A 141944-nucleotide genomic window follows, 5' to 3' on the forward strand; every position below is an offset into this window, starting at 1 on the left:
TGCATTGTATTGGTGGAGCCGTGTCTGTCGTCGTAAAAAATTAGGTTGTGACAAACTTCCTCTGAAACAGCTAGCGAGTGGGAGTGCTACCAGTGTGTCGTGAACAACTTTAGCGTGAGCAACAATAATTGAATCGGCAGTTCACCTTCAAAATAAAAGTAATCCATGGAAACTGATTTAAACGGATTAAACTAGTGGAATGATGCCACAACTGGACTAGATAATGCTAAAGGTTGGGATGTAAATTACAATTACTCGTTAATTTGACAAAAAACATGTACAAATATTGCAATAAAAGTGGATGTATTTGAATTCAGAATTCCATTGGGGCATACATATATGCGCTGTTCAGCCTAACCTATGGATTGTGCATCCATGAAATGGTTAAATGGTTTATCAGCCTATTCAGTGACAGCCACATAACATACATGTGAAGAGTTTCCACAGATATTAGGGTCTTAGCTCTTATTGCGGAACTCTAAAACCACTGAAATGAGCAACATTAAGCTCATTCTTTAAAAGTAACTTCCTCACCATTTTAGATAAGCATGCTCCGTTCAAAAAATGCAGAACTAAGAACAGATATAGCCTTTGGTTCACTCCAGACCTGACTGCCCTCGAACCAGCACAAAAACATCCTGTGGCGGACTGCAATAGCATCGAATAGTCATCGCGATATGCAACTGTTCAGGGAAGTCAGGAACCAATACACGCAGTCAGTCAGGAAAGCAAAGGCCAGCTTCTTCAGGCAGAAATTTGCATCCTGTAGCGCTAACTCCAAAAAGTTCTGGGACACTGTAAAGTCCATGGAGAACAAGAGCACCTCCTCCCAGCTGCCCACTGCACTGAGGCTAGGTAACACGGTCACCACCGATAAATCCATGATTATCGAAAACTTCAACAAGCATTTCTCAACGGCTGGCCATGCCTTCCTCCTGGCTACTCCAACCTCGGCCAACAGCTCCGCCCCCCCCACCAAATGCATACTTTTCAACCGTTCACTGCCTGCACCCGCACGCCCGACCAGCATCACCACCCTGGATGGTTCCGACCTAGAATATGTGGACATCTATAAGTACCTAGGTGTCTGGCTAGACTGTAAACTCTCCTTCCAGACTCATATCAAACATCTCCAATCTAAAATCAAATCTAGAGTCGGCTTTCTATTCCGCAACAAAGCCTCCTTCACTCACGCCGCCAAACTTACCCTAGTAAAACTGACTATCCTACCGATCCTCGACTTCGGTGATGTCATCTACAAAATAGCTTCCAATACTCTACTCAGCAAACTGGATGCAGTTTATCACAGTGCCATCCGTTTTGTTACTAAAGCACCTTATACCACCCACCACAGCTGGCCCTCGCTACATATTCGTCGCCAGACCCACTGGCTCCAGGTCATCTACAAGTCCATGCTAGGTAAAGCTCCACCTTATCTCAGTTCACTGGTCACGATGGCACGCGCTCCAGCAGGTGTATCACACTGATCATCCCTAAAGCCAATACCTCATTTGGCCGCCTTTCATTCCAGTTCTCTGCTGCCTGTGACTGGAACGAATTGCAAAAATCGCTGAAGTTGGAGACTTTTATCTCCCTCACCAACTTCAAACATCTGCTATCTAGGCAGCTAACTGATCGCTGCAGCTGTACATAGTCTATTGGTAAATAGCCCACCCAATTTTACCTACCTCATCCCCATACTGTTTATATTTATTTACTTTTCTGCTCTTTTGCACTCCAATATCTCTACCTGTACATGACCATTTGATAATTTATCACTCCAGTGTTAATCTGCAAAATTGTAATTATTCACCTACCTCCTCATGCCTTTTGCACACAATGTATATATACTTTTTTTTTCTACTGTTATTGACTTGTTAATTGTTTACTCCATGTGTAACTCTGTGTTGTCTGTTCACACTGCTATGCTTTATCTTGGCCAGGTCACAGTTGCAAATGAGAACTTGTTCTCAACTTGCCTACCTGGTTAAATAAAGGTGAAATAAAAATAAATAAAAAACAGTCAACCTATGTGCATTGAACATTCATATTGTTTACTTGTTTACTCCATGTGTAACTCTGTGTTGTTGTTTGTGTCACACTGCTTTGCTTTATCTTGGCCAGGTCGCAGTTGCAAATGAGAACTTGTTCTCAACTAGCCTACCTGGTTAAATAAAGGTCAAATAAAAAAAATATTGCACTGTACAGCCTAATCTATGGTTTGTGCACCCATGAAAATGGGGTATCAGCCTCCTGAGTGACACTCACAAAACACAACTATGTAGAGTTTACACTAATATTAGTCACTTAAACAGATTTTTTTTGTCAAATTAACTAATAATTGTCTTTTTCAACCTTGTTTAGCATTATCTAGGCCAATTCTGGCATGATTCTACTCTTTTTTTTTAAATCCGTTTGCATGATCAATTGGTGACTTTTATTTTGAAGTAACCGCCGATTCCACTATTGTTGCTCACGCTAATGTTGCTCACAACACACTGGGGGGAGTGCTGAGGTTTAGCTAGCCAATTACCTATTAAACTCGCCGACTGCCAGTCTGGCCAATATACTGCACTAGAGGAGCATTGCTTAATGCTAGGTAGCTAACGAACTGGCTAGCTAGCGATTTAGCTAGCTCACTGAAGAAGGGCCCTAGTGTGTTTCTCCCACAGTCTACAACTTGCCTTTGCCTGCCTAAATATACTGCAGTCATGACCGCGGCAGGAGATTTTGGAAACCCTCTAAGGAAATTTAAATTAGTCTTTCTTGGCGAGCAGAGCGGTAAGTGTACAACTGAAAACTATATGATGTAACGTTCGGCCAAGGTTGAAAATGAGAAATTTTTAACACGGAGTTCGCTAAATAGCTAGCTATGTGATCAAAAGCTTGCTAACTTAGCTGGCTGGCTAGCTAGCTAATGCCAGCCCTGTTCATCTTGGGCGAGTCTCTTTTTTTTTTTTTAAATCGATATCCACCGACTGTCATACAACTGAGACCATGGCGATTCAGTTATATAGCTAGCTACGATTACCGATCATTGATATTTAACTTAACCTTTCGGTGATATCAAATGTTTACATTGCTAACTAATTTATGGTTAGTTGGCTAACTATTTGGCAGTGTAAGCCAGTTATTCTTACTAATGTTTTCGACACAGGTCAGGAAGCTAGCTATTTAGGCTAGCAAGTTAACTAAACTAACAAGCTGTTGTTGGGAGACTAATTGTTTCTAGTTAGTCAGTCGGTTTGTAACGTTAGCTAAAATAAATCAATACATGAACCACTAACCTAGCTAGATGCTACATACTACGACTACAATAACTAGCCGCTATTGTATAGCTAGGGTTTGCTCTGGTGTGTTTATTCAGTCAGATTTGTCTTTGGTTTTCAGAGCGGCTGTAGAGTTTCTGGTGCTAACCATCTCAGTCGTCACTCTTGCTAAAGACAGCCTCTGTGCCAAGAAAGACGTCTCATTGCATGTCAAACCAAGTATCAACGTTATATGGTTGATTTATTGGCGCCTGCCAGCCAGCCAGCACTGTCTTTTTCTCTGTGGGTTCTTCATATTGTACATTTCAACAGCTCTCTATTCTCATGATGTGGTGGCAATTGTGATTTTAAAAAGCAACACCATTCTTATGAAACAATCTGCCTATCTCTGATTCTGAGAATTTGAGCTATTGTATATGCTGGATGGATCCGGTATACCTGAAACCCAACTTTCCTACAACATACATTGCAGACAGAACCACCCTGATTTTAAGGCCTGTGGTTTTCAGTATGAAAGTGCATTGAGGGAGAACCAAGGACTGGAATGAAGCCTGGGTGACCAGCCTGATCACATCACTGCTGAGGGGGTGGGCTGGTATGGAGGTGGGCTGTACGTCAATCTGTTCCTCTCATCGTAGGCTATCCTATATACCACTGTCAGCAACAAACATCCCCCTCCTTTTTTATTAATTTTTTATTTTTTAATTTCACCTTTATTTAACCAGGTAGGCTAGTTGAGAACAAGTTCTCATTTGCAACTGCGACCTGGCCAAGATAAAGCATAGCAGTATGAGCAGACAACACAGTTACACATGGAGTAAACAATTAACAAGTCAATAACACAGTAGAAAACAAAGGGGGAGTCTATATACAATGTGTGCAAAAGGCATGAGGAGGTAGGTGAATAATTACAATTTTGCAGATTAACACTGGAGTGATAAATGATCAGATGGTCATGTACAGGTAGAGATATTGGAACCAGAACCCATGCTACACTTCAAATATACAGTGGGGCAAAAAAGTATTTAGTCAGCCTCCAATTGTGCAAGTTCTCCCACTTAAAAATATGAGAGAGGCCTGTAATTTTCATCATAGGTACACTTCAACTATGACAGACAAAATTAGAAAAAAAAATCCAGAAAATCACATTGTAGGAATTTTAATGAATTTATTTGCAAATTATGGTGAAAAATAAGTATTTGGTCAATAACAAAAGTTTATCTCAATACTTTGTTTTATACCCTTTGTTGGCAATGACAGAGGTCAAATGTTTTCTGTAAGTCTTCACAAGGTTTTCACACACTGTTGCTGGTATTTTGGCACATTCCTCCATGCAGATTTCCTCTAGAGCAGTGATGTTTTGGGGCTGTTGCTGGGTAACACGGACGGACGGATGGACGGACAGACGGGGGGGGGGGGGGGTTGTGTGGAAGCCCATATGGGACTGGCCATCTATCCTCAACAGTTTAGCCCATAGGGATACAATGTGCTGTAGCCGCACAAGAAAGCAACCTCAGTCTGTATGGCACTTCAATACAGTGCATTCCGAAAGTATTCAAACCCCTTAACTTGTTCCATATTTTCCATATTTTGTAATGTTACAGTCCTATTATAAAATGTATTCAATTTTTTCCCCCTCATCTATACACAATACCCCATAATGACAATTTTTGCGAATGTATTACAATATAAAAACTGAAATATCACATTTACATAAATATTCAGACCCTTTACTCAGTACTTTGTTGAAGCACCTTTGGCAGCGATTACAGCCTCAAGTCTTTTGGGTATGACACTACAAGCTTGGCACACCTGTCTTTGGGGAGTTTCTCCCAGTCTTCTCTGCAGATCCTCTCAAGCTCTGTCAGGTTGGATGGGGAGCATCGCTGCACAGCTGTTTTGAAGGTGAGCCTTTGCCCCCAGTCTGAGGTTCTGAGTGCCACGGAATAGGTTTTCATCAAGGATCTCTCTACTTTGCTCTGTTCATCTTTCCCTCGATCCTGATCCCTGCCGCTGAAAAACATCCCCACAGCTTGATGCTGCTACCACCATGCTTCACCGTAGGAATGGTGCCAGGTTTCTTCCAGACGTGACGCTTGGCATTCAGGCCAAAGAGTTCAATTTTGGTTTCATCAGACCAGAGAATCTTGTTTTTCATGGTCTGAGAGTCTTTAGGTGCCTTTTGGCAAACTCTAAGAGGGCTGTCATGCCTTTTACTGAGGTGTGGCTTCTGTCTGGCCACTACCATAAAGGCCTGATTGGTGGAGTGCTGCAGAGGAACTGTGGAGCTCTGTGAGTGACCATCGGGTTCTAGGTCACCTCCCAGACCAAGGCCCCAATTGCTCAGTTTGCCCGTCAACCAGCTCTAGGAAGAGTCTTGATGGTTTCAACTTCTTCCATTTTTAAGAATGATGGAGGCCACTGTGTTCTTGGGGACCTTCTATGCTGCTGAATTTAAAATAAAATAAAAATTGTTGGTACAATTCCCCAGATCTGTGCCTCTGACACAATCCTGTCTCGGAGCTCTATGGACAATTCCTTCGACCCAATTGCTTGGTTTTTGCTCTGACATGCACTGTCAACTGTGGAACATTATATATATATATATGTGTGTGTGTGTGTGCCTTTCCAAATCATGTCCAATGAATTGAGTTTACCACATGTGGCTCCAATCAAGTTGTAGGATGATCAATGTAAACAGAATGCACCTGATCTCAATTTTGAGTCTCATAGCAAAGGGTCTGAATACTTATGTAAATAAGATATTTCAGTTTTTTTTGCAAAAATTTCTAAACCTGTTTTCGGTTTGTCATCATGCACTTTATTTTGTCCGTACCTCTTTAGTTTGCGTGGAGTCATTGTCTAAATGTCTTTGAACATAGGCAATATAATAATGAAATCCAATGCTCAGCAATAATAATGTGTTCCTTTTACCCAATTGAGGGGATGTTCTCCTCATTGTCTTGTGCTGAGGGCAGTATCACAGCGAGATTGTGCGTGGATCAGATTATGTGAGTGGAGCTGGTTTGACTGGAGGGTGGAGCGAGTTTCTCAGGCGGGAGCATCAGCCTTCAAATCAAATAAAAATCGAATCAATTGTATTTATTCTTTAAAATAAAATCTGCACCATTGAAGGTCCCCAAGAACATAGAGGCCACTATCATTCTTAAATGGAAGACGTTTGGAACCACCAAGACACTTCCTCAAGTTGTCCGCCAGGCCAGGAAGGTGACCAAGAACCCGATGGTCACTCTGACAGAGCTCCAGAGTTCCTCTATAGAGATGGGGGAACCTTCCGGAAGGACAACCATATCTGCAGCGCTCCATCAATCAGGTCTTTATGGTAGTGGCCAGATGGAAGCCACTCCTCAGTAAAATTAATATCACAGCCCGCTTAGTTTGCCAATAGCCACCTAAAGACTCTCAGACCATGAGAAACAAGATTCTGAGGTCTGATGAAACCAAGATTGAACTCATTGACCTGAATGCCAAGCATCACATCTGGAGGAAACCAGATGTAAAAACTGTAAATGTGTTTTAAAAAAAAAAAAATATTTTTGCAAGAAATGAATCCAATTTTAGAATCATTCTGTAATGTAACAATGTGAGAAAAGTCGAGTGGTCTGAATGCACTGTATCCACTTTAGAAGTGAGCAGTGCAAGGGGTTAAGTAGTTTTTAATTGCAATTCGAGGGCTGAGGTAATTTCCTCCCAAACAGTCTCTCGGATAGTATTGGCCAACTCTTTCTGTTGTCGGGTTCTGAGAGCCAGTATGTTCCCACATGTATTTTAACTAGGCAAGTCAGTTAAGAACAAATTCTTATTTTCAATGACGGCCTAGGAACAGTGGGTTAATTTATCCTGTTCAGGGGCAGAACGACAGATTTGTACCTTGTCAGCTCGGGGGTTTGAACTTGCAACCTTCCAGTTACTAGTCCAACGCTCTAACCACCCGCTACCCTGCCGCCCCAGGTGAATTATGAACGGACAGAATATGCCAGCTACTGGAGCGAAATACACCTGCCATTGTTCTTTGTATTACAGTGAATGTCCCACACCTTAATTTGATGTTTTATGTTGACAATTATTTCAAAATAAGTTAGTTAATTCATAGTTATTTTGCAAAAGAAAAGCTACTCATTTTGAATGCATGCAACTAGAACCGGTGCTAAAGAAGTTAATGATGATACTAACGGGTATGGAGATACTGATATTGTCCTGCCCCTACTGACCTCACCCACAGACATTTATGTAAATGTGGATTTCCGCACTGGCGTGAGAGATTGACACTGGATCAGGGTGACAAACTATCTACTGCCTTTTCATGTGCACACATAGGCCTGGTCAGTATAAATCCCTCACCGCTGGGAAACTCACACACAATATATCCACAGATTCCCATTAAGCTGAGTATAGATTTTGAAGTGACTTTGCATCGGAGGAGGCAGGTGGGAAGACTCAGTGGAACAGGGTCAGGCACTTTGTTTCAATTTCTTGTTTGGTACTATTCCATTTATGCCGTTACAGTGAGCCCATCCTCCGATAGCTCCTCCCACCAGCCTCCTCTGCTTTACTTTCCAGTTTTTTTTCTCACAATTAAGTCTTATTAATGTAATGACATGTTTGAGAGGATGGCCTGACCCTAAACCCAGACCCTACCAAGTTAGGCCTACCCTTCCCAATAATTATGAGATGTTAAATCGAGGTCCTGATAAGAGTAGGGAGGGAGTGTTTACCCTGGTGTCTTGGCTGATTCCCAAGATGGCCATCATATTACCCTGGCCACCTAATCATCCCCAGCTTCAACTATCATCGCCCCGGCAACTCTTTCCCAGGTTGTTGCTGTAAAGTGTTCCCACTTTTTAGACAACTTACCTGGTAAGTAAAAATGTGTTAACAAACAACTCTTGTGTTTATTAATTCAATGAAAGACCAAATACAATTTTGTATTTAGGAAGTGGTGGGCCTCTGCATTTTGGCTCATTAAACATTCTTTTGAACTTTCCCAAATGCAGACCGCCTTTGTCTGCCCCCTGGCACTGACTACAGAACAATAGGAGTGGGAACGGGTATAGGGGGAATAGAGCTGACAGGAGACTTGTGTCCGGCTGGGGGAGGAGGAGAGAGGAGAGCGAGATGTCTTACCATGAGGGAAATGGGAGGAGGGGTGAACCTGCTGGTTTGGGAGAAGAGGATATGTGAGTTTTAGGATCGGTCTTCTAAGGAAGATATTTGACCTGTTTTAAAAAGAGGGAGGGCACAGACACTCACCCACACACTGAGGTACATAGATTGCCAGCAGAGCATATTAATAATGAAAACAGGTGTGAGAGAAAGGGGAGCTTTAAAGCTGAGAATTGAGGCCAACTCACACTTTTTTTTTCTTTACACATTCCTTTCTGTGTCATTTGTCTTCCACCCTCCCTTTGCTCTCGTATCCTCTCTTTGGGCTGAGGTTAACAACATTCAGTGGGCCAGATGAAGGGCTCGCTATAGAGATGGGGAATGGGTGGAACTAGCTCTCTTGATAAGTGTCGTTCTCACGCTGAAGTGTCAGTTGCACCTTCCTAGTGGGTCAGCTTTTTTTCTGTACCCATTTTTACACGACAGTAAAGACGTCTTCCCAGCCAAAACCGTCATCTTCTCTGAATGATTCAAGGGGCTATCATTGTTGAAGTTGCTATAGATAGATATCTATCTTTTTGGGAGACTTGACCAAATTCACATAGCAATGTGAGTTCTAGATCTATCATTCTCATTTGAAAGCAAGTAAGAAGCGGTAGATCTGTTTTATTTCTATGCTTCCCGTTTTTGTTTTTGCCTCTTACTTTTGATTTTGTACACCAGCTGAAATGTAAATCTTTTTGGTAATGGAAAATATATTTCACACCAGTTTAGATGACCATTTGCTACACTATACACTGCATTCAAAGTATTCAGACCCCTCGTCATTTTCCACATTTTGTTACGTTACAGCCTTATTCTAAAATGGTATAAAATCTTTTTTTTTGCCCCTCAATCTACACACACTACCCCATAATGACAAAGCAAACACTTTTTTGGGGGGTGGTGAAGAGGAAAGAAGGAAATGTCACATTTACATAAGTATTCAGACCCTTTACTCAGTACTTTGTTGAAGCACTATTAGCAGCGATTTACAGCGTTGAGTCTTGGGTATGACGCTACAAGCTTGGCACATCTGTATTTGGGAAGTTTCTCCCAGTCTTCTCTGCACATCCTCTCAATCTCTGTCAGGTTGGATGGGGAAGCGTCGCTGCAAAGCTATTTTCAGGTGTCTCCAGAGATGTTAGATCGGTTCAAGTCCAGGCTCTGGCTGGGCCACTCAAGGTCATTCAGAGGCTTGTTCCAAAGCCACTCCTGCGTCGTTTTGGCTGTGTGCTTAGCGTTGTTATCCTGTTGGAAGGTGAACCATTGCCCCAGTCAGGTCCTGAGCGCTCTGGAGCAGATTTTCATCAAGGATCTCTCTCTACTTCGCTCTTTTCATCTTTCCCTTGATCCTGACTAGTGTCCCTGCTGCTGAAAAACATCCCCACAGCATGATTCTGCCACCACCATGCCTCACTGTAGGGATGGTGCCAGGTTTCCTCCAGGTGTGACGCTTGGCATTCAGGCCAATGAGTTCAATCTTGGTTTCATTAGACCAGAGAATCTTGTTTCAGAGATGGTTGTCTTTCTGGAAGTTTGTCCGATCTTCACATAGGAACTCTGACAGACCTCCAGAGTGACCACTTTGGGTTCTTGATCACCTCCCTGACCAAGGCCCTTCTCTGATTGCGAAGTTTGGCCAGGTTGCTAGCTCTAGGAAATCTTGGTGGTACCAAACTTTTTCCATTTAAGAATGATGGAGGCCACTGTTCTTGGACCTTCAATGCTGCAGATCTGTGCCTCGACACAAGCCTATCTCTGAGCTCTACGGAGAATTCCTTCGACCTCATGGCTTTTGCTCTGACATACACTGTCAACTGTGGGACCTTTTTATATAAGTGTGTGTGCCTTTCCAAATCATGTCCAATCAATAGAATTTTACCACAGACTCCAAGTTGCAGGAACATCTCAAGGATGGAAACAGGAAGACCCTGAACTCAATTTCGAGGCTCATAGCAAAAGGTCTGAATAATGATGTAAATAAGGTAATTTTGTTTCTTATTTTTAATACATTTGCAAGAATTTCAAAACCTTTGCTTTTGTTATTGTGTGTAGATTTGATGAGGAAAAAACCACTGCTCAAAAAAGCTCCATTAAAAAAGACAGACTACGGTTTGCAGAAACTTTTTGGAGAAAAGTCCTCTGGTCGGATGAAACAAAAATATAACTGGGGGAAAAGGGGGGAGGCTTGCAAGCCGAAGAACACCATCCCAACTGTGAAGTACAAAGGTGGCAGCATCATGTTGTGGCGGTACTTTGCTGGAGGAGGCACTGGTGCACTTCACAAAATAGATGGCTTCATGAGGAAGGAACATTATGTGGATATATTGAAGCAACATCTCAAGACATCAGTCAGGAAGTTCAATCTTGGTCACAAATGGGTCTTCCAAATGGACAATGACCCCAAGCATACTTCCAAAGTTGTGGCAAAATGGCTTAAGGACAACAGTCAAGGTATTGGAGTGCCCATCACAAAGCCCTGACCTCATATAGAACATTTGTGGGCAGATCTGAAAAAGTGTGTGCGAGCAAGGAGGCCTACAGACCTGACTCATTTACACCAGCTCTGTCAGGAGGAATGGGCCAAAATTCACCCAACATATTGTGGGAGCTTGTGGAAGGCTACCCAACACATTTGACCCAAGTTAAACAATTTAAAGGCAATGCTACCAAATACTAATTGAGTGCATGTAAACGTTTGACCCACTGGGAATGTGATGAAAGAAATAAAAGCTGAAATAAATCTCTACTATTATTCTGACATTTCACATTCTTAAAAGAAAGTGGTGATCCTAACTGACCTACAACAGGGCATTTTACTAGGATTAAATGTCATGAATTGTGAAACAGAGTTTAAATGTATTTGGCTAAAGTGTATGTAAACTTCCAACTTCAACTATATGTAAACTCAGCAAAAAAATAAACTTCCCTTTTTCAGGACCCTGTCTTTCAAAGATGAATCGTAAAAATCCATATCTTCACAGATCTTCATTGTAAAGGGTTTAAACACTGTTTCCCATGCTTTTTCAATGAACCATAAACAATTAATGAACATGCACCTGTGGAACGATCGTTAAGACACTAACCGCTTACAGACGGTAGGCAATTTTAAAGTCACAGTTATGAAATATTAGAACACTAAAGAGGCCTTTCTACTGACTCTGAAAAACACAAAGAAAGATACTCAATGTCTCTGCTCATCTACGTGAATGTGCCTTAGGCATGCTGCAAGGATGCATGAGGACTGCAGATGTGGCCAGGGCAATAAATTGCAATGTCCATACTGTGAGATGCCTAAGACAGCGCTACAGCGAGACGGGACAGACAGCTGATCGTCCTTGCAGTGGCAGACCGCGTAACAACACCTGCACAGGATCGGTATATCCGAACATCACACCTGCAGGACAGGTACAGGATTGCAGCAACAACTGCCCGAGTTACACCTGGAACACCAAATCCCTCCATCAGTGCTCAGACTGTCCGCAATTGGCTGAGAGAGGCTGGACTGAGGGCTTGTAGGCCTGTTGTAAAGCATGTCCTCGCCAGACATCACCGGCAACAACGACGCCTATGGGCACAAACCCATCGTCGCTGGACCGGACAGGACTGGCAAAACGTGCTCTTCACTGACGAGTCGCGTTTTTTGTCTCACTAGGGGTGATGGTCGGCTTTGTTTATCGTCAAAGGATTGAGCTTTACACTGAGGCCTGTACTCTGGAGTGGGATGGAGGTGGAGGGTCCGTCATGGTCTGGGGCGGTGTGTCACAGCATCATTCGACTGAGCTTGTTGTTATTGCAGGCAATCTCAATGCTGTGCGTTACAGGGAAGACATCCTCCTCCATGTGGTGCCCTTCCTGCAGGCTCATCCTGACATGACCCTCCAGCATATGACAATGCCACCATCCATACTGCTCGTTCTGTGCGTGATTTCCTGCAAGACAGGAATGTCTGTGTTCTGCCATGGCCAGGTCTGGGACCTGTTTGATCTAGAGCTAGGCCCCCCCCCTAGAAATGTCCTGGAACTTGCAGGTGCCTTGGTGGAAGAGTGGGATAACATCTCACAGCAAGAACTGGCTAATCTGATGCAGTCCATGAGGAGATGCACTGCAGTACTAAATGCAGCTGGTGGTCACCAGATATTGACTTTTGATTTTGACCCCCCCTTGTTTTAGGTACACACTATTCCATTTGTTAGTCACATGTCTGTGGGACTTATTCAGTTTGTCTGTTGTTGAATCTTGTTATGTTCATACAAATATTTACACAAGTTTGCTGAAAATTAACGCAGTTGACAGTGGGAGGATGTTTTTTTTTGTTTTTGTGTGTGTGTGTAAACGTATCTACCTGCCACAGTTGCTGGTGGACCAAAACGTTAATTTCCCACCCTGGCCATAGCCACACATATTGACCTAGGTGTATTTTAGAGGTCACACAATGGGCAGGCTGACCTCTTCTTCAGCTTTGTCTGTATTTGTTATTTGATTGCCTGATTATCTTCCTGATAACCAATAGACATAGAGATTAGGCATACTCTAAATTGACTGAGGAATGCATTGCAGAGAAGAATTTTGTATTTGAATGAATGACAGGACCAAAAGGTCAGGCTGAGCCACCTCCCCTAGCTAGTAGGCCTATTAAATGTAGCAAAATATAGACTACTGCCTGTCCCTCGTGCTCAAATCCTGCACACATTCGTTCCAATATTGTTTAGTGTACACTAATTATGTTTTTTCAACGCCAATACCGATTTATTGGGGGGCCAATAAAGCCGATACCGATTAATCGGCCTATTTATTTTATTTAATTTATTTATTTGTAATAATGACAATTACAACAATACTGAATGAACACTTATTTTAACTTAATATAATACATCAATAAAATCAATTTAACCTCAAGTAAATAATGAAACGTGTTCAATTTGGTTTAAATAATGCAAAAACAAAGTGTTGGAGAAGAAAGTAAAAGTGCAATATGTGCTATGTAAGAAAGCTAACGTTTCAGTTCCTTGCTCAGAACATATGAAAGCTGGTGGTTCCTTTTAACATGAGTCTTCAATATTCCCAGGTAAGAAGTTTTAGGTTGTAGTTATTATAGGAATTATAGGACTATTTCCTTCTATACCATTTGTATTTCATTAACCTTTGACTATTGATAGGCACTTTAGTATTGCCAGTGTAACAGTATAGCTTCCGTCCCTCTCCTCGCTCCTCCCTGGGCTCGAACCAGCAACACAACGACAACGGCTACCATCGAAGCAGCGTTACCCATGCAGAGCAAGGGGAAACAACCACCCCAAGGCTGAGCGAGTGATGTTTGAAACGCTATTAGCGCATGCTAACTAGCTAGCCATTTTACTTCGGTTACACCAGCCTCATCTCGGGAGTTGATAGGATTGAAGTCATAAACAGCGCAATGCTTGACACACAACGAAGAGCTGCTAGCAAAACACACAAAAGTGCTGTTTGAATGAATGTTTATGCGCCTGCTTCTGCCTACCACCGTTCAGTCAGATACTTAGATGCTTGTATGCTCAGTTAGATTATAGGACACGCTAGATAATATCTTGTAATAACTACACATGGTTGATGATAACAAGTGATTATGATTGTTTTTTATAAGATAAGTTTAATGCTAGCTAGCACCTTACCTTGGCTTACTGCTCTCGCGCTAACCGGCAGTCTCCTTGTGGAGTGCAACGAGAGAGGAGGTTGTTATTGCGTTGGACTAGTTAACTGTAAGGTTGCAAGATTGGATCCCCCGAGCTGACAAGGTGAAAATCTGTCGTTCTGCCCCTGAACGAGGCAGTTAACCCACCGTTCCTAGACCGTCATTGAAAATAATAAGTTCTTAACTGACTTGCATAGTTAAAGGTATTTAAAAAAATAAAAATTGGATTAATCGGTCCACCTCTAGTTTAGTGTAGTGGTATATTGATGGTACAGATTGCTGTGTGCACTGTGATTCTGGACACTGCTCCCGAGGCTGTGTTTTTGAGAGCTCTGCTCAGGATACATGACTTGAGGCTACCCAGCCAGGTTCAACAGTGACACAGCAGTAATATGATAGTGGCCGGGTGAGACATACATGGAAGCGGTAGAAAGGAGTAGGGAGAGGGAGGTTGTACTGGAAATGAATACTTGTGCATTCCACAATGTGGTAGACTGGCGCAATGAAACAAAATGCTGTCCATTCTTCTTGCTTTTCCTCTGCCTCTTCCCTGTTTTTTTAATCCCCCTTTAATTTCCCTTAGTGTTGTCACATGCCAGTGCAGGGCGAAGGAGTGTTGGTGTCAGAGGGCCAGGTCTGGGCCGGCACCGCCAGCCCAGCATTCTCCCAGCATTCCTTAGAGGGTTTTTTCCAAGTCTATACAAAAAACGTTTTATGATTTTCTTATGTCATTTTTGCTGTTTTTTCACTCAGAAATCCCTTGTTGATTTGCAGTCTATATTGTGGTGTTGGGTTTCTTATGGTGAGCATACAGACTGACAGCTCCTCCTGGACTCTTACTCCAGGCCTCTTGATGGTTGATTGGTGGAATCAAGTCATACAGTTGTGCTGAGCTGTGGCCTGCAAATTGACTAAGGAGTTGCTGGAGATTTGATGCATCAAATCAGGCTGGAACATGTTAGTTCATAGAAATGGAATGATTCATTCTATTTCTTTGTTGGCTATGTGAAATGAGACTTGTCAGTGTCTGTTTTGTCAGTATTATCTGCCAGCCTTACTGGTGTGTTACTTGCCCTTCAAGACTATAGTACATGTTTTATTAAACAGATTAATGGGGTTATAAATATGTTGGTCATAACATGAGCCTGTCTTGTTTTTCAGTGGGGAAGACATCATTGATTACCAGGTTCATGTACGACAGCTTCGACAACACCTACCAGGTGAGGCTAGACCACACATACAGAGTTGAATCTGGATATGATAGTTAGGGCTAGGTTTATTACATCATTGGTCTCAATGCCTAACCCTAGTCCTGGTCCTACTACAGAGTGTGCAGGCTTTTGCTCCAGACAAACACAATTGATTCAGCTAGTCAGTCTTTATGATTAGCCATTTGAATCCGGTGTGGTAGTGCTGCGCTTGACTACGCTGTAAAAAAATAAATACAATTTAAACTAATATATTATTAACTAACTGGTTCCACAGCCTTTAAAAATAAGTAACATTTCGGCTAGTGTTACATGAATTTAACATGTTTAGTTGACCCAAACTTGGCTCCAACTTAAGAAAACAGGCAAATTCTTAAAATGTGTTTGCTCAACTTGTCTCATATCTTAATTCTACTAGAAATTATCCAATTTTATTGGTCGCATACACATATTTAGCTGATGATATTGCGGGTGAATCGAAATGCTTGTGTTCCTAGCTCCAAAAGTGCAGTAGTGTCTAACAATTCACAACAATACACACAAATTTTAAAAGTAAAAGAATGGAATTAAGAAATATATGCATATTAAAGACGAGCAATGTCAGTGGTATTGACTAGAATGCAGTGGCAAGAAATACCTGGATTTCTGCATATATTGGTCATAAAATTTGATCTGATCTTCATCTAGGTCACAACAGTAGACGGTCTGCTTAAACTAATAACACAAAAACATTTATAAGTTTTCATGTCTTTATTGAACACACCGTGTAAGCATTCACAGTGTAGGGTGGAGAAAGTATGTGAACCCTTGGATTTAATAACTAGCTGACCCTCCTTTGGCAGCAATAAACTCAACCAAATGTTTTCTGTAGTTGCGGATCAGACCTGTACCACGGTCAGGAGGAATTTTAGACCATTCCTCTTTACAGAACTGTTTCAGTTCAGCAATATTCTTGGGATATCTGGTGTGAACTGCTCTGTTGAGGTCATGCCACAGCATCTCAATCGGGTTGAGGTCAGGACTCTGACTGGGCCACTCCAGAAGGTGTATTTTCTTCTGTTGAAGCCATTCTGTTGATTTACTTCTGTGTTTTGGGTCATTGTCCTGTTGCATCACCCAACTTCTGAAAAATACAATTTGTTATTAGTTTAAGCACACGGTTTGTCTATTGTTGTGACTTAGATGAAGATCAGATCAAATTTGATGACCAATTTATGCAGAAATCCAGGTAATTCCTAAGGGTTCACATACTTTTTATTGCCACTGTACATGTGAAATGAGTAAAACAGTATATAAACATTTATTAGTGACCAGTAATTCCATGTCTATGTACATCGGGCAGCAGCCTCTAAGGTGCAGGGTTGAGTAACCGGGTGGTAGCCGGCTAATAAATAAAATGGTTTTACTTGAGTGTACTTTTAACAGAGCCGAGATTTACTTTGAATTGCAAAGTGTAGCAATACATGTGAAATCAGTCATTGACACACACATGCTGGCATAACTGGAAGATTGGTACGCCGTGAGCCAGAGATTAGAGGTCGACCGATTTTATGATTTTTCAACGCCGATACCGATTTTAATCGGCAGATTTTTTTTATATATACATTTGTAATAGTGACAATCACAACAATACTGAATTAACACTTTTTTATTTAATATAATACATCAAAAGCAATTTAGCCTCAAATAATGAAACCTGTTCAATTTGGTTTAAATGATGCAAAAACAAAGTGTTGGCAAATATTGCACTTTTACTTTCTTCTCCATGTAAAAAAAGCTAACATTTTAAGTTCCTTGCTCAGAACATATGAAAGCTGCTGTTTTGTTTTTAACATGAGTCTTCCATATTCCCAGGTACTAGGTTGTAGTTATTATAGGAATTTATTGGACTATTTCTCTCTACCATTTGTATTTCATACACCTTTGACTATTGGATGTTCGTGTAGGCACTTTAGTATTGCCAGCCTAATCTCTGGAGTTGATAGGCTTGAAGTCATAAACAGCGCAATTCTTGAAGCACAGCAAAGAGCTGCTGGCAAATGCAAGAAAGTGCTGTTTGAATGAATGCTTACGAGCCTGCTGCCTACCACCGCTCAGTCAGACTGCTCTATCAAATCAGACTATATTCTAATATAATAAACACACAGAAATGCACAGAAATACAACCATATTATTAACCTATCATTTAGAAAACAAAACGTTTATTCTTTCAGTGAAATATGAAACCGTTCTGTATTTTATCTAATAGGTGGCATCCCTAAGTCTAAATATTGCTGTTACGTTGCACAACCTTCAATGTTATGTCATAATTATGTACAGTTCTGGCAAATTAATTACGGTCTTTGTTAGGATGAAATGGTCTTCACACAGTTCGCATCGAGCCAGGCAGCCCAAACTGCTGCATATACCCATGACACTGCTTTCACAGAATGCAAGAGAAGTGACACAATTTCCCTAGTTAAAAGAAATTCATGTTATACAGGCAATATTAACTAAATATGCAGGTTTAAAAATCTATACTTGAGTATTGATTTTAAGAAAGGCATTGATGTTTATGGTTAGGTACACATTGGTGCAACGACCGTGCTTTTTTTGTGAATGCGCTTGTTAAATCATCACCCGTTTGGCGAAGTAGGCTGTGATTCGATGATAAATTAACAGGCACCGCATCGATTATATGCCACGCAGGACAAGCTAGATAAACTAGTAATATCATCAACCATGTGTAGTTAACTAGTAATTATGTTAAGATTGATTGATTGTTTTTTATAAGTTTAAGGCTAGCTAGCAACTGACCTTGGCTCCTTTCTGCACTCGCGTAACAGGTGATCAGCCTGCCGCGGTCTTCCCGTGGAGTGCAATGTAATCGGCCATAATCGGTGTCCAAAAATTCCGATTACCGATTGTTATGAAAACTTGAAATCGGCCCTAATTAATCAGCCAACCTCTACAAGAGATTGTGAGTTCAAATCAGGACATGTTGAATAATAATTACTGTATAGTTGAATATGCACAATGTAATCATGTCTGTCAAATGTAAGGCTACAATTTTTTTCTACTATGTCAAAAGCACATTGTGTAACTAGTTCCGCAATCTTGTTTAGTGAAGATGCCCAAATAATAATAATTTGTAGTTGAATGAACATGAGACAAGTTGAGCAAACCCACAATTTAAATCAGACTAAATTTTTGCATACTTAATTATTATTATTTTTTTTAATTTATTTTTTAAGTTGGAGCTAATTTTGGGCCACCTATATATGTTCGATTCAGCTAACACTTTTTTTTATTTTGATTGAAAATTTGAGTAAACTTAAAAAGCTGTGGAACCAGTTACTTAACTTTTTTTTAGGTGCATGGGCAATAGGTTTGTTCCTTCAGTTTAGTTTAAGTACAGTACTCAAGCCTTTCCTTATCAATCTACCATCATAATTGTTAGAATGTTCTGTCTCATTCTCTTTGTTCTTTCACATTTCCAGGCCACAATAGGAATAGATTTTTTGTCTAAAACCATGTACCTCGAAGACCGAACAGTAAGTTTTATTTTCTCCTTTTTAAATTCCATTGAGTGGTAGCATGCTGATTTTGTCATAATATATTGATTATGAGAGGAATTAGTCTGTTAGTCATGACTGTGGCATTGTGATTTGACTGAATAATGTTAAATTTCATTACGGTGATTTTGAAAAATGTCTCCCTTCAATCCAGTTTCATTGAAATTAAAAAATGTACCCATTCAACTGGCACGCACGCACACCCCCCCACCCAATCACACAGGTCCCTGAGTCCTTGCCACTGGTGGTTTCTGGGACTTTGATGATACTGGGTATCCTGTGACCTGATTCTGTCTGCTCTAACAGTGTCTTATCCTGGCCCAGGTTCACGCGCGCACACACACACACACACCAGACAGTGCACACACACACACCAGACAGTGTGCGCGCGCACACACACACACACACCAGACAGTGCACACACTAGCACCTTAAAGAAGCCAGAGGGCCGGCCTGGCCTGGGATTGGCGCTTACCTTGCGTCTTCCTTCCTGCTAGCTTTCTTCTCCAGACACTCATTATTTTCTTCCCTTTTTCCCATCTGCTCATATTCTCTTCATTCTCATGTTAAAATTAAACATCAAGTTTGAACGAGGGAAGAACATTTCAGAAATGAGGCCTAGTACCCATGATTCCCTTGGCCCTCACCACTCCTCCTATGGTCACACACTCCCTGCATGCAGCCCTCTCCCTCTTTTTTTCTCTCATGAGTTGATTAGGTTTTGTTTTATTTCCTTACTCTTTATGGTTTCTTACCTCATGTTTTCCTTTGTTTCTGCACTCGTTTTCTCTCTTTCTTTTCATCCTTTCTTTTTCCTTTTCCTTTTCTTTTATTTCCCCTCCCATCCGCAACAGATCAGGTTGCAGTTGTGGGATACGGCTGGGCAGGAGCGTTTCCGTAGCCTCATCCCCAGTTACATCAGAGACTCTGCCGCAGCTGTCGTAGTATACGACATCACAAGTAGGTACTCGCCTCCGCGCCCCGCCCACTCGACGTGCGTGCGTGCCCCTCCCCACCCCTCCTCAACCCTCGTCCAGTTCTCCCCTCTCTTACCACCACCTCTTCCTCTCCGCCATCTCTCCCCTTCTCCTTCTCTCCCTGTGTGCTGGTGCTAACGTGCTGCTCAGGTGAGACTGCAGCTTTGGGACACAGCCGGCCAGGAGCGCTTCCGGAGTCTGATCCCTAGCTACATACGAGATTCCACCGTGGCTGTGGTAGTCTATGACATCACAAGTGAGTGCGGCCCCTATTGATGGAAAAGTGATGGAACGATGCTGACCAAAACAAAAGATGTCCTCATTTTTCACCGCTGGCTCAAGTCCCTCTTCTTTTTTTCTGTTTTCCCTCTTTATCCTTCCAGATATCTTTCCTCCTTTTTGTCCCCTTTTCTTGTTTGTAGATGTTTTCCCTCCCACTCTTTTTGTATGTGAGTCCACTTGAACAAGTCCGTCATTTTTTTATGTTAGCTTTTTGCATTTTTTGTTGTCTGAAAGCTTCTGTTTCTGTAATAAATATAAAAAGATTATTCTAATCTGTTTATTGATACTAGGAGCGCAAAGCATTCGGTAGCATACTACATGCAAACCCAATTAGGCTACAATATCAGTTGGTGAAATCTGTAATACTAAAGAACCATTGACTTAATCCATAGTCTAGTGGTTTCTTAGATTTGTGGTCATGAATACATGGATGGCAGATTTATCTTGTTTTCCCCAACAGAGCAACCTATCACTTCTTTACTATCCTTTTTATCTTGATTTCTCTATGCTATCTTTCTTAATGTCTGTTTTTTCCCCCATTATTGCCTCCAATTACTTGCTAGTTCTGTTGTCACACTCGTACAAAAGAATGAAGTGTCTTATTGGTTTAATTCAAATAATTGGTATTGGCAACTTTGATGTTGCTTCAGAGGCCTATTTTGCCCATTATGAAATTAACATATTGCAGCCTTTCAATGTAATGTTCAGAGATGTCTCCTTTTTCACGTCTCTCCTACCATGTGTGTTTGAGGACCGTTAGGGGCAGATACTGTATAAGGAGACATGGCGCTGCAGCAGGGCTATTTAACTGGAAGAGGAAGTCTGTCTCTTCAGAAAAACAAACACCACATCTAGCTGGACAGATGAGAAGATAGACAGACAGGAAGGTAGAATACAAGGATATGGCTAAATAATAAGAGAATCCTAGATGGATAGGAAATGGGAGATGGATTTACGTAGTTTAATGATATGTTCTTATTTGTTGTCACTGTCTCTATATTTACACTGTCTTTCTGTCCTTCTGCTCCTTGCCATAATTCAGTACTTGTCACAACTTGGAGATTAACATTGATCTCCCTCCCTCTTGTATCAGACGTCAACTCTTTCCAGCAAACCACAAAATGGATTGATGATGTCAGAACGGAGAGAGGAAGTGATGTCATCATCATGTTGGTGGGAAACAAGACTGACCTTGCAGACAAAAGGTGTGACATGATAACTAAAGGGTGATGTCAGTAAGCCTGTAGAGTTCTTCAGTTCTCATCAGACAAGGTCCTGGAGGGCTCTCCATTAGAGCATACTAATGAATCGACTAATTGTTACTGTAGAATGATTAAGACTGGCGCCACAGTGAGTTCCTGTCAGACCTTTAGGGCCTCCTGTGTTAAGCGAGAGAAACACTGCCCTCTAGAGACAGCTAAGCAGGGACTTATTAGCCTCGTCACTTGGTACAGGCTCTCTAGAGACAGATCTGGCTGGGGTTGAACAGTCCACACACAGATGGCTTTTGGAGCTCAGCATGGCCTAGAATTAGTTTCATTATTCAGAGATTCAACAGATTGAGATTCACCCTTGAGTCTTATCCATTTGTGTGTTCAAACAATTGTGATAATGAAACGGACCTTTTTTATTTTAACACATGGTTTGTCACTATAACCCTCAATGCTTTTATGCCTTTAAACAACTTCTTTGTACTATTCCCATTTTTTTTTGTGATTGATGCTGTCCGGCTGTGTTTTCGAATGATCTGTTCTGCATGTTTAACCCTCTTATCTACCACAGGCAAGTTGCTATTGAAGAGGGTGAGAGGAAGGCCAAAGAGTTAAATGTAATGTTTATTGAGACTAGTGCTAAAGCAGGATACAACGTCAAGCAGGTGAGTGTATGTGTGTGGCTGAATCGTTCTCTCCGTCCATGCTGCCACTGCTGCTGCCTCGGCTCACCCTTGAAAAGGTCACTCATCACAGTCAGAGGTTTGGGGTCAATTGAAACAATAATGCTGAGCCTTTAATTAGAATCATATGTGGTGTATTGAACCTGGAGCTAAGCTGGTGTTTTAGAAAGTCTGGCTGTGTGGGCACTTTTAGACGGAGCAGAGGCTGCCGCAGCGGTAGCGGGAGGAAACACGGCATGTCCATCCTTCACGATCTTCACATTGTCTTTTCCTTTTGTTTTCTCGTTCATGTGTGTCTGTTGTCGTGGGACATATTCAGACAGATAACCACAGAGGAAGGGGAACAGAGAGCCAAAGAGCTGAATGTTCTGTTTATTGAAACAAGTGCAAAGACGGGCTACAATGTCAAACAGGTAGAGCACAGCATGCGTGTGTGCAGTGCTCACACTCTTAAATCTGGCTTGCTTTACACTAAATGGGGTCCTTGGATTATTTTCAGAACTCTTGCCCATCCATCCCATGTTGGCCATAATATCTAAAGACCAGAATGTTCCCCCGGGCACAGACCATCCACTTTGGCCTCCGGTCTGGGATATACAGTACTGTGCAAAAGTTTTAGGCAGGTGTGAAAAAATGCTGTAAGTTAAGAATGTTTAAAAATAGACATGTTAATAGATTAGATTTAACTAAATGCAAAATGAAGGAACAAAATAAATTAAATCAAATTCATATTTGGTGTGTAGCAGAAGGCAGTTTTTTTGTGAAATGGCTAGAGAGCGGTACACGAATGAGTGTCTGCAGGCAACAGTGAAGCATGGTGGCGGTTCCTTGCAAGTTTGGGGCTGCATTTCTGCAAATGGAGTTGGGGATTTGGTCAAAATTAATGGTCTCCTCAATGCTGAGAAGTACAGGCAGATACTTATCCATCATGCAATACCCTCAGGGAGGCATCTGATCATTTACATAACAGAATGCAGCGCAGCACGTGACTGAAGGAAGAAGAGACAATGTGCTAGTTACAGCATCAGCGCGCTCTGGAATGTCTGTTACAGCATCAGCGCGCTCTGGAATGTCAGCTTGTCAGTTACAGCATCAGCGCCCTCTGGAATGTCAGCTTGTCAGTTACAGCATCAGCGCCCTCTGGAATGTCAGCTTGTCAGTTACAGCATCAGCGGGCCTCTGGAATATCAGCTTGTCAGTTACAGCATCAGCGTGCCTCTGGAAAGTCAGCTTGTCAGTTACAGCAGCGCCTCCCCTGAACGGTAACGAAGAGGTAACATTAGGTAAGAAGTCTGACCACGGAGACGGGGGTGAGAAGGTGATGATGCGTACTTCATAAGCTGTAACCAAAAACTACTGGCATTTGGAAAGTTTGAGGTGAGGGGGGAACAAGTATTAGCATTGTTAAATATCTTGCTAGCTGGATCGAATTCTCTGTTAGCTAGCCAGAAATGTTGACCAACATTAGCCAATTTATCTGATCAAATAATTGAGTTAATGTTGTGAAAATGATCTTGCTTATAAAGTCAAACAGCTAACGTTGTAACGTTAGCTAACAAACATCAGATGAGCTAACATTAGTAACCTAACCAATTCGCTATTGTATTAACTGGTATTCGACTCCTTGCCGTTCCTCAAGTTATAACGCGTTAGTCGCTTACTGGACCCTGACAATCTGTGTGAAATGTTAACAGATAGTGGTTAGTTCGTTAGCTAGTTAAGTAATGTTTTCCATCTACAGTATGTGTCATTTTCAGAATGAGAGAATTAGGTGAAAACGAGGCGTTGTTTGTTAACCTGTAATGGCTGCAATCCCGATACCGGGATCGATATGACGACTACCAGTGAAAATAGAGGGCGCCAAATTCAAACCACCGAAATCTCATAATTACAATTCCTTAAACATATCTTCTTATGTCTTATCGTCTTATATAATTTTAAAGCTGTTCTCGTTGTTAATCCCACAAGTATCCGATTTCAAATAGGCTTTTCAGCGAAATACTACAAACGATTGTTAGGTCTCCACCAAACCACAATAAGCACAGCCATTTTCCAGTAAAATATAGCATTCACAAAATCCAGAAATAAAGATCTAATTAATCGCTAACCTTGAATTATCTTCATCAGATGACACTCATAGGACTTCATGTTACACAATACATGCATGTTTTGTTTGATAAAGTTCATATTTATATAAAAAAATCTGAGTTTACATTGGCGCGTTAGATTCACTAGTTCCAAAAACAAAAGTAAAAACACCACAGCCGCAAAGATGGCGTCAACATAAACAAGAAATTACATGATAAATATTCCCTTTGATCTACATCAGAAAGCACTCCAGGAATCACAGGTCCACAAATGTTTGTTTTGTTCGAAAATGTCCGTTATTTATGTGCAAATACCTTCTTTTGTTAGCGCGTCTGGTATACATATCCAAACGCTAATTCTGGTCAGCGTTATATCGGACAAAAACTTCAAAAGGTGATATTACCGGTCGAAGAAACATTTCAAACTATGTACAGAATCAATCATTAGGATGTTTTAACAAATAGCTTCAATAAAGTTCCAACCGGAGTATTCCTTCTTGTCTTCGTGAGCAATGGAACACAAGTGACTACCATGAGGAAAAAGCACTATCACAAAATGGCTGCTTGATGGACATCTGATATATTCTGCTCTCATTCACTCCCACAACAACATAGAAGCCTCATTATGATTTCTATTGATGGTTGACATCTTGTGGAACCCCTAGACAGTGTAACATCAGTCATATCTCAATGGGATTTCATTGGGGACTCTGAATACATACAAGCTCAGATTTCTGACTTCCTGTTTTGATTTCAACTCAGGGTTTTGCCTGCCTTAATGAGTTCTGTTATACTCACAGACATCATTCAAACAGTTTTAAAAACTTTAGAGTGTTGTCTATCCAATGCTAATAATAAAATGCATATATTAGAAACTGAGACTGAGGAGCAGGCCGTTTACTTTAGGCACCTTGTTCATCCAAGCTACTCAATACTGCCCCCCAGCCATAAAAAGTTAAACAAGTGGATTCAGGGATCAAGTGTAGCTGGAGCTGGGCCTGGCTTAAGCTGGATGCCACTAGAGGCGAAAGGACACCACACACTTTCCCTCTTTCTCACTTTAGTTGGCACATGGTAGAACAGTGTACACTTTCTGCCTGTGGACACATGTTATAGTGTGCAGTGTAGCCCAAAGATATTGGCTTTGTTGAACTTTGTTGAAAGTAACGTGTGTGTGTTTGTGGGGGGTGACTATACTTAACTCCGTGAAAGTTATTTTTGCACACGTAGCCTTGTGCACTTAATCGATGCCTATAGTGGCCACTATAATAGAGCATAAATAGAATGACTGTTTGTTGTTGTTCTATCTTCTACTTTTAAGATGTTTTTTCCCAAGTGCAATATTTGTGTGTGGTCACGAGCGTTCTATTATAAAGGCTGTCATGGCTAACTGCAATATTAGTGTTTTTTTTTCTCAAGACTTGAGTGTCAAGTCTAAGCAACAAATTACATTGGATTGCTTTCTTTACATTTTTTTGCTGTGAATTAGGTTCACATTAACCACTTTTTATTTTACACACAGAGACTGATCATATAGATCATATTCTTTGTTTAATTAGTTAAAACCTGCATTTCCCACTAGCAGGGATTTTTGCATGTTTCAGTGCAACAAAAAAAAGTGTCACCTTTTTGGGCCCTCGGCAGTTTTCATCCCTGGGGATTACATGACGAGAGAGAAGCACCTGAGGCTGCCTAAATCCACAGAAGAACTGTGGTTAGTTCTCCCAAGATGTTTGGGCCAACCTACCTGCTGAGTTCCTTCAAAGACTGCGCAAATGTATTTAGAGTTGATGCTGTTTAAGGCAAAGAGTGGTCACACCAAATATTGATTTGATGTAGATTTTTCTTCTGTTCACTCACTGCATTTTGTTAATTGATACATCTAATCTATTAACATGTCTATTTTTGAAAGCATTCTTACTTTACAGCATTTATTTCACACCTGCGTAAAACCTTTGCACTGGACTGTACATCTTTTTTAAACTTATAATTCTCACTCCAAGTTTGATTTGAAGTGATTTTCTCCGAGTATCAAAGGATTCTATTTAATACATCAGATCTGCATGATCTTAAACTCCTTTCCAGCAGGTATGGGATGGAGGAAATGTATATGATTACTGCTGTCCAACTTAAACCAATTTACATTTATTTAATTCAATGCCTCTAGTTGTGATGGTCATGGTATTTTGGATGACTAATTGTTCAGACAAATGACAGCGGTCATCGTAATAACTGCTTGAATAGCAAAAAAACAAAACATTTTCTCCTCCTCCACTCCTGACTGCATGTGCTGCTGCTAGGTTGAAGATAACTCGTCCTAACCTTTGTTGTCATTCCATGTGGAAGCTTTTCAGAAAATCAACTAGCATAGCTGGTCCCATTGTGGGGTATTAGAATCCTCTTGTCTTTTCATCTTCAACCTAGGCTGCAGGGAGGGGGGTGTTGCCTAGGCAACCTTAGACTTTACAACATCTTGTTTGTTTCAGCAAGGAGCCACGTTGTAGAGTCCATGTTACAGCAGAAACGGACTCAACCATGCACCCCGTTTTCAGTCAGCTGTTCATTCCACAAATAATAAGTACATTTTTTACAGTTAATGTATTTTCATGACAGTCTTCATTCATGACCGCCGGTTCCATGGTTATATGGTAATTGTCAGCCCTACCAATGACGACGTACTAAGAAGAACGAGAGCACACAGCGCTGCAGGCCTGGTGTCAAGGCAGGAAGGTTGGAGTGTTCTGACTCTGACAAACAAGGTCTGTTCTCTCCCCTGCAGCTGTTCCGACGCGTGGCCGCTGCCCTCCCTGGCATGGAGAGCACACAGGACAAGAGCAGAGAAGACAGTATCCTTACTCTACACAGAAACGTGTGTGTGTGTGACTGACTATGCATGTTTTTCAGTGGCAATAGTAGAAACCGGTTGTAAACATTTACAGCCACCTATTGGGTAGCTTGTAAACCTATTAAAACATATTGAGAAGATGGGAAGTGTTTGAAAAGACTTCATGTGTTCCTGTCTGAGCTCTTTGACTTGGTCCTTAACCCCTCCTCCCCCAGTGATTGACATAAAGCTGGAGAAGCCCCCAGAACAGCCCATCAGCGAAGGAGGCTGCTCCTGCTAACTCAACTCTTTATCACTCATTCGCTCTCTCTCCTGTGCTTTGTTCTTGATCCTTCTCACCCTGGTTTATTCATTCCCCCTATGTCTCTCTATACTGTACCTTTTCTTTCTGCTTGACTGCTCTCCCTCTGTCTGAACCCCTTGAATCCTGACTCCTTCTCCCCAGCCTGAAAGAGAAGAACACTACCTGTCCATCATTCTTGTCGTCGTGGTAACCCGCTCTCTCACTGAGATGACCTTAAGCTTAACAAGCACAGTATGGATGTGAAGGCTATTTTATTTCAGTTGATCTTTCACTCTACTTTGGCAAAATCCCCCCAAAAATCAAGCACTGTATCCTATTTTTCTGTAGTACCGAAATGTTTGGTTGCACAGTTGTCAAATGATGGCAGCCTGTGAGGGACCTAGACCCATAGATACTGAGTGGAATGTTTCTGCCATAAGTGGGTCCTGAACGGATTATGACAGTTTAGCAGCCCCCAATCAATATCACTCACTGGGTGAAAGTTGAGCATAACAACCTCCCTTTCTAATGCCTGTCCCACCACAGAGCAGCCATACAGTGTCACTTCACAGAAACATGGCATGACGACACTATAGGGAAACCACAAGAACTCACACACACACACAGTCCCACCACAATGACGTGACATTATACAACACAAGGGCAGTCTCACTACCACTACACGACCGTCCTTAATTTGTCCCTTACTTTTCCTCACAAATGAATGAAGGCTATCTTCACCTTGGCTGCCATTTTTCTATTATCTCTTGGTTAGGTCTTTACTTTTTTCTAAAGAGTACAATTATTATCATAGATGAAAATATATTGCTTTGGAGAACAGTAGTGTTTACGAAAAGATTTTTGTATATTGAAACAAGTATCAAATTCAACACAAACCCAACTTCATAATATATGCAGACATGCCTTTTAAAAGTGTTAATTGTAGAGGGCTTCCATGGTTTAGGGTTTTCCTAGCTTTGTTAGGTTTGTTATAATATTGACACTTTAGAGTAATTTCTTTTCTTTGCTTGTTTTTGTTTTGATCTTTTAATTATTTTACATGTTCATTTTTAATAATGACTTGTAATATTTATTTCTAATAGATCATGTTTCTTCATTTGTATTATTGTTAATACTATTATTGTTGGGATGATCCCTAAACGGCTAATAAGAGTATTTTTGTCAACCACCTGATTTTCAAACATGTCTCCCAGCTCTTCTGGTGACATCACTACCCCTCTACTCCACCCCAAAATGCAAATTTAACTGAAGAAAAAACAGTGCAATGTTTGTATGTTTTTGGAGGAAAGTCCACTTTTTTCTGGTAGTCTTAGTTCGTAACCTTTTTTCTTTGAACTGGTTTTAACTGGATGTTAGAGGTAAACTGTAACTGCTTTGCGCCGCCACGTCTCTGTGCAATGAAGCGCATAATTTGCACTGCTAGAATTCATCAGTGTCTTATCAACATCCCTAAGAAAGGTCTGCATTTAGTAACTGAAATGTTGTTTTTGATGGTTGAATAATAAATTGATAAATGCTAGACAAGGCAATCTGGAAAGAGGGAGTTGTCTGGTTATTTCCTGTGAACTTAGTGGTGTTAGTGTGGAAAATATTTTAAGTCTAAATCATTTCCCCACAGCATATATGGGTCAATAGGGGCAATGTTTAAGAAGTCTGACACATGGACAGACCGAGGTAGTGTGTTGTATGGTACTGTACATTTCAGACCAGGTGAAGGACAGAGTATTGACCTTCTGTCAGGTATGGTTAGATGTCAAGGGGAAGTTACTGGGTAAAGTCAGAATGTATACTCTGATCTTGCCTGTCTGCACTCCCTATCAACACTGCATCCACTTTCTGACAACATCAATGTCCTACCAGCAAGCTACAAGCCCACCATTTGCCAGCTCTCATATCAGTTTGTGATTACAGCCTCCCAGCTATCACAGTGAATTTAACTTGGCATTTTCTTATTGGGGTTCCTCTAACGTTGAAAGGGTAATGGTGTTGAGACATGCATAAATCAACTAGGTCTCTAACAGGAGCCCATCCCTTTACTGTCCTGCTGAGAGCCTGTACAGCCACTAGATGGCAGCCTCTCCAAAGACTGGCCAGGGGCCCATGAGCAGAAAAATCCACAGGAGAGTGATAGTGTTAAACTTGGATCTAAATCTGCTCCCTGATGAACATTTCCGACACACACCTGAAAGCTGCTTCACACCAAACCTTGCATCCCCCTCTCCCTTCAGAGACCCGTTGACCTACGTAGTTCATATACTATCATTCTTCTTTTGGTTAAGTGACCCCTGTTCTTTAGAGTAGCTGGAAAATTCTCTGACTTCACACTTTGGGTTATTAAATGTCCGATTTCTTTTCATCTTATTTGATTCATACTCAACATTCAAGCTTGAAGCCCTAAATATGGAGTATCAATACAGGATTTTGACAAGGGAATAGCAACGTCTATCATTAATGATCAGCATCTTTGTGGCAAGAAAATCAGAAGAATTCCAGCTTTAAAATAGTCTTTTTGGAATATCCATTAATCTAAAATGTCCTTTTCCTGTTAATTAATTAAAGCAATTTGGTGTTTCCTATTTGGCCATCCAAGGTCATTTGTGTATGAATAATCTTTGTGTGTGTGTGTATTTCATTGTTTGCTTGTGTGTCTGTGTTTTAAGATGGCTGTTCCAGGTCACCGATGACACACCTGCGTCTCTCTCTCTCATGTGACTTAGAGCTTTGAACTCATTCAGCCCTATCCCTGGCCAACTGACAACAGCTCACTAAACCAGGTCCAAACATATTCCACTGATGCACCTCAGTCAGAGCTGTTGGGTTCAGTCTGCCGGCCACAGGACTGATACACCATGTGTCCTGGATGAGGGTGAGACCGTAAGCCCCCTCGCCCAAGATGCTGAACACACACAATGCTCCCTCCTTCCCTGCTCTCTCACTCACACATACACAGAGCTAGTTAAGCCAATCCTTGATTCACTGCAGATGTTGCTGTGTAAGGTTTGTGGTTGTGAACTTGCTCCCTCTAGCCTGATTGACTGCGGAAGCTGTGGCTGGTTTTATATAAGTGAATGCTCTAACAATGCATGCACTGTTACCATGACATCACAGGCACATGTTCTACTCACCTCTCACAAACCTGCATGCAATCTGAACACCAACCTCCCTCTATTTCTCCTTATGGTCCAAGACTCCATATATCTGTCTGCCCATCTTCCGCTTGATGCTGTTACTGTTGGCTATGCACAGGTGTGGTAGAGCGTGTGTATCTGTGGGTGGGGGTAGCCTACAGTATATACAGTCTCACACCGTCATATTAATCTAATGAATGCAGTAATCAATGTCATGGCAGAATACTATACTGTGCTCATCTCTCCAGAGAGAGAGACAGAAGGGGATGGAATGGAGAAGGGGAAATGGACAGAATGTGATTAAGTGAATGAGGAGGAGGGGGGGGGGGGGAGATGATAGGGCTCTCGCAGAGATAAATAGGTGTGTAGGAAGGGGGGGTGCAGAACCATGATTCTCCTGTAATCCTCTCAACAGAAGCACTAGCAGGGTGATGTGTAACAGAAAGAACAAAAGTGAGAGAAAAAAAGAGAGACCATGTGTACAAGAGGATGATGAGAGACAGAGCTACAGTGAGAGAGAAAGATAGCTCTACCAAGACTCTACACTGAGACGAGGATTACCGAAAAAAGCAGGGAAGGAGAGGTGGCGGTAGAATCGCTTATTCCAATAGCATAGGGGGAGAGAACAGAGACGGCACAAGGGAGGGAGGAATTATTGCAAGCACAAGTGAAGCAGCGATCAGGGTAGCAATCCAAGCACATTTACTCGAGAAGGAAAGGGGGGAGAGAGTGAGAAGGTGGTGGGGGGTGTGTGGCATGCTTACGGAGTGTGACATTGATAGAGCGAAACAGAGAGAGAGCGTGCAGAAAGGATAGGGAGGAACAGGAGGGTGACATTGATAGAGCAAAGCAGAGAGAGAGAGCCCGCACAGAAAGGATAGGGAGGAACAGGAGTGAGACCTAGAGAAAAATAAGTAATCATAGAGTGAGCTCAACACACAAACACAAGGAGAGGGAGAAGCGAGGAGAGAGAAAGAGCAAAGTGAGTAAGAGAGTGAAAGAAGAGGAACGAGATGATGGAACCCAAAAATAGTTTTACTATATAGCCACTCATCCCTGCTCTCTGCGATAGACCTGACTCCAGGCTGAGGACTCTGCTGGAATTAGCTAGAGGGATGATACAGGACAACAGGTCTGCAGCACCACTGCCTCGGTGTATGCAGCAAGGCAGTTGATTTGTTACTGAGGGAGTGTGTGTGTGCCGGCGGGCTTTTTACAGTTTCTTGTCGTGATTGGGGGAGGAGCCACCGTTTCTCATGACAAGAAAATTCAGTAAGCAATACTGTGCATGCCAGGAGCTTTATTTGCAAATGTGTCTTTACATTCTAGCGTAGTAAATGCAGTAAGGATCCCGGGCAGTGACAGTTGGTCATAGTTTGTGTGTGAGTGTATCTACGGCTCTGCATGGAGGTGAGCAGAGGAAGGGTCAGCTGGGTGCAGTGTGCTGGGTTTGAGAAGGAAGGTTATAGGGAAGGTACTGAACACAATGCAAGGACAAGAGCTTCGCACTGATGGGAGGGAGTGCATATGAGGTACCAGGAGAGCCCTGGGTGTAGGGTGGAGGAAGGAGAAAGAGGGGGTAGGGAAGAGAGAGAGTGAGGGGGAGAAAAAGGGGGAGGAAGGAGATATAAAGGAGGAGGGAGAGAAGGCGAGAGAGAGTGAGCGAGATCATGGCTGTCAGATACAGTGAGCTATAGTATAGATCTGAGTGGTGCGGCAGGGGGAGGACGAGCTTCACTGCACAGGAAGGGGGAGAAAGGGAGGGAGGGAGGGGGAGAGAGGAGGAGAGGCAGACGGCACCGCTCCTTTGCCAGGAAGGGAAAAGCAGAACGGGACCGGACCGAGGGAGGACACACACGTTCACCCCCACACAGTCACTCCTACAGAGAACCATCAGCCAGGTCAACGAGTAGAGGGCAGGAGAAGCTGGTGTGGGACGGGGGCGGATGCGCCCCCTCTGGCTGGAGCGCTGAGCCCAGGAGGAGGGGAAGGAATCGGGAGAGAGCCCCAGAGCCCCAGTTCCTCTGTAGGTTGAACCTGTCTTTCGATGACCATGGGGGAGTGGACCATTCTGGAGCGGCTGCTAGAGGCTGCTGTCCAGCAACATTCTACCATGATTGGGAGGTAAGACTTTCCTGCCACTCATCACCTCTGTATGTGTGTGTGTGTGTGTGTGTGCATGCGTGTAAAAGTTTTTTATTCTTAATTTTTTCATGTTTGTGTGATGATTGTGTTTTTCTGATTGAAAGTGTGTGTGTGTCTCAGCAGTAGCCTCTACTCTCTGCCTCCCCTTCCCTCCCCTGAAGTGGGTCTAGGGTTTCCAGTATGATGGTGTTGATGTGAGCCATGACCAGCCTTTTAAAGCATTTCATGGCTTCCGACGTGAGTGCTACGGGGGTAGTCATTTAGGCAGGTTACCTTCACATTCTTGGGCTAAGGGACTATGGTGGTCTGCTTGAAACATGTAGGTATTACCGACTCTGTCAGGGAGATGTTGAAAATGTCAGTGAAGACACTTGCCAGTTGCACGTCCTGGTAATCCGTTTGGCCCCGCGGCCTTGTGAATGTTTAATAGGTCTTGCTCACATCAGCTACGGAAGCGGGATCACACAGTCATCCAGAACAGCTGGTGCTCTCATGCATGCTTCAGTGTTGCTTGCCTCGAAGTGAGCACAAAAGGTATTTAGCTTGTCTGTTAGGCCATCATTAGTTAAGGGACAAGCTAATTGAACATAATAAATAACTGGTATTACAAGGCATTAGGGTTAATTAATGTTGATTTCAACTATTGGCACTGGTATTGATGGAGGGGCATTGGGGGATCTCTAGTAGAAGAGGAGAGAGAGATATACAGAGACAGAGGACAGAAATGGAAGTGTGGAAGAGAGCGGAGCAGCATGAGTTGGAGGAGGAGTTGAAGGTGGAAAAAATAAATCTGAACTTGGAGGAGACGAGATTGCTTTTTGTGTAATTTCTCTGGTTTTGTGTGTTCTCTAGTTACAGCAGTGTAGTGGCAGAAGGTCATGCATGAACAGATTGGAGTCTAATTAGCAGTGGAGACATGCATTGAGAAACGAACATTCTGTAATAGATTATTTTTTAATCTGGGGTGTAAAAAATCTGCTTCATTGTCTCTCGCCTGTGTGATTAGTCAAATTCAAAGTGTGATTTCCCACCCATTAACCACAATGTGAGTTACTGGTAAAACTGCACTCACCATCTGTACAGAATAATCACACACACACAACATTGCCATTTCCACATGCTTGCTTACCCAGCGAAATATATAGCTGTATGATTTGAAGTACAGTCCAGTAGAGAAGAAATCTAGTGTACTCTCTTTTTCTGTCCTTCCGTGTTGAGCTCGGGAGCTTGGCTACAGAGCTTGGCTACTTGTGTTAGCATGGAGGCCAACTGAACTGCTGTGCTCATTAACCTCAACCCCAGGTAGTCCCCTGCCACTAGGGCAACGCCTGACCTTCTCTCCCATCCGTCTCTGTGTGTTGTGTGTGTTGTGTGTGTGTGTGTGTGTGCATAACGTCTATCAGAGTGTGTGGCTAGAAGGCTATATACAGTAGAGGAGAGTGGGGTAAGTCGTGCCAAAGGGTTAGTTGAGCCACCCCTTGTTTCTAGGAAACCATACACAAAATCAGTGACCAAATATTTAGGAAGAGGTTGTCATTTCATGGAGTCTGTGAAGGAAGAAGGCATATGTGGAAAGTGGTAAGCAAGTTAGATCCAAAAAACAGATTTTCACAAAGTCAAATGAATGTATTGTGTTATAAGTTTCATGATGCTTGTATGTAAACCAAAGTAGATAGTATAAATAATGTTTTATACAGCAGTTGAGATCTCTATAAGCTACAATATGAGGTCCTAAACCTAGCATGAAAGTGCATCCTTGTAGATTTGTGGGCTAATATAGTAAAAATAGTTGCTTTAAGGTCAATTGTGCCATCTGTCCAGGGGAAAGTTGAGCCAATGGCTAATCAATATACCCCATACAAATGATGATTACATTTTGTCTGTTTTATGCATAGTATTTTGAAGACACCTCACATTCATGTGATTACTCAAGTTCGAATGATGACAAATTCATTCTTCAGTTGGGTTCGCCCCCTTCTAGGACACAATTGAAGTGTTTTCTTCCCAGGTGAAATGCAAGGCATTGTCACTGGGTTATGAGGTTACACCAGGGCCTGAGCTTATGTTGAAAGTGTTTTTAAAAAGTACAAAGTGTTAGAAATGTGTCCCCATGTTAACCCCTTCACTATGCTCAATGTACCCATACTCGGGGTAAGTTGTGCCAAGAGACCACTTTTTTGCCAAGCTGTTTTCAAAACTGTTATGTTTACATGCATTCAGAATATTTCCAAGGATACACAACACCCTAAAAAATATGCAGATATCTTTGTTAGAAAGAATACTACATTTCCCTTGATGTAATAATGCTGAATGTATTACTATATAATTTAACTTTAAACTTTTCTTCAACAATGTGCGTTATGAAGATGCAACTATTTATGTATTGCTGAGTTTACTAAACTTCAGTTACATAATCACCTAAATAATCAAATCGGAGGTGATTATTTAACTTGAGTTTACTAAACTGAGCAATACATAAATAGCCTCTTCATAATGCAAATTGTTTAAGAAAAGTTTCAAATGAAATCACGTTGACAGATAACCATGAGGTTTTCACTTTGGACAGTGCTTTTGCACTATGAAGATGTCGCCCTCAACAATGTTCAAGGTGTTAAATGTAGGGTTGTGGTGTGGTATCACTATAGTATTTTCTGTCACGTTATTCAGCATCATATGGTGCATATGGTTTGGGGTCATGCTAGAGTAGATCAAAGTTCAGAAAGATACAAATTAAGTAGACCACACAAATAACAAAACCAAATAGGTGGGAGTGTATACCACAGGAGGTTGGTGGCACCTTAATTGGAGAGGACGGGCTCGTGTTAATGGCTGGAGCGGAATCAGTGGAATGGTATCAAATACATCAAACACATGGTTTCCGTGTGTTTGATGCCATTCCATTTGCTCTGTTCCAGCCATTATTATGAGCCGTCCTCCCCTCAGCAGCCTCCCCTGGTGTATATATATCTCTCCATGTGTCTGAGTGCCATTCGATTGATACACGGGATAAGGGATCTGAATTTTCTTCACATCTCCTTTGAGTTGAGATCAAACCTCTGTTTGACAACTGGAATCATTGATAGCCTGTCTGGTGCAAAAGACGAATGAACTAATCAGAGAATTAATCAATGAATGAAACAATTCAGAAGCAGAGACAACTCTCTCAATTTGTCTGCAGCGTCTGACAGAGAGCATTATTAATGCCGACATGGACTTCTGTTCTTGTCTTTTATACTTAATCTGAGCGCTGCTGTTGATCATGCATTTTACAGGCCCGACAAGAAAGGCTTTACCCCATATCAAACATACTTCAAGACTAATACTCCTCAAGCTAAATTTTGGTCAATCATTTTATTAATTGTCACATCTTCCTCTGTAGCATCTATATGTGTGGTGTAAAAGGCATTGTGGTGTTTCCACATTCTATACCAGACGTGAGAAATAGCGAGAGACCAACTCTCTCGCTATCTCTCTCAGAACGATCTTCTTTACCCTAACCAATCAGGCTTCAAGACGGGTCATTCAACTGTGACTACTTTTCTCTGTGTCAAGGAGGCTCTCCGCTCTGCCAAAGCTCACTCTCTCTCCTGTGTTCTCATCCTCCTAGATCTATACGCTGCCTTCGAAACCACGAACCGTCAGATCCTCTCCACCATATCAGGGCTGGGTGTCTTAGGCTCTGCACACTTTTGGATTGCATCCTACCTGGCAGGCCGCTCCCACCAGGTGACATGGAGAGGATCTGTGTCGGCACTACATACTCTCACGACTGGTGACCCACAGGGCTCGGTTCTAGGTCCTCTCCTGTTCTCTCTATACACCAAGTCACTCGGCTCCGTCATGTCCTCACATGGTCTCTCCTATCCTTGCTATGCGGATGACACTCAACTACTTTTCTCCTTCCCCCCTTCTGACACCCAGGTGGCGACACGCATCTCTGCGTGCCTAGCAGATATCGAAGCTTGAATGAGAGCCCACCACCTCAAGCTCAACCTCGACAAGACGGAGCTGCTCTTCCTCCCGGGGAAGGCCTACCCGTTCAAAGACCTCTCGATCACAGTTGAAAACTGCACGGTGTCCCCCTTCCAGAGGAAAATAACCTTGGTGTAAACCTGGACAACACCCTGTCATTCTCTGCAAACATCAAAGCAGTGACTCGCTCCTGCAGGTTCATGCTCTACAACATCTGTAAAGTACAACCCTACCTCACACAGGAAGTGGCGGAGACCCTAATCCAGGCACTTGCCATCTCCCGTCTGGACTACTGAAACTCGCTGTTGGCTCCCCACTTGTGCCATCAAACTCCTGCAACTTATCCAGAACACTGCAGCCCGCCTGGTGTTCAACCTTCCCAAGTTCACCCATGTCACCCCGTTCCTCTGCACACTCCAATGGCTTCCAGTCGAAGCTTGCATCCACTACAAGACCATGGTACTGGAGCAGCAAGGGGAACTACCTCTCCCTACCTTCAGGCTATGCTCAAACCCTACACCCCAACCCTCCGTTCTGCCACCTCTGGTCTCTTGGGCATCCCACCCCTACCGGAGGGCAGTTCCAGCTCAGCCCAGTCCAAGCTTTTCGGTGTCCTGGAACCCCAATGGTGGAACCAGCTTCCCCCTGAACCTAGGACAGCAGAGTCCTCGCCCATCTTCCGAAAACATCTGATACCCTACCTCTTCAAAGAGTATCTTAAATAATCCAACACCCACCCCCCCACATCACCTTCTCACACTGACCCCCCCCCCCCCCCCAAATAAAATGCATTTTGTGAACTAACACTCACTTACACTTTCTTTTAAGAGTGTCTGCTAAATTACTCAAACGTCAAATGTAAATAAGTGGTCATGTGAATTGTGAAATGGGTGGCCCTATAGTGCACCACAGATATTTGTCTCCTATTTGATGGCTGGGAGTTTGTACCTTTTGTCTCTCGGTAGCCTAGATAGATTCCTCTGGTTGCTCCTGTAGCTTGCTCAATACTGCTGATGTGGTCATGAGGGTGTGTTGTAAATGATCCCTTAGTGTTTGGGCCATGTTCAATCTGTTTGGCCAACAGAACTGTCTGGTTAGCCTCTAGGCATTAGCGGTAACTGATATCTCTGTGCTGGTCCATTCTGCCTGAACTTAGATGCTTATAGCTATTACAGCTATGGGACTTAGTGTTTAGATATATGCAGTGCATTCGGAAAGTATTCAGACCCCTTTACTTTTCCACATTTTGTTACGTTACACCATTATTAAAAAAATGATTAAATAATAATAATAATAATAATAATAACAATAAAATCTTCATTAACCGACACACAATTCCACATAATTGTTTTTTTTGTTTGCAAAAAATAAAAACAGAAATACCTTATTCAGACCCTTTGCTTTGAGACTCGAAATTGAGCTCAGGTGCATCCTGTTTCCATTGATCATCCTTGACACTTGGAGTCCACCTGTGGTAAATTAAATTGAATGGACATGATTTAGAAAGGCATGATTTATAAGGACCCACAGTTGACAGTGCATGTCAGAGCAAAAGCAAGCCATGAGGTCGAAGGAATTGTCCATTGAGCTCCGAGACAAGATTGTGTCGAGGCACAGATCTGGGGAAGGGTACCAAAAAATGTCTACAGCATTGAAGGTCCCCAAGAACACAGTGTCCTCTATCATTCTTAAATGGAGGAAGTTTGGCACCACCAAGAGCTGGCCGCTCAGCCAAACTGAGCAAATGGAGGAGAAGGGGCTTGGTCATGGAGGTGAACCCAATGGTCACTCTGACAGACCTCCAAAGTTCCTCTGTGGAGATGGGAGAACCTTCCAGAAGGACAACCATCTCTGCAGCACTCCACCAATCAGGCCTTTTTGGTAGAGTGGCCAGACAGAAGCCAATCGTCAGTAAAAGACACATGACAGCCCACTTGGAGTTTGCCAAAAGGCACCTAAAGGACTCTCAGAACATGAAAAACAAGGTTATCTGGTCTGATGAAACCAAGATTGAACTCTTTGGCCTGAATTCCAAGCATCACGTCTGGAGATAACCTGGCACCATCCCTACGGTGAAGCATGGTGGTGGCAGCATCATGCTGTGGGAATGTTTTTAAGCCGCAGAGACTGGGACACTAGTCAGGATCAAGGGAAAGATGAACGGCGCAAAGTACAGAGAGATCCTTGATGAAAACCTGTTCCAGAGCGCACAGGAACTCAGACTGGGGTGAAGGTTCACCTTCAAACAAGACAATGACCCTAAGCACACAGCCAAGACAACGCAGGAGAGGCTTCGGGACAAATCTCTGAATGTCCTTGAGTGGCCCAGCCAGAGCACGGACTTGCACCCAATCGAACATCTCTGGAGAGACCTGAAAATAGCTGTGCAGCGATGCTCCCCATCTAACCTGACAGAGCTTGAGAGGATCTGCAGAGAAGACTGGGAGAAACTTCCCAAATACAGGTTTTCCAGGCTTGTAGCGCCATACTCAATAAGACTTGAGTCTGTAATTGCTGCCAAAAGTGCACCAACAAAGTACTGAGTAAAGTGTCTGAATACTTACGTAAATATGACATTTCTGCTTTTTTATTTCTAATATATTTTAATATAAAAACCTGTTTTGCAGTCATTATGGTGTATTGTGTGTAGATTGATGAAAAAAGAAACAATTTTATCAATTTTACAATAAGGCTGTAACATAACAAAATGTGGAAAAAGTCAAGGGGTCTGAATTATTTCCGAATGCACTGTATATAGTGTATACAGGTTGCCTGGCTATCCAGACTCCTTGTTCCAGCCAAATGATATGCCCACAGATGTTAGTTTCTTCTCCGCAGTGAGTGTGAATCTGAGTACCCCCCCCCTTCACCGAATGCGAACACATTCAGGGCCATCTGATTAGTGCAGAAACCGATGGGCTGGGCCAGAGCCAGAACACAAATACAGCAGTAATTGGCTTTGATACTCTGATTGGTTAGAGATGATCCTATGACTTTGTTTTGTACAGTGCCCCACCACAAATTACTTCAATGATGGCAGTCTCAGACGAAAGTACTGTATGTAGCCAACGACGAAGCAGCGGAAGAATTAAGTGTGTCGCCGGGCTAGCAGGAGTCTTATTTAAACTACTGTAATGTGTTGGTGTAAGGCTGTGAAGTTGTGTTTCATGTGGTCAGACTGCTATTTCAGAGAAGTGTTTCTGGTAAACTCATTATACATCAGGGTCCTGTCACCTGTGCAATGTGGGATTAGAAGGTATGTATATGTGACCGTTCTGGTATAATCCTGTTGACTAGATTATCTCCTGACTTCAAATCAAGTCTCTGCCTTCCTCCTGCCGTCACTGTGGTGTATACTCTGTGTGTTTGTCCTAACTGTCCTCTATAACCTTTCGCTCACCTCCCCCCTCTTTCTCTGCTCCATTTGACACACACACACACACACACACACACACACACACACACACACACACACACACACACAACCACCTGTGATCTCTTTTACAAAGCTGTAATGCGCTTTTCCAGGAGAGAAATAAGCCTGGGGGTTCTTGTATTAAATCAGATTTAAACACCTTGCAGGTAAAAGTGAAAGGAAGTGTGTTGATGCATCATTTTCACTGCAATGCTGTTGTGGGGACAGTGCCAGAGAGGAGTGGTGCGAAAAGAGGGGATAATGGAGGACTAGTGGATCAGGGAGAGATGAAACAATGTAAACGAGGAGATGGATGGTTGAGGAGGAAGGGATAAAGCTGCAGAGGCTGAGGAAAGAGAGGGGTTTGGAGCATGAATACACAGAGGAAGGAGAAGGAAAGAGATGGGTTTGGAGCATGAATACACAGAGGAAGGAGGAGGAAAGAGGGGGGTTTGGAGCATGAATACACAGAGGAAGGAGAAGGAAAGAGAGGGGTTTGGAGCATGAATACACAGAGGAGGAGGAGGAAAGAGAGGGGTTTGGAGCATGAATACACAGAGGAAGGAGGAGGAAAGAGGGGGGTTTGGAGCATGAATACACAGAGGAAGGAGGAGGAAAGAGAGGGGTTTGGAGCATGAATACACAGAGGAAGGATGAGGAAAGAGAGGGGTTTGGAGCATGAATACACAGAGGAAGGAGAAGGAAAGAGAGGGGTTTGGAGCATGAATACACAGAGGAAGGAGGAGGAAAGAGAGGGGTTTGGAGCATGAATACACAGAGGAAGGAGGAGGAAAGAGATGGGTTTGGAGCATGAATACACAGAAGAAGGAGGAGGAAAGAGAGGGTTTTGGAGCATGAATACACAGAGGAAGGAGGAGGAAAGAGGGGGGTTTGGAGCATGAATACACAGAGGAAGGAGGAGGAAAAATAGGGGTTTGGAGCATGAATACACAGAGGAAGGAGAAGGAAAGAGAGGGGTTTGGAGCATGAATACACAGAGGAAGGAGGAGGAAAGAGAGGGGTTTGGAGCATGAATACACAGAGGAAGGAGGAGGAAAGAGGGGGGTTTGGAGCATGAATACACAGAGGAAGGAGGAGGAAAGAGAGGGGTTTGGAGCATGAATACACAGAGGAAGGATGAGGAAAGAGAGGGGTTTGGAGCATGAATACACAGAGGAAGGAGAAGGAAAGAGAGGGGTTTGGAGCATGAATACACAGAGGAAGGAGGAGGAAAGAGAGGGGTTTGGAGCATGAATACACAGAGGAAGGAGGAGGAAAGAGATGGGTTTGGAGCATGAATACACAGAAGAAGGAGGAGGAAAGAGAGGGTTTTGGAGCATGAATACACAGAGGAAGGAGGAGGAAAGAGGGGGGTTTGGAGCATGAATACACAGAAGAAGGAGGAGGAAAGAGAGGGTTTTGGAGCATGAATACACAGAGGAAGGAGGAGGAAAGAGAGGGTTTTGGAGCATGAATACACAGAGGAAGGAGGAGGAAAGAGAGGGAGAGGTTCCATGTGCAGATGATCTGAGTAGGCAGCACAGGTTGTTATCATGATCAGTGGCATGCAGTGGTGGAAAAAGTATCCAATTGTCATACTTGAGTAAAAGTAAAGATACTGTAATAGGAAATGATTCAAGTAAATACAAAGTCACCCAGTAAAATACTACTTGAGTAAAATTCTAAAAGTATTTGGTTTTAAATATACTTAACTAAAAGTATAAAAGTAAAAGTATAAATCATTTCACATGACTTTTATTAAGCAAACCAGATGGCACAATTTTCTTGTTTTTTATTTATTTACAGATAGCCAGGAGCACACTCCAATACTCAGACATAATTTACAAACACAGCATTTGTGTTTAGTGAGTCCGCCAGATCAGAGACAGTAGGGATGACCAGGGATGTTCGTTTGATAAGTGCATGAATTGGACCATTATCAGGTCCTGCTAAGCATTTGAAATGTAACGAGTACTTTTCGGTGTCAGAGAAAGTGTATGGAGTAAAAAGTACATTATTTTCTTTAGGAATGTAGTGGAGTATAAGTAAATGTTGCTTAAATAGCAAAGTAAAGTACAGATACTGAAAACTATACTTAGGGTTAGGGAGGAGAATATGGGATTTTAACTAGCTCAAACACAAATTGAGAGTGGGAGCAAGAGAGATGGGGGAGATGGGGGAGAGAAAGAAGAGGAGCGGGGGAGAGAAAGAAGAGGAGCGAGGGAGAGACAGAAAGAGCGAGGGAGAGAGAGCAAGAGCGAGAGGGAGGGAGGGAGAGAGAGAGAGAGAGATGCATCTGCAGTGTGATAGCCATAGTGTTGTAATGTAATTCAGCTCTCTAATCTCTGTGCTTGGTCAGGTCTTCCTTCATTATGTTCTGCCACCAGAAATGAGCTATGTCTTATTATGGAGACATGCTCCATATGAGATTAAATGACATTTTCACTCTGGGTGTCCAGTATGTGTGGCTGAACATTATGTGACAGCTCTCTGTTGTTGTGCCCTTGGTGTTAGTGCACTGTCCATAACGTATATGTTACTGATAATTCTGTCTGTATGCATGCCTATTTGTGAGTGCTAGTATGTGTTTTTTAGGTGTGTGCGTGTGATGTGTGTGTTTTCCCAGTGCATCTGGTGTCAGTTGCCCCTTGAGGCTGATGGCAACAGCTGCTGTGTGGATGAATGTGTGTGAGAGCCTCTGGGAGAGCCAGGGCCTGCGTGTCCAGCCAACACACCAGCTACTGCATGAGCTACCATAGGATCTAACACTGGAATTATGAACACACAGGTTAGGCAGCCTACACAGAAAACTGAAATATACTGTAGAAGCAATACAGGACAGCTACAGAGCATTTAGAGGCTATACATCAAATGCATTGGATATAATGTCTTCAAAGCTATGCAATATTACCAACACACCATTTCAAGTATAAACCATTTTCACACTGCAGATATTTAATCAGACACCGGCTCTACACTCAGTTTACTGGCTGTTTCTTCCTTTCAGCATAACTTTAAGAGCTCTAGTAGCCTGCTCCGATTTGTGATTATAATGTCATCCTGAATCCAAAGATAGCTTTTGAGACTAAATTATCCACTTGGGCTGCAATCAGACATGCTCTTTAGCTGGATGAGCTAATTGGGTCTCCAGTTAGAGACCTGGCTGTGGTGGATCGCTAGAGGCTGCAGGGTGGTTCACATCACATACCAGCCAAGAACGCCTTCATCACTGGTACATTAATCTGGACTCACAACTGTGTATAAGCACACTGCTTGCTGTGTATGCTCATTATGAGCACTGATCAAGTGCAATACATATGCAATGCAGATCTGGAGAAGTTAGACCTTGAAAGTATAGTTTCGTCATATACTTCGAATCCTGTGGCTTTCAAGAGCTTTGTTTATACCTGGCACTAACCAGTGGTGCAAGGTATTTAAGTAAAAATACTTTAAGGTACTACTTAAGTAGTTTTGGGGTATCAGTACTTTACTTTTTAAATTTTTGACAACTTTTGCTTTTACTTCACTACATTCCTAAAGAAAATTATGTACTACATACATTTTCCCTGACACTCAAAAGTACTTGTTACATTTTGAATGCTTAGCAGGACAGAAAATGGTCCAATTTGCACACTCATCAAGAGAACATCCCTGGTAATCCCTACTGCCTCTTATCTGGCGGACTCACTATACACAAATGCTTTGTTTTAAAATTATGTCTGAGTGTTGGAGTGTGAAGATTGTGCCGTCTTGTTTGCTTAATATAAGGAATTTTGAATTATTCATACTTTTTAATCTACTTTTGATACTTAACTATATTTAAAAATAAATACTTTTAGACTTTTACTCATAATGAATATACACAGCAAGCAGCGTTACTATAGAAACAGCCTGTCCAGATTAATGTACCAGTGATGATGGCGTTCTTGGCCAGTCTCTTCCTGTATGCAAATTATTTGACAGATATTCAGGATGTGGACACAATCAGGACAAAGGACGCATATAGGGCACTCAGTGGGTGCATTTACACAAGCAGCCAAATTCTGATCTTTTTTCCATTGATTGGTATTGTGACCAATCACATTAGATTTTTTTCATATCAGATCTTTTTAAGAGCTTATCTGATTGGTCAAAATACCTATTAGTAAAAAGCATATCAGAATTGGGCTGCCTGTGTAAACATAGCCAGTGTGAGATTGACTGATGTAAGACATAATCATTTTTCAGCATGTCTTGCTGTGAGGGAACTGAGGCTGGAGCTTTGATGCCGTAATACAGCGCTGTGTAGATGTGGGGCCTGGATCCCCATCCTTGATCTTCTGGACCAGTTAAAACAGTTCAATCAATGGCCTTGTGTAAATTATGCCCTTGGCTTGATTGAAGAGGTTTCAAAAAAGCAGGCGAACTTCTAATTAAATCTTTTTGATCATCTGCAGTGGGCATCGGATATTCTGCTGGTTAGGGCCCAAGGGCCTTCTTCCCTTAATTTGCTCTAATGTATGGGCATTTCTCTCTCTGCAGGGTTTAGCAACACTGATGTTTCTAGATGACCTTCTTCCACTGCTTTCTGCTAATGCAGCAATCTACTCCATGCTGATTATCCTGTTCCACAGCAGAATACCACACACACACACACACACACACACACACACACACACACACACACACACACACACACACAGAATCCCAAACCATCTCACACCTACACCCAGACAGTCCAACACTTGCATAAACCAACAGTTCAGTACTGCAGTAAAACTCACACTGTGCACCACCATCACATAACCTCAGTCAAGCATTGCAGGAAAAGCAACCCTGTGAATTCTACAGAGTCTAATAGATGGAAGGGAAACTTAATAACCTGTGTCTTTCTAAGGAAATACAAAACATGGAAATATCCAACCATATTCAATACAATAATATATTAAACAATATAGATGTAAGCAGCAATGAACGGGGTCCACAGGATGACAGAAAGGACACAAGATCAGTTGGATAACAAAGCAAGCACTCTATCATGTAGGAACTATCTTCCTTTATGTGCAATCAGTGAAAGTATTACTATGGTTTTCTCTCAATACCACAAGGATGACACAAGTGAAGTATAATGCTGTATGGTGGTTTTGAATGTAGCAGGTAATAATTTTTAAAGTCCGTACTTAATTTATTGAGTTTATATCTCAAATCTGGGGTCAATTTGACTAATGGTTTATGCTTCAGATTTGTGAAATATTTTCAGTGTTATTTCCGTGATATGTCCCATTGTTAATCTGCAAAATTTAAATCTCACATTCATGTCGATGAGACAAAGTCCACTCGATCAATAGTTATTGCTCTAGTAACCTATGTCACTGGTGCCAATGGCATCTATAGTGCCACAAACTGATCTAGTGCAGTCATCTAAGGTTGCAGTGACTTTATATTCACACAGCTTCTAGTAGCAGTCAAAAATGTGGACACACCTACTCATTCAAGGGTTTTTCTTTATTTTTTACTATTTTCTACATTGTACAATAACAGTGAAGACATCAACACTATGAAATAACACATATGGGATCATGTAGTAACCAAAGAAGTGTTAAACAAATCCCAATATATTTTATATTTGAGATTCTTCAAACACCAATTAGAAGAAGAGACTTGCCATTCTGCAACTATATGCCATCCCATCTAGTTTGTGCGTAGTGAGACTATCATTTGTATTTCAACAAGACAAAGACCCAACACCCCTCCAGGCTATATAAGGGCTATTTGACCAAGAAGGAGTGTGATGGAGGGCTGCATCAGATGACCTGGCATCCACAATCACCCGACGTCAACCCAATTGAGGTGGTTTAGGATGAGTTGGACCGAAGGAGAAGCAGCCAACAAGTGCTCAGCATATGTGGGAACTTCTTAAAGACTGTTGGAAAAGCATTCCAGGTGAAGCTGGTTGAGAGAGTGTGCAAATCTGTCATCAATGCAAAGGGTGGCTACTTTGAAGAATCTAAAATATAAAATTTATTTTGATTTGTTTAACACCTGTTTGGTTTCTACATGATTCTACATGATGATGTGTTATTTCATAGTTTTGATGTCTTCACTATTATTCTACAATGTAGAAAATAGTACAAATAAAGAAATGAGTAGGTGTGTCCAAACTTTTGACTGGTACTGTACATAAAGTTTGCATTCCATATTTCATGGCCTCATGTCCATAGGTTATTTTAGCCTGGGTTTGATGTGGTGCCATCTAGTGGTGTCGCGAGGCCATCCTTGAATTCAGCAACTAAACATTATCAAATTCATTATAGGCTAATCCATTGAGTCTATATACTGTACCACATCTGGAGTCAATTTGACTTATGGTTCATGAGAAGAAGATTTAACGAGCATGTTTAGCATTAGCATATGTGCTAACTTTCATCTATAGTGCAGCCATATTTGAATGCAGCAACTATTTATATATGGTTCATGAGAAGATTTTTTAAGTATTCTTAGCATATTTTAGCATATTAGCGTATGTGCTAATACACATCAACTAGTATAATATGGCCATCTTTGAATGGATCAACTTTAATTTCTCAAACTCTTCAGTGACTATTGTGATGAGTGCAAAGACCACATTTCTAGTGAATCTGACTTTTAGTCCATGAGAAGAAGATTTTTTATGATTATTTTAAGCATTAGTGTTGCATAGTCAAAAAGGTTCATTGTTCATGGTGTCCTTATTTTTTTTTTAGATATCAATGCCAAACTTGACATGGTTTGTCACAGTAATGTCTCTGATGACTTCAAAAAGGTGAATGTTGTCAATGAAAATTAAAATAGTAAGAATTCAGACAATAACAATAACTTTGCTGTGAACCCCTATTGAGGCCTAATGAACACGTGTCATGTTGATTATAGGTAGGTTAGGAGATAGAAACCATTCAGTCCTATTCAGTGGGAGTTTGAACAGACAGTTTGAGTAGTGTAATGTAGGTGTGGACGCGCATTGCTGGGCACGGCCCGCTTCACTGATGCAGCACACAGCAGGTGTTTGAACGATCATGACAATCACTCATATTGATAGCAGGACCTGGACCAGGCTGCACCAAGGGAACTGCTGCAAAACAAACTCACTCAGAGCATCTCTGTGACAACTTGACAGTGCAGAGACTCTTTCACACACAGACTCTACCGTTGTCGAGATATATATGGGAGAGTGGGATAGGTTAGGCCAAAGGGGAAAGTTGAGCCACTATTGTTTCTTTGAAACCATACAGAAAATGAATAATTCGACCTTTATATATTAATAAATATTTAGGAAGAGGTAATCATTTCATGGGGTCTGTGAAGGGAGAAATCACATAGAAAAAGTTAGGTAAAAAAAATGAAACAAATTAATTTATTGTGATGCTTGTATGTAATCCAATGTATATCATTTTAAGATTGTTCTATACATCAGTTGGGGTCTTTCTAAGCTTCTATATGAGGTCCTAAACCTAGTGCATCCTTGTAGCTGTGTGGGCTAATATAGTCTAAATGTTTGCCATGGGGTAAGTGGAGCCAATAGTTGAGTCAATGCCAAGTTCAGCAAATGTAAGGGTTTTCTTCCCAGATGTAATGCAAGGCATTATTGCTGGGATATGAGGTAACAACAGGGCCTGGCTTATGTTAAAGGTGTAAAAAAAAGTACAGTGTTTGCTAGGTGTTAAGCCTGTGTTAAAATCTGCTTTAAATGATTAAATAACAAAAAACCTGTTGTGATTGTGTTGAATTGTGTTTGGGAAATAACAATAGACATGGTAATATTTCACTCATTACAGAAATTTGTAGGCGGCATAACTTACGGTTCTGTGGCTTAACTTACCCCATACCCGGGCTAGGTTGTTCCAAGAGACCACTTTTTTGGACAAGCTATGTTTTCAAAACTGTAATGTTCTATGAATTCTGATTATTTCTATAGATACTCAACATCCTGAAATATGATGTCTTTGTTAGAAATAAAACTATATTTCCCTTGACGGAGTGAAGCTGAATGTAAAAATGTCTCAACTTACCCCACTATCCCCTACAGAAGCTTGTCTTGTTCTATTAAACATTCAATACATTGGCAGGACAATCATCTGCCACAGGTCTATATATTCTCACATTTCAAAGCCCAGAGATACAGTAGGTATAATAAGGGTCTTTGCCATTGGCTTTTTGGAACAGGACACCAATTGCTTCTCATCTAGCAGTGTCTGTCAAATGCCTTGCTGAAAAGAAACATCAATACCCCTCACTTCATACAGACTAACCTCCATGTCCGGAACCATCAACCATCTAGATTTGATTTGTGGTATTTGTATTTGGAATCTGTCGCTGTTAACCCTTAATATGAAGCCTGAAGAGCTGTCACTGCCAGTGAAGCAAGCCGTCATTAGGCTGAAAAAACCCATCAGAGAGATGGCCAAAACATGAGGTTTGGCCAAATCAACTATTTGTTCTTAAAAAGAAAGAAAGCACTGGTGAGCTCCGGAACACCAAAAGGCCCGGAAGACCACGGAAAACAACTGTAGTGGATGACAGAAGAATTCTTTCCCTGGTGAAGAAAAACCCCTTCACAACTGTTGACCAGATCAATAACACCCTCCAGGAGGTAGGCATATCTGTGTCAAAGTCAACAATCAAGAGAAGACTTCACCAGAGTAAATATAGAGGGTTTACCACAAGATGTAAACCATTGGTAAGCCTCAAAAACAGGAAGACCAGATTAGAGTTTCTTTTTAAGTCTAAAAAACACCTGTACAGTTCTGGAACAACATCCTATGGACAGATGAGACAAAGATCAACTTGTTCCAGAATGATGGGAAGAGAAGAGAAAGGAAGGAACTGCTCATGATCTGAAGAACACCACCTCATCTGTGGTGGTGTGGCAGATAGCCTAGTGGTTAGAGTTTTGGGCTAGTAACCGAAAGGTTGCTGGATCGAATCCCCGACCCTGACAAGGTGAAAATCTGTTGTTCTGCCCCTGAACAAGGCAGTTCCCTGGTAGGCCGTAATTGTAAACAAAGATGTGTTTTTAACTGACTTGCCTAGTTTAATAAAGGTTCAATTTAAAAACAAATCTGTGAAGGATGGTGCAGGTAGTGTTATAGTGTGGGCATGTTTGGCTGCCAATGTAACTGGTTCCCTTGTATGTATTGATGACGTGACTGTTGACAAAAGCAACAGGATGAATTCTGAAGTGTTTAGGGCTATATTATCTGCTCTGATTCAGCCAAATGCTTCAAAACTCATTTGATGGCGCTTCACAGTGCAGATGGACAATGATCCAAAGCGTACTGCAAAAGCAACCCAATACTTTTTTAAGGCAAAAAAGTGGAATGTTCTGCAATGGCCAAGTCAGTCACCTGACCTGAATCCAATTGAGCATGCATTTCACTTTACACTTTAATGTGTACAAATTGTTGTAATTCCTACACGGTTCATACAATAATTTTGACAAAACCTTTAAATTAAAGATGAAAGTCTACACTTCAGGCACATCTTGATTGTTTCCTTTCAAATCCATTGTGGTGTCGCCAAAATTATGCAAATTGTGTCACTGTCCAAATACTAATGGACCTGACTGTACATGAGAAAACGAGTGTGTTTGTTTGCTTGTGTCATTCCCTACATTCACGTGTGTATTGTAAGAGCAGGAGTGTGTAACAGTGTACTTGACCTTTCAAATCCATTGTGGTGTCGCCAAAATTATGCAAATTGTGTCACTGTCCAAATACTAATGGACCTGACTGTACATGAGAAAACGAGTGTGTTTGTTTGCTTGTGTCATTCCCTACATTCACGTGTGTATTGTAAGAGCAGGAGTGTGTAACAGTGTACTTGACCTTTCAAATCCATTGTGGTGTCGCCAAAATTATGCAAATTGTGTCACTGTCCAAATACTAATGGACCTGACTGTACATGAGAAAACGAGTGTGTTTGTTTGCTTGTGTCATTCCCTACATTCACGTGTGTATTGTAAGAGCAGGAGTGTGTAACAGTGTACTTGACCTTTCAAATCCATTGTGGTGTCGCCAAAATTATGCAAATTGTGTCACTGTCCAAATACTAATGGACCTGACTGTACATGAGAAAACGAGTGTGTTTGTTTGCTTGTGTCATTCCCTACATTCACGTGTGTATTGTAAGAGCAGGAGTGTGTAACAGTGTACTTGACCTTTCAAATCCATTGTGGTGTCGCCAAAATTATGCAAATTGTGTCACTGTCCAAATACTAATGGACCTGACTGTACATGAGAAAACGAGTGTGTTTGTTTGCTTGTGTCATTCCCTACATTCACGTGTGTATTGTAAGAGCAGGAGTGTGTAACAGTGTACTTGACCTTTCAAATCCATTGTGGTGTCGCCAAAATTATGCAAATTGTGTCACTGTCCAAATACTAATGGACCTGACTGTACATGAGAAAACGAGTGTGTTTGTTTGCTTGTGTCATTCCCTACATTCACGTGTGTATTGTAAGAGCAGGAGTGTGTAACAGTGTACTTGACCTTTCAAATCCATTGTGGTGTCGCCAAAATTATGCAAATTGTGTCACTGTCCAAATACTAATGGACCTGACTGTACATGAGAAAACGAGTGTGTTTGTTTGCTTGTGTCATTCCCTACATTCACGTGTGTATTGTAAGAGCAGGAGTGTGTAACAGTGTACTTGACCTTTCAAATCCATTGTGGTGTCGCCAAAATTATGCAAATTGTGTCACTGTCCAAATACTAATGGACCTGACTGTACATGAGAAAACGAGTGTGTTTGTTTGCTTGTGTCATTCCCTACATTCACGTGTGTATTGTAAGAGCAGGAGTGTGTAACAGTGTACTTGACCTTTCAAATCCATTGTGGTGTCGCCAAAATTATGCAAATTGTGTCACTGTCCAAATACTAATGGACCTGACTGTACATGAGAAAACGAGTGTGTTTGTTTGCTTGTGTCATTCCCTACATTCACGTGTGTATTGTAAGAGCAGGAGTGTGTAACAGTGTACTTGACCTTTCAAATCCATTGTGGTGTCGCCAAAATTATGCAAATTGTGTCACTGTCCAAATACTAATGGACCTGACTGTACATGAGAAAACGAGTGTGTTTGTTTGCTTGTGTTATTCCCTACATTCACGTGTGTATTGTAAGAGCAGGAGTGTGTAACAGTGTACTTGACCTTTCAAATCCATTGTGGTGTCGCCAAAATTATGCAAATTGTGTCACTGTCCAAATACTAATGGACCTGACTGTACATGAGAAAACGAGTGTGTTTGTTTGCTTGTGTCATTCCCTACATTCACGTGTGTATTGTAAGAGCAGGAGTGTGTAACAGTGTACTTGACCTTTCAAATCCATTGTGGTGTCGCCAAAATTATGCAAATTGTGTCACTGTCCAAATACTAATGGACCTGACTGTACATGAGAAAACGAGTGTGTTTGTTTGCTTGTGTCATTCCCTACATTCACGTGTGTATTGTAAGAGCAGGAGTGTGTAACAGTGTACTTGACCTTTCAAATCCATTGTGGTGTCGCCAAAATTATGCAAATTGTGTCACTGTCCAAATACTAATGGACCTGACTGTACATGAGAAAACGAGTGTGTTTGTTTGCTTGTGTCATTCCCTACATTCACGTGTGTATTGTAAGAGCAGGAGTGTGTAACAGTGTACTTGACCTTTCAAATCCATTGTGGTGTCGCCAAAATTATGCAAATTGTGTCACTGTCCAAATACTAATGGACCTGACTGTACATGAGAAAACGAGTGTGTTTGTTTGCTTGTGTCATTCCCTACATTCACGTGTGTATTGTAAGAGCAGGAGTGTGTAACAGTGTACTTGACCTTTCAAATCCATTGTGGTGTCGCCAAAATTATGCAAATTGTGTCACTGTCCAAATACTAATGGACCTGACTGTACATGAGAAAACGAGTGTGTTTGTTTGCTTGTGTCATTCCCTACATTCACGTGTGTATTGTAAGAGCAGGAGTGTGTAACAGTGTACTTGACCTTTCAAATCCATTGTGGTGTCGCCAAAATTATGCAAATTGTGTCACTGTCCAAATACTAATGGACCTGACTGTACATGAGAAAACGAGTGTGTTTGTTTGCTTGTGTCATTCCCTACATTCACGTGTGTATTGTAAGAGCAGGAGTGTGTAACAGTGTACTTGACCTTTCAAATCCATTGTGGTGTCGCCAAAATTATGCAAATTGTGTCACTGTCCAAATACTAATGGACCTGACTGTACATGAGAAAACGAGTGTGTTTGTTTGCTTGTGTCATTCCCTACATTCACGTGTGTATTGTAAGAGCAGGAGTGTGTAACAGTGTACTTGACCTTTCAAATCCATTGTGGTGTCGCCAAAATTATGCAAATTGTGTCACTGTCCAAATACTAATGGACCTGACTGTACATGAGAAAACGAGTGTGTTTGTTTGCTTGTGTCATTCCCTACATTCACGTGTGTATTGTAAGAGCAGGAGTGTGTAACAGTGTACTTGACCTTTCAAATCCATTGTGGTGTCGCCAAAATTATGCAAATTGTGTCACTGTCCAAATACTAATGGACCTGACTGTACATGAGAAAACGAGTGTGTTTGTTTGCTTGTGTTATTCCCTACATTCACGTGTGTATTGTAAGAGCAGGAGTGTGTAACAGTGTACTTGACCTTTCAAATCCATTGTGGTGTCGCCAAAATTATGCAAATTGTGTCACTGTCCAAATACTAATGGACCTGACTGTACATGAGAAAACGAGTGTGTTTGTTTGCTTGTGTCATTCCCTACATTCACGTGTGTATTGTAAGAGCAGGAGTGTGTAACAGTGTACTTGACCTTTCAAATCCATTGTGGTGTCGCCAAAATTATGCAAATTGTGTCACTGTCCAAATACTAATGGACCTGACTGTACATGAGAAAACGAGTGTGTTTGTTTGCTTGTGTTATTCCCTACATTCACGTGTGTATTGTAAGAGCAGGAGTGTGTAACAGTGTACTTGACCTTTCAAATCCATTGTGGTGTCGCCAAAATTATGCAAATTGTGTCACTGTCCAAATACTAATGGACCTGACTGTACATGAGAAAACGAGTGTGTTTGTTTGCTTGTGTTATTCCCTACATTCACGTGTGTATTGTAAGAGCAGGAGTGTGTAACAGTGTACTTGGCCTGCATTTCACATCTGAAACACCAAATGCGTAAAGATCTCTTCCATTTTATTTTCAAACACAATGAAAGGTAGTGTAGCGTACACACTCACAGCTGCTCCAAACGGCCAGACGCACATGCCATCTTGCACAAACAAGGGATATACATGGATTATGCACACACACACACATCCAAGTACACACACATGCACATACATACGCAAACACACAAATACACACACAAACACGCTTACGCAAACACACAAACACACACACGCACAAGGCCCAGGTGGTGTGAGAACAGTCCTGCAGCAGCATGCTGCTCTATTTAATCTGTACCGCAGTAACAGATGTTCTACCCTGTCTGCCTCTGCTGCCCTGCTAGGAATTAGTTCCATCACTATTTCCCTCCACTTCAGCAGATGTTTTCTTTAATGAGTCCAACGTGAAGGTACCCTCCGTGTTATTGGTCAATGTGCAATTACTGGAAAACAAACTGGATGATCTACGATTAAGACTATCCTACCAACGGGACATTAAAACTCTATTATCTTATTTCACCGAGACGTGGCTGAATGACGACACAGATCATACAGAGCTGGCTGGCTTCTCTGTGCATTGGCAGGACACAGCAGCTACGTCTGATAAGACGAGGGGTGGGGTGTATGTCTATTTGTCAATAACTGCTGGTGCGCGATAAGAAGTCTCGATGTATTGCTTGCCAGAGGTAGAATACCTCATGATAAGCTATGGACCACGCTATGTACCAAGAGAGTTCTCATCTATATTATTCGTAGCCGTCTATTTGCCACCACAAACCGATGCAGGCACTAAGACCTCACTCAACGAGCTGTATAAGGCCATAAGCAAACTAGAAATGCTCATCCAGAAGCGGCACTCCTAGTGGTTGGGGACTTTAGTGTAGGCAAACTTAAATCAGTTTTCCCTCATTTCTACCAGCATGTCAACCATGTGCAACAAGAGAAAAAAAATTTAAGTCCACCTTTACTCCACATACAGAGACTCATACGAAGCTCTCGCTCGCCCTCCATTCGGCAAATCTAACCAGAATTCTATCCTACTGATTCCTGCTTACAAGCAAAAACTGAAGCAGGAAATACCAGTGACTCGCTCAATACGGGAGTGGTCAGATGACATGGATGCTACACTACAGTACTGTTTTGCTTGCACAGACTGGAATATGTTCCGGGATTCATCCAATGGCATTGAGGAGTATACCACCTCAGTCACCTGCTTAATCAATAGCTGCATTAACGAAGTCATCGCCACAGTGCCCGTACATTTCCCAACAAGAAGCCATGGATTACAGGCAACATCCGCACTGAGCTAAAGGCTAGAGCTGCCACTTTGAAGAATTGGGACACTGATCCGAACGTTTATAAGAAATCCCGCTATGCCCTCAGACGAACCATCAAACAGGCAAAGGTGTCAATATAGGACTAGGATTGAATCCTACTACACTGGCTCTGATGCTCGTCGGATGTGGCAGGGCTTGAAAAATATTACGGACAACAAAGGGAAACTCAGCTGCGAGCTGCCCAGTGACGAGCTAAAATCTACCAGACAAGCTAAATGCCTTTTAAAGGCCTTTAAACAGGCCAACATTCACAAGGCCGCAGGGCCAGATGGATTAACAGGACGTGTACTCATGCGCGGACCAACTGGCAAGTGTCTTCACTGACATTTTCAACCTCTCCCTGACCGAATCTGTAATACCAACATGTTTCAAGCAGACCACCATTGTCCCTGTGCCCTAGAAAGCGAAGGTAACCTGCCTAAATGATTACCGCCCCATAGCACTCACGTCGGTAGCCATGAAGTGCTTTGAAAGGCTGGTCATGGCTCACATCAACTCCATCATGCCGGAAACCCTACACCCACTCCAATTCACATACCGCCCCAATAGATCCACAGATGACGCAATCGCAATTGCGTTCCACACTGCCCTTTCCCAGTTGGACAAAAGGAACACCTATGTGCCCAAAAAGCTCATCACTAAGCTAAGGACCCTGGAAGTAAACATCTCCCTCTTCAACTGTATCCTGGACTTCCTGACATGCCATCCCCAGGTGGTCAGGGTAGGCAACAACACATCTGCCACGCTTATCCTCAACACTGGGGCCCCTCAGGGGTGCGTGCTCAGTCCCCTCCTGTACTCCCTGTTCACCCACAAATGCATGGCCAAGCATGACTCCAACACCATCATTAAGTTTGCTGACGACACAACAGTGGTAGGCCTGATCACCGACAATGATGAGACAGCCTATAGGGAAGAGGTCAGAGACCTCCGAACAGTCACACATTAACATTGACGGGGATGAAGTGGAGCGGGTTGAGGGTTTCAAGTTCCTTGGAGTTCACATGACCAACGAACTATCATGGTCCAAATACACCAAGACAGTTGTGAAGAGGGCACGAGAACACATTTTCTCCTCAAGAGACTGAAAAGATTTGGCATGGGTACCCAGATCTTAAAAAGTTCTACAGCTGCTACAGCGCGAACAAAAAGGAGGTATTTGGACATCAATTATGGACATTATCGAACAAAACAAACATTTCTTGTGGAACTGGGATTTCTGGGAGTGCATTCTGATGAAGATCATCAAAGGTACAGTGCCTTGCGAAAGTATTCGGCCCCCTTGAACTTTGCGACCTTTTGCCACATTTCAGGCTTCAAACATAAAGATATAAAACTGTATTTTTTTGTGAAGAATCAACAACAAGTGGGACACAATCATGAAGTGGAACGACATTTATTGGATATTTCAAACTTTTTTAACAAATCAAAAACTGAAAAATTGGGCGTGCAAAATTATTCAGCCCCTTTACTTTCAGTGCAGCAAACTCTCTCCAGAAGTTCAGTGAGGATCTCTGAATGATCCAATGTTGACCTAAATGACTAATGATGATAAATACAATCCACCTGTGTGTAATCAAGTCTCCGTATAAATGCACCTGCACTGTGATAGTCTCAGAGGTCCGTTAAAAGCGCAGAGAGCATCATGAAGAACAAGGAACACACCAGGCAGGTCCGAGATACTGTTGTGAAGAAGTTTAAAGCCGGATTTGGATACAAAAATATTTCCCAAGCTTTAAACATCCCAAGGAGCACTGTGCAAGCGATAATATTGAAATGGAAGGAGTATCAGACCACTGCAAATCTACCAAGACCTGGCCGTCCCTCTAAACTTTCAGCTCATACAAGGAGAAGACTGATCAGAGATGCAGCCAAGAGGCCCATGATCACTCTGGATGAACTGCAGAGATCTACAGCTGAGGTGGGAGACTCTGTCCATAGGACAACAATCAGTCGTATATTGCACAAATCTGGCCTTTATGGAAGAGTGGCAAGAAGAAAGCCATTTCTTAAAGATAGCCATAAAAAGTGTCGGTTAAAGTTTGCCACAAGCCACCTGGGAGACACACCAAACATGTGGAAGAAGGTGCTCTGGTCAGATGAAACCAAAATTGAACTTTTTGGCAACAATGCAAAACGTTATGTTTGGCGTAAAAGCACACCATCCCCACTGTCAAACATGGTGGTGGCAGCATCATGGTTTGGGCCTGCTTTTCTTCAGCAGGGACAGGGAAGATGGTTAAAATTGATGGGAAGATGGATAGAGCCAAATACAGGACCATTCTGGGAGAAAACCTGATGGAGTCTGCAAAAGACCTGAGACTGGGACGGAGATTTGTCTTCCAACAAGACAATGATCCAAAACATAAAGCAAAATCTACAATGGAATGGTTCAAAAATAAACATATCCAGGTGTTAGAATGGCCAAGTCAAAGTCCAGACCTGAATCCAATCGAGAATCAGTGGAAAGAACTGAAAACTGCTGTTCACAAATGCTCTCCATCCAACCTCACTGAGCTCGAGCTGTTTTGCAAGGAGGAATGGGAAAAAATGTCAGTCTCTCGATGTGCAAAACTGATAGAGACATACCCCAAGCGACTTACAGCTGTAATCGCAGCAAAAGGTGGCGCTACAAAGTATTAACTTAAGGGGGCTGAATAATTTTGCACGCCCAATTTTTCAGTTTTTGATTTGTTAAAAAAGTTTGAACTATCCAATAAATGTCGTTCCACTTCATGATTGTGTCCCACTTGTTGTTGATTCTTCACAAAAAAAACAGTTTTATATCTTTATGTTTGAAGCCTGAAATGTGGCAAAAGGTCGCAAAGTTCAAGGGGGCCGAATACTTTCGCAAGGCACTGTAAGTGAATATTTATAATGATATTTCTGACTTCTGTTGACTACACACCATAGCGGATATCTATTTGGGTTGTTTTTGTTTCTGAGCGCCTTACTCAGATTATTGCATGGTGGCTTTTTCAGTAAAGCATTTTTTAAATCTGACACAGCGGTTACATTAAGGAGAAGTGTATCTATAATTCCGTGCATAACAGTTGTATCTTTTATCAATGTTTATTATGAGTATTTCTGTAAATTGATGTGGCTCTCTGCAAACTCACTGGATGTTTTGGAACTACTGAACGTAACGCGCCAATGTAAACTGAGATTTTTTTTTATATAAATATGAACTTTATCGAACAAAACATACATGTATTGTGTAACATGAAGTCCTATGAGTGTCATCTGATGAAGATCATCAAAGGTTAGTGATTAATTTATCTCTATTTCTGCTTTTTGTGACTCCTCTCTTTGGCTGGAAAAATGACTGTGTTTTTCTGTGACTTGGCTCGGACCTAACATAATCGTTTGGTTTGCTTTCGCCGTAAAGCCTTTTTGAAATCGGACACTGTGGTGGGAGTAACAAGAAGTCTATCATTTAAAATGGTGTAAAATACTTGTATGTTTGAGGAATTTTAATTATGGGATATCTGTTGTTTTGAATTTGGCGCCCTGCACTCTCACCGGCTGTTGTCATATCGATCCCGTTAGCGGGATCTCAGCCCAAAGAGGTTTTTAACAGCTTCTACCCCCAAGCCATAAGACTGCTGAACAATTAATCAAATGGCCACCCAGACTATTTACATTGACCCCCCACCCCTTTTACACTGCTGCTACTCTCTGTTTATTATCTATGCATAGTCACTTTGCAAATGACCTCGACTAACCTGTACCACCACACATTGACGCGGTACCGGTACCCCCTGTACAGAGCCTCGTTATTGTTATGCCATTTGCTTGTTACTTTTTTATTTGATTACATTTGATTTACTTTAGTTTATTTAGTAAATATTTTCTTAACTCTATTTCTTTGTTAATTGTTAATTAATGGCTTCTAAGTAAGGATTTAAGGGTAAGGCATGTGACAAATAACATTTTATTTTATTTGATCTTTCTCATTTTAAGTCTGTCTGTCTCTTACCTTTATCTAGGTTTATTTCACTCCCCCCCCCCCCCCACACACACACACAATTCTTGTTTCTCTTACTCCCTTGACCCTCATGTTCCTTTCATCTCTTGCTCTCTCCTCTCTCTCTGAGAGAGGAGGTTCAAAAGGTGGTTGCTGTGGTAACCGGCTATGAAGAGTGGGTGTGGGGCTAATTTTAAAGACACACCAGGGTCTCCTTTGACACTTTGCTATTAAAAAACTAGAAGAGAGAGGGAGAGAACAGGGGATATGGAGGTGGAGGGAGGGACAGAGAGAGAGAGAGAGGGGGGGGGGGGGGGGTGACAGCACGTGTTCAGCAGTGCTACAGACTTTAATTGAACAGCCACTGGTGCCTATGGCACGTAAATGGAGGCTATCTAAGCTGCTTAGCTACAGTGGAAATGGAGGTCTGCATCTTCTGAGGAACTCTACAGGCTAGTGGTCCAAATAAAGTGCACACACTCAATCAATGTCCCATTAAACACTTCCCCAATATTGTGTGCTAAATAATGAATACACAGAAAGGGAGGGAGAAAGAGCAGGAGAGACGGGGCATTGCTCCAGGGCAGCACTAGCAGTGGATTTTAAACATAGCTGATTTGGTTTAACTTGGTTTACATATCCACTGATGCCAGTGGAGCATATTGGAGTACATAAGGAAGCATAGATAAAGTACAGTAGCCTACAATATAATGCTGTTTAGATCTTGTGTGTCTGTGTGTGGATGTAGTAGTTCTGGGTAGATTGAGGAGGTGTGGGATTAGGCTCTCAACTCATGTCTCGAAAGGCAGAACTGTGAGGGAGAGAGCTCATGTCTTATCTGTCTAATGTTGAAAAATGAATGGAAATGCTGGCTGGATAGGAGACAGGTGGGGTTACGCTCAGCCAGCAACATAATGGATATTCATGCAGGGACCCACATGTTCATTATTCACAGTAATGACTGAGTCTCTCCTTCTCTCCACCCTCTCCTTCCTTCCTCCTTTGTGTCTTAAATCTCAGCAACACACACAAACACATCCATACATGCACGCACACACACACACACACACACACACACACACACGCACACATGCAAACAGACACAAACACACACACATTTTAATGTGTAAGTCTGAATAGTTTTTCTGTGAGTGTGTTCTCATTCAGCTAAGGAGTGTTGATGAGTGTGAAATGCCCTCTATTCGTGTGATATCCCCTCATCTTGCATACCCACTGGGCACACACTGGTTGAAATGGAATCAACTTGGAAAATTGGATTAGAAAAAAGTAATCAACCAGTAATGTTTTCATCTAATTTCAAACAGCGTTGTAAACATTGAAATTACAGTAAAACTTCAATGTAAATACATTGACTTAATCTAACTATTAGGTTGTTACAGCAATCTCATTTCAATATAATCATCAGAACTATGTATATGTTGATATTACATTGAAAATTCCACATAAAATGTAAAAAATATTGTTCATACTATATTACATATACAGTATATTACTAGGTGGTTGAAATGATGTATGTTGAATTTTTGATTTGATTATAAGTATTTTATTTTACCTTGTTCAAATGTTGATAGTAAAATGGTATATTTAAATCAACATTGTTTCAACGTCATGCTATCAACCCAAAAAAAGAGGTATATTTAAATTAAATGTGAAGGCACAATCCAACGATTTCTGCCTGAACAGTGACTCCTACTGGTATATCAGGGGTAATGCACTTCAGTGAGACCATCCAGATGCTTACCTCTATATACCCTGCTTAACTTTGGAAACAACTGTGCTCATTTTAGCAGAGCTATCAACACATTTGGAACTTGATGAGATTCCATACTGATGACTTTAAAAAAATGATATGTATTGTCCACATTGATTCCACGTCACAATATGTTGACAAATTACGTTGAAACAGAGTTGATTCAATCAGTGTGCACAGTCTGTAGTGTGTTCACGTGAGCATGCTATTTAGAGCGCAACAACTCCACCCCTCCGTACACGCTGCAGCAGCTGAGGGATTCGTCCACACGCAAGCACACACACACACACACACACACACACACACACACACACACACACTACTACACACATCTGATGAAACTTTCCCTTGGTGTGAGAGCTACTTTTGTCTCTATTGATTTGCTATGGCTGAGCTGAGGTACATAAGCGCAGCCTTTATTGGCTTAAGACAAATGATGTCACTCTAACTCACACATAATAAAAGTCAAATCCAACATGCAAACACAGTGCCGAGGCACTTTTACTGAATTATAATAGACCAGTAACATCATACAGTATACTGTACTGTATGATATATCACAGTATCACAATACTTACAATGATTCTTTGTTCTGCTCTGTGACAAATTTCTTACAGGGAAATTTTACACTCCTGATAACACAACTGAAATTCTGTATTTTTCTTCTTCCCCCCTTCCTTCTCCCCTCTTTCTTTCTCTCCAGGATCCTGCTGACTGTAGTAGTGATCTTCCGTATTTTGATAGTAGGTATAGTGGGTGAAAAGGTCTATGAGGACGAGCAGATAATGTTCATCTGCAACACTATGCAGCCGGGCTGCAACCAGGCCTGCTACGACAAGGCCTTCCCTATATCCCACATCCGCTTCTGGGTCTTCCAGATCATCTTGGTGTGTACGCCCAGCCTATGCTTCATCACCTACTCCGTACACCAGTCCGCCAAGCAGCGTGACCGCAGTTACTCCATCCTGCACCCCTACATAGACCACGGTCACGCAAGTCACCACAGTCGTGGAGGCGATCACCACGCCCGCAAGCTGCGCAACATCAATGGCATCCTGGTGCAGAACCCCGACAGCGGCAAGGAGGAGCAGGACCTGGAGGTCAAGGAGATACCCAACGTGTCCCGGGGGCTCACGCAGGCCAAGAGTGCCAAGGTGCGGCGGCAGGAGGGCATCTCCCGCTTCTACGTCATCCAGGTGGTGTTCCGTAACGTGCTGGAGATCGGCTTCCTGGCCGGCCAGTACTTCCTGTATGGCTTCAACGTACCAGGGATGTTTGAGTGTGACCGCTACCCCTGTGTGAAGGAGGTGGAGTGCTATGTGTCACGCCCCACAGAGAAGACGGTGTTCCTGATTTTCATGTTTGCAGTGAGCGGCATCTGTGTGCTGCTCAACCTGGCCGAGCTCAACCACCTGGGCTGGAGGAAGATCAAGACGGCCGTCAGGGGTGTTCAGGCCCGCAGGAAGTCCATCTGTGAGGTGCGTAAGAAGGACGTGCCGCATGTGTCCCAGGCCCCCAACCTGGGCAGAACTCAGTCCAGTGAGTCAGCCTATGTCTGACAGAGGTTCCTCCACATGGGGGGACGTGGACTTCTGGACCAAGCAAGCTTTTTCTGGGGAGGACAAACACTTAGCCCAGCTCCCCCACCCTAAGGGGCACTAACTCTATGTACACTGCAACATTATTCAGGAGCGCAGAGGGACCTCACATGGACATATTGGAGGATTATATGAGAGAAGAGCTTTTTGGACTCTACAAGAGAGAGAAAGTACGTCAAGGGCAGTTTTGTTGCTGTTACTAAAGTTAGATTTTAACTGTAGGGGGAGTTGTGCTCTGAGTCCTAGGTGACACTAGGTGCCTTCCAAGAGAACACACTGGAAAAAGAGGACATAGGACTAATTACTGTAAGAATATGAAATAAGGACAGTTAAATAAGAAATAAGTCTCACCTAAAAGGTGCTATCCTTTGCTTTTGCAACATAGTCCCTTAATTTCTTTATGTATGTGTGCATATGCAAGAAGGTATGCCTGCACGTGTGTGTGCGACAGATAAAGCAGTGTGTATGCCTTTGTTCTGCAGAGTCAGAGCAGGGATGATGGGCGAAGTTGAGTTGCTGAAGGAATGAAAATAACTTTCTTTCAGTTATTTTCCTTCCCTGCGGCAGCTCCAATGTAAGGAGGAGCCAAGCAGAGGTGATGCACCTTTAAAAAAAAACGTCAAAAATCAACACTAAAACTATACCTCAGCACAAACTGGAAACCTCCTCTCCCCATCTCCACTCCCCCAAGTAGCACCCCCTCCTCTACCCACATCCCCAACTAGCATTCCCTCCCTCCACTCCCCCACTAGCACCCCCCCTCCTCTCCCTGTTCACACACCCCCACTAGCAACCCCTCCTCTCACCGTCCCCGCTCACCCAGTAGCACCCCCTCCCTCCGCTCCCCCACTAGCACCCCCTCCTCTCCCTCTCCCCACACCCCCAGTAGCACCCCTCCTCTCCTCTCCCTGTCCCCACACTAGCACCCCCTCCTCCCCCCACTCTCCCACTAGCACCCACTCCCGCTCACCTAGTAGCACCCCCTTCTCCCCCCACTCCCCCACTAGCACCCCCTCCTCCTCCCACTCCCACAGTAGCACCCCCTCCTCCCGCTCCCCCACTAGCACCCCCTCCTCCCCCAGCTCCCCAACTAGCACCCCCTCCTCCACCCGCTCCCCCACTAGCACCCCCTCGTCTGCTCGCTCCCCCACAAGCACCCCCTTCTCCCCCCGCTCCCACAGTAGCACCCCCTCCTTCCGCTCCCCCACTAGCACCCCCTCCTCCCCCAGCTCCCCAACTAGCACCCCCTCCTCCCCCCGCTCCGACCAGTAGCACTCCCTTCTCTTCCGCTCCCCCACTAGCACCCCCTCCTCCCCCAGCTCCCCAACTAGCACCCCCTCCTCCCCCCGCTCCGACCAGTAGCACTCCCTTCTCTTCCGCTCCCCCAGTAGCAACCCTCTCGTTTGCCCGCTCCCACAGTAGCACCCCCTCGTCTGCCCGCTCCCCCAGTAGCACCCCCTCCTCCACCCGCTCCCCCACTAGCACCCCCTCGTCTGCTCGCTCCCCCACAAGCACCCCCTTCTCCACCCGCTCCCCCACTAGCACCCCCTCCTCCCCCCACTCCCCCAGTAGCACCCCCTCCTCCTCCTCCCACTCCCCCAGTAGCAACCCCTCCCCCCTCCGCTCCCCCACTAGCACCTCCTCCTTTGCCCACTCCCCCACTAGCACCCCCTCCTTTGCCCACTCCCCCACTAGCACCCCCTCCGCCCTCCGCTCCCCCACTAGCACCCCCTCCTCTCTTACTGTATTATGCATTCTTAAAGAACTGACTACAGTATGAAGCACTAAAGGAATTAATGGAATTCCAACAAGCCTTTCTTTTTCCATTACACAGGAAACAGAAGTATTTACTCACAGAACATTTTAACGTGTAACCCACAAGTTGTTTTCTTTACTACCAAATTTGGTGCCATATTTCCAAGTTACTGTAAATAGTTTAATGTAATAATAATTGCATAAAGTCGGCTTTTTCAGCTATGAGGCTTAGGTGGGCGGGGGCATGGCGTGCGTCAGGTTGGGTGCTGGGATTTGGGTGGCGCTGGAGATTAATCATAGATTGCCAGCTTTAAGAATATATCAAATTAATGTTCTCTTTGTTAAGATTTTGTTCTCTAATGGAAACTGTATGTTTTTTTCTCCTATGGACTTTGAAAAAAAGAATGTTACTGATGCATTCATAGAATGGATAGATTGTGACATGACATGCAATTTAAAAAAGAGACTGTTTCATTTATTTGCATCCTGCTACTGTGACATGTAATAATCAGCATGCGTTAAGATGAAAAATGATGTATCAGATATGAACATAGCACCCTGTTATGGGGATATTGGGAGCGAATATTGGAATGGCTCCAGAATTGCAGCAATAATATATATATATACTTGTATATATACCTGTATATATATATATATATATATATATATATATATATATATATATATATATATATATATATATATGTATGTATGTATGTATGTGTAAAAAAATGACAAATAAATAAATATCAAAACGCCTCAGCTTTCTACCCAATGTCAGTGTGCAGGCTATGAGAGGGCACAAGGTTAAATCACATCAAGAGGACAGTTCCATACATTGGGTAGCAGAAAGACTAGGATTTGTTTACAGAGTGGATACCAACATACAGCAGCATATTTATGGTCACTGATGACATGATAAACTGAGTGAACTACTAACTTTAGATATACAGTAATGAGTACGCATGGACACTTTGAATTTCTGTGCAAATACTTTATGACAATGTTAGTTGTGTTTTAATAACAGGGTATGATTAAAGTTGTGTACCCAGGCCAGACATGAACAAACCGCAGGCAAACATGAATTACTAGGTAATGAAAAGGAAACAACATGAATGAGCATGCTAAACAAAGTCAGCCAGGCAGAGTTAGTTGCAATGGCCCCAAAATCCACTCAGTACACATCACAAGGCAGACCTATGAGCAGAGTCCACAGCAGACCAGAGACTTCCACACAGACAGGCTCTGGCTTTGATCAAATCCATACATTGACCCAAGCGCTAATCACAAATCACAACCCAGGTGCTTTTATTTAGGCTTTCATCTAAGGCTCTTTGATGGAGGCTTATAGCCTTTGTCGCCACTGGAGGATTCAGTGAGCTGAACTGAACTGAACAGAGCTGTGTGTGTGTGTGTGTGTGTGTGTGTGTGTGTGTGTGTGTGTGTGTGTGTGTGTGTGTGTGTGTGTGTGTGTGTGTGTGTGTGTGTGTGCGTGCGCGTGCGTGCGCGTGCGTAAGACTATGATTCATGCAGTCCAGGAAGACCGACAGACAGCAGCACTTTCCTGTCCAACACTGATATTCCCAGGTGAGCTTATTCCAACTGATCTCACTCAGAGTCCTCTGAGTAAGAGATTAGTAACTATGCACATTTTGGGAGTGGCTGGCTATCTCTGGTCAGGTTTCAGAATCTGCCTATTGGTATGGTTAGGTGATTCAATAGCTTTCTGGCTCTCAGGTCAGAGGTCATGGATGGACAATTGTCATTAGTAATCGCTGGTCCAGCATGTGTGAAAAGTTTGAACCTCCTTCAAATGTACACTTTAACTGTACGTACACTCTACTCATGCACTGACTGGCAAAAGTAGCTCTCTATAGAGTGGGACATGTTTAAACTGTACTCCCTCCTCTGCTCTGCAGTTTATCTCATGTAATACAACTTAACAATCCATTGGCTTTTAGCTGCACAGAGTTTCAAAACCTGCGTTAGCATCAATTATTAAAGAAACAAGAATGATACATCTCTCTCAGAGGTTAGGTTACATTATTGTGTATAGATCTAGTTTCTACCTATGAATCACTGATATTGCACCAGTTCAGTCTAGATATGAAAGAAAAACTCCTGACCTGAATGGTTTTATGATAACAGACTGAAACATTGTGCAGTCAGTTAGTCTGTTGTGTGTAATGTAGTGTAATGCAATGGAGTGTGTTTTACCTACATGTGATTCCCCCAGTCTCCCACTGACTCCTGATGAAACGCACACACTGACTCCCAGTACACCACAGCTGTCACTTGCTTGGCCTCAACTCCTCCTCAAAGTCAACTCCTCCTCAAACTCCTCCTCCACATGTTGGATTAATATGGGTAAGACAGAGGAAGCAGACATAACCTGATAAAACACATGATTATTTCACCAAATAACAAAACTACATATTTTCAAAACAATACCAATATCTTTGAATAATCTATTGTAATCTTAATCTTACCTCTAATATGACATAGCGATATGAAATAAGAGCGTTAGTGATCCTAGACCTAATGGCTTTGCTGATAAGAGTTTTTAACTAGGCAAATCAGTTAAGAGGAAATTATTATTTTCAATGACGGCCAAGGAACAGTGGGTTAACTGGTCTAGGAACAGTGGGTTAACTGGTCTAGGAACAGTGGGTTAACTGGTCTAGGAACAGTGGGTTAACTGGTCTAGGAACAGTGGGTTAACTGGTCTAGGAACAGTGGGTTAACTGGTCTAGGAACAGTGGGTTAACTGGTCTAGGAACAGTGGGTTAACTGGTCTAGGAACAGTGGGTTAACTGGTCTAGGAACAGTGGGTTAACTGGTCTAGGAACAGTGGGTTAACTGGTCTAGGAACAGTGGGTCAACTGGTCTAGGAACAGTGGGTTAACTGGTCTAGGAACAGTGGGTTAACTGGTCAAGGAACCGTGGGTTATTAACTGCCTTGTTCAGGGGCAGAAACACAGAACCACAACTTGTCAGCGCGGGGATTCAATCTTGTAACCTTCCAGTTACTAGTCCAACACTCTAACCACTAGGCTACCTGCCACTACCTTAATAAGAGTGGTCCAGATAGAGGGTGTGGCGCCTTTTAGTGAGATTAAACCTTCAGCCAGTCAGTGGAGACAGCCATGTGACTGGGGCCTCGGGGAGGCCAGGAGGGCACTGGAAAAGAGTGGGATTGGAGGAGAGACAATTAAGATTGAAGGCGTGTGGACAATTTGATCCATAATAATATGAGGAGTAATGAATGGTGGGGTTATTTATTATGAACCCATTGACACGTGGCCAGGAGGAAATTAGGAGTGTGTGCACATGCAGAGTACATGCGCTGAAAACCAACATATAATCATCATATCAATGACAGCGGATGACAAGCAGGCACAACCTCAGCAAACACAAATCACAAGTCATCCAACTCCTAATCAAAAGATGAATGTGCCACAGAAGCTAAGTTGAGTTTGATTTTGTTAGCAGTCTGGTTGCTGGGCCAGTTGCTGTGGAGATATAGAGAGGAGAGTAACAATGTTTAGCACCACAGAGATTATTGTACTGAGGGATAGTACAGTATCAGCACTCAGACAGCAACACTGCCTCCTAATTCCCCTCTTTGTAAAACTCCATCATTAAATAATTCACTGTGTTCATCTTTACAATGATAGCTCTTATCCACACTGTTCTAAATATCAACATCACATTCGGAGTCAACAGTTATTTTTATTCTCCTGACCCCAGTTCTGCACCTAAACTACAGATGTAGGATCTTAATTTGAGCTTGTTTGCTACAGCAGGAAAATAATTTGTACGTGGATATTACAAACTTGAGATGCATTTTAAAATCTCAAATACACAACAAGTTCAGCATGTTCTAGAATGTCACTGTATGCTGTAGCTTTAAGATTTTCCTTCACTAGAACTAAAGGGCCTAGCCTGAACCATGAAAAACAGCCCCAGACCATTATTCCTTCTCCACCAAACTTTACAGGTGGCACTTTGCATTAGGGCAAGTAGCATTCTCCTGGCTTCTGCCAAACCCAGATTCATCCGTCGGACTGCCAGATGGTGAAGCGTGAGAAAGCGTTTCTATTGCTCCAGAGTCCAATGGCAGTGAGCTTGACACCAATCCAGCCAACTCTTGGCATTGCAAATTTTGATCTTAGGCTTGTGTGCTGCTGTTCGGACATGGAAACCCATTTCATGAAGCCCCCGACGCACAGTTGTTGTGCTGATGTTGCTTCCAGAAAAAGGTTGTAACTGAGGACATGATTTTTCCGCACTACACGCTTCAGCACTTGCCGGTCCCATTCTGTGAGCTTGTGTGACCTACAACTTCTTGGCTGAGTCGTTGCTGCTCCTAGATGTTTACTCTTCACAATAACCGCACTTACAGTTGCCCAGGGCAGCTCTAGCAGGGCAGAAATTTGACGAACTGACTTGTTGGAAAGGTGACATCCTATGACGGTGCCACGTTGAAAGTCACTGAGCTCTTCACTAAGGCCATTCTACTGCATTGCTGTGTGCTCAATTTTATACACCTGTCAGCAACGTGTGTGGCTGAAATAGCCGAATCCACAAATTTTAAGGGGTATCCACATACTTTTGGCCATGTAATGTATATACCAGGATTAGACAATGACTTCATAAATCTTCGACAAGTCATCTGCACTGGTAACCAAATTACTGAAACGATTGGAACAGTCGGCTCCCATGTACACGTGTCTCCTTGTTGATCTAATTTATGAATATCTATATTAAACCAAGGTCTCCTCTATGACTTCCTCTCTGCCTGTCCCTGGTTTATATCACTCTACACAATTCCCTAAACCAGCGGGATACAGCTGTATGGTTCAGCTGTGGCTGGGTGACTGCCTACGGTAAGGGATGAGCCTTCCCCAATGTACAGATGCAAATTGTATTGAAAACAGTACAGCGCCAAAAAGCACACAAACACACCCACAGGCACTCGCACACAAAAACATGCAAACATACCCAAACACACACAAGCATGTGCTACACCCCCCCCCCCCCCCCCCCACACACACACACACACACACGCACACGCACACGCATACAAACAGACAAATACATAATAAACACATACTGCAAAAGTGTACCTTAGAAGTCCATATTACTACTAGCTTACTCATTAAAGCATGTAAGTCAATTATTTCTTCCAGTGTGCAGCCAGTCACAGGAGCGAGAGTTTTGGGGCTCTGTGTGTTTATGCAACTGAAATGAAACATGATGGAAATTGCCTCAGCCAGGGAGATGAACATTTTGATTGGCATAAATTCAATGAGGTAGCCCTCAACTTTCCTCAATCAGAAGATCAATGAAGGGAGAGCAGATGGCAAATGTGTAATCTATCTGCGTCTGTAATCTAGTCATGCATCACAGCCTGTGGAATAAGTCATTAAATAATTATCGCACATTGTTAACCTTTCTTGGTAAGGGTGCTGTTGTGTTACAAAGAGATAGGCTTTTGGGTCTGAATTCTCTAGTATAACTTTAAGTGTAAGTGTTGGGCAATCAAATCACATTTGTTTACATGAAATTAGAGTACAAAATGAACCTGAGCGTTTGGGCCTGGGGCATTGATGGGAAATAGATTGGCACTAGCGATGTTATCAAATCCCTTTGCGAGAGGAGGAGAAGTAGAGTGGGAAGAGGGGGCAAGAACAAACAGATCAGAAGAGGAGAGGAACAGACAGTGTTGGAGGAGAGAGAAACAAAGCAGCAGAGCAGACGGTCTGTTTTACTTGGCTGCTCATGTTGCCTCCACATGAGAGAGTACGCTAGTCTCACTACATTACTACAGGTCAGTCTGTGTCTCTCACACTCACTACATCACTGCAGGTCAGTCTGTGTCTCTCACACTCACTACATTACTACAGGTCAGTCTGTGTCTCTCACACTCACTACATCACTACAGGTCAGTCTGTGTCTCTCACACTCACTACATTACTACAGGTCCGTCTGTGTCTCTCACACTCACTACATTACTACAGGTCAGTCTGTGTCTCTCACACTCACTACATCACTACAGGTCAGTCTGCTTCTTACTCTCACTACAAGTCAGTCTGTGTCTCTTACTCTCATTACATTACTACAGGTCAGTCTGCGTCTTACTCTCACTACATTACTAAAGGTCAGTCTGCGTCTTACTCTCACTACATTACTACAGGTCAGTCTGCATCTTACCCTCACTACATTACTACAGGTCAGTCTGCATCTTACTCTCATTACATTACTACAGGTCAGTCTGCATCTTACTCTCATTACATTACTACAGGTCAGTCTGCATCTTACCCTCACTACATTACTACAGGTCAGTCTGCGTCTTACTCTCATTACATTACTACAGGTCAGTCTGCGTCTTACTCTCACTACATTACTAAAGGTCAGTCTGCGTCTTACTCTCACTACATTACTACAGGTCAGTCTGCATCTTACCCTCACTACATTACTACAGGTCAGTCTGCGTCTTACTCTCATTACATTACTACAGGTCAGTCTGCGTCTTACTCTCACTACATTACTACAGGTCAGTCTGCGTCTTACTCTCACTACATTACTACAGGTCAGTCTGCGTCTTACTCTCACTACATTACTACAGGTCAATCTGTGTCTCTCACACTCACTACATTACTACAGGTCAGTCTGTGTCTTACTCTCACTACATTAATACAAGTAAGTCTGCGTCTTACTCTCACTACATTACTACAGGTCAGTCTGTGTCTCTTACACTCTACTATATTACTAGCTATACGGTCGGCAACATAGTCTGTAATGTTGCATAACTCAAATTGTATTTGACATTCAGATGTTGGATCTTAATTTGAGCCTGTCTCCTACAGCAGGAAAATAATCCTTCAGCAATAGGAAAGGTGAATTATGTGGATTATAATTAATTGACATTTGTGTAGCGGGGGATACAATTTTTGTAAGGGAAAGTCAAGTCAATGTGGAAATTACAAACTTTAGAAGCCTTTTTAAACCTTTAAATACATTACAAGTGTAAAATGTCCTGCATTGCAGGAAACTTCTCTTGCAACAAGGTGATCAAATTAAGATCCCACATCAGTACAAACTGAGCGTAAAGGGCACATTTCTGGAACTAAACAGAAGTCATACCAGCATTATGCAGCCCTGAGATAAGACATACTGTGACTAGTGGAGTATCCAGCTACAAGGATATTGCGAAGTTGTTTTAACCAAGATCTCACATGACTGTACATGAACTATAAAATCTGATTAACAGTGAAAGGAAGACATATAAGAAAAACACACACCATCTTGCCTTGCATCTTGCAAAATCTCCATTATGAAACAGACGGGCGCACGGCATGCTGCCTGATAGAATATGCATGGGCATGCAATGGTGAAATAAAACTGAGGAACCATATGTTGGCTTCAGCTCAGATGATTTCCACTGGGGTGGATTACTTAGCGGAGAACTTCATTAGCTCCAACAGGCCATGGGAGGTCAGGCCACCACCACCGCAACTATCCACAATCTATAGTAAGGAATACTGACTCAATGTTCACTGCAGTGTTGCTTGCTGCACTGGTACAGATTACAATGTTTCAAACATTAAAGTCTTTACCAGGTTTAGTGCTGACCGCACATACCCATGTACAGTGAATGGAGTACATTCACCGCATGTAGCCCACATTTCAACAGTGCTGTCATAGGAGGTTGGTGGCACCTTAATTGGGAAGAACGGGCTCGTGGTAATGGCTGGAGTGGAATGAGTGCAATGGTATCAAATACATCAAACACATGGTTCCTTGTGTTTGATGCCATTCCATTTGCTCCGTTCCAGCCATTACAGTGCTTTGAACAAGAGTACTGATGTGATGGCATTGATTGCAGAATTCCATTTCAGTTAGGGAATTAAATGTCTGTGATATAACTTCTTAAATTAAATAAGAATGCTGGGGGGCCTCCCGGGTGGCGCAGTGGTTAAGGGCGCTGTACTGCAGCGCCAGCCTAGCGGTGTTTCCTCCGACACATCGGTGTGGCTGGCTTCCGGGTTGGATGGATGCTGTGTTAAGAAGCAGTGCGGCTTGGTTAGGTTGTGTATCGGAGGACGCATGACTTTCAACCTTCGTCTCTGCCGAGCCCGTACGGGAGTTGTAGCGATGAGACAAGATAGTAGCTACTAAACAATTGGATACCACGAAATTGGGGAGAAAAAGGGGTAAAAGAAAAAAGAAGATAAGAATGCTGGCATGTTTTCACACAACTGAGTGCATTATATCATGTACATCATACCATGACTCAAAGATGCATTATCTAATCCAATGCTGATTTAACGATGATCATATTATCTAATCATCCGTTTTAGGGTGTGCTCCTAACAAAGTGAAATGTTATAACATATTTTTTTCCATAGTGTTCTTCTTCTATTATCCCATTGAGTAGGGTTCCTTATCTCAATCAATGAATTTTATTTTATAAATCCCTTTTTACATCAGCAGTTGTCACAAAGTGCTATACAGATACCGAGCCTAAAACCCCAAAGAGCAAGCAATGCAGATGCAGAAGCAGAGTGACTGTCACATTCTGACCTTTATTTCCTTTGTTTTGTCTTTGTTTAGTATGGTCAGGGCGTGAGTTGGGGTGGGCAGTCTATGTTTGTTTTTCTATGTTTGGTTTCTGTTTCGGCCTAGTATGGTTCTCAATCAGAGGCAGGTGTCGTTAGTTGTCTCTGATTGAGAATCATACTTAGGTAGCCTGGGTTTCACTGTTGGTTTGTGGGTGTTTGTTTCCGTGTGAGTGTTTGTCGCCACATGGTACTGTTTCGGTTTTTGTAGATTTCACGTTATCATTTATTGTTTTTGTTCGAGTGTTCATTTTGTCTTTATTAAAATATCGCCATGAACACTTACCACTCTGCATCTTGGTCCGATCCTTACTCCTCTTCAGACAAAGAGGAAATCGGCCGTTACAGTGACTAGGAAAAACATGCATAGAAAAGGAAGGAACCAGATGTAGGATCTTATTTTGAAAATAAGAAATAGAAAATGCAAACTTGCCGTGTATTTGAGTTTTAAAAAAGGCTTCTAAAATGTAGAATTTCCACTCTGAAATGTCAGAATTGATTTGCCCTAACGAAAAATGCATCATCTCCTACAACAATGTCCATGAATTATAATCCACATAATAATTCACATTTTATGTTGCTGCAGGATTATTTTCCTGCTGTAGCAAACTGTCTCAAATTAAGATCATACATACGTAGGAAGAAACCAAGATAGGAACCAGGCTCTGAGGGGTGGCCAGTCCTCTTCTGGCTGAGAGAGGGTAGAGAGTGATGATCATGGTTGTCAGTAATACTTTAGACAGTGAAGTGTTATTATTAGCAAAGATGTGTGACATTTAAAAAATGAGTAACGTTTGATATTTGAAATGGTACAGTGCACCTCCCCTTCTTCAAAAGAGAAGAGATATTCTCCATGGACCGCAGGATCAGTGAGCTCTCGCTAACCTTGGAGGATAATTGGACTTTAAAGCCAGCCAAAGACTGCATATAAGACCTGTCATTAACATCTAATGAGAGAATGAGATAGAGGGAAAGAAAAGGAAAGAAAACTGTAGTTTCGGTTTAGAAGGAAGGAGAGATGGAGGCACAGGCAGGGCAGAGGAGGAGCACAATGCTGGTGTTTGAGGGACAAAGAGAGGGAGATAGTGGAGAAAAATATTGAGAGAGAGGAGGGAGAGAGAGGGAGTGTTACGGAGAATGGCAGAGAGTGCCAGGGGTGTATTTTAACATTCATCACAGTGATGGTCTGTAGGAGGGCTTATCTATATTTTGTTTTTATTTTTTAGGGGCTAGATCACCTTTAATATTGCAGATAAATTGTGGCTTCTACTAGTGTAATTGTCTGCATAATTTAGAAATCCCCCATATTTTTGGGAAAATATATACAGTGGGGAGAACAAGTATTTGAATCACTGCCGATTTTGCAGGTTTTCCTACTTACAAATCATGTAGAGGTCTGTAATTTTTATCATAGGTACACTTCAACTGTCAGAGACGGAATCTAAAACAAAAATCCAGAAAATCACATTTTATGATTTTTTATGAATGAATTTGCCTTTTATTGCATGACATAAGTATTTGATACATCAGAAAAGCAAAACTTCATATTTGGTACAGAAACCTTTGTTTGCAATTACAGGGATCATACGTTTCATGTAGTTCTTGACCAGGTTTGCACCCACTGCAGCAGGGATTTTGGCCCACTCCTCCATACAGACCTTCTCCAGATCCTTCAGGTTTTGGGGCTGTCGCTGGGCAATACGGACTTTCAGCTCCCTAACAAAGATGTTCTATTGGGTTCAGGTCTGGAGACTGGCTAGGCAACTCCAGGACCTTGAGATGCTTCTTACGGAGCCACTCCTTAGTTGCCCTGGCTGTGTGTTTCGGGTCGTTGTCATGCTGGAAGACCCAGCCACGACCCATCTTCAGTGCTCTTACTGAGGGAAGGAGGTTGTTGGCCAAGATCTCACGATACATGGCCCCATCCATCCTCCCCTCAATACGGTGCAGTCATCCTGTCCCCTTTGCAGAAAAGCATCCCCAAAGAATGATGTTTCCACCTCCATGCTTCACGGTTGGGATGGTGTTCTTGGGGTTGTACTCATCCTTCTTCTTCCTCCAAACACGGCGAGTGGAGTTTAGACCAAAAAGCTCTATTTTTGTCTCATCAGACCACATAACCTTCTCCCATTCCTCCTCTGGATCATCCAGATGGTCATTGGCAAACTTCAGACGGGCCTGGACATGCGCTGGCTTGAGCAGGGGGACCTTGGGTGCGCTGCAGAATTTTAATCCATGACGGCGTAGTGTGTTACTAATGGTTTTCTTTTCTTTCTGTGGGCCCAGCTCTCTTCAGGTCATTGACCAGGTCCTGCCGTGTAGTTCTGGACTGATCCCTCACCTTCCTCATGATCATTGATGCCCCATGAGGTGAGATCTTGCATGTAGCCCCAGACCGAGGGTGATTGACCGCCATCTTGAACTTCTTCCATTTTCTAATAATTGCGCCAACAGTTGTTGCCTTCTCACCAAGCTGCTTGCCTATTGTCCTGTAGCCCATCCCAGCCTTGTGCAGGTCTACAATTTTTTCCCTGATGTCCTTACACAGCTCTCTGGTCTTGGCCATTGTGGAGAAGTTGGAGTCTGTTTGGTTGAGTGTGTGGACAGGTGTCTTTTATACAGGTAACGAGTTCAAACAGGTGCAGTTAATACATGTAATGAGTGGAGAACAGGAGGGCTTCTTAAAGAAAAACGAACAGGTCTGTGAGAGCCGGAATTCTTACTGGTTTGTAGGTGATCAAATACTTATGTCATGCAATAAAATACAAATTAATTACTTAAATATCATACAATGTGATTTTCTGGATTTTTGTTTTAGATTCCATCTCTCACAGTTGAAGTGTACCTATGATAAAAATTACAGACCTCTACATGCTTTGTAAGTAGGAAAACCTGCAAAATTGGCAGTGTATCAAATACTTGTTCTCCCCACTGTACAGTAACAGTCAAAAGTTTGGACACACCTACTCATTCAAGGGTTTTTCTTAATTTTGTACTATTTTCTACATTGTAGAATAATAGTGAAGACATGAATGACTACCTCATGACGCTGGTTGAGAGAATGCCAAGAGTGTGCAAAGCTATCATGGCTACTTTGAAGAATCTCAAATCTCAAATATATTTTAATTTGTTTAACACTTTTTTGGTTGCTACATGATTCCATATGTGTTATTTAATAGTTTTGATGGCTTTACAGTTATTTTACAATGTAGAAAATAGTAAAAAATAAAGAAAAACCCATGAATGAGTAGGTGTGTCCAAACCTTTGACTGGTACTGTATATATTTTAACAAATATTTATTTTCCAGGCCTCCCTTGTGGCGCAGTGGTCTAAGGCTAGCTGTGCCACCAGAGATTCTGGGTTCAAGTCCTGGGTTCTGTCGCAGCCGGTCGTGACCGGGAGACCCATGGGGCGGTGCACAATTGGCCCAGATTCGTCTGGGTTAGGGGAGGGTTTGGCCAGCAGGAATGTCTTGTCCCATCATGCACTAGTGACTCCTGTGGTGGGCCAGGTGCAGTGCATGCTGACATGGTCACTAGGTGTACAGTGTTTCCTCCGATACATTGGTGTGGCTGGCATCTGGGTTAACTGGGCATTGTGCCAAGAAGCAGTGTGGATTGGTTGGGTTGTGTTTCGGAGGATGCACGGCCCTCGACCTTTCCCTGACCCAGTCCATACGGGAGTTGAGGGATGAGAAAATACTGTAACTACCAATTGGATACCACGGAAAAGGGGTAAACATTTATTTCTTTTTTTCCCTTATTTATTATTTCCCCTGCCACCCTCCCCTAATTGGAGTAAACTAATGGACAACAATATTTAGGCTTCTACTTCCAGCTTATACATACTATATACATTTCACAGACAGTATGTTTTACATTAGTTATCCTTTGTTTGCTTTTAGTAACAGCCTTCAGCTACCCTCAACCCCTCCCATCTATCTGTGAAGACCATCCAGTTCTAGCTGCCATATATTTTTCTACTGTGCTGTTTCACAAAAGTTGTGAACCTTTATATTCTCATAGTTTCTACAGGTTGTAAAGTAAATATAAACACATTTGCTAAGAGTATTATTATATTATTGATCGATTGACTATGACTTTTCAAGTCACCCAGCAGTGCTATTTGCAGAGTTAGCTCCAAGTAAATGTTGCAATTTTTCAGCCATTCCTGAACCTGGGACCAAAAACAAACTACATATAGCAAGTACCAGAACAAGTGATCTAATGATTCTGTCTCTTCACAGCAAAATCTGCAGAGGTGGGATGGTTGTATCCCCTATATAACATTCTATTTGTTGCAAGAATTGTGTATAATAATTTGACTCATTTTGTTTATCAATTTATAAACCATGAAGAGGGCTTATCTTTATCACATTGTCCTGCACCACCACCTGACTGCATGGCTTCACATCACAGGGATTTCTGGACAAGCATGGATGATTTAACCTTTATTTAACTAGACAAGTCATTTAAGAACACATTCTAATTTACAATGACAGCCTACACCGGCCAATTGTGCACCTCCCTATGGGACTCCCAATCACAGCTGCTTGTGATACAGCCGGGGATTAAACCAGGGTCTGTAGTGACGTCTCTAGCACTGTGATGCAGTGCCTTAGACCATTGCACCACTCAGGAGCTGCACATCCTGACAGTACATCTTGATGTATGGACTCCATTTAGTAAAACACAGCCCTACAATCTCCTTTTACAGTTGTCAGATCTTAATTTGACCAGTTTCGTCGCAGGAAAAAAAATATCATGCATCAGGAGGATTTGAATATCGGAATTAATATTTACAATTACCACCAGAGGGCAGCTGGAATCGGTGTTTGTATACAATGCAGTACCATAGCTACCTGCATTGTAATTTAGACTGCAGGTTCACTCGGCACCAGTTCAAGTAGCCTATGGCTGCGTTTAGACAGGCAGACCAATTCTGATATTTTTTTCACTAATTGGTATTTTGACCATTCAGATCAGCTCTGAAACAGATCTGATGTGAAAAGATCTAATGCGATTGGTTAAAAGTCCAAAAATATCAGAATTGGGTTTCCTGTGTAAATGCAGCCTATGTAGAGTACACGCAGGCTACGTTTATGCTACAGTGCATCTTGTGTGAATTCTTATGTGGATTATCATAAATTGTAGGGGGTAGATGTTTTTTCATTAGGGATATTTTTTATTTGTATTATTATTATTATATGTTCAAGGCAAGCAATATGCAGAATAATTTATTGATGGCCTCAGTAGCTGTGTGGTCCAGCGTTTACATCTACTGACCCTGGCACACATTGGCCAGAGTTGGCATGGGTTCAAATCACAGCTTAACGAAATTGTCTTTGGATAGGCTCCAATGCATAAACATCTTGACAGATTTACAAAATGAAATATTAAAGTCACACAATACAGGTTTTGAAATCCCAAGAAGGATGACTTCAAATAATGAAATCAAAGTACAGTAGGCCTATACTATTGTACCTGTAATATAACAGCTTAGCAATGGAAATCTCACCTATGTAAGGGCCATCCACACCGAAGGTCATAACTATATTAACAAATTATACATAGCCTAACTATAAAACGTGGGCGAGCATCCACACGGGAGGAAAGTTTATCGTTATACAGTAGGCCTACATCTGTCAAACAACTGATGACCCAAATCAGCCAGGAAAACACAAACAACAGCCTATTATCAGTTTTCACACCTTCCATTATGTGACAATGGCTAGGCTAACAGGTAGCATACAGAAGGTACTGCAATATAATCAAATAACAAGGGGCCTATTGAAACGATCGGTGCACTAGATTATCGCAATCTGATGTCTTGTTAAACCATCAATATGCTGTAAATTCACCCGCACATTATTGGTCACTTCATTGCTGCTCCCTAAAAGATGATGTCGGTGTTACCTTAGTCCTGTTAAGTCTTTCAAAATATGTTCGCACTCTGGTCGGTATTAACAGGACAACTTAGTCCTTTTTGAACAGACTAAGAGAGATCTCTCTATTTGACAAGCATTCTGTACAATGTAAATTAAGTATTTCCTCATTTACCAAGCATATCTACTGTGGCAATTTACCCGACACTTTGTATAAATGTATAAATGGAAAGTAAATGTTGATGTAGCCTACTGTTTTTATTCCATTTGTTCCTGTTTATTTTAAATACAACTGATTTCTTATCAAGATCAGGGCTAAAATATCGCTGAACTGTGTAACTAAATCAAGTCAATCAGGGGAATTTAGTTATTTGTGCCAGAAGGGCGTGGGTGCCGGAACGGTGACGCAGTAGGCCTATACTGTATGTGCGCAATGACGGAAACGCCCCTAATCAGCAAGACCACTCCAGGCCACTGTTGATCTCAATTTTGACAGTTGATTCGTTACCTTTGTTTCGCTAGAAATCCTTATAGTGCCACTTTCTGTTGCTCATTAGAAAAATGAGATCCTGACCAAAGAACGAGATGGCACCGAAGAACATGGCTGACGTTTTACATTCTCCCAACCAATTGTGCAATTTTGTTATTTTTTTTGCGTAACTTACATTTTTACTTATTGTGTACATAATGTTGCTGCTACTATCTCTTATTACCAAAAATAACTTCTGGACATCAGAAAAGCGATTACTCACCGTGGACTGAAATAAACTTTTTCTGTTAATGAGTCCGACGAGAAGGATATCCTGCTTTCACTGGAACAAGCCCAGATCCACGCCTTTTGCTTGAAGAAAAGATGCCGGAAAAGGGGACGCAGATCGGTGATCCTTCTGAGAATTTGGAGGCGAGTGAACAAACTCCCAATGCCTTCCATTCTCCTTGCTAACGTGCAATTGTTGGAAAATAAAATTGATGACCTACTATTAAGATTATCCTACCAACGGGACATTAAAAACTCTAACATCTTATGTTTCACTGAGATGTGGCTGAACGAAGAAACTGAGAAAATAGAGCTGGCGGGATCACGCAGAACAGAGACGCTACCTCTGGTAAGACGAGGGGTGGGGGTGTGTGTCTTTTTGTCAATAACAGCTGGTGCGCAATGTCGAATATTAAAGAAGTCTCGAGGTATTGCTCGCCTGAGGTAGAGTACCTTATGATAAGCTGTTGACCACACTATCTACCAAGAGAGTCCTCATCTCTATTATTCTTAGCCATCTATTTACCATTACATAGCTGGCACTAAGACAGCTCTCAACCAACTCTATAAGGCCATAAGCAAAGAAGAAAATGCTCACCCAGAAGTGGAGCTCCTAGTGGCCGGGGACTTTAAAGCAGGCAAACTTAAATCAGTTTTACCAAAATTTGACGTGCAACCAGAGAAAAATTTGCAACCAGGGAAAAAACTGCACTGAAGTATGCACGAGAGCACCAGCTGTTCTGGATGACTGTGTGATAACGCTCTCGGCAGCCAATGTGAACAAAACCTTTAAACAGGTCAACATTCACAAAGCCGTTGGGCCAGACAGATTACCAGGACGTGTACTCAAAACATGTGCGGACCAACTGTCAAATATCTTCACTGACATTTTCAACCTCTCCTTGACCGAGTCTGTAATACCTACATGTTTCAAGCAGACCACCATAGTCCCTGTGCCCAAGGAAGCAAAGGTAACCTCCTAAATGATTACCGCCCCATGGCACTCACGTCGGTAGCCATGAAGTGCTTTGAAAGGCTGGTCATGGCTCACATCAACAGCATCCTCCCGGACACCCTAGACCCACTCCAATTCGCATACTGCCCCAAAAGATCCACAGATGACGTAATCTCAATCGCACTCCACACTGCCCTTTCTCACCTGGACAAAAGGAACACCTATGTGAGAATGCTGTTCATTGACTACAGCTCAGCGTTCAACACATTAGTGTCCGTGAAGCTCATCACTAAGGTAAGGATTCTGAGACTAAACACCTCTCTCTGTAACTGGATCCTGGAAATCCTGATGGGCCTCCCCCAGGTGGTAAGAGTAGGCAACAACACGTCTGCCACGCTGATTTTTAATACTGGGGCTCCACAGGGGTGTGTACTTAGTCCCCTCCTGTATTCCCTGTTCACCCACGACTGTTTGGGCAAGCACGATTCCAACACCATCATTAAGTTTGCTGATGACACAACAGTGGCCTGATCACAGACAACGATGAGACGGCCTATAGGAAGGAGTTCAGAGAAGTGGCAGTGTGGTGCCAGGACAACAACCTCTCCCTCAATGTGAGCAAGACAAAGGAGCTGATCGTGGGCTACAGGAAAAGGCGGGCCGAACAGGCCCCCATTAACATCGACGGGGCTGTTGTGGAGCAGGTAGAGAGTTTCAAGTTCCTTTGTGTCCACATCACCAACGAACTATCATGGTCCAAAAATACCAAGACAGTCGTGAAGAAGGCACGAACAAATATTTTCCCCCTCAGGAGCCTGAAAAGATTTGGCATGGGTCCCCAGATCCTGAAAAGGTTCTACAGCTGCACCATCAAGAGCATCTGGTTGCATCACCGCCTGGTATGGCAACTGCCCGGCATCTGATCGTAAGGCGCTACAGAGGGTAGTGCGAACGGCCCAGTACATCACTGTAGCCAAGCTTCCTGCCATCCAGGACCTATATAATAGGCAGTGTCAGATGAAATTCCATTAAATTGTCAGAGACTCCAGTTACCCAAGTTACAGACTGTGTTCTCTGCTACCGCATGGCAAGTGGTACCAGAGCGCCAAGTCTAGGACCAAAAGGCTCCTCAACAACTTCTACTCCAAAGCCATTAGACAGCTGAAGAAATCATAAAAATCGCCACAGGACAATTTACATTGACCCCCCCCCCCCCCCCCCCCCCCTTTGTACACTACTGCTACTTGCTGTTTGTTTGTTACCTATGCAGTCACTTCGCCCCCACCTACATGTACATATTACCTCAACTAGCCTGTACCCCTGCACACTGACTCGGTACCGAAGCCCCCTGTACAGTCGTGGCCAAAAGTTTAGAGAATGACACAAATATACATTTTCACAAAGTCTGCTGCTTCAGTGTCTTTAGATATTTTTGTCAGATGTTACTATGGAATACTGAAGTATAATTACAAGCATTTCATAAGTGTCAAAGACTTTTATTGACAATTACATGATGTTGATGCAAATATTTGCGGTGTTGTCCCTTCTTTTTCAAGACCTCTGCAATACTCCCTGGCATGCTGTCAATTAACTTCTGGGCCAGATCCTGACTGATGGCAGCCCATTCTTGCATATTCAATGCTTGGAGTTTGTCAGAATTTGTGGGGTTTTGTTTATCCACCCGCCTCTTGAGGATTGAGCACAAGTTCTCAATCGGATTAAGGTCAGGGGAGTTTCCTGGCCATGGACCCAAAATATCGATGTTTTGTTCCCCGAGCCACTTAGATATCACTTTTGCCTTATGGCAAGGTGCTCCATCATGCTGGAAAATTCATTGTTCATCACCAAACTGTTCCTGGATGGTTGGGAGAAGTTGCTCTCGGAGGATGTGTTGGTACCATTCTTTATTCGTGTGATATATACTGCAGATCTCAAAAACCATGGGCTGCGTTTTTTGGTTTTAAAAACAGTCTGACGCTTTTAGCGTTTGAACAGCGTGTGGTAGAACTGGTCTGAATGACTTGACTGCCCTTGCATGGAGAGAAAGAGAACTGCAGGTTTTCAGTATCATTTGACTTTTGTGCAGGAAAATGTTCCACAACAAAAGAGTGATCAAATTAAGGTCTAACATCTTTATACCTGCAGCACCAGCCATGCATTAGTGGCTTCAATAACACAAGAAAACATCCAGTTATCCTCTGTAGGCCTAAGCCCTTAGATTGTAATTTCTACTAAGATAACATATGGAATTGTTTTAAGATGGTTATGAAAATTATCATTTAGCAATTTGATTTAGAATTGTAGGTCCCCTTCTTCTTTTTTTAAGTACATAAACTATACTTAAACCCAAAATGTTTCTCCAGTAGATTATTAAGAATGGCACATCCTTTGTTTTAAAATGGCCTTTTTGCCTACAACTTCTCATTTCCGACTAATTGAAAATGAAATTGTTTAAAGTATCACCCTTTCTTAACAAGCCATACAAAGCTGGTTACAATTTCAGGTTTACGCTCAAGAAAAGGAAATGTAGAATGAATATTACAACAAATGTTATGGTTAAACTCAAATATATTGAATAATAAAAAAACATTCTTTATAGATAAAAATATATATATACACAACCGTTCAAAAGTTTGGGGTCACGTAGAAATGTCCTTGTTTTTGAAAGAAAAGCACATTTTTTTCCCATTAAAATAACATCAAATTAATCACAAATTACAGTGTAGACATGGTTAATGTTGTAAATGACTACTGTAGCTGAAAATGTCTGATTTTTTTAATGGAATATCTACATAGGCGTACAGAGGCCAATTATATTGCAATTATATTAGCACAGCTGAAAATGGTTGTCATGATTAAAGAAGCAATAAAACTGGGATTCTTTAGACTAGTTAAGTATCTGGAGCATCAGCATTTGTGGGTTCGATTACAGGCTCAAAATGGCCAGAAACAAAGTACTTTCTTCTGAAACTCGTCAGTCTTTTCTTGTTCTGAGAAATGAAGGCTATTCCATGCAAGAAATTGCCAAGAAACTGAAGATCTCGTACAACGCTATGTACTACTCCCTTCACAGAACAGTGCAAACTGTCTCTAACCAGAATAGAAAGAGGAGTGGGAGGCCCTAGTGCACAACTGAGCAAGAGGACAAGTACTTTAGAGTGTCTAGTTTGAGAAACAAGTCCTCAACTGGCAGCTTCATTAAAAGTACCCGCAAAACACCAGTCTCAACGTCAACAATGGAGAGGCGGCTCCGGGATGCTGGCCTTCTAGGTAGAGTTGCAAAGAAAAAGCCATATCTCAGACTAGCCAATAAAAATAAAATATTAAGATGGGCAAAAGAACACAGACACTGGACAGAGAAACTCTGCCTAGAAAGCCAGCATCCCGGAGTCGCCTCTTCACTGTTGATGTTGAGACTGGTGTTAGCAGGCGACACTACAGTGGTAGGCCTGATTAGCAACAACGACGAGACAGTCTACAGCAGGGGTGTCAAAGTCAAATGGACGGAGGGCCAAATAAAAAAATCAGCTACAAGACGAGGGCCGGACTGTTCGAATGTTCATTGAAAAATTTTTAAATGACGCATATAGTCTAGTGAACCTAATTGAACCTACTGAAAACCTAACAAATATATTACAATATGATCAGATAAATAAAGCAATATTTTCTTATGGCTCTGTCAGTAATCTTTAATTTTCAACAGACACAAAAGACAAATTTCCTTTATATAAATATCCCCATAACATGAACATTAAATGAAAGAAACCGGTATTCAAGGCACCATCAGTAGACTATATTTTCTATTTTAGCAAAAGTGGGCTAAATTTACTTCAAAGAAAAAACAATAATAGCAATTTTCTATCATCCACTCAACTGAAATATTTTTAAAATATAATTGGATTGAAATACAAAAAAATAAAGTGCAAAAATCTATTAATCAAAAACAACACTTTGTTTAAGGAGAAGTAACATGCAGTGAAAACAAATATTAAATTTTAACTTTTAAACTTGAACTGAGTAAAAACTCTAAATATGTGATTGCACAGTAATGTTCACTTGTTTGAGGTTGAGGGTGATACTTGGTGGTGTCCCATCTTTTCCACAAGTTCATCAATGTTCGGGGTAAGGCTCTGAGCTGAAGAAATCCTCAGAATTGAGTGGAGGTGTTCAGCAGTAAGTCGACTTCTGTGTGATGTTTTGTTCAGGTTCATCAAAGAAAACAGTTGTTCACACAGGTATGTGCTGCCAAACATAGACAACGTTTGAGCAGCCTGGATGCGCAGCTGGGGCATTGTGCCGGGGAGGAAACGGGCAAACTCCGCAGCACCCACTGCCGCATATTTTTCCCTCAGTGCATCATTGCATTGGAGGTCAATCAACTCCATTTGGAGGTTTGGTGGTGAGCTTTCCACGTCAACAGCAAATGGGTTACCGAGCAGTTCCAACCTGCTTTTTTGTGCTTCAAAGTCAGCAAATCGGCGTCGAAAGTCAGTGGTAAGCATACCTATTTTATCAGCCAACTGTGTGCTCGGGAACGCACTGGTAGAGAGCTTCTCTTTCATGGTCTGGCAGCTGGGAAAGTGGCTCAAATTTTCTTTCCGCATCTGCGTCTCCCACAGAGTCAGTTTGGTTTTAAATGCCTTCACTGTACTGTACATCTCAGAGATGACACGATCCCGACCCTGCAGCTGCAAGTTTATTGCATTCAGATGACTCGTAATGTCACACAGAAAAGCCATTTCACACAGAAACATTTCGTCTCGGAGTTGTGTTGTGTCTTTCCCTTTGCTGTCCAAGAATAGACAAATCTCCTCACGAAGCTCGACACATCTTTGAAGCACCTTTCCCTGGCTTAGCCATCGCACCTCTGTGTGATAAGGCAAATCACCATGCTCCGTTTCTAACTCCGTCAGAAATGCCTTGAACTGGCGGTGATTCAAACCTTTGGCTCTGATAAAGTTAACTGTGCGCGTGATGATGCTCATTACATGCTCCATTTTCAAGGCTTTACCGCACAACGCTTCCTGGTGTATGATACAATGATAAGCTGTCAGCTCACCTGTCGCGTTTTCCTCTTGCATCTTTTCCCGTATCTTCGCCACCAGTCCGCTCCTGTGTCCACACATCGCAGGTGCTCCGTCGGTTGTCAAACCCACGAGTTTTTCCCAAGGCAGCTCCATCTCATTTACACATCTTGACACCTCTTCATACAAATCATGCCCCGTAGTTGTGCCATGCATAGGACGTAAAGCCAAAAACTCCTCTGTCACGCTTAGGCTGGAGTCCACTCCGCGGATGAAAATTGACAACTGGGCAATGTCAGAAATGTCAGTGCTCTCATCCACAGCCAAGGAATATGCAATAAAATCTTTTCCCTTTTTCACAAGCTGCTCTTTTAGATTGATGGACAACTGGTCTACTCTCTCGGCAATGGTGTTTCTGCTCAGACTCACATTTAAAAAGAGTTGCCTTTTTTCTGGGCAAACTTCGTCACAAACTTTAATCATGCAGTTTTTGATGAAATCCCCCTCCGTAAATGGCCGGGCTGATTTAGCGATCTCTTCTGCCAAAATAAAACTGGCCTTGACAGCAGCCTGGCCTTGTGATTTGGCTTTTTTGAACAGAGCCTGTCGAGATTTGAGGCCTCGTTTTAATTCCTCTGCCTTTTGTAGCCTTTGTTCCATGTCCATATTCTTGTTTTTGTCCGCGTGTTTCGTTTCATAATGTCGTCTCAGATTATACTCTTTCAGTACCGCCACACTTTCTCCACACAGAAGACACACAGGTTTTCCAGCTACCTTCGTGAACATATACTCCGACTCCCACCTTGTTTGAAACCCCCGGTTCTCAGTATCCACCTTCCGTTTTGCCATTTTTGATGGGTATCTGAAAGTTAATTTTACTGTGATGCTGACGACTGCTGTGCCAATAAATATTGAAATGAAGCAGCCTACTGCTCGGTGCGTCACCTTTGCATTGTGGGAAATGTAGTATTGGTGCGTGTAAAAGATCTGCGGGCTGCCGGCTTGCTGCGGGCCGGTTCTAATAATAAATCAAGATCATCCCAGGGGCCGTAAAAAACCTTCTTGCGGGCCGGATGTGGCCCGCGGGCCTTGACTCTGACATATGTGGTCTACAGGGAGGAGGTGAGGGCCCTCGGAGTGTGGTGTCAGGAAAATAACCTCTCACTCAAGCTCAACAAAACATAGGCGATGATCGTGGACTTCAGGAAACAGCAGAGGGAACACCCCCCCATCCACATTGACGGGACAGTTATGGAGAAGGTGGAAAGTTTTAAGTTCCTCTGTGTACACATCACGGACAAACTGAAATGGTCCACCCACACAGACAGTGTGGTGAAGAAGGCGCAATAGCGCCTCTTCAACCTCAGGGAGCTGAAGAAATTTGGCTTGTCATCTAAAACACTCACAAACCTTTACAGATGCACAATAGAGAGCATCCTGTCGGGCTGCATCACCGCCTGGTATGGTAATTGCACCGCCCTCAACCGCAAGGCTCTCCAGAGGCTAGTGCGGTCTGCACAACGCATCACCGAGGGCAAACTACCTGCCCTCCAGGACACCTACAACACCCGATGTCACAGGAAGGCCAAAAAGATCATCAAGGACAGCAACCACCTGAGCCACTGCCTGTTCACCCTGCTATCATCCAAAAGGCAAGGTCAGTACAGGTGCATCAAAGCTGGGACCGAGAGACTGAAAAACAGCTTCTATCTCAAGGCCATCAGACTGTTAAACAGCCATCACTAACACAGAGAGGCTGCTGCCAACATACAGACTCAAATCTCTGGCCACTTAAATAAACTGACTTAATAAAGGTATCACTAGTCACCTTAAATAACGACATTTTAATAAAGTTTACATATCCTACATTACCCATCTCATATTTATATATTGTATTCTACACCATCTACTGCATCTTGCCTATGCTGCACGCCATCGCTCATCCATATATTTATATGTTCATATTCTTATTCATCCCTTTACATTTGTGTGTATTTGTGTGTGTATAAGGTAGTTGTTGTGAATTTGTTAGATTACTTGTGAGATTTTACTGCATGGTCGGAACTAGAAGCACAAGCATTTCGCTACGCTCGCATTAACATCTGCTAACCATGTGTATGTGACCAATAAAATTGGACTTATAATTTGATTTGATGAGACGAAATCTGTCGGGAGAGGTTCTCTTCTGCACTGTTCAACCAATCTAGTAAATGTGGAGGAGGAGTTAAGATGGAGTGTCGCCTTGTTAGCATCCAAAAGCGCCACAGGCTCTCTTTCCATTTCCCCTGAAAACCGGGATGTCTGGTTGTTGAGGGAACTCTACAAAGGCTAGGGGGCTTTTGACAGGTTAGCTCTCTAATGTAAAATATACTGTTTGTAAAATGTACAGTGCATTCGGAAAGTATTCAGACCCCCTCCCCTTTTCCACATTTTGTTATGTTACAGACTTTCTTAAATTGATTAAATAAATTAAAAATCCTCATCTACACACAATACCCCATCATGACAAAGCAAAAACAGGTTTTTGGCAATTGTATATACTGAAATACCTCATTTACATAAGTGCTCAGACCCTTTGCTATGAGACTCAATTGAGCTCAGGTGCATCCTGTTTCCATTGATCATCCTTGATGTTTCTACAACTTGATTGGAGTCCACCTGTGGTAACTTCAATTGATTGGACATGATTTGGAAAGGCACACACCTGTCTATATCAGTGGCGATTTTAGCATGTAAATCTTGGTGGGGCACAAATAAAATTGGGGGGGGATGCATGCCAGCCAAGCCACTACACTACACAACACAACACTAAACAATACATTAATTGCACTATAACAGTGACAAATGGTGCCCACAAACTTTTAGGGCCTACATAAAGCTGTCACAACAGCAGAGTCCCAACAGCAGTCCCAACACCTTACCACTGCTACACCTGGCTATCAGTGGAGCCATGTCTGGCAGCGAAACAGTTCATTCAGACTTTTTTACTGCCTTTTCAAAAAACAGAGCTGAGATGGCTGACTTGCTTAAACAAATGTGATTTCTGCTGACAATTAAGATGTGCAAACTATGGCATAAGGGGATGACAAGCGGATAAGTGGCAATCCGTAATTTTGATTAAGACTTTATGAGCGACGGACTTGGTCAATATAACTATTTGTTCAGCACTTTTGAAATGCATAAGCAGACAATGAAAGCTCTAGGCAACATGTGCACCACCAAGTCAGAACAGTAGACGAAATTAGACCAAATTATTAGGGTGAGACACATGGGCTACTAACATCTTACTACACAACATGCACTTAGTATTACTTTCTTAACTACAGTATACATATCTCCCTGGCATATTACATCATTTATGCAGCAGCATACAATACATTTTTGGACTCACATTGTTGTGCTCGGCTCACTTGAACAGGAAGGTAGCGCAGCGGTCCTTCGTGGGCAAATTTTGTCATCAAACTTTGTCATAAAAGTCTGGTACTCTCTGGATTTATGATGTTTTCAAGACAACTGGGAACTCTAAAAAAATCTGGGTCGAATCAGGTTGACTTCGGTGATCTTCAGGTTGTAGCTCTAGAAAGAGGCCCAAGTTCCCGATTTACAATTCCGAGTTGGATGAAAGTTCAAAACGTATTTCCTAGTCGTAGCTTGTTTTTCCCAGAGTTCCCAGTTGTCCTGAACTCACTAAAGTCATATTTTGCAGTTCTGAGTTAAATTGTTTTGATCACGGCACAAATCATGCTTCATTGACAGCATGGCCATGTTGAATGTTTATCATTTTAAACTAGGAAAAGAGACCCGTAATCTTAGACTTGGCTAATGATTGCTTTGCAATGCTTGCAGTTAGCCACTGGTTCCTTCCAAACCACTCATTGTTGAATTTGCGATTTCCAACTTGTTGTGTAATGTTTGTCCAATTGCCGATGAGCACCGATACGTTTTATCTATAATTTCTCTTCATATGAAAAGGATTTGCCAGTAGATTGTTGACTTGATACATGACTGCTAGCTTAGATTTTGAAAGTATGATGTTGACATGATCAGTCCAATCAAAGGGACTGTAGATATAACGTAATTTGACGTGATTTTCTGTGGTCAATGACCTTGAGCCTTCTTGGATGGGCACTTCTAATGTAACTCTATGGCAGCACCCAAGGGGCTAGAATTTTCAAGCTCTACGTTTAGACTTGGCGGTGACGTAGTGTCCCCATAAGTGACAGAAACTGAACCAATCACAGCGCAATGCGCCATATTTTCTACTGGCTTGCCCCATCATCACTGAGCTAGGCTGAAACAACTGCATTTTGGAGGACCCTTACTCAAGAAAACAAAAGAGACCATGTTTGTTATTAACTCATATTTTTTTACATTGTTTGCACGTTGATATGTGACACGTATTAATGCCAAAATAACATGCAAAACAAGCAAGCTCAAATGTTGGTCTCAATGAACACAATGGGAGACAGAGAGCTGGTTTCAATCGCAGGGCGCAGACTGAACTAACTGAACGATAATTTATAGCGATTGTTATCTGGCTAAGGGATACTCCTTTCTCAAGAAAAAGTATTTATTTGTGAACAGTTCCTAAGATCTGTGGTTCGTCATGTAAGTTGAGAGGGGTGTATCTTGGCTATAAAATATCTTTGTATTTTTCTGACGTCTATTTTCAATGGTTCATTGGAAATAGCGCATCATTGAAAGTCAAAAATGCTATTGCAAAGCTTATTATTAAAAAATATGTAGTTTAAGTATAACTCTGACTGGTGTGTGAAGTTTGTAACTCTCTCCTCATTTGGTAAAGCAGAAATATGCCACCACATACCTTGCACAACACCCTGTCGGTCTTTGCAAACATCAAAGTAGTGACTTGTTCATGCTTTACAACATCCGTAGAGTACGACCCTACCTCACACACAGGTCCTAATCCAGGCACTTGTCATCTCTCGTTTGGACTACTGCAACTTGCTGTTGGCTGGGATCCCCGTTTGTGCCATCACCTTATCCAGAACGCTGCAGCCCACCTGGTGTTCAACCTTCCCATGTTCTCCAATGTTGCCCCACTCCTCCACACACTCCACTGGCTTCCAGTTGAAGCTCGCATCGACTACAAGACGATGGTACTTGCCTACAGAGCAGCAAGATGAACTGCCCCTCCCTACCTTAAGGCTATACTCAGACCTTACACCCCAACCCGAGCACTCCGTTCTGCCACCTCTGGTCTCTTGGCCCTCCCACCCCTACGGAGGGCAGCTCCTGCTCAGCCCAGTCCAAGCTCTTCTGTCCTGGCACCCTGTCACGACTTCCGGTGAAGTCGGCTCCTTTCCTTGTTCGGGCAGCGTTTAGCGGTCAACGTCACCGTCACCGTCTTTCTAGCCATCGCCGCTCCATTTTTCATGTATCCATTTGTTTTGTCTTGTTCCCTGCACACCTGGTTTTCATTACCCATTCATATGTATTTATTCCTCTGTTCCCCATCATGTCTTTGTGTAGGATTGTTTGTGTTACGTGTATTTTGATATTGTGGATATTGTTACGCATATTGCTTTTTGTCTATGTTCCGTGTTTTGGGCACGTTTTATGTTATTTTGTGCTGTCATTTTGAGCCGAATAAAAAGTGTGCCTGTTCGCTACACTCTGCTCTCCTGCACCTGACTTCGCCTCCAATACACACTCCTAACACTCTTAACCATCTTCATGATGCTGCCACCACCATGTTTGACAGTGGGGATGGTGTGTACAGCTGTGTTGCTTTTACGCCAAACATAACGTTTTGCATTGTTGCCAGAAAGTTACATTTTGGTTTAATCTGACCAGAGCACCTTCTTCCACATGTTTGGTGTGTCTCCCAGGTGGCTTGTGGCAAACTTTAAACAACACTTTTTATGGATATCTTTAAGAAATGGCTTTCTTCTTGCCACTCTTCCATAAAGGCCAGATTTGTGCAATATACGACTGATTGTTGTCCTATGGACAGAGTCTCCCACCTCAGCTGTAGATCTCTGCAGTTCATCCAGAGTGATCATGGGCCTCTTGGCTGCATCTCTGATCAGTCTTCTCCTTATATGAGCTGAAAGTTTAGAGGGACGGCCAGGTCTTGGTAGATTTGCAGTGGTCTGATACTCCTTCCATTTCAATATTATTGCTTGCACAGTGCTCCTTGGGATGTTTAAAGCCTGGGAAATCTTTTTGTATCCAAATCCGGCTTTAAACTTCTTCACAACAGTATCTCGGACCTGCCTGGTGTGTTCCTTGTTCTTCATGATGCTCTCTGCGCTTTTAACAGACCTCTGAGACTATCACAGTGCAGGTGCATTTATACGGAGACTTGATTACACACAGGTGGATTGTATTTATCATCATTAGTCATTTAGGTCAACATTGGATCATTCAGAGATCCTCACTGAACTTCTGGAGAGAGTTAAAAAAGTTTGAAATATCCAATAAATGTCGTTCCACTTCATGATTGTGTCCCACTTGTTGTTGATTCTTCACAAAAAAATACAGTTTTATATCTTTATGTTTGAAGCCTGAAATGTGGCAAAAGGTCGCAAAGTTCAAGGGGGCCGAATACTTTCGCAAGGCACTGTATGTCTCCATAGCCACCATCTCCACTTGCGACAGGGGATACAAGTGACTCCTGGGAAGTGCCGTGTCTTCCAGTGCATCTGCCTTAAAAATCAAATAATGAGATTTTCTGGATTTCTGTTTTCGATTCCGTCTCTCACAGTTGAAGTATACCTTTGATAAAAAATTACAGACCTCTACATGCTTTGTAAGTAGGGAAAACTGCAAAATCATCAGTGTATCAAATACTTGTTCTCCCCACTGTATATTAAAGATGTGAAAAAGATTTTAGCATATGCCAACAGCTATACAAAGCTTTGATTAACCGTTGAACTCCTGGACTGCCTCCGATTTTGACATGTAGGAGACATCTATCATGGTGCCTTAATCCAGATCAACTCTCTGCTCCGTTTGGTGTGCTTGTGTGTCTAGTGGATGCAGAGAGCTACACAGTGCACACCCACCTCAGGCAGTCCATCTCCCAGGGCTGTGATTTACAGCCAGAAGAAAGAGTCATAGGCCGGTTTAAAACACTCTGTTAACAGACCAGCTTCCCAATGCCACATATAACTCAGCCTAGCAGTTATTCAATAAGACTCCTAACACACTGCTGCCGTGACTCTCATAGATATTCTAAAGACTCCTACTGCTGTGACTTTCAGAAATATTCAATAATATCATTACTGCAGTGATGCTCATATATTCAATAACAGCTATTTCCCCAGACTCCTGGTACATTATCTCTCAGAGGTGACATACAATAACATTGGCTCTCATAAATATTCTAAATACTCCTACTTCTATGACTTTCAGAAGTATTCAATAATATCATTACCGCAGAGATGCAGAGACGATCTTCAACAACATCAATTTCCTAGACTCCTGCTAGAGATACAATAACAGTTTCCAGTGGTGTAAAGTACTTAAGTAAAAATAGGTTAAAGCACTACTTAAGTAGTTTTTGGAGGTATATGTTCTTTACTGTACTATTTATATTTGTGCCTACTTTTACTTCACTACATTCCTAAAGATAATAATGTACAGTACTTTTTACTCCATACATTTTCCCTGACACCCAAAAGTACTCGTTACATTTTGGTCCAATTCACACACTTATCAAAAGAACATCCCTGGTCATCCCTACTGCCTCTGATCTGGCGGACTCACTAAACATGCTTCGTTTGTAAATGGTGTTGGGGTGTGCGCCTGGCTAACCGTCAATAAAAATTCAATAAAAATTGTGCCTTCTTGTTTGCTTAATATATGGAATTTGAAATGGTTTATGCTTTTACTTTTGATACTTAAGTACATTTTAGCAGTTCCATTTACTTTTGATACTTAAGTACATTTAAATCCAAATACTTAGACTTTTACTCAAATAGTATTTTACTGGGTGACTTTTACTTGAACCATTTTCTATTAAGGTATATTTACCTTTACTCAAGTATGACAATTTAGTATTTTTTCCACCACTGATCGTTTCTACTGTGACTCTTACAGATAATACACTCTACGGTAGTGTCGTTCATACACACATACAGTGGGGCAAAAAAGTATTTAGTCAGCCACCAATTGTGCAAGTTCTCCCACTTACAAAGAGGAGAGAGGCCTGTAATTTTCATCATTACAGGGTACACTTAGGTACACTTCAACTATGACAGACAAAATGAGAAAAAAAATCCAGAAAATTACATTGTAGGATTTGTAATGAATGTATTTTCAAATTATGGTGGAAATAAGTATTTGGTCAATAATAAAAGTTTATATACCCTTTGTTGGCAATGACAGAGGTCAAACGTTTTCTTTAAGTCTTCGCAAGGTTTTCACACACTGTTGCTGGGATTTTGGCCCATTCCTCCATGCAGATCTCCTCTAGAGCAGTGATGTTTTGGGGCTGTTGCTGGGCAACACGGACTTTCAACTCCCTCCAAAGATTTTCTATTGGGTTGAGATCTGGAGACTGGCTAGGCCATTTCAGGACCTTGAAATGCTTCTTACGAAGCCACTCCTTCGTTGCCCAGGCGGTGTGTTTGGGGTCATTGTCATGCTGAAAGACCCAGCCACGTTTCATCTTCAATGCCCTTGCTGATGGAAGGAGGTTTTCACTCAAAATCTCACGATACATGGCCCCATTCATTCTTTCCTTTACACGGATCAGTCGTCCTGGTCCCTTTGCAGAAAAACAGCCCCAAAGCATTATGTTTCCACCCCCATTCTTCACAGTAGGTATGGTGTTCTTTGGATGCAACTCAGCATTCTTTGTCCTCCAAACACGACGAGTTGAGTTTTTACCAAAAAGTTATATTTTGGTTTCATCTGACCATATGACATTCTCCCAATCTTCTTCTGGATCATCCTAATGCTCTCTAGCAAACTTCAGACGGGCCTGGACATGTACTGGCTTAAGCAGGGGGACATGTCTGGCACTGCAGGATTTGAGTCCCTGGCGGCGTAGTGTGTTACTGATGGTAGGCTTTGTTACTTTGGTCCCAGCTCTCTGCAGGTCATTCACTAGGTCCCCCCATGTGGTTCTGGGATTTTTGCTCACCGTTCTTGTGATCATTTTGACCCCACGAGGTGAGATCTTGCATGGAGCCCCAGATCGAGGGAGATTATCAGTGGTCTTGTATGTCTTCCATTTCCTAATAATTGCTCCCACAGTTGATTTCTTCAAACCAAGCTGCTTACCTATTGCAGATTCAGTCTTCCCAGCCTGGTGCAGGTCTACAATTTTGTTTCTGGTGTCATTTGACAGCTCTTTGGTCTTGGCCATAGTGGAGTTTGGAGTGTGACTGTTTGAGGTTGTCGACAGGTGTCTTTTATACTGATAACAAGTTCAAACAGGTGCCATTAATACAGGTAACGAGTGGAGGACAGAGGAGCCTCTTAAAGAAGAAGTTACAGGTCTGCGAGAGCCAGAAATCTTGCTTGTTTGTAGGTGACCAAATACTTATTTTCCACCATAATTTGCAAATAATTTCATAAAAATCCTACAATGTGATTTTCTGGATTATTTTTTTCAAATTTTGTCTGTCATAGTTGAAGATGATGAAAATTACAGGCCTCTCTCATCTTTTTAAGTGGGAGAACTTGCACAATTGATGGCTGACTAAATACTTTTTTGCCCCACTGTATATACTTGGTGATATTCAGTAAGGGAGCACTTCGGGCCAACACAAATGGTCTCAAAGTTCTCACCTTAAAATTTTTTTTCGCAAGTAGTCTTGATTCCCAAAATACCCTTCTGTCTCCTGTCCTCCATGCTTGATTTAAGGCACATCTGGAGAGTTAATTTCAAGTCTGCTAGTGCCTAAATGAATTAAAACACAGAAGGCCTGAGCAGTGTAGAGTCAGTTACAGTAGGAGCACATACATGTATATCCTTCATCACATTCAGTTTCAGAGGAGAGGTCAAACAAAACCTCACAAGCACGCACACACACATCATATTGGGTTAGAGCAGATGAGCACCCCTGTAGAACTCAGTAGTCTGTTAGTACTGCTGTTAAAATAGTAAGTGCTTACTTAAAAGAGAAGTTAAATTTATTTGAACGAAATGTCTATTATCGATATAAATGGCATGTTTATAGAAGTGCCCAGACACTTGTTTTTGAGAAACGTACCTCATCAGCAATATACTTCAAGCTTGTTCAGCAGTTGAAGGGGCACAGAAAAACACGAACAAAGGCTCCAAAAACACCCACATACATCATTTTAAGAAATGACAAGCTCTCAGTATAGTGATGCAGGTCTTTATGAAATGTTGTACACATGAACTTGTGTAATGCTAACTTTATCAGCAACGTTATATTCCATTTTGTGCTGGAAAAGTATTGTGGGCTACACAGAGAAGTTTCGCTCGAGTTGCACAAAATGGAATATAACTTACATTTACATCGTAAATAGATTTGGTTAAAATAAAGTCAACTTCTCCTTTAACCTCACTATCTCTCTCCTGTAAGATTTTCCACTGACTGTAAATGAGATCACCACAGTGATCTAGGTGGTCGAGGTAGGATGGATGGGTGGGGAGGGGAGGGGATTGGGTGGGCGGGTGGGGTGGGGAGGGGATTCTTGTGCTGCTGCCAGCACTGAAGAATGTCCACAGAAGAGCACAGGCCAGCACTTTTCAGAGAGCTGCTGTAGTGTAGATCGGTGATCTCTCCCTCCCCCATCAGCACCAAATCATGGGCTTCCCATGGGAAGCGCCTCCTTTCCCCTCACATACAGAGCAGGACGACCAGGCTGAGCTCAGCTCCCATGCTAATTATCCATATGTTAATCTGAAGCAGCAGTTCATCTTTGGCACGGCCACATGCTGCTGTGCTGTGCTGAACTAAACCCTGCTACCTCCAGCATCTCTACACAGTACACGCGCCTTTCCATGGGCCACTAGCTGGTTGAAATTAATTTACTTTGCCATTTTTTCTAAACCCTTTCCCTCCAATCACTAAAACCATCCCCCCACACCAGAGGAGGCTGGTGGGAGGAGCTATAGGAGGACAGACTCATTGTAATGGCTGAATTGGAATAAAGGGAAAGTATCAAACATATGGAAACGACATGTTTGACTCCATTACATTTATTCCATTCCAGCCATTACAATGAGCCTGTCCTCCAATAGCTCTTCCCACCAGCCTCCTCTGCCCCATACATTCGCCTTCCAAATCAGTACATGGATGGAAGCTGGCTGCATAAATTAGATGCGGGCTAATCTTATTTCCTAATTTTCCCTGATAGCAGGTTGCTGCCACCCACCAGCCCTGTGCTACTGCTAGCAGTACCACTAGCATGGGCAGCAGACGGAGCAGCACAGAAGGACCTGCATGCCAGGTTATGGCAGTGGTTGGTCCTCTTTCTTTTTCAGACTGACACAATGTCCGTCAGACCATGTCATTTTTCTCTCTATTACTTCTTTCACCTCTGTTGGATGGTGATACTGGTGGTGAGAATTCATTAAGGTGTTATGATTTGAGTCTCTCTTTTTCATTCAAACACACACACACACACACACACACACACACACACACACACACACACCTTGCTCACCTTCATAGAATCCTCTGCATTCTCTGACACGCAGTTATTCCTTAAGTTTCTTTGAACACCTTTTCACACCAAATGAACCATGAAATACCATAATCATGTCTTGTAGCATCTTTCTTTGCTGAATTTCCTTATTTTCCTTTTGGCCTTTTTCTGAAATTGAATATTTCATACCGTTATTGCATTCAACAAATTAGTTGCAGTTAGTAATGAATTCTGAGAAAGGATCTGCTTAAAGATTAAAAAAGGAATTTAAACGTGGTTTTCGTGTACACCTCTGGCGCCATCCTGTGGATGTGGATATGATATCCTCCTAAAATCCATCTGACTTTTAGTGTTGTTGTTTTTTTTACTCAAGATCTTTGTTCATTCAGTGATTATAACAGTTAATACAATAAAATGAATTGATGGTGGTATCAAGTATTAAGATCATTTGGACTATTATGCGCTTAAGAATACACACACACACATGCAATATAAAGCAGACTTTCAGAGCAAACCCAGCAATTGTCAGTAAAGTAATATATTTATTGAGACGAATAAAGCCAAAAATGAAATGAATAATGTATTATCTGACTATCTCACTGTACATATGAAAAGGACATGTACATTATTTAGAGCTCTGCTGGTAACTAACCAGGTTTCTCTTTTTGTCTGTGGTAGTACAGTAATAAAGGACCAATCCGATATGCAATTACACGCATGCGCGCAGAACCTACTTTCACTGTATTTTGATCCTTCTAACATTAGACTGGAGTGGCTTGGGAATTCCCCAGGACAACAATTTTAGCAAGACGCCTTGACTTGAAACAGCTTAAGACGGTGACATTTATTTTACTCCTTAAATAACCTTTTACAATATTAACTTTATCAGTTAGAGTTTAGGTGCAGCGCCCTGCGCTGTTTTCTTAGCCTGGTCCTAGCACTTTAGGAGATATTCAACACACTGAACTTTGTGTCTGAGGATGGAGACACGTGAGAAGCCTCTCCTTACTATTCACATGGTGAACAGCAGTTTGTTGGCTATTTGTACTTATCTCAAACACCTCCTTTGCTCATAGGGCTCTTCACTTGGCTCTTATCCACGAGCACTGGGCCTTCGTACAGTACCTTCTGGGGGTGATAGCACTGGACAGGAGCTGGGTGCCTTACCTGGACATCCAGAACCACTTGGGACAGGTAAGCACAAGGACACATAGCTGCATTTGCAACACTGGAGTATTTACAGGGAAATTTGTGACAAAATATCTAAAGAAACGTATTATTAAAGACTTTCCAAATGTAGGTCTGTTGTAGACTCACTTCTTCTCTGCTAACCTCATGTCAAAATACAAGTCCTGCCAGTGTGCCATATGTGGACAAAAAATATAATACAATTGTATTGGTCACATACACATGGTAAGCAGATGTTAATGCGAGTGTAGCGAAATGCTTGTGCTTCTAGTTCTGACAGTGCAGCAATATCTACAACAACTACTCAATACACACATCTAAGTAAAGTGATGGATTAAGAATATATGGATGAGCAATGACTTAGCAGGCATAGGCAAGATGGTATAAAATACAGTATATACATATGGGATGAGTAATGCAAGATATGTAAACATCATTATTAAAGTGACTAGTGATCCATTTATTAAAGTGGCCAATGATTTAATGTCTGGTAGCAGCTGTCTGCATGTAGGCAGCAGCCTCTGTGTTAGTGATGGCTGTTTAAGTCTGATGGCCTTGAGAGAGAAGCTATTTTTCAGTCTCTCGGTCCCAGCTTTGATGCACCTATACTGACCTCGCCTTCTGGATGGTAGCGGGGTGAACAGGCAGTGGCTCGGGTGGTTGTTGTCCTTGATTATCTTTTTTTTTTTGCCTTCCTGTGACATCGGGTGCTGTGTGTGTCCTGGAGGGCAGGTAGTTTGCCCGTGGTGTTGCGTTGTGCAGACCGCACCACACTCTGGAGAGCCCTATGGTTGTAGGCAGTGCAGTTGCCGTACCAGGCGGTGATACAGCCGACAGAATGCTCTCAATTGTGCATCTGTAAAAGTTTGAAAGGGTCTTAGGTGACAAGCCAAATTTCTTCAGCCTCCTGAGGTTGAAGAGGCCTTCTTCACCACACTGTCTGTGCGTGGACCATTTCCGTTTGCCTGTGACGTATACGCGGAGGAACTTAACTTTCCACCTTCACTGCTGTCCTGTCGACGTGGATAGGGGGATGCTCCCTCTGCTGTTTCCTGAAGTCCATGATCAATGAATACCTTGTGGGGGATTTATTTTGACATGATGTAAGCAGAGAGGAAGTGGGTCTACAACAGACCCACATTTGGAAAGTCTGTTAAGTAATATGTTCCTTTCAGATGTTTTAACAAATTCCCCCCCTTTTAATGACCAACCATCCTGCCCACTAGCACAGTAAGTTGAACTTGAATTTTATTTAACTTCTGGCTTCCCAAAGACCGTTATTGTGCAACTCAATACAATAGGGAGCAACGCTGTAGCTTAAATCTATTTGAATTCAATCCCTTGACAGCACCCCTTTTGATTTGAACAAAACCTTCTATACATATTTGCCCAGTGTAGAAGTGCTCCGAACACTGACTTTTTGGACCTGAATGTCAAAACATTCAAGAGACCAAGGTGTTTAAAGTTCACCCATTTTTGCATACCCCACCATACCATGAAACATCCATGTCTTCACCACTGTAATGGATAAACAGTTGAGATTCATATCATTTAAAAGCTTACAAACAGGGTTGTCAAATTATAAAAACAATCTCTTACAAAAATAATATACACACACTACTGGTCAAAAGTTTTGGAACACCTACTTAAGGGTTTTTATTTTTACTATTTAATACATTGTAGAACAATAGTGAAGACATCAAAACGATGAAATAACACATGGAATCATGTTGTAACCAATGAAGTATTAAACAAATCAAAATATATTTGAGATTCTTCAAATAGCCAAATAATGACAACAGTGTTAAACAATTTTAAATATATTTTATATTTGGGATTCTTCAAGTAGCCACCATTTGCTTTGATGATAGCTTTGCACACTGGCATTATCTCAACCAGCTTCATGAGGTAGTCACCTGGAATGCATTTCAATTAACAGGTGTGCCTTGTTAATTTGTGGAATTTCTTTGCTTAATGTGTTTGATCCAATCAGTTGTTGTGACGTGGTGGTGGGGGGGGGGTATACAGAAGATAGCCCTATTTGATAAAAAAACAAGTTTGTATTATAACAAGAACAACTCAAATAAGCATAGAGGAATGACAGTCCATTACTTTAAGACATGAAGGTCAGTCAATACAGAACATTTCAACAAACTTTAAAGTTTCTTCAAGTGCAGTCACAAAAAACATCAAGAAACTGGCTCTCATGAGGACCGCCACAGGAATGGAAGACCCAGAGTTACCTCTGCTGCAGAGGATAAGTTCATTTAAAGTTACCAGCCTCAGAAATTGCAGCCCAAATAAATGCTTCATAGAATTCAATTAACAGACACGTCTCAACATCAACTGTTCAGAGGAGGCTGTGTGAATCAGGCCTTCATGGTTGAATTGCTGTGATGAAACCACAACTAAAAAGACACCAATGAGAAGAAGAGACTTGCTTGGGCCAAGAAACACCAGCAATGGACATTTGACCGATGGAAATTTGTCCTTTGGTCTGGAGTCCAAATGGGAGATTTTTGCTTCCAACAGCTGTGTCTTTGTGAGACGCTGTGTGGGTGAACGGATGATCTCTGCATGTGTATTTCCCACCGTGAAGCATGGAGGAGGTGGTGTTATGGTGTTGGGGTGCTTTGCTGGTGACACGGTCAGTGATTTATTTTGAATTCAAGGCACACTTAACCAGCATGGCTACCACAGCATTCTGCAGCGATACGCCATCCCATCTGGTTTGCGCTTAGTCCCACTATTATTTGTTTTTCAACAGGACAATGACTCAACACACCTTCAGGCCGTGTAAGGGCTATTTTACCAAGAAGGAGAGGGATGGAGTGCTGCATCAGATGACCTGGCCTCAACAATCCCCCATCCTCAATCCAAATTGAGATGGTTTGGGATGAGTCGGAGCGCAAATTGAAGGAAATGCATCCAACAAGTGCTCAGCATATGTGGGAACTCCTTCAATACTGTTGGAAAAGCATTCCAGGGGAAGCTGGTTGAGAGAATGCCAAGAGTGTGCAAAGCTGTCATCAAGGCAAAAGGTGGCTACTTTGAAGAATCTCCAATATATATTTTTATTTGTTTAACACTTTGTTACTTCATGATTCCATATGTTATTTTATAGTTTTGTCTTCACTATTATTCAAAAATGTAAAAATAAAGAAAAACCCTTGAATGGTTGACAGGTAGTGTGTGTATACACGCACACACACAGTGCATTCAGATAGGATTCAGACCCTTGGACTTTTTCCACATTTTGTTACATTACAGCTATTCTAAAATTGATTAAATTGTTTTTTTTCCCGACCTCAATCTACACAAAATATACCATAATGACTAGCAAAAACGTTTTTCTAAATTTGAGCAAATGTATAAAAAATAAAACTCTGTTACATAAGTGTTCAGACACTTTACTCAGTACTTTGTTGAAGCACCGACCCTGACTAGTCTCCCAAGCACCTTAGGCAGTGATTACAGCCTAGAGTTTTATTGGGTATGACACTACAAAATTGGCACATCTGTATTTGGGGAGTTTCTCCCATTCTTCTCTGCAGATCCTCTCAAACTCTGTCAGGTTGGATGGGGAGTGTTGCTGCACATCTATTTTTCAGGTCTCTCCAGAGTTGTTCGATCGGGCTCAAGGACATTGAGACTTGTCCCGAAGCCACTCCTGTGTTGTCTTGGCTGTGTGCTTAGGGTTGTTGTCCTGTTGGAAGGTGAACTTTCACCCCAGTCTGAGGTCTTCAGCACTCTGGAGCAGGTTTTCATCAAGGATCTCTCTGTACTTCTTTGCCTCGACCCTGACTAGTCTCCCAGTCCCTGACGCTGAAAAACATCCCCACAGCATGATGCTGCCACCACCATGCTTCACTGTAGGAATGGTGCCAGGTTTCCTCCAGGTGTGATGCTTGGCATTCAGGTCAAATAGTTCAATTTTGGTTTCACCAGTCCTTTAGGTGCCTTTCGGCCACTCCAAGCGAGCTGTCATGTGCCTTTTTTTTTACTGAGGAGTGGCTTCCGTCTGGCCACTACTTTAAAGGCCTGACTGGTGGAGTGCTGCAGAGATGGTTGTCCTTCTGGAAGGTTCTCCCATCTCCACAGAGGAACTCTAGAGCTCTGTCAGAGTGACCATTGGCTTCTTGGTCACCTCCCTGACCAAGGCCCTTCTCCCCCGATTGCTCAGTTAGGCTGGGCGGCCAGCTCTCGGAAGAGTTTTGGTGGTTCCAAACTTCTTCCATTTTAAGAATGATGGAGGCCACTGTGTTCTTGGAGACCTTCAATGCTGCAGAAATGTTTTGGTACCCTTCCCCAGATCTGTGACTTGAAACAATCCACTCTCGGATCTCTAAGGACAATTCCTTCGACCTCATGGCTTGGTCTGACATGCACTGTCAACTGTGGGACCTTATATAGACAGGTGTGTGCCTTTCCAAAACATGTCCAATCAAGTGAATTTACCACAGGTGGACTCCAAGTTGTAGAAAAATCTCATGGAAAATCAATGGAAACAGGATGCATCTAAGCTCAATATCGAGTTTCATATCAATGGGTCTGAATGCATATGTAAATAAGGTATTTCTGTTTTTTTCTTTATACATTTCAAAAGTTTTTGCTTTGTCAAGGGGTCTGAACACTTTCCAAAAGCACTGTACATTGCCTTGCGAAAGTATTCGGCCCCCTTGAACTTTGCGACCTTTTGCCACATTTCAGGCTTCAAACATAAAGATATAAAACTGTATTTTTTTTGTGAAGAATCAACAACAAGTGGGACACAATCATGAAGTGGAACTACATTTATTGGATATTTCAAACTTTTTTAACAAATCAAAAACTGAAAAATTGGGCGTGCAAAATTATTCAGCCCCTTTACTTTCAGTGCAGCAAACTCTCTCCAGAAGTTCAGTGAGGATCTCTGAATGATCCAATGTTGACCTAAATGACTAACGATGATAAATACAATCCACCTGTTTGTAATCAAGTCTCCGTATAAATGCACCTGCACTGTGATAGTCTCAGAGGTCCGTTAAAAGCGCAGAGAGCATCATGAAGAACAAGGAACACACCAGGCAGGTCCGAGATACTATTGTGAAGAAGTTTAAAGCTGGATTTGGATACAAAAAGATTTCCCAAGCTTTAAACATCCCAAGGAGCACTGTGCAAGCGATAATATTGAAATGGAAGGAGTATCAGACCACTGCAAATCTACCAAGACCTGGCCATCCCTCTAAACGTTCAGCTCATACAAGGAGAAGACTGATCAGAGATGCAGCCAAGAGGCCCATGATCACTCTGGATGAACTGCAGAGATCTACAGCTGAGGTGGGAGACTCTGTCCATAGGACAACAATCAGTCGTATATTGCACAAATCTGGCCTTTATGGAAGAGTGGCAAGAAGAAAGCCATTTCTTAAAGATATCCATAAAAAGTGTTGTTTAAGGTTTGCCACAAGCCACCTGGGAGACACACCAAACATGTGGAAGAAGGTGCTCTGGTCAGATGAAACCAAAATTGAACTTTTTGGCAACAATGCAAAATGTTATGTTTGGCGTAAAAGCAACACAGCTGAACACACCATCCCCACTGTCAAACATGGTGGTGGCAGCATCATGGTTTGGGCCTGCTTTTCTTCAACAGGGACAGGGAAGATGGTTCAAATTGATGGGAAGATGGATGGAGCCAAATACAGGACCATTCTGGAAGAAAACCTGATGGAGTCTGCAAAAGACCTGAGACTGGGACGGAGATTTGTCTTCCAACAAGACAATGATCCAAAACATAAAGCAAAATCTACAATGGAATGGTTCAAAAATAAACATATCCAGTTGTTAGAATGGCCAAGTCAAAGTCCAGACCTGAATCCAATCGAGAATCTGTGGAAAGAACTGAAAACTGCTGTTCACAAATGCTCTCCATCCAACCTCACTGAGCTCGAGCTGTTTTGCAAGGAGGAATGGGAAAAAAATGTCAGTCTCTCGATGTGCAAAACTGATAGAGACATACCCCAAGCGACTTACAGCTGTAATCGCAGCAAAAGGTGGCGCTACAAAGTATTAACTTAAGGGGGCTGAATAATTTTGCACGCCCAATTTTTCAGTTTTTGATTTGTTAAAAAAGTTTGAAATATCCAATAAATGTCGTTCCACTTCATGATTGTGTCCCACTTGTTGTTGATTCTTCACAAAAAAAGACAGTTTTATATCTTTATGTTTTAAGCCTGAAATGTGGCAAACGGTTGCAAAGTTCAAGGGGGCCGAATACTTTCGCAAGGCACTGTATATGTTTGTAAAGTACATTATTGTACCCACCCTGTATTCAAAAGTATGTTCTGTCACAACTGATGGCGGTTACAACAAAACCTCAGATGATGTAAACCAGGGTCTAAGTAAGCTAAAACATATGAAAAAAATCTGTTTACAAATTTTTGGACAATTGATGTTAAAGGTTACTTTATTATTACAAAACATTTTACAACCATGTTTGTAAGCATTTAGATATCAATCTCAACTGTATCCTTTCCAGTGATGAAGACATGGATGTTTCATGGTATGGTGGGGTATGCTAAACTTTGAGCACCTCTATCTCCTGAATATTTCGGCAATCAGGTCCAAAAAGTACATTTCTGAACATTTCTTCCATGGGCAAACGCATATGGAAAGTTTTTGTTTAAATCAAAAAGGATGCTGTGAAAAGTGATTGAATAAATACACCAGCATTGCTAAGGGTTACACTGCTCTACTGAGCCTAGATCCGCCACGCCAGCATATGGGGATTTCACAATGGGGGATTTATTACTGCTAAATAGCTAACAAAATCGCTATACGGACTATCTGCATTGATCCTCACACTCGTGTGCACACACTTCATTTGTTCACACACAACACTCTACACACACACACTATACACACATGCGCACACACTCACATACAATCATCATACTCTGCTGCTACTCTGTTGATCTTATATCCTGACGCCAAGTCACCTTACCCCTATACCAGCGGAGGCTGCTGAGGGGAGGACGGTTCATAATAAATGCTGAAACCATGTTTGATGTATTTGATACCATTCCACTAATTCCTCTCCAGCCATTACAATGAGCCCGTCCTCCCCAATTAAGGTGCCACCAACCTCTTGTGTCCTCTCCATATCTAGCCCTACCACACCAGTATTCCTGCACATTGTAAATATGGTATTGGTACTGACCCTGTATATACAAAAGTATGTGGACACCCCTTCAAATATATGGATTTGGCTATTTCAACCACACCCATTGCTGACAAGTGTATAAAATAGAGAACACCGCCATGCAATCTCCATAGACAAACATTGACCTTACTGAAGAGTTCAGTTACTTTCAACATGGCATTGTCATAGGATGCCACCTTTTCAACAAGTCAATTTGTCAAGTTTCTGCCCTGCTAGAACTGCCCTGATCAACTGTAAGTGCTGTTGTTGTGAAGTGGAAACCTCTAGGAGCAACAACGGCTCAGCCACGAAGTGGTAGGCCACACAAGCTCACAAAACGGGACCGCCGAGTGCTATAGTGCGTAAAAATTCTGTCCTCGGTTTCAAAACTCACTACCGTGTTCCAAACTGCCTCTGGAAGCAACGTCAGCACAATAATTGTTTGTTGGGATCTTCATGAAATGGGTTTCCATGGCCGAGCAGCTGCACACAAGCCTAAGATCTCCATGCGCAATGCCAAGCGTCGGCTGGAGTGGTGTAAAGCTCGCTGCTATTGGACTCTGGAGCAGTGGAAACGTGTTCTCTGCACTGATGAATCGCACTTCACCATCTGATAGTCTGACGGATTAATCTGGGTTTGGCGGATGCCAGGAGAACACTACCTGCCCCAATACATAGTGCCAACTGTAAAGTTTGGAGGAAGAATAATGGTCTGGGGCTGTTTTTTCATGGTTCGGGCTAGGTCACTTTGTTCTAGTGAAGGGAAATCTTAACGCTACAGCAAACATTGACATTCTAGACGATTCTGTGCTTCTAACTTTGGCAACAGTTTGGGGAAGGACCTTTCCTGTTTCAGCATGACAATGCCCCCATGCAGAAAGCGAGGTCAATACAGAAATGTTTTGTTGAGATTGGTGTGGAAGAACTTTGACTGGCCTGCACAGAGCCCTGACCTCAACCCCATTGAACACCTTTGGGATGAATTGGAACGCTGACTGCGAGTCGGGCCTAATCACCCAGCATCAGTGCCCACAGCAATGTTCCAACATCTAGTGGAAAGCCTTCCCAGAAGAGTGGATGTTGTTTTTTAGCAGAAAAGGGGCGACCAACTCCATATTAATGTTCTTATTTCTCATGTTCTTATTTATGTTTCTTGTGTGTTCTTGTTCTACTTTATTTTTTATAGTATTTTTTTATTTTTTACTACTGATATTGATTACTGCATTGTTGGGAAAGAGCTTGTGCACGAGACAATAAAACTTGAAACTAACATGTAAATAACACGTCACCTTCCATTTTCTTGTCCCTCTCCTCCTTTCTTTGTCCACTTTTCTTCCTCTGTCAGACTGCCCTTCACCTGGCTGTCATAGTGGACCAGTCTCAGTTTGTGCGAGGGCTGCTGTGGGGTGCTGCGAGCGCTGAGCTCCAGGAGAGGGGAGGGAACACACCGCTGCACTTGGCTGTCAGGGAGCTGAGGCAGGACTGTGTACGAGAGATCACCTCCAACTGCCAGAGCACTGACTACCTGCATGTCACCAACTACTCAGGTACACGGATCACCCCGAGGACATGGAGCCAGTTATTTTAACGTTAGAAACTCTGCATCCCTGCTTACCTTTGTTTCTCTATTTGTAATGTCAACCTCCCTTCTGCTCTCTCTTCTCTTTCAGGGGTGAGTGCACTGCATTTGGCAGTACAGAGGGGCAAAGAGGACATAATCAGCATGCTGATTGATGCAGGAGCCAATGTTAACCAGAGGGTGAGTAGCCCACATTAGTTACTGTATCAGACTGATGAAGACAGGGTGGGTCCTCTATGCCCGCTGGGTTCCAACATGCCTCAGTACTTCATTAATCAAACTCATTATTAAAGGTCCCCTTACCTAATGAGCAAGATAATTACACTTAAAGGTTATGATGATGCCTCTCTCCCCTCCTGCCCCCCCAGGACCTGGGCTCAGGCCGCTCCCCTTTACACTGGGCCGTGGAGTCCCAGAGCCCCAGGCTGGTGCAGCTACTGCTGCAGGGGGGGGCCAATGTAGACCAGCCCTCCTATGCAGGCCACACGGCCCTCTACTGCGCCCTGCACAGGCCCAACAAGGAGGTACAGGCCCTGCTCAAGGCTAGAGGGGCCTCTGACACACAGGTCCGGGATGAAGAGGATGAGGAAGCAGAGGAGAGGGAGAGTGAAGATGTGAGGGTGGTCTGGGGCAGTTACAGTTAGCATTGTACATGTTTGATCACACATTGTCTATCATGGCTGTAAGTGTTATTATTGGGTGTATGACTCCATCATGAAGATTAACACTGCTGTTCTGTTTTCCTCCTGTAGGAAGAGTTTGATGACGTTGTTATCAATGGACAACGAGTGCACTAACCATGAACATGGACACTAAGCCACATGGAGTCATGGCACTGCTGTTGGGCTAAGCTATAGATGTAGATTGTGTGTGTGGTTCGTGTATGTATGTGTGCCTGTAAATTGTATATATCAAGGCTGCTGGGGAACTCCAGTTCTCAACCCAGTCAGGAAATAAGTTGTTTGAATTAGCTGATCACAGTTGTTCCTGCTTCAAATTAGTTCCCTTAAATTGTGCAGAGGGCAAGCTAATATTAGTTGGATCACATGGGTTTTAATGTCTGTCTGGAGCTAAGCTTGCCAAGACTAGTGTTGCCTACTCTAAGCATGGGAGAATGATCCAACCATGGACTCAGCTGTGTGCTGTCAAACTCAAATCATGGCCCCGCCCACTAGTGGCCACATCTCTTGTTCATGTCCCACCCCACCGTTCGCTCACATTCAACTCCACTGCTCAGATGGGCTGCTGATACCCATCTTCAGGGTAATCTATGGTGCAAAGTCAGAAAAGATGTCTAAATACCCAGTAACACATTGATACTGCAGTGTGCTGTAAAACAGACCAGTTGGATTTGATATATATATATTTTTTTCTTTTTAGCTCTATAAGCTAAAGAATTGCAGCTCGATTAAGTTCTCAAATAACCCATACTGTATGTTTTAAATTCAAGCTATTGCTAAGGGGCAGATATAGCTGGCAATCCCCCTCTGTTTAAATAACCACTTGATCATGATTTTCTTGCCTCTGATGGTGATCTTTAGCTGCATGGATTTATTTTTCTTTTTTTTCCCAATGCTAATCGTGAAATTAGGCTATAAGAGATGTGGGTTTGGGATTAAAGTAGTTGGATTATCTGAGATGTTTGCATTATTAAAGGTTCAGGGTTAAGGGAAGATGTGAATGTACATCAGGTAGAGGTTAATGCATGCCAAGGTAAGTAGTTCATTTGGGATTGAAAGAGAAAGGAGGGGCAAACTCAACACATTGGTACTAAATCATCTTTGCTTCCAGTTGAAAAATAAATTATAATTTCACGTATTCGAGAACCTCTGCAAATCTACATGAATTGGTATTTGACCTATCGCATGGGTGACGTGATCCAACTATTTCAGTAATGGATCAATTCCTGAATAGGAGTGCTCTAACCAGGGCCTGATTGTCCCTGGAGTGATGTTGTCATTTAGTCCATTTTATGTACAGTTCACCAATTAAAGACAGAACTACAAGAAGCAAACACAAGGACCCACCCAGAACAAGGGTTGGAGATCCCTGGTCTAAAAGAATCTGGTGTATATTCGCTTTGTGCATTTTGATTATTTTGAAGGATTGACTGTTTATTTGACAGGCTAGGATGCCTCTGTGTTTGCTCATCAGAAGGAGCATGGTGTCTACATGATTATTGTAATTACAACTAAAATAAATACAGTATTAAGAGGCTATGCAGTGTCTGCTTTTTATTCTCACTAAACACGCAAAAGTATAGATTCTGAATCAGTTGTAGTTTAACTTCCATGCACTACTTTGATACAGTTACAGCATCCGGAAGCCGAGGCTACGTTATACATACTTTCATGGTTTAACTTGCAAAGAGTTTGACACAGTTTGGCAGGATGTTGTACAATCCATTCGGCTGCTTCTGATCATCTATCATCTTTACAATCTCATATGGTACCTGCACTCACATTTGTCACACTCGTCAGGGACCCTTTGTCCATGGATCAAAAATGGAGTCTGTGCTTATTAACATTTTAATTATGGGGAAGCTGGTGTGGTAACCCTGGCTCAAAATGTTGCTAGATTCATTTGGAGAATAAATCATGTCCACTCAAGTAGGCCGGATGTTTTTAAATGTATTGTCATTTAGTTAGCTGAAAACGGCAACATTCAAAGTAAACCAGGCAAACACCCTATAACTTAAATTCATAATTTCACAATTTTTGTGAAAACGGTGTGTTTCGATGTTTTATAGTAAAAAAAGATGCACGCCAGATGATATCAGAAATACTTTTGAAATAATCTGGTGTGCATTGTGATTTTAACCAACTATGAGCAGGCAAAGGTATGTAAAACACTAAAAAAAATTGTTATAGCCTGAATGTTTTTTGCACTGGCCCTACACACAATACCCCATAATGTCAGGAATTATGTTTTTCTCTTTTTAAAAAAAAATTAATTTCAAATGAAAAGCTGAAATGTCTTCAGTCAATAAGTATTCATCCCCTTTTTCATGGCAAGCCTAAATAAATTCAGGTTAAACAAATGTTTACTCAAGTCATATAAGTTCCATGCACTCTGTGTGAAATAATAGTTTCACATTATTTTTGAATGATTACCTCATCTCTGTAACCCACACATACAATTAATTACCTGTAAGGTCCCTCAATCGAGCAGTGCATTTCAGCCACAGATTCAACCACAAAGATGAGGGAGGTTATCCAATGCCTCGCAAAGAAGGTCACCTATTGGTAGATGGGTTAAAAATAAAAAAGCAGGCACTGAATAGAACTTTGTGCATGGTTAAATTAAAAATGACACTTCGGATGATCAATACACCCAGTCACTACACAGATACAGGCGTCATTGCTAACTCAATTGCCGGAGTAGAAGCAAACCGTTTAGGGATTTCACCATTAGCAACTTAAAAACAGTTAGAGTTTGACAGAGATTGAAGAATTTTTAAAATAATAATGGGCAAATGTTGCACAATCCAGGTGGGGAAAGCTCTTAGACTTACCCAGAAAAACTGCTTCTGTGAAGCATTGATTTAGATGTGTGAATACTTATGTAAATGAGATATTTCTGCATTTATTTGCAAACATTTCTAAAAACATGTTTTCACTTTGTCATTATGGGTGTAGATGGGTGAAAATATATGTACAGTGGGGCAAAAAAGTATTTAGTCAGCCACCAACTGTGCAAGTTCTCCCACTTAAAAAGATGAGAGAGGCCTGTAATTTCATAATAGGTACACTTCAACTATGACAGACAAAATGAGAAAAAAAATCCAGAAAATCACATTGTAGGATAGTTTATGAATTTATTTGCAAATTATGGTGGAAAATAAGTATTTGGTCACCTACAAACAAGCAAGAATTCTGGCTCTCACAGACCTGTAACAACTTTTTTAAGAGGCTCCTCTGTCCTGCACTCGATACCTGTATTAATGGCACCTGTTTGAACTTGTTATCAGTATAAAAGACACCACCTGTCCACAACCTCAAACAGTCACACTCCAAACTCCACTATGGCCAAGACCAAAGAGCTGTCAAAGAACACCAGAAACAGAAAATTGTAGACCTGCACCAGTCTCGGAAGACTGAATCTGCAATAGGTAAGCAGCTTGGTTTGAAGAAATCAACTGTGGGAGCAATTATTAGGAAATGGAAGACATACAAGACCACTGATAATCTCCCTCGATCTGGGGCTCCACGCAAGATCTCACCCCGTGGGGTCAAAATGATCACAAAATCCCAGAACCAAATGGGGGGACCTAGTAAATGACCTGCAGAGAGCTGGGACCAAAGTAACAAAGCCTACCATCAGTAACACACTACGCCGCCAGGGACTCAAATCCTGCAGTGCCAGACGTGTCCCCCTGCTTAAGCCAGTACATGTCCAGGCCCGTCTGAAGTTTGCTAGAGAGCATTAGGATGATCCAGAAGAAGATTGGGAGAATGTCATATGGTCAGATGAAACCAAAATATAACTTTTTGGTAAAAACTCAACTCGTCGTGTTTGGAGGACAAATAATTCTGAGTTGCATCCAAAGAACACCATACCTACTGTGAAGCATGGGGTTGGAAACATCATGCTTTGGGGCTGTTTTTCTGCAAAGGGACCAGGACGACTGATCCGTGTAAAGGAAAGAATGAATGGGGCCATATATCGTGAGATTTTGAGTGAAAACCTCCTTCCATCAGCAAGGGCATTGAAGATGAAACATGGCTGGGTCTTTCAGCATGACAATGATCCCAAACACACTGCCCAGGCAACGAAGGAGTGGCTTCGTAAGAAGCATTTCAAGGTCCTGGAGTGGCCTAGCCAGTCTCCAGATCTCAACCCCATAGAAAATCTTTGGAGGGAGTGGAAAGTCCGTGGTGCCCAGCAACAGCCCCAAAACATCACTGCTCTAGAGGAGATCTGCATGGAGAAATGGGCCAAAATACCAGCAACAGTGTGTGAAAACCTTGTGAAGACTTACAGAAAACATTTGACCTCTGTCATTGCCAACAAAGGGTATATAACAAAGTATTGAGATAAACTTTTGTTATTGCCCAAATACTTATTTTCCACCATAATTTGCTAATAAATTCATTAAAAATCCTACAATGTGATTTTCTGGATTTTTTTTCTCATTTTGTCTGTCATAGTTGAAGTGTACCTATGATGAAAATTACAGGCCTCTCTCATCTTTTTAAGTGGGAGAACTTGCACAATTGGTGGCTGACTAAATACTTTTTTGCCCCACTGTCCATTTTTGATGTTGGGGTGGTACTGGAGATGAATATGAAGGTCAACAATTTCGAAAAGTCCGTTATAAACAGATTTTTTTTTTTAAATTTGGGAACAGATGAAAACGTATTATATAGTTACAAAATATGGAATGCTCCGAGTAGGCTGGGCGAACCCAATTTGTTGATTTCATTCATATCATCAAAATTAATCAATTGCAGCACGTTTTTTGACTCATTCCGCAGTTTTTACCTGCTTAGGTACAATACCATTAGAAATTAATGTTGAAAGTTCTATTAGTATTACTAAAACGCAAATAGAAAATTATGCTTTCGCTGCTTCCTGTTGACAAGACATTTTGATAAATAGACCAATGTCAAAACACAGCTTTAAAAGCCTCTTAGATGTAAAGTCCCCTATTTAGGGGACCTGCGTGGTTTCTGGTACCGGTTCCGTTCAACATTTTCACTTATAAATCGATCTGTGAACACCATCGATCAATAGCCCTGGTTCCCACGGACACAGTAGTACTGTATATTTTTTGTGCCTGAAATCTGAAACAACTTGACGCTGGGATGTCCTTCCTACCGTTTCATTCGCTCTTCCGACTCACCTTCAACTCCTGGCTGATCCCTATGTCACAGCCACTGACAAAGCACATGCCTGCAATACTTTATTGCATGAATAAAAAATAATTAATAGATTTTAAGACCCAAAAAACACGTTCTGTTTGTCATAGAAGGACAAGATTAATATGATATAGATGGTAACTTTAGATGAAATAAAGTTGTAAAGTTGTGGGACTTGTTTTAGCTCTTTAAAAGTATTTTTGTGGAATTGGAAGAAGTTTAAAAAAAAAGTGTATTTAAAGCAAAGCAGTTACATATAATCAAAGTTAAATTTAGTAAAATAATTGGTCTGAATACTTCAATAGACTACTACAGTATATCAGCCTTATAACTTGGGGTTGTGGGACAGTTAAATCACCAAAATGTCTGAGTTACAGTTGTTGCGTGTGAAAATGGAAAGAAGAAAGACATACAGTTGGACAAAGCAAGCTTCTGTCAGAAGATGGGTGGCAATAAAAAGCAGGATCATGTGGACCACAGAAATAGAGTGAATTCCATTTCTATAACACTTAGGAAAGCAAAGCAACTCTGAATCATTCATACTGTGGGTCTCATCTAAATAGATGCATGCTTCACTTTTTTTTTTAAATGTTCTAGGTAAATTAAGTTTGATTTTAGTTGAATGATGATGTAATGATCAAACAGTTTTGTTGAACATTGATAGGTCTGCTGCTCAAGGTCAGATAGAAACTAACATTTTATTATAGTTTTTCAAGTTAAGTTTTTAATGTAACATGCACAAGTACAGTGAAATGCATTTATTGCAAGCTCTAAACCCAACAATGCAGTAATCAATATCAATGTAGCACTAAAAATAACATAAGGTAGAACAGAAAGACACAAATAAAAATAAGAACATGAGAAAGTAAGAAGCTAGATACAGGGTCAGTTCCAATACCATATTTACAATGTGCAGGAATACTGGAGTGATAGAGGTAGATACACCATATATACAAAAGTATGTGGACACCCCTTCAAATTAGTGGATTCGGCTATTTCAGCCACACCTGTTGCTGACAGGTGTATAAAATCGAGCACACGCCATGTAATCTCCATCGACAAACATTGGCAGTAGAATGGCCTACAGAAGAGCTCAGTGACATTCAACGTGGCACCGTCATAGGATGCCACCTTTCCAACAAGTCAGTTTGTCAAATTTCTGCCCTTCTAGAGCTGCCCCGGTCAACTGTAAGTGCTGTAATTATGAAGTGGAAACGTCTAGGAGCAACAACGGCTCAGCCGCGAAGTGGTAGGCCACACAAGCTTACAGAACAGGATCGCCGAGTGTGGAAATGCGTAAAAATGGTCTGTCCTCGGTTGCAACACTCACAACCGTGTTCCAATCTGCCTCTGGAAGCAACGTCAGCACAATAACTGTTCGTCTGGAGCTTCATGAAATGGGTTTCCATGGCCGAGCAGCCGCACACAAGCCTAAGTTCACCATGTGCAATGCCAAGCGTCGGCTGGAGTGGTGTAAAGCTCGCCACCATTGGACTCTGGAGCAGTGGAAACGCGTTCTGTGGAGTGATGAATCACGGTTCACCATCTGGCACTCCAACGAACAAATCTGGGTTTGGCGGATGCCAGGAGAACGCTACCTGCCTGAATGCCTAGTACCAACTGTAAAGTTTGATGGAGGAGGAATAATGGTCTGGGGCTGTTTTTCATGGTTCGGGCCCCTTTGTTCCAGGGAAGGCAAATCTTAACGCTACAGAATACAATAACATTCTAGACGATTGTGTGCTTCCAACTTGGGGAAGGCCCTTTCTTGTTTCAGCATGACAATGCCTCTGTGCACAAAGCAAGATCCATACAAAAATGGTTGTTGAGATCGGTGTGGAAGAACTTGACTAGCCTGCACAGAGCCCTAACCTCAACTCCATTGAACGCCTTTGGGATGAATTGAAACGCCGACTGCGAGCGAAGCCTAATCGCCCAGAAGAGTGGAGGCTGTTATAATAGCAAAGGGGGACCAACTCCATATTAATGATCTGATCTGGCAGACTCACTAAACACATGCTTTGTTTGTAAATTATATCTGAGTGTTGTAGTGTGCCCTTGGCTATCCGTAAATTAAAAAACGTGGCGTCTGTTTTGTTTAATATAAGGAGTGTGAAATGATTTATACTTGTACGTTTGAAACTTAAGTATATTTTAGAAATTACATTTGCTTTTGATACTTAAGTATATTTAAAACCATAGACTTTTACTCAAGTAGTATTTTACTGGGTGACTTTTACTTGAGTCATTTTCTATTAAGGTATCTTTACTTTTACTCAAGTATGACAAATGGGTACTTTTTCCACCACAAAAGTGTCCACATACTTTTCGTCCTATATAGAGTATGTATCGGGTAAGGTGACTAGGCATCAGGATATATAATAAACATAGTATCAGCATAAATTATGATTGTATGGGAGTGCGTGTGTGCATGTTATGTTTTGGACTGTCAGTGTGCATAACTGTGTAGAATCCTGTGAGTGCATAGAACAACAAAAATAAAATACAAGGGTCAACGCAGATGGTCCGTGTAACCATTCTGTAAGGTATTTAGCAGTCTTATGGTTTCGGGATAGAAGCTGTTCAGGAGCCTGTTGGTGCCGGACTTAATTAACCGGTACCACTTGCCGTGCAGAAGCAGAGAGAACAGTCTATGGGTTGGGTGGCTGGAGTCTTTAAAGATTTTCCGGGCCTTCCTTTCACACCGCCTGATACAGAGGTCCTGGATGGCAGGGAGCTCGGCTCCAGTGATGTACTGGGCTGTCCACAACACTCTCTGTAGCACCATTGCCATCTCAGACAAAACATTTTGCACATTAAAATTCCTAGAATGTCTCTTTATAATAATATGTAAACTACCTAAATATTGCTCACACATTATTATAAAGATACATTTTAGGAATTTTAATGAGCACATTTTTTTCTGAGCTGGGGTTGAGTGACTTGGGGATTGTGTCAAATATCACTGATGTGGATCAGGCCCTTAACCCTTAATTTTTTTATTTCCCTGTTTAAGGGTGAAAGACTGATGTACTCCTTGGTTTACGCATGAATTGTCTGAGAAATTACAGGAAAGAAATGTAGCTTGGGCTAAGGTTAGACGGAATGATTCTACATCTGATTGGCAGTCCTTCAGAGCTTTGAGAGACAGATGTCTATCCCTGGTTTCAAAAGCAAAATCAATATATTTCTTGAATTGTTTTTCAGAGTGGTGGCAATCCAGCCAACTTCTGGAAAGTGGTCAAATCCTTTAAACAAAACTCCACCCCCTCGTTTCCTCCGCAGGTTGACAGCCTCTGGTCCCATTCTAGACAACATGGAAATTTATGATGCTTTTAATAACCATTTTGCTTCAACTGGCCAACGGTTTGAAAGGATCATCTCTGAAAATTAATCTCATCCCACTAGAGGGAGTCCTTTAGTCACCTCAGAACATATTGTAGAGAATGATGCACAAACAGACTCATACTTTATTTTCATGTCAACCCTTTGATGTCTATGATGTACTTTCCTAAAAAACATAGAGGCTGATTCACTTGATTTCTTCTTATTGCAGCTCTCTGCCCCACTTGTTGCAGAACCACTGACCTATATGTTTTACTTGACAATTGTTTCTGGTGTTATCTCGAAGATATGGCAAGCGGCAAATGTCCTCCCACTACATAAAGGTGTAGATCCTTCTGACTTAGTTAACTCCTGTCCAATTTCCAAATTATGTTGCCTTTCCAAAGTTTTAGAATCCCAGACTAACTGTCAGCGAAAACTTGAACTTCTCCTTCTATTTTTAATATACACCAATACTGTTTTAGATCTGGATATAGCACAGTTTCAGCTGCTACACTTGTTTACAATGATGTGTTAAAATTGTTAAATCATTGTGCTGCCTTATTTATAGACCTTTCCAAGTCATTCAATACTGTTGACTATCACATTCTTATTCAAAGGTTGACTGAATAGGCCTGGATCAAGCTTCTTGCAAGTGGTTTGAAAACTATCTGTCAGACAGGACTCAATGTGTGATCTCTGGTGGTGTTAAGTCTAGTTTTCTGGATATTACACAAGGTGTACCGCAGGGACCTGTTATCTTTACTATTTATTTAAATAATAGTCTATCTGTTAAAACTTGTAATATTAATCTGTACGCAGATGACACTGTTATGTAAGCCATTGCCCCAACTGTTGAACAGGCTATATTAGAGCTACAATCTGACCTTGTTACCATTCAGAAAGCCCTGGTTGGTTTAAAACTTGTACTTAATGCGAACAAGATGAAATACATGTTGTTCTCTAGTTCTCGCAAGAATGTTTCAGATGGAATACACATTTATTAATTGGATGTTTCTCCCATTGATCAGGTTCCCGCCTACAAATATCTGGACATCTGGATTGACAAAGTATTTAATGTTTAAAAAACATACGGATGACCAAGTTAAAAAGCTAAGATTTAATGTGGGCTACTTTTTTATAAATATATTGGCTGGTCCTCATTAAAGTCACGCAGATCAATGTATTACTCCCTTTTTGTTCCCAAAGTCCTACTACACAAGCTTCCAAATTACCTAACTTCGTTGCTAACGTATTAAAGAAGGAGATAACCAACCCTGTAAACGGGTTTGCTAACTCTTCAGAATCCTCAGATCTCCATAGAATTAGGTGAATCTGCTTTTAGTTCACGCTCCACATTTTTGGAATCATTTACAAAATTCATTACATTTGGATTCCCTGGTGCTACTAAGGCATTTTAAAACCCAGATGATAAATGAGTTTGAGGTGTACAATTGTTTTGATTGATTGATTTAGTAACCTGCTTATGATGGCTGTGATGTTAGTGATGTTCTGGTATAGTGTACTTGTAATTTGCAATATTTTTTAGCTTTGTGGTCTCAGGGCACCATTGAAAATGAAACACTGGTCTCAATTGGGCTCCACTGATTAAACAAAAGTTTACAGTAAAATAACAAGCAAGCAGGTAAAATAACAAACAAGCAGGTCCTAAGCTTGGTGATGAGCTTGGAGGGGACAACAGTGTTGAACGCTGAGCTGTAATCAATGATCAGCATTCTCACATAGGCATTCCTCTTATCTAGGTGGGTGAGGGTAGTGTGGAGCGCAATTGAGATTGCATCGTCTATGGATCTGTTGGGGCAGTATGCCTGGTGTCTGGGATGAATAACCTTTCAAAGCACTTCATGATTACAGATGTGAGTGCTATAGGGCGGTAGTCATTTTGGCATTAAGCTTTAAGAGTTCTTGGAAACAGGAATAATGGTAGTTATCTGAAGACGTGGGGATTACAGACTGGGACAAGGAGAGGTTGAAAATTACAGTGAATATGCCTGCAAGCTGATCTGTGCATGCTCTGGGAACAGGCCCGTAGCCCTGTGAGTGTTGACCTGAATAAAGACCTTCCTCACGTAAGCCTCGGAGAACAAGATCACCCAGTCCTCTGGGTTGGTGAGGACCCTCAAGCACAGTGTTGTCAAAGCATGCATCAAATCCATGGAGTTTTCTGCAAGAGAGGCATTGTTGGGCAGATCACGGCTGTAGCCCCTGCCACCTGCGGTGGGACTTCGGAGCCTGTGTAGTATGATTCCACCTTATTACTAGATCATTGCGGGACTTGAACTTGTTCCTGTCCTTAGCCGTAGCCTCAGGGTTGTCTGCGATATCCCTGTGTGTGGTAGCCCTGTCCTTTAGTATAGCACCAACCTCAGTGTTAATCCAGGGCTTTGATTGAGGAAGAATATTCACCGTGGGGACAACGTCACCTATGCATTTCCTTATGAAGCTAGTGACGGCGGTGCTTAACTCGATGTTATTGGCGGAGTCTGGGAACATATTAGAATAGCAGTGTAGAGGAAGATGTCATACACTAAGTTTCTGTCTAGCCTGATGGGAAAGTGGTTAGAAGTTTGAAAGAAAAAAAAGCAGAAACCTACCCATGGCTTCGACGTTCAGGCCCTACCCTACCCTAGCCCGATTGCTCAACCCGAAATTAGAAATACAATAACTTTCTCCGCTAGTATCCATAGCAGAATTGTCTCTGTCTGTCCTTTGCTCCCTGCGCTGCCCCATGTGCTTCTCTGCGTTTGTGAGTATCCATAGCAAAAGATGTCTCTAGCTTGAACGGTTCAAGAATTACTGTTGGTGGGTTATTTTATGCAAATGTATATAGTTACAAAGATTTAAAATTTAGGATAGCCTGAACATGCGAAAGTTGGTTGTTCTCTCTAGCTTGAATGGTTCAATAGTTATTTTATGCAAATGAATAAAAATGTATGTAGTTAGACATTTCAAATAATTTGAAGTTAGGATAGCCTGACTGTTTTAAAGCTGGTCTTGTAGCTTAATTGGCCAGAAGCTAAACCATTTTGAATATCTACCTCTGTATTCCTATGGTTCTCATTAAAACCCATGTAATTTATGCACATTTAATGGTTATAGTAAAAAAAAAAAAGTATGTATATAGTATAAAAAATCTTTTGACAAGCAATCTAAGTATGGTCAGACTGAACATCTCATCGTTGCTTTTGTTGTTGATAGCTTAAACAGTGAAAGAGGATATCTTTTTTTCATTGTAGTCTATGGCCCTTTTTCAGCCATTGAAATGCAGTGGTATCCATAGCAACGGCTCTGTTTGGGCTGAGAGAGCTTTTAGCTGACGTTAGCTAGCTACTTTGTCACTAAACTCTGACAAACTGCAGTAACTCAGTAACTATTGATTGATCGTTCTGTTCTGATTCCAGATTTAAATAGCTGAGTCCAAGATGTTATACTCTCTACGTTTTTGTGAGTATCCATAGCAATGGCTCCTTTTGGTCTGCTACATTTTTTAAAATTTTACCTTTAGGGAGTCCCCAATGACCCCAGGGTCTCTTTCACAAGGGAGCCCTGCATATACAATTTGACGTGGCATGAGACAGCTGTTAGTTGGCGTTAACTAGTTACTTTTCGTCACTCAACTCAGACAAACAACTGTAACTTTTGATTGGTAGAAGATAATTATGTTTCGATTCCAAATGTGAATAGCAGAGATGTAGACCAGATGTCAAAACCTTTAAGTTTTTGCAAGTTTCCATTGCAATGGCTGTTTGGGCTGCTCAATGACGAAACAGAGAGCTGTTAGCTGGCTGCTTTTCATCACACTAAACTCAGACAGCTGTAACTTTTGATTAGTAGTAAATCATTTGTTCTCATTCCAGATTTGAATACCAAAGAAGTAGACAAAGATCTCATACGCTCTAATTTTTTGTCTAACTGATTGGGAAAGTGGTCCAAATTTAGTTTGTTTATAAAAAGTTAATAGAAATGTAATTGATGTAGTTAGTAAAACAGCTGTATTGTTTGATCGGTATGATATTTTTGTTCCAATTTCAGATTTGAATAGCAAAGTAGAGGAAGATTTCATATGCTCTAACTTTTTGTCAAAATGGTTGAGAAAGTGGTATCAGGTTTGTGTCAAAAGTTTCTTTGTTGACAGTAAATGGAATGCTGGAAGTCTGGGAGTTGATGTCACAATGGGACATTTAGAATGTTCAAGAAATCACATGAAAGTGAAAAGGGACAAAAAAAAAAGCTTAATAGTTTAAAAATAATAAAATATATCAAAAAGTTGAATGCAAGCACACTGGTCCTGACTGTTCTGCACGTTTTAAAAGTTTGAATGATGTTTCTAGCTTAAACAATGTAAGAGAATGCTTCGCAAGCCCCACTAATAAGAATTATTATGACGAAGATTTAAACTGGGACGTTTGCGTCGCAAGTCTCACCAATAATAAGAAGTATGTTGAACATTTTAAGTGGGGACTTTTTTAAATAGAGTCAATTCCAATAGGGCCTAGGTGAAATGTCTCCATTCTTATGAAAACTCTGATCTCCATTGAGGTACATGCTTTCATCATGCACCGTCCTCAGATGCCTTAGCAAGTCGTCATTTAGTTTAAAACTCTTTCCACAGCGAGTACAGAGGAAAGACTCCTGGGAGTGAAGAAGCTTATGTTTTGTTAGGGTGTGGCTGTGGTGGAAGCTCTCCCCACACACACTGCAGCGGAATGGCCTTTCTTCTGTGTGGATGTTCCTGTGCTCCTGCAGCCCTTTCAGCTGAGCAAAGACATCCCCGCAGTCTGTACAGGTATAAGGGGACTCACCTGTGTGGGTCCTCATGTGACATTTCAGATTATACTTGTCCCTAAACTGCTTTCCACACTCCGAGCAGCCTAGAGCCTTATTATGGCTCCTGCGGTGGTGGGTCAGACATTTCTGAGAGGCAAAGACTTGGGCACAGTCAGGACAGATGAACTTAGGGAAGGCACTGCAACTGTGTTTGCTGAGAAAAGCAGCCCGTTTGTAGCTCTTACCACAGTCATGACAGCAGTGGCTTGGTCTATGGAAGGGATCTTCTTTGTTTTTCCGCTTCAGGCAGCAGGGTGTTCCTCCCTCTTTCTCGGCAGTGTTAGGGCTGGACGAGGAGATGACAGGAGCAGATACACCTCTCTTGGCCCTTCCAAAGACGGGCATCTGATTTGCTATGTTTCTAAACTGACTTCTCTCAACATTCTCAGTATTTCTATCCACATCAGTAGACTGTCCCATCTCAGAGGCTGACCTGATCTCATCCTCTACCTCAGCCTGGTTATTGTATTTTATCTCCTCCTTAATCCAGTCCTCATGTTCAGAAAAATTGTCTTCCTCAACCAAATCATCTTCTCCATCAAGTCTCCTCTCCTCACTGTAAATGTCCTCCAGATGTCTGGCATCTATATTGAAAGTACTGGACTGACAGACTTTAGAAAATTCTATCCTCTTCAGCAACAACCCTGGTCCTGTGACTTTCATCTTCTCACTGTTAACTTGATGTTCTGCAGGTCTGAAAATAAACGGAAATAGACAGCATATCAACAAATGCATTCCAATAAACACACTATTTGTAGTCAACATATTTAACACTTCCTTAATATCTTTGGATGTGCAAGAAAGAAACACTCAAAACATGATCTGGCCCTACCCTGCTTCTTCCTCTCTCAGTTGGTCTGCAGGGTATCCCTCTCCATCAGTGTGGTTGTCCATCTCACTGCACTTATCCCCAGGTGTGTTGTTCAGGTACTCCTCAGCCATGTAGATAGCCTCCTCCATGTCCTGGGGGCACTGTTTCAGCACACAGTCTCCAACGTGTGTGGGCAGGAGTGACACAAACCTCTGCAGGGCCACACACCTCACCACCTCCGCAGCCGTTCTCCTCTCAGGCCGAAGCCAGTGCTGGGCAGCACTTTCCAGTCCCTGCCCCAACTCCCTGGGCCCTCTCTCAGGGTCGTACCTCAGATAGCTGAAGTCCTCCTGCCGTCGGCTCTCTTCTGCCCTGACTTGGCTCTGCAGGCTAGCCCTCAGTGTCTCGTAGTTTGGCTCTCCTGACCTGAGGCACTCCCCGCCAAGGAGCCCCCACTTCACATTAGAAAGCCTGGAGTTGGAGTCTGCCTCCTCCAAAAGCAGCAGGTAGGCCTCAGGATCCTTCACCTCCTCCAGCTTCACATCTGGCTCCATTCTCCTGAGCTCCTCCTTCTCCAGTAACTGTGCCAGAGCCTCGGTCTGGATCTCCCCCTGTACAGCCAGAGCCTGTAGCTGCTGTCTGTGCACTGCTAGTAGGTTTGTAAATAACCGCACCACATCCATGGTTCCACTCTTGGAGTCTCTAGCAACGGCCTGTGAAATATGAAATTATTATAAAAGTATGGTAATGACAGTACCACTGGGCAATGACGATAGCAATTTGGGTGTATAATAAATCCTGTGAAAATAAAATATGTTGATCGCCCAACTCTCAATGACGTTTCTAGCACATGATCCACGAGGTAGTGTTTAATGTGTTTATAAGGCTGTACATGTAGCTATGATCTAAATTATAGCGTCTAGCTAGCTTGTTAATCTGTCTGGCACCACATTCAGATGTGTGCCTCATTTTCTCTCTGGATGAGGCTAGCTAACGTTTGGTCAGTTAGGTGGGCTAGCTAGCCACGTTAGCTGACAATCCAGGCAAAATAGACAAATTCCACCATAAAATGTGATTATCAAGCTGAACAAAACCACAGGTAGAAAAATAACGTTACTTACCGAGCGACTGGGCGTCTTTTTGTCTTTTACTCGTATTGTATTTCTTGCAGGTTAGCTAGCTAGCTACGTACACAGTTTTTATTGTTGTTTCCAGGGGTACCATTTGATCGTGACAACGTCTGAGTCTGCTGTGTGTAACATGATAAGAATTCCCGTCGTCTATTGTCCAAACATTAAATGTAGCTAGCTAACGTTAGCTAATTGAAACGTCCACGGCAAGTAATTAATCATCACAGGTAACTAGTAATTTATTCGTTATTTTGCATTCTTTGATAATCAATTTTGAGATAATATGTTCATTTTGATAGCGTTTTTTATTTTAAATCACCCACCCAGCTAACAACTGAGTCCTGGAACGTTTGTCCACCTTGCTAACGTTAGCTAGCTACTAGCTAAGTTTCAGTGATGGTACTGGGAATTTGACTCAAATAATTAGCTAACAATTATTTTTCGGTGGTATTAGATGCCTTTGTGATCGAGCTGGCCATTCTGACCCTGCCAGCTAGTGAAAAGTATTTTTTTTACTGCCCTCGCCATTGGCACCTGCAATCATTATGGATGTGGTTGAGTTCCTGGTGTCCCTGCTGGATGTGCATAAACAACAGCTGAAAGCGCTGACCAGACAGGGGGAGATCCAGGCCAAGGTCCTCAGCCAGCTTGTCAAGGATGGTTTGACCAGAACCCTTGACCGGCCTTCACCCCAGGATGTAGAGGAACAGAGAAGGCATCGGTTGACACCAGGGAGAGATAAAGACCCAGAGGACTGGGGTGCTAGGCTTGATGGTCTGCTGCAAGAGGAGACACAGAAGAAGAATCAACTGATCAGACCCCAGGGGTTGTCTAATGCATTCCAGACCAGGGTACTGGGACAGATGTGGACTGTGGAGGACCAGAGCAGGCAGGACTTCTTGTCTCTGCGGTACGAACCACAGAAGGGAGCCAGAGAGCTGGGGCAGAGGCTTGACTCAGCTGCTAAGCACTGGCTTAGGCCTGACCTAAGAACTGCTGCACAGGTAGAGCAGTGTGTTGCCATGGAGCAGTTTCTGTCCCTCTTACCAAAGGAGGCTGGTGCCTGGGTGCAGAAGCAGCAACCCAGGGATATGGAGGAAGCGATCAGCATGGCTGAGCAGCGACTTGGGTCTGGTGCCTTCACCGTCTCCTCGCCTTCCCCTGACCGTACACAGACAAACACAGCACAGGGCTCAACAGAGACACAAGAACAAGGGTAGGTAAATGTGTGGAAGCTATTGAACTAATAATATCTGCAGTTATTATATCATCCTCAGTGTCTTTAGTTTAATTGTTCAGTCACATGCAGATCCTAAGAACGATTCACTATGATTCATCTCATTTTAATTTACAGGAGTGTCAAGATGCAGAGCACCAGTGATCACCCAGATGCTTTGACCAAGTCATTTCTCAACCAGCTGGAGACTGTTAAGTCTGCCCATTTCAGTCTAGAGATTCCAGACATGGGAGTAGCCAGCTACCAGGAGGAAAAGGATGAGCATAAGGTGGTCCCAGAGGAAGGGTCCATCTTTGTGTGTAAGCAGGAAGTGGAGGACCCTGACTGGCATCAGGAGAGTGCTCCTCCAGAGCCTATCCAAATGTATGGGAGCACAACAGGACATGAGAGCATGTCAGTGGACACACCTTACATCTCCCCTCCCAGACACAACTCTCTCTCCTCCACCATGTACACTCATCCAACACACAGAGTGTCCAGTCAGATCCCCTCCCCACAGTCGCCTCCATCCCTTGCTCCTGATGTCTATCATCCACAAGTTCAGGACAGCCCAGTGACAGACAGACTGCAGAGTAACAATCATTCTAGTGACGAGACGGAGCTTACTGCCAGGTACACAGGGCTTATCTCTGAAGATGGACAGCTGACCTGGGGGACCCTCCCGAGGGTTCCCTCACCCTCCTTCCATACACGCCCGCCCTCCCCCTCACCCTCCCACCAGTGCCCAGACTGTGGCTGCTGCTTCACCCAGCAAAGGAGCCTGGAGGAGCACAGGAACATTCACACGGGGGCGAGGCCCTTCGTCTGTGGGGTGTGTGGCAAGGCCTTCTGCCACCGCCGCACTCTGAACAAACACACACGTATCCACTCCTGGGAGAGACCATTTCAATGTACTGACTGTGGACAGACCTTTAAACTCAAAGACACCATGAAGAGGCACCAGGTGTCCCACAGCAGGCCAGGGACAGGGCAAGGGGCACGTCAGCTCTCTCACTCACCCTGATACTCTATCTAGCAGCTAGCTGCTCATGCAGCACTTAATCTGGCTGAGAGGAGGCCTCGTAGTAATCAGCACACAACAAGGACTTGAAGTAGGACTGGTCAGATAGCTTTCTCTGTAAATGTCCTAAATAGGCAGATTTGTTTGAGAACGCTAACAGTGTTTTCTGTTGGCGTGTTCCATAAACAGAGGACACTGCTTTGGATTTTGGTTGGTGGAACATCTCTCCCATGTTTCCATGTAAACAAGCTCAAATTACTTGTGCTTCATTGCTCCCTTTTTGTTTTTGTAGAATGCCCTGCCATGGTCCAAGTTAGAGGTGTTTCATGCATTTGGATATTGTGATAGTTACTCTTGAATAATTATTTGTTATGCAGAATCATTTTTTTGTATTTAATTAAATTCTTCAGAAGAGCAGAGATCAGAACATTGTGTAACAATGTACTGTACTGCTTTATGTATTTGTTGTTTTATGCATAGGAGATATATATATATATATATATATACACACACACACACAGTTGAAGTCAGAAGTTTACATACACTTAGGTTGGAGTCGTTAACTCGTTTTTCAACCACGGCAAAACTATAGTTTGTTAACAAGAAATTTGTGGAAAGTTGGTTAGGACATCTACTTTGTGCATGACACAATTAATTTTTCCAACAATTGTTTACAGACAGATTTTTTCACTTATAATTCACTGTATCACAATTCCAGTGGGTCAGAAGTTTACATACACTAAGTTGACCGTGCCTTTAAACAGCTTGGAAAATCCCAGAAAATTATGTCATGGTTTTAGAAGCTTCTGATAGGCTAATTGACATCATTTGAGTCAATTAGAGGTGTACCTGTGGCTGTATTTCAAGGCCTACCTTCAAACTTAGTGTCTCTTTGCTTGACATCATGGGAAAATCAAAAGAAATCCGCCAAGACCTCAGAAAAAAAAACATGTAGACCTCCACAAGTCTGGTTCATCCTTCGGCGCAATTTCCAAATGCCTGAAGGTACCACGTTCATCTGTACAAACAATATTACGCAGGTATGAACACCATGGGACCGCGCAGCCGTCATACCGCTCAGGAAGGAGACGAGTTTTGTCTCCTAGAGTTGAACGTACTTCGGTGCGAAAAGTGCAACTCAATCCCAGAACAACAGCAAAGGACCTTGTGGAGAGGAATCAGGTACAAAAGTATCTATATCCAAAGTAAAACGAGACCTATATCAACATAACATGAAAGGACGCTCAGCAAGGTAGAAGCCACTGCTCCAAAACCGCCATAAAAAAAGCCAGACTACGGTTTGCAACTGCACATGGGGACAAAGATCGTACTTTTTAGAGAAATGTCCTCTGGTCTGATGAAACAAAATAGAACTGTTTGGCCATAATGACCATCGTTATGTTTGGAGGAAAAAGGGAGAGGCTTGCAAGCCGAAGAGCACCATCCCAACCGTGAAGCACGGGGGTGGCAGTGTCATGTTGTGGGGGTGCTTTGCTGCAGGAGGGACTGGTGCATTTCACAAAATAAATGGCATCATGAGGAAGGAACATTATGTGGATATATTGAAGCAACATCTCAAGACATCAGTCAGGAAGTTAAAGCTTGGTTGCAAATTGGTCTTCCAAATGGGCAATGACCCCAAGCATACTTCCAAAGTTGTGGCAAAATGGCTTAAGGACAACAAAGTCAAGGTATTGGAGTGGCCATCACAAGCCCTGACCTCAATCCCATAGAAAATTTGTGGGCAGAACTGAAAGAGCGTATGTGAGCAAGGAGGCCTACAAACCTGACTCAGTTACACCAGCTCTGTCAGGAGGAATGGGCCAAAATTCACCCAACTCATTGTGGGAAGCTTGTGGAAGGCTACCTGAAATGTTTGACCCAAGTTAAACAATTTAAAGGCAATGCTTCCAAATACTAATTGAGTGTATGTAAACTTCTGACCCACTGGGAATGTGATGAAAGAAATAAAAGCTGAAATAAATCATTCTCTCTACTATTATTTTGACATTTCACATTCTTAAAATAAGGTGGTGATCCTAACTGACCTAAAACTGAATTTTTACTAGGATTAAATGTCAGGAATTGTGAAAAACTGAGTTTAATTGTATTTGGCTAAGGTGTATGTAAACCTACGACTTCAACTGTGTGTGTGTGTGTGTATATATACTACCATTCAATAGTTTGGGGTCACTTAGACATTTCCTTGTTTTCCATAAAAACATACCTGAAATGAGTTGCAAAATTAATAGGAAATATAGTCAAGATGTTGACAAGGTTATAAATAATTATTTTTAATTTAAATAATAATTGTGTCCTTCAAACTTTGCCTTCGTCAAAGAATCCTTCATTTGCAGCAATTACAGGCTTGCAGACCTTTGGCATTCTAGTTGTCAATTTGTTAGGTAATCTGAAGAGATTTCACCCCATGCTTCCTGAAGCACCTCCCACAAATTGGATTGGCTTGATGGGCCCTTCTTACATACCATACGGTCAAGCTGCTCCCACAACAGCTCAATAGTGTTGAGATCCGGTGACTGCTGGCCACTGAATTATAGACAGAATACCAGCTGACTGTTTCTTCCCTAAAAAGTTATTGCGCTGGGCTTTAATTTGGTGCTGTGCTTTAGGTCATTGTCCTGTTGTAGGAGGAAATTGGCACCAATTAAGCGCCGTCCATAGGGTACGGCGTTGCAAAATGGAGTGATAGCCTTCCTTCTTCAAGAATCCTTTTACCCTGTACAAATCTCCCACTTTACCGCCACCAAAGCACCCACAGATCATCACATTGCCTCCACCATGCTTGACAGATGGCGTCAAGCACTCCTCCAGGGTATTTTCATTTATTCTGTCTCTCACGTATGTTCTTATTTGTGATCCGAATACCTCCAACTTGGATTCGTCTGTCCAGTGTCTGTGTTCTTTTGCCCATCTTAATCTTTTCTTTTTATTTGTCAGTCTGAGGTATGGATTTTTCTTTGCAACTCTACCTAGAAGGCCAGCATCTCGGAATCGCCTCTTCATTGTTGACGTTGAGACAGGTGTTTTGAGGGGTACTGTTTAATGAAGCTGCCAGTTGAGGACTTGTGAGGTGTCTGTTTCTCAAACTAGACACTAATGTACTTGTCCTCTTGCTCAGTTGTGCACCGGGGCCTCCCACTCTTTCTGTTCCAGTTCGATGCAGTTTGCGCTGTTCTGTGAAGGGAGTTTACACAGCGTTGTACAAAATCTTCAGTTTCTTGGCAATTTCTCGCATGGAATAGCCTTCATTTCTCAGAACAAGAATAGACTGATGAGTTTCAGAAGAAAGTACTTTGTTCCTGGCCATTTTTATCCTGTAATCGAACCCAAAATGCTGATGCTCCAGATACTCAACTAGTCTAAAGAAAGCCAGTTTTATTATTTCTTTAATCTGCATAACAGTTTTCAGCTGTGCTAACATAATTGCAAAAGGGTTTTCTAATGATCAATTAGCCTTTTAAAATGATAAACTTGGATTAGCTATAACAACATGCCATTGGAACACAGGAGTGATGGTTGCTGATAATGGGCCTCTGTATGCCTATGTAGATATTCCATTAAAAATCAGCCGTTTCCAGCTACAATAGTAATTTACAACATTAACAATATCTACACTGTATTTCTGATCCGTTTGATGTTATTTTAATCAACAAAAAATAGCTTTTCTTTTAAAAACAAGGACATATTTAAGGAACCCCAAACTTTTGAACAGTAGTGTATATAGCAGATACTATAGCTGGAGGATATGCATATTTCTTAACTTGCACAGTTTTGAAAGATAACCTTTGACAGATATTGTCTTGCAATGAACATGTCATGTTATAAAATTGTCTGGAGAGATGGATAATTCATCACAAATGTTTATTTTTTCTCAGATTGGTCAAGATAATTTCTTTGACACATTTCCAACATAGGTAAACATTTTTACAAAAATCACGTCACAGTACTGAAGTCAAAGGCATATTCTCATTATGAATCATTACTAACTTCACTCATGCAGTTTTATATTTTTATTGAAGTCTATTGAATTTAAATGATTCATAATGATTGTGTGCAACATTAGCATTGTGTAGTTTACATAGTCCTATTTACATTGAATAGATTCCCCTCAGTCTGTTGTCACTGTGCTCAGTAAGGTTGGAGGTTCTCCTTTAGTTGGCAGAGGGACACAGAGGAGCCCACTCCAAAGCCTGCATACAGAGGCTCAGAGAACTGGGCCTTGAATTTGTGGATCAGCTCCATGGCCTCTGACACAGAGTAGAAGGCAACCATGTTGGCAGCGTAGTCCAGGTACACTCCAATCCGTGTGGCCCGCGGGGCCTCTGGCAGGTCTTTGTCCATCTTGTTGTGCCATGCGGAGTAGCCCGAGTCAGAGCAGAGCAGGCTCCAGGACTTGTCGTTGTAGCCCAGCAGACTGTAAGAGTTCTTACCCTTGCGGCTGATGCTCTTATAGGCCACTCCGATGGAGAACTCCCCGCTCCACTCTGCTTCCCAGTAGTACCTGAACCCACCCAGGCACTCCTTGCATAGAATCTGGGAGAAGCCATCGAAGCGTTCGGGGTGATCCGGGTAAAACTTGACTGTCTTCTTTCGCATCACTTTGTGGTTCCCCTCAGACAGAACCAGCTCTTTGTAGGCTGTGTTGGGGTCAAAGGTGAGCGGACAAGAATCTGAAAAAAATGTATATTTATTGGCATTATCAGAAAATGATATGATTTGAGTTGGTATAAAGAACAGACAAGAACAGACCACTCACATCTCAAGAAGTCTGCTCTAGTTTTGGGTTCCTGAAAATCTGCCCTGGTGGGAGCTGTATTAGAACAAAATATGGATTCTATCACCAGAGAAATTTGGATTACAAACATATTTTTTCACAGATAATAAACCAATGTAAACTTTATAAATATGTACCTTTGAATCGTTTGTCGCCACCTCTTGGTGAAAGTATGTATACAGGGATATCACTTACTGTAAATGTAAAATTACAGTTGGTTATCGCAATACTAAACTCTTGCTGTACAAAAGCTATGTTGGAGGCATTTTAGTCACATTAATAGACTAACCTAACTTGGAGATTTTGCTCAGCTCCTTCTTACAGATGTCATCTAGATGCTCCTTCATGCCGGTGACAGTCTTGGTGACCTCTCCGAAGGAGAACTGAGGGTTGATTAGGACTTTGGGAACCATGGGCTCAGGAGGAACACACAGTGTGGGGAAGTTCTACACAGCACAAAATAAATGTATCAGTATTGTAATGCAAATGCTGGATTCATATTTCTACCAGTCTATTATCAGAACGGATCCTGGTTCTTGTCTCAGCCCAATGTCTCTTCCCCCTCCAGTCCAGTACCTGTAGGAAGTGGATGTTGTCCTCTGTGTCGAGGATCTGGCGCAGCTCGACGTCTCTGCGCTGCAGCTCCAGAATCTCCTGCTCCAGCCGCTCCACATATCCCTCGGCCTGTGACATGGCTGCCTGCATGTTGGCCTTTATCAGCTGGCTCACTTCAACATGCCAGCGCTCCACCGCCTGTAGCATCTCACTGAAGATCTTATCACTGTCTGACATCGCCCGCTGGGCATTGCTCTGAGGTTAGGGGAGGGAGATACTGCAAATTACACAATTATCATTGTGTTATTATATAATTAAAATCAAAACATTGCAAACACAATTGTAATGATTGATTTAGTGCATCTATGGCAATATATGGTCCAAAAAATGAATAATGAATGATACTATGGTGCTAAATTGAAGGGATGTAGTCTCATAAAAAGTACCAGAAATTGACCTAGGAAATGGAAATGGACCTAACCTTGAGAACGTCAACATTGTGTCTCAACTCCTGCAGTTCCTTCATCCGCTCCTGAATGATGTGCTGGACCTCAGACTGGGTCACCAACAGGTTTTTCTGTTAAAGGAGAGGAAGAGGTGGTTAGTAAACTGAGGGGCCATAATACCCCGTTGTCTTTAGAAGTTTCAAATGAGTTAAGCTGTATCATTGCAGTTGTCATGTACTGTTAGAGCAATTAGTGAGGGTAGGTTGTTCCAGTGTGTAAGAGCAGTCGTGCCTGTTTCTCAGCGCGCTCCTCCTCAGCAGAGATAATGTTGTGGCTGCGGTGCTCCCTGACGGTACACAGCACACAGATACACATCTGGTCAGAGCGACAGAACAGCTCCAGGCCCTTCTCGTGCTGCGGACAGATCTTCCTGTCCAGGTGACCCGTCTCATCAACCAGCTTGTGCCTCTTGAAGGTGGCAGACTCGTAGTGGGGCTTGATGTGTGTCTCGCAGTAGTAGGCCAGGCACATCAGGCAGGACTTGACAGCCTTACTGCGGCGTCCCACACAGAAGTCACACAGCGAATCCCTCTGGAGGTAAGGGAAGGGCTGTAGCTCGGGCAGCTGCCGGCGCACCTGGGTCACATTGGGCACGTTGCGCCTAAGGACGGGGCGAGGGGTGAAGGTGGCCCGGCATTGGGGACAGTTGTACACCCCCAGGTGGTCATACTGGTCCCAGTAGACCTTGATGCACTCCAGGCAGTAGGTGTCTCCACAGGAGATGGTGACAGGGTCTTGCAGCACATCGGCACACAGAAGACAGGTGTAGCCATCTGGAGGCAGGGGAAAGTTCGGCTCAGCCATGGTCCTGCTGGGTCAGACTGAGACACAAGGAGATAACCAGTCAGTAGAAGTATAGAATCACACCCCACTGACCTGTATTAAATGGGAGTGAGACTAAAGCAAGAGTGCAGTCCCCTTCCACTGGTATTTAAAGGTGAGGCTGTGTTTTAGTGTAAACAGAAAAGACAACCTGCATGAAACTGGGAAGTGAATGTGACCATAGAGGAATGAACCCACATACCACCCAACAACATACACTCTTGGTTGGTTCTCTTGGCGAAATGTCTGTGATCATAGTCCTAGACTGTTCTCTCTGCTACCGGACAGCAAGCTGTACCGGAGCGCCAAGTCTAAGACCAAGAGGCTTTTTAACAGCTTCTAACCTCAAGCCATAAGACTCCTGAACATCTAATCAAATGGCTACCCAGACTATTTGCATTGAACCCCCCCCCCCCCCCACGCTGCTGCTACTCTCTGTTATTATCTATGCATAGTCACTTTAATAACACTACCTACATGTACATGTTACCTCAGTCATCTTGACTAACCGGTGCCTCCTGTATATAGCCTTGCAATTGTTATTTTACTGCTGTTCTCTAATTATTTTTTACATTTTTATTTTTTACTTTTTTAGGTATTTTCTTAACTGTATTGTTGGTTAGGGGCTTGTAAGTAAGCATTTCACTGTAAGGTGAATACCAGTTGTATTCGGCGCATGACAAATATGATTTGAATGATGATGAACTTGCCATTCATTGAAAGCATGTAATGGAACATTGATTGTAAACAGGGATACAACTTAAAATTGCAGTATATTCAAAAGGCAAGTTGGTACAGCATTTTTGTTGACACAGCAGTAGTAGGTTTCATGATGGCTGATGATGTCGAAACAGCCTGTCCTGCTTCTTCTCCGTATAAGAGATAGGACACTACACCACCATGTGTACACCATATACAGTCGTTGCTGTATACCCACACAACATGGGGACAGGGCCTTACAGTAAACATATCCTAAAGGACAAAGTCAAATCCCTGCAAGTTCCTCTGGTGGGAAAACATGCCCTCTGTGTCACAATATCAGTTAAACACTCCATGTGTGGTTATGCTGTAAATTCTCTAGAATAGAACATTATTGACACAATATTAGTGGTGCTAGTACCAGATTAGCCACTACTGTGTTTCCATCAACATCCTTTCTTGTAGAACTGATGGGTTTCACTTCTTCAATGATAATGTCAATTTGTTTCTAAGATGTGTCACACATGAGGGAAGGGTTATGAATGAGTGAGTAAAAAAATGTACTATGCTTCATATTAAAGACATGCACAGAATATTAGACAAAACATTTTGTGGTCGCAAATAGATATAAACATGAAATCCATATCATGGAATTCTTTCAGATGTTAACTGTTCATGTATAATGCTGTCCTCATTTATAGCCTTTTCTTCATGTTCGTTAATACAAAAAGCCTTTAGTCTCTGGACAGACAGAGGATAGGGCGTTGCAGCACCAGCTGTGAGCCAATCATAAAGGATGGAGGGGGAAGGAGCCAAGAAGGAGGAGAAAGGGAGGGGGTAGGGTTGAGAGAAAGAGGGGAGTAAACAAGAACGCATGCTCACGAGAGAGGCAGCAAATTATGTCATGGCTTGTGCTGGTCTGTGCTCGCTCTTTTCCTCCCCACCTTCTGCTCTCCATCTCCCTCTCTTCTCTGTACATCGCTATCATCATTGTGAAGGTGGTGTGAGTGGCAGGGCTAGGAGGAAGACACGCAGCATCAGCACAGGCATCCCCAACATCATCGTCACTCAGAATTCCTTCATCTAACAGGTAAACATGTCTACACTTAAAGTTATCCTGTACTTTAGTCTATGTATTGACCAGTAAGATAGAGGTCAAAACACAATAAATGTCACCAAATCATAGAAATGAGCTAAGCCATCTATTTGACATAATTTATTACGCTCATTGTCCTCTTTTTGGTGTACTTTTATTTTGTGCTGCATCATACTATAGTTGAATGTACTGTACATATATCATGGGGCACTATTGCATGATGTTTGTGTTTAACTTGTGGAATGTATGTTAAATATGAATTTACATATGTTAATGTTTCTTTACATTTTGAGTATCAGATGCTGTATGGCCCAGTGTCTTTCTCTGGTCTGTTAATAATTAATGCAAGTGTGCTGAATTAATCTATTTGATCCAAGCCTTCATTACTTTATTGATCGATTCCTTTACTTGATTAATCTCACAGCACCCCCCTCCCCTCGCCCCCTCTTAAGAAGCAATAACAACTAACACCCTTGCCTTTCTTGAACTTTTTGTACTAGCACTGACTTTGCTGATAGCTACTTTTTGAGGAAAAATGTACTGACTATGACTGAGATATGTGCTACAGTATACAGTGCATTCAGAAAGTATTCAGACCCCTTTACTTTTTCCAGCCTTATTTTAAAAATGGATGAAATAAAACAATTTACTCATCAATCTACACACAGTACCCCATAAAGCCAAAGTGGAAACATGTTTTTAGAAAGTTTTGCAAATTTATTTAAAATTAAAAACAGGAATACCTTATTTATACCTAAGTATAAATACCTAAGTATTCAGACCATTTGCTATGACACTCGAAATTGAGCTCAGGTACATCCTGTTTCCATTGATGATTCTTGAGATGTTTCTACAACTTGAAGTCCACCTGTGGTAAATTCAATTGATTGGACATGATTTGGGAAGGCACACACCTATCCATATAAGGTCCAACAGTTGACAGTGCATGTCAGAGCAAAACCCAAGCCATGAGGTCGAAGGAATTGTCCGTATATATATATATATATATATATATATATATATATATATATTTATATGGCCTCAGGATGGATGGGGCCATGTATCGCGAGATCTTGGCCAACAACCTCCTTCCCTCAGTAAGAGCATTGAAGATGGGTCGTGGCTTTGTCTTCCAGCATGACAACGATCCAAAACACACAGCCAGGGCAACTAAGGAGTGGCTCCGTAAGAAGCATCTCAAGGTCCTGGAGTGGCCTAGCCAGTCTCCAGACCTGAACCCAATAGAAAATCTTTGGAGGGAGTTGAAAGTCCGTATTGCCCAGCGACAGCCCCGAAACCTGAAGGATCTGGAGATGGTCTGTATGGAGGAGTGGGCCAAAATACCTGTTGCAGTGTGTGCAAACCTGGTCAAGAACTACAGGAAACGTATGATCTCTGTAATTGCAAACAAAGTTTCTGTACCAAATATTAAGTTCTGCTTTTCTGATGTATCAAATACTTATGCCTTGCAATAAAATGCAAATTAATTACTTAAAAATCATACAATGTGATTTTCTGAAGTGTACCTATGATAAAAATTACAGACCTCTACATGCTTTGTGAGTAGGAAAACCTGCAAAATCGGCAGTGTATCAAATACTTGTTCTCCCCACTGTATATATATAAATAAAATGCCCAGAGGATGTGGTGTGCTGAATGTATCGCCTTAGTGACCAAATCTCTCCCAATACCTCCTCATTTCCTGTCTCCGTGGACTCGGTGTCCTCCCAATGTTATTTCAACATTATGGCAGTGTAGTTTCAGAAACTACAGCAGTCTCGACTGTATGCCTTTCTCTTGCATCCCATCCTTAGTGTTTTACCTCTCTCTCTATCTCCATCTCTCTATCTATAGGGCAGAATGGCAGAGGGCTCCGTATCAGTAGCAGAGGTGGAGACGTCCTTCAAGAAGTTTGCCATTCATGGGGACACCAAGGCTACTGGGAAGGAGATGAACGGGAAGAACTTTGCCAAACTCTGCAAGGACTGCCGGGTCATCGACGGCAAGAACGTCACTGCCACCGATGTGGACATTGTCTTCACTAAAGTCAAGTGAGACTCGGTCCAGTTTCAAACCTCCACACTGACAGAACCGCAGTCATCTTTCTAGGAAAGAGGGAATACAGCCAGAGGCCCTCAGAATACCATATCATACCTTACATGAGTAAAGGTAAAACTCTCTCAAAACGTTTTTCTGTGTATTTTAGGGCGAAGACAGCTCGTGTGATCGCATTTGAGCAGTTCAGCCAGGCCCTGTCAGAGTTGGCCCCGAAGCGTTTTAAAGGGAAGTGCCAGGAGGAGGCGCTGCAGCAGATCTACGGCCTCATAGCAGGGAGGGAGCCTGCCAACGCTGGCGTCACTGTGAGTGTCTACCTGTCAGCAGCACACAGCCTGATAATATTACAGTCTCAGAGAGAGCGTGTGTTTGTGTGTCCGCTGTGTGTGTGCATATCTGTTTGGTGGGTAAGCTCTTACTTTGTATCCTCATCTCTCATTCTCCCTTTCTCTTTTCCTGCTCATAGAAAGTGGACAAGGCAGCAGCGGTGGACAGACTGACAGACACCACCAAATTCACAGGGGCACACAAGGAGCGGTTTGACGAGTCGGGCAAGGGGAAGGGCAAGGCCGGGCGAGTAGACATTCCAGATGCCAGTGGCTATGTGGGTGCCTACAAGGGCAAGGGCACCTATGAGGATAAGGTCAAGGAAGCATAGGCAGGACAGAGGGAGAGGGAGAGATATGCTCAGTCAGATCCCACTATTTACCCCAAAGACCCCCGCTAAATAGTGTAATTTAAGTGAGAACTTGTGTTAATGTATATTAATGCACATACTGCGCAGGTCGGATGGGCTGGTCAGTCACTGAGTCAAAGTATTATATATCCTTTAACGTTGCATGTTGGGGTGGTGGTTGTTATGATGGAGAGGGGAGGTGTAAGGGTGAGGAGTAAACCTGGATAGAAAACAAAACAGTGACCAAATTCTATGTCAATAAAAACGTGAATAATATTTAGATATATTCACCTTCCCAAGCGCTCCAACCCCTGATCCTATCCCTCCCAGCTTCACTAGAAGCGTTTTTACTTGTTAATGTGTTGTGTATAATATATACTGAACAGAAATATAAACGCATCATGCAACAAGTTCATATAAGGACATCAGTCAATTTAAATAAATTCATTAGGCCCTAATCTATGGACAGGGGCGCAGCCATGCAGCATTTCTCCTTTGCCAAGATAATCCATACACCTGACAGGTGTGGCATATCAATAAGCTTATTAAATAGAAAGATCATTACAAAGGTGGACCTTGTACTGGGGACAGTACAAGGCCACTCTAAAATGTGCAGTTTTGTCACACAACACAATACCACAGATGTCTCAAGTTTTGAAAGAACATGCTCCAGAGCTGTAGCCAGGGAATTTAATGTTCATTTCTCTGCCATAAGCCACCTTCAGTGTCGTTTTAGAAAACTTGGCAGTACATCCAACCGGCCTCACAACCGCATACCACGTGTATGGGGTCGTGTGGGCGAGCCATTTTCTGATGTCAACTTTGTGAACAGAGTGCCCCATGGCAGCAGTGGGGTTATGGTATGGTTAGGCATAAGCTACAGGTAACAAACACAATTGCATTTCATCTATGTCAATTTGAATGCACAGAGATACCGTGATGAGATCCTGAGGCCCATTGTCGTGCCATTCATCCGCTGCCATCACCTCATGTTTCAGCCTGATGTCATAAGGATCTGTACACAATTCTTGGAAGCTGAAAATGTCCCAGTTCTTCGATGGCCTGCATACTCACCAGACATGTCACCCATTGAGCATGTTTGAGATGCTCTGGATCTACGTGTACAACAGTGTGTTCCAGTTCTCGCCAATATCCAGCAACTTTGCACAGCCATTGAAGAGGAGTGGGACAACATTCCACAGGCCGCAATCAACATTCTGGTCAACTCTATGCAAAGGAGATGTGTCGGGCGGCATGAGGCAAATGGTGGACACACCAGATACTGACTGGTTTTCTGATCCACGCCCTTACTTTTTTTAAGGTGTCTGTGACCAACCGATGCATATCTATCAAATCAAATGTTATTTGTCACATGCGTCAAATACAACAGGTGTAGTAGACCTTACCATGAAATGATTAATTACAAACCCTTAACCAACAATGCAGTTAAGAAAAATAAGAGTTAAGAAAATATTTACCAAATAAACAAAAAGTTTTTGAAAAGTTAACAGTAACGAGGCTCTATATAGAGGGGGTACCGGTACCGAGTCAATGTGCAGGGGTACAGGTTAGTCGAGGTAATTGAGGTATGTACATGTAGGTAGGTGTAAAGTATTCCCAAACATGTGAAATCCATAGATTATGGCCTAATTTATTTATTTAAATGAACTGATTTCTGTAATATTGTAACTCAGTGAAATCTTTGAAGTTGTTGCATGTTGCGTTTATATTTTTGTGACCAGTAATCCATGACCCAACATTTTGTGCCCTCTAGTGTACAAAACAAGTTAAAACATCCCTAGACAGAACATATACAACACATGAAATGATTAATAGGCAGGCCAAATGCCTCCTACAGCCTCAGTCATCACTCCTATTACTGCAGGAACTCACTTAGTTCTCTACTACTACTACCACACATTTTGCCTTATCATTGAGGTTGCTACTAACACTAATGCCCTAGATTTATACACTGCTTTCACCCAGCCTTCTCTACTGATGTCCTTAGCTTTTATCTGCTCTGCTATAATAACTGTATATTGTAAATAGAGATAGTTGAATGGATGAATGAATGAATAAACAAATGGATAGATGATGTAATAGATTAATGAATGGTGAATGAATGAGAAGAGATTTCCACTGTATCTGTACAGTGTAGCGCTTTGCCTGTGCTTTAGAAATGAAGAGAGAATAAGAGACCGATGAGGACATTCCTCCAGTGAGGAATGACTAAATGAATTGTTCTGTTGGAGGACTGGGAGCCTCCTGACTGCACTGCATTGTCTCCTATTGGGTTGTTCTGTCCCTACTGATCACGGTCTGTTGTGTTTTGTATAGTTTAGCTGTGTCTCCCTCTATTCTGAAAAGCTATAAGAGTATGTACATGTTCAAATAAATCACTGAGCAGCAATTCAGACCATGTGAAAGAGTATTTTTCTCACACGCATGCATGCATGCGCACACACACACATACACACACACATACTTTATCAAATGATATCAACGTAGCAGGGATTAGTAAAATTCCATGGGGTACTGCACACCCAAAAACACAGTATCTGTACCTAATACCCTTACAAAGCCAGTCTGAATCCTCTGCTAAGTCCCATACAATGGCAGGTGGGGTGCAGCAAGGCTATAAAGTGAAGTATAAAGTTCCATGTGACATCCTCAGCCATGTTCAGTGGAAGTGTGCTTTGGTGATGTTCAGAACAGTTCAATTCACTGTAGCGCTCTGAAAGCACATGACAGTGCCGTCCTTGTATGTGAGGGTGTATCTGTGTTGTGTTTTGTCCTTTCTCAGGTATCGTGCTGCTGTGTGTGTTTAGGACGGCCCTGGGACATGTGGGACCGGGGAAGTGAACCTACTCCTGGAACGGCCCGGGACAACCCTGCACCACCAGAACACTGTGAGAGAGAGACAGTACAGAGGAAGAGTCTATATTTCAGTGTTTAATAGTCTGTTTGAGTCTCAATGAGGATGTGTGTGTATAGTGTGTATAGTGTGTATGACAGACCCAGCATCCTGTGGCTGCTGTGTGATGCAGAGACTGGTAGGGCAGCTGCATAAATATTTTGACACTACTCTGACCCAACTAGAGAAACACCTGGATACAGCCCCGACTGCACTGATTGACATTAAAGGTTAGTCCTATCTGAGTGTTTTACTATCAGATTATTGACGATCCAAGTCCCTATAAATGTGACTAGACCCTATTGTAACTGCTCTAGTAGAAATAATAAATAACCCACTGGGCACAATTCAACGTCTATTCGAAATTGGTTCAATGTAATTGAGTTGAAATGACATAGAAACCATGTTGATTCAACCACTGTGTGCTCAGTGGGAACTTAACTACTGAAATATGACCCTTTATAGTTTCTCAGGTCCTACTCAACTCATTCTTCCCTGTACAGTGCCTTGCGAAAGTATTCGGCCCCCTTGAACTTTGCGACCTTTTGCCACATTTCAGGCTTCAAACATAAAGATATAAAACTGTATTTTTTTTGTGAAGAATCAACAACAAGTGGGACACAATCATGAAGTGGAACGACATTTACTGGATATTTCAAACTTTTTTAACAAATCAAAACTGAAAAATTGGGCGTGCAAAATTATTCAGCCCCCTTAAGTTAATACTTTGTAGCGCCACCTTTTGCTGCGATTACAGCTGTAAGTCGCTTGGGGTATGTCTCTATCAGTTTCGCACATCGAGAGACTGACATTTTTTCCCATTCCTCCTTGCAAAACAGCTCGAGCTCAGTGAGGTTGGATGGAGAGCATTTGTGAACAGCAGTTTTCAGTTCTTTCCACAGATTCTCGATTGGATTCAGGTCTGGACTTTGACTTGGCCATTCTAACACCTGGATATGTTTATTTTTGAACCATTCCATTGTAGATTTTGCTTTATGTTTTGGATCATTGTCTTGTTGGAAGACAAATCTCCGTCCCAGTCTCAGGTCTTTTGCAGACTCCATCAGGTTTTCTTCCAGAATGGTCCTGTATTTGGCTCCATCCATCTTCCCATCAATTTTAACCATCTTCCCTGTCCCTGCAGAAGAAAAGCAGGCCCAAACCATGATGCTGCCACCACCATGTTTGACAGTGGGGATGGTGTGTTCAGCTGTGTTGCTTTTACGCCAAACATAAAGTTTTGCATTGTTTCCAAAAAGTTCAATTTTGGTTTCATCTGACCAGAGCACCTTCTTCCACATGTTTGGTGTGTCTCCCAGGTGGCTTGTGGCAAACTTTAAACAACACTTTTTATGGATATCTTTAAGAAATGGCTTTCTTCTTGCCACTCTTCCATAAAGGCCAGATTTGTGCAATATACGACTGATTGTTGTCCTATGGACAGAGTCTCCCACCTCAGCTGTAGATCTCTGCAGTTCATCCAGAGTGATCATGGGCCTCTTGGCTGCATCTCTGATCAGTCTTCTCCTTGTATGAGCTGAACGTTTAGAGGGACGGCCAGGTCTTGGTAGATTTGCAGTGGTCTGATACTCCTTCCATTTCAATATTATCGCTTGCACAGTGCTCCTTGGGATGTTTAAAGCTTGGGAAATCTTTTTGTATCCAAATCCGGCTTTAAACTTCTTCACAACAGTATCTCGGACCTGCCTGGTGTGTTCCTTGTTCTTCATGATGCTCTCTGAGCTTTTGACGGACCTCTGAGACTATCACAGTGCAGGTGCATTTATACGGAGACTTGATTACACACAGGTGGATTGTATTTATCATCATTAGTCATTTAGGTCAACATTGGATCATTCAGAGATCCTTTCTGAACTTCTGGAGAGAGTTTGCTGCACTGAAAGTAAATTTTTTACGCCCAATTTTTCAGTTTTTGATTTGTTAAAAAAGTTTGAAATATCCAGTAAATGTCGTTCCACTTCATGATTGTGTCCCACTTGTTGTTGATTCTTCACAAAAAAATACAGTTTTATATCTTTATGTTTGAAGCCTGAAATGTGGCAAAAGGTCGCAAAGTTCAAAGGGGCCGAATACTTTCGCAAGGCACTGTATATCTCTGACCATTTTTCTACCCTCCTTCCTCTCCCTCCCTCTCTCTCTCCTGTCTAGAAAGCCGTAGTGTTCTTGGTGGCGTTGACACACTGGCGTTGGTACGTGGGTCCAGTGAGGAAAAATCATAGTTGCATACGAGCACGTGTTCATCAATCTGGGCCAGGCTCACAACGTGTCCTCAGGGGTGTTCACCGCACACCTCTCTGGGGTCTACAGTCTGGCCCTGATGGTGTGGAGCGATGCAGGCTCCCCGGGGGCCCTGCTGGCAGCCTGTAACTTAATGGCCAGAGCCTGGCCACACTGCAGGAGAAGAACCACAAGGACCAGGAGGACACAGCCAGCACCGTGCTGGCCCTGGTCCAGCCTGGGGATATCGTGTCCGCCTGCCTGCCCCCTTGCTTCTTCTGTGATGACAGAGCCACTACAACAACTTCAGCAGCTTCCTGATCTACACCACCGACTGACCGCTAGGAGCTTACTCATCATCATGTCTCTCTCTCTCTCTCTCTCTCTCTCTCTCTCTCTCTCTCTCTAACTTTGTCCCAGATTCTGCTTGTATTAGCTCTATCACCTGCTCAACAAGGCCTGTGGGATTCAAAATATTGTTAACGGCATATTACTCTAATAATGTTCACCAGACTTGGGGTTTCAACTAATCATTGGTAAAATACACTGAGTATACAAAACACCTTCTCTTTCCATGACATAAACTGACCAGGTGAAAGCTACAATCACTTATTGATGTCATTTGTTAAATCCATTTCATTGAAGGGGAGAAGACCGGTTAAAGAATACTTTTTTAGCCTTGAGACAATTGAGACATGAATTGTGTGCCATTCAGAGGGTGAATGGGCAAGACAAAATATTTAAGTGTCTTTGAACAGGGTATGGTAGTAGGTTCCAGGTGCACCGGTTTGGGTCAAAAAATGGTCTACCACCCAAAGGACATCCAGCCAACTTTACACAACTGTGGGAAGCATTGGAGTCAACATGGGCCAGCATCCCTGTGGAATGCTTTCGACACCTTGTAGAGTCCATGCCCCAACGAAGTGAGGCTGTTCTGAGGACAAGAGGGGGGGTGCAACTCAATATTAGATAGGTGTTCCTAATGTGTGGTATACTCTGTGTATGTTGAATGGAAATGGATTTGATTTAAAACATGTATGAACACAGCCCTTCCCTTATAG

General features: G+C 42.4%; 6 protein-coding genes across 11 annotated transcripts; 4 read left to right on the plus strand and 2 right to left on the minus strand.

The window, feature by feature from the left end:
- Nucleotides 1-2461: 2461 nt before the first annotated feature.
- rab6a (RAB6A, member RAS oncogene family) lies at nt 2462-28794 on the plus strand. 6 transcript variants are annotated; one of them, XM_021623278.3, is made up of 8 exons: nt 2462-2781; nt 15268-15326; nt 18794-18847; nt 19996-20101; nt 21221-21332; nt 21910-22003; nt 26888-26954; nt 27169-28794. In XM_021623278.3, exons 1-8 carry the CDS (start codon nt 2712-2714, stop codon nt 27231-27233), a joined length of 627 nt encoding a protein of 208 aa, XP_021478953.1. In that variant the 5' UTR covers nt 2462-2711; the 3' UTR covers nt 27234-28794. The 6 variants fall into 6 exon arrangements, 4 of the variants coding, with proteins under 4 accessions (XP_021478953.1, XP_036793207.1, XP_021478954.1 ...); XM_036937312.2 differs by lacking the exons at nt 19996-20101; nt 21910-22003 and adding exons at nt 19723-19828; nt 22341-22434 and having other exon boundaries at nt 2463-2781; XM_021623279.3 differs by lacking the exon at nt 19996-20101 and adding an exon at nt 19723-19828 and having other exon boundaries at nt 2466-2781.
- A 2200-nt stretch (nt 28795-30994) lies between these two features.
- Nucleotides 30995-62554, plus strand: LOC110537331 (gap junction delta-2 protein-like). The gene is made up of 2 exons (XM_021623281.3): nt 30995-32509; nt 60874-62554. Exons 1-2 carry the CDS (start codon nt 32433-32435, stop codon nt 61727-61729), a joined length of 933 nt encoding a protein of 310 aa, XP_021478956.1. The 5' UTR covers nt 30995-32432; the 3' UTR covers nt 61730-62554.
- A 50319-nt stretch (nt 62555-112873) lies between these two features.
- On the minus strand, nt 112874-122398 carry LOC110537333 (uncharacterized). The gene is made up of 3 exons (XM_021623284.3): nt 122282-122398; nt 121182-121873; nt 112874-121043 (listed from the first exon to the last, which is right to left on the minus strand). Exons 2-3 carry the CDS (start codon nt 121841-121843, stop codon nt 119999-120001), a joined length of 1707 nt encoding a protein of 568 aa, XP_021478959.3. The 5' UTR covers nt 121844-121873; nt 122282-122398; the 3' UTR covers nt 112874-119998.
- Nucleotides 122387-128406, plus strand: LOC110537334 (uncharacterized). The gene is made up of 2 exons (XM_021623286.3): nt 122387-123506; nt 123645-128406. The coding sequence occupies exons 1-2, from the start codon at nt 122836-122838 to the stop codon at nt 124528-124530; spliced, it is 1557 nt and encodes a 518-aa protein (XP_021478961.2). The 5' UTR covers nt 122387-122835; the 3' UTR covers nt 124531-128406.
- Nucleotides 128393-131287, minus strand: LOC110537335 (E3 ubiquitin-protein ligase TRIM16-like). The gene is made up of 7 exons (XM_021623288.3): nt 130615-131287; nt 130359-130454; nt 129899-130132; nt 129612-129768; nt 129460-129516; nt 129305-129358; nt 128393-129218 (listed from the first exon to the last, which is right to left on the minus strand). The coding sequence occupies exons 1-7, from the start codon at nt 131185-131187 to the stop codon at nt 128677-128679; spliced, it is 1713 nt and encodes a 570-aa protein (XP_021478963.2). The 5' UTR covers nt 131188-131287; the 3' UTR covers nt 128393-128676.
- A 121-nt stretch (nt 131288-131408) lies between these two features.
- On the plus strand, nt 131409-138145 carry LOC110537336 (tubulin polymerization-promoting protein family member 3). The gene is made up of 4 exons (XM_021623289.3): nt 131409-132994; nt 134855-135051; nt 135207-135360; nt 135522-138145. The coding sequence occupies exons 2-4, from the start codon at nt 134861-134863 to the stop codon at nt 135711-135713; spliced, it is 537 nt and encodes a 178-aa protein (XP_021478964.3). The 5' UTR covers nt 131409-132994; nt 134855-134860; the 3' UTR covers nt 135714-138145.
- Nucleotides 138146-141944: the final 3799 nt, after the last annotated feature.

The sequence above is a fragment of the Oncorhynchus mykiss genome, chromosome 12 (genome assembly GCF_057628025.1).
Source record: "Oncorhynchus mykiss isolate SJ-2025 chromosome 12, ASM5762802v1, whole genome shotgun sequence".
In the NCBI taxonomy this organism is placed as follows: Eukaryota; Metazoa; Chordata; class Actinopteri; order Salmoniformes; family Salmonidae; genus Oncorhynchus; species Oncorhynchus mykiss.

Coding starts and splice junctions, on each gene's coding strand:
- LOC110537335 (XM_021623288.3), bottom strand. CDS start 131,187: ATGGCTGAGCCGAACTTTCCCCTGCCTCCAGATGGCTACACCTGTCTT. Junction 130,455..130,614: donor AGGAGCGCGCTGAGAAACAG/GCACGACTGCTC, acceptor CTCCTTTAACAG/AAAAACCTGTTGGTGACCCA. Junction 130,133..130,358: donor ACAATGTTGACGTTCTCAAG/GTTAGGTCCATT, acceptor CCCTAACCTCAG/AGCAATGCCCAGCGGGCGAT.
- LOC110537333 (XM_021623284.3), bottom strand. CDS start 121,843: ATGGATGTGGTGCGGTTATTTACAAACCTACTAGCAGTGCACAGACAG. Junction 121,044..121,181: donor CTGAGAGAGGAAGAAGCAGG/GTAGGGCCAGAT, acceptor GTTTATTTTCAG/ACCTGCAGAACATCAAGTTA.
- LOC110537336 (XM_021623289.3), top strand. CDS start 134,861: ATGGCAGAGGGCTCCGTATCAGTAGCAGAGGTGGAGACGTCCTTCAAG. Junction 135,052..135,206: donor ATTGTCTTCACTAAAGTCAA/GTGAGACTCGGT, acceptor TGTGTATTTTAG/GGCGAAGACAGCTCGTGTGA. Junction 135,361..135,521: donor CTGCCAACGCTGGCGTCACT/GTGAGTGTCTAC, acceptor TCCTGCTCATAG/AAAGTGGACAAGGCAGCAGC.
- rab6a (XM_021623278.3), top strand. CDS start 2,712: ATGACCGCGGCAGGAGATTTTGGAAACCCTCTAAGGAAATTTAAATTA. Junction 18,848..19,995: donor TGTACCTCGAAGACCGAACA/GTAAGTTTTATT, acceptor CGTGCTGCTCAG/GTGAGACTGCAGCTTTGGGA. Junction 22,004..26,887: donor CAGGATACAACGTCAAGCAG/GTGAGTGTATGT, acceptor TCTCCCCTGCAG/CTGTTCCGACGCGTGGCCGC.
- LOC110537331 (XM_021623281.3), top strand. CDS start 32,433: ATGACCATGGGGGAGTGGACCATTCTGGAGCGGCTGCTAGAGGCTGCT. Junction 32,510..60,873: donor CATTCTACCATGATTGGGAG/GTAAGACTTTCC, acceptor CTTTCTCTCCAG/GATCCTGCTGACTGTAGTAG.
- LOC110537334 (XM_021623286.3), top strand. CDS start 122,836: ATGGATGTGGTTGAGTTCCTGGTGTCCCTGCTGGATGTGCATAAACAA. Junction 123,507..123,644: donor ACAGAGACACAAGAACAAGG/GTAGGTAAATGT, acceptor TTTAATTTACAG/GAGTGTCAAGATGCAGAGCA.